The sequence below is a fragment of the Oncorhynchus tshawytscha genome, linkage group LG02, assembly GCF_018296145.1.
Source record: "Oncorhynchus tshawytscha isolate Ot180627B linkage group LG02, Otsh_v2.0, whole genome shotgun sequence".
Classification (NCBI taxonomy): domain Eukaryota; kingdom Metazoa; phylum Chordata; class Actinopteri; order Salmoniformes; family Salmonidae; genus Oncorhynchus; species Oncorhynchus tshawytscha.
The window spans coordinates 14,732,528-14,867,601 of NC_056430.1; the positions used below are offsets into that span (position 1 = coordinate 14,732,528).

At 44.5% G+C, this 135,074-nt stretch overlaps 4 protein-coding genes across 4 annotated transcripts; 1 reads left to right on the plus strand and 3 right to left on the minus strand.

Moving 5' to 3' along the window:
- Window positions 1–12,532: 12,532 nt before the first annotated feature.
- LOC112221159 (F-actin-capping protein subunit alpha-1) lies at window positions 12,533–18,678 on the minus strand. The gene is made up of 10 exons (XM_024383302.2): window positions 18,553–18,678; window positions 16,707–16,770; window positions 16,532–16,583; window positions 16,376–16,439; window positions 14,839–15,045; window positions 14,671–14,750; window positions 14,385–14,463; window positions 14,076–14,147; window positions 13,706–13,768; window positions 12,533–13,588 (listed from the first exon to the last, which is right to left on the minus strand). The coding sequence occupies exons 1-10, from the start codon at window positions 18,589–18,591 to the stop codon at window positions 13,448–13,450; spliced, it is 861 nt and encodes a 286-aa protein (XP_024239070.1). The 5' UTR covers window positions 18,592–18,678; the 3' UTR covers window positions 12,533–13,447.
- Window positions 18,679–18,710: 32 nt separating this feature from the next.
- Window positions 18,711–50,864, plus strand: LOC112221151 (suppressor of tumorigenicity 7 protein-like). The gene is made up of 15 exons (XM_024383290.2): window positions 18,711–18,879; window positions 19,664–19,746; window positions 19,953–20,112; window positions 20,249–20,303; window positions 21,207–21,322; window positions 21,535–21,613; window positions 21,758–21,846; window positions 21,971–22,071; window positions 22,534–22,648; window positions 23,137–23,209; window positions 23,452–23,554; window positions 27,850–28,000; window positions 28,129–28,221; window positions 28,344–28,483; window positions 48,870–50,864. The coding sequence occupies exons 1-15, from the start codon at window positions 18,711–18,713 to the stop codon at window positions 48,963–48,965; spliced, it is 1,623 nt and encodes a 540-aa protein (XP_024239058.1). The 3' UTR covers window positions 48,966–50,864.
- A 9,295-nt stretch (window positions 50,865–60,159) lies between these two features.
- On the minus strand, window positions 60,160–71,236 carry LOC112221142 (protein Wnt-2b-A). The gene is made up of 5 exons (XM_024383278.2): window positions 70,270–71,236; window positions 66,411–66,631; window positions 62,670–62,947; window positions 62,082–62,346; window positions 60,160–61,234 (listed from the first exon to the last, which is right to left on the minus strand). Exons 1-5 carry the CDS (start codon window positions 70,437–70,439, stop codon window positions 60,999–61,001), a joined length of 1,170 nt encoding a protein of 389 aa, XP_024239046.1. The 5' UTR covers window positions 70,440–71,236; the 3' UTR covers window positions 60,160–60,998.
- Window positions 71,237–83,543: 12,307 nt separating this feature from the next.
- On the minus strand, window positions 83,544–118,710 carry LOC112221133 (CTTNBP2 N-terminal-like protein). The gene is made up of 5 exons (XM_024383266.2): window positions 118,598–118,710; window positions 110,583–110,690; window positions 85,613–85,846; window positions 85,173–85,280; window positions 83,544–85,077 (listed from the first exon to the last, which is right to left on the minus strand). The coding sequence occupies exons 2-5, from the start codon at window positions 110,679–110,681 to the stop codon at window positions 83,797–83,799; spliced, it is 1,722 nt and encodes a 573-aa protein (XP_024239034.1). The 5' UTR covers window positions 110,682–110,690; window positions 118,598–118,710; the 3' UTR covers window positions 83,544–83,796.
- Window positions 118,711–135,074: the final 16,364 nt, after the last annotated feature.

Here is a 135,074-nt window from a genome sequence, read left to right on the forward strand (position 1 = left end):
GAAGAGCGCAGTGCCCCTTCCTGAAGAGCGCAGTGCCCCTTCCTGAAGAGCGCAGTGCCCCTTCCTGAAGAGCGCAGTGCCCCTTCCTGAAGAGCGCAGTGCCCCTTCCTGAAGAGTGCCGCAGTGCCCCTTCCTGAAGAGCGCAGTGCCCCTTCCTGAAGAGCGCAGTGCCCCTTCCTGAAGAGCGCAGTGCCCCTTCCTGAAGAGCGCAGTGCCCCTTCCTGAAGAGCGCTGTAATGGAAAGCTTGCAGAGCCGATCTGTCAGCCATCCGGCCCTGTTAGGGCTGCTTTGCCTGAGTTGTTGAGTAAAAGTGACATTGAGTCATGAAGTGTCTGGTCTCCGATACACAAGCTCTAAAGAAAACACCATACCTCGCCATAACTTCAGCAACAGAGGTATGGCATGTCTGTACGTTTTAATTATGGTGTGTGATGCAGTCTGTAGATTATGGAGTTGCCGTTTATTTTGCCGTTTGCAGGGAGCGTTTATTTTTGCCGTTTATTTTTGACATATGTTAGCTGTCAGTCAAACGGAAACTAACCTCGATAGTTAAGTTTAAGTATTAATTCCGAATGGTTAAAGTAACAGAAACAAAAATAACAAAACAAGTGCCTATCACTGGGATTGAACCTGCGATCCTCAGTCTTAGCTTGCAATTTAACCCCAACCACAATACCCTAGCTCGTCACAAGCCTACTAGATAGTAATTGGTGCTTGCATTGCCCATAGTGGAAGGTAAGAAATTGCCATGTAAATAAAATGACAACAACATTTTAAATATTCCATTATCCACTTGAGTTTAGTCTGGGTCTCCCATGATGAGATATCAGCCTTCTACATCTCCACATGAGGGATTGCCAATGGCACACCTTTCAGGGTCACCATGTCAGACAACACACTTTTATCTTGTCTGTTCCACTATCCCTGAGCCTAATGCTCAACATTAGCATTTCACTGTCCCTGAGCCTAATGCTAAACATTAGCATTCCACTATCCCTGAGCCTAATGCTAAACATTAGCATTCCACTATCCCTGAGCCTAATGCTAAACATTAGCATTCCACTATCCCTGAGCCTAATGCTAAACATTAGCATTCCACTATCCCTGAGCCTAATGCTAAACATTAGCATTCCACTATCCCTGAGCCTAATGCTAAACATTAGCATTCCACTATCCCTGAGCCTAATGCTCAACATTAGCATTCCACTATCCCTGAGCCTAATGCTAAACATTAGCATTCCACTATCCCTGAGCCTAATGCTAAACATTTACAATGGTAAAGCAGAGTGTACGTCATCTGTTGTAGCCTACTATTTCATCAATTGGATTTCTGTTTTTCTCACCAATTTCGTGAGATCCAAATAGGTAATTACAGTCTTGTCCCATCGCTGTAACGCCTGTACGGAGTCGAGAGAGGCAAGCGTCCCCTGAAACATGACCCTGCCAAGCGCCACTGCTTCTTGACACAGTGGCCGCTTAATCCGGAAGTCAGCCGCACTAATGTGTAGGAGGAAACACCGTGCATGCGCCCATCCCGCCACAAGGAGTCGCTAGAGCGGGATGGGACAAGGACATCCTGACCGGCAAAACCCTCCTCTAAACCAGACGACGCTGGGCCAATTGTGCACCGTCTCCCGATCGCGGCAGGCTGCAACACATCCTTCTGTAGTGACACCTCAAGCACTGCGATGCAGTGCCTTAGACCACTGTGCCACTCAAGAGGCCTATTTGGATTTCTAATGGCCACACACACTGACAAATCCACTGTTTGTTTTCTCTTTTTGGACATGGCACAGAGTGCATTCCTCTTAAAAGTATCAAATATGTCCTTCATTGCTCTAATAAAACATTGATTATTGAAAGGGAAGTACATTATAAGGACAGGAAGGTTTCTGTTCCAAATCTTTGGATTTCTAGAAGTGGGTGATTGGATTCTTACATCCAAGGTTCCAGTAAGGGAAATTATATTATAAAACTCATGCAAATTCTAATTGTGACAAAGTAAAAGTGTGAACGAAATAACCACGATATCTGAAATTATACCGTCAAACTCAGGGTTTATTGAAAAACACACGGTACTGGGCTGAGCTGGACCCAAGGAAAGAAACAATAAATATACAAAAACACCCCTAAGCTAGACTAGCCTACTTTAACAGCTAACTAACCAAAAATACAGTGGGTGGTCCGCCCAGTTCTAACTAGTGTTTTTAACAAAGTCTACCTACGGGTAGTGTATGCCCATGGGCAACTTGTCTTGGTTTCCCCTTTTCCCACCAGCAATCAAACACAAACACCATAACCAAAAACAATACTCACAGGAGATGAAAGTGATTTGGAGGTGCTCAAACAAAAGAGAGGTTAAGACACAAAGAGAGAGTGAAACACAGAGATCTACATACATGGCATTTACAGAGAGATTGAGCTCTAGAACAAACAACTGATGGGGTTTTTAAACCAAGGGAAAGGAACTGTGATAGGGTAGGAAACAGGAGGAGGTGTGTCTTCTGATTGATGATTGATTGTTGACTGATTGGGGAGTGATGATTTTCACCTGTGAGGGGAGAAGGAGAGAAAAGAAACACACACAGGATACTTGTATCCGTAACATACGGTAAGTGCTGTTATTGTGAAGTTGAAACGTCTAGGTGCAACAACAGCTCAGCCGTGAAGTGGTAGATCACACAAGCTCACAGAACAGGATGGCCGAGTGGTTGCAACACTCACTACTGAGTTCCAAACTGCCTTTGGAAGCAGCATCAGCACAATAACTGTTCGTCAGGAGCTTCTTGAAATGGGTTTCTATGGCTGGGCAATTTTACACAGGCCTAAGATCACCATGCGCAATGTCAAGCATCTGTCGGAGTGATGTAAAGCTCTCTGCCATTGGAGTCTGGAGCAGTGGAAATGCGTGTTCTGGAGTGATGAATCACACTTCACCATCTGGCAGTCTGACGGACGAATTTGGGTTTGGCGGATGCCAGGAGAACGCTACCTGCCCGAATGCATAGTGCCAACTGACTGAAGTTTGGTGGAGGAGGAATAATGGTCTGGGACTGTTTTTCATGGTTCGGGCTAGGCCCCTTAGTTCCAGTGAAGGGAAATCTTAATTCTACAGCATACAATGAAATTCTAGACGATTCAGTACTTCCAACTTTGTGGCAAAAGTTTGGAGAAGGCCCTTTCGTGTTTTAGCATGACAATGCCCCCGTGCACAAAGCAGGTCCATACAGAAATGGTTTGTTGAGATCGGTGTGGAATAGCTTAACTGGCCTGCACAGAGCCCTGACCAAAACCCCATTGAACACTTTTGGGATGAATTGGAACAACGACTGCGAGCCAGGCCTAATCTCCCAACATCAGTGCCCAAACTCAATGTTTTTGTGGCACAATGGTAGCAAGTCCCCGCAGCAATGTTCCAACATCTAGTGGAAAGCCTTCCCAGAAGAGTGGAGGCTGTTGTAGCAACAAAGGGGGGTCCAACTCTATATTAATGACCACAAATTTGGAATGAGATGTTCAACAAGCAGTGTTTACATACTTTTGGCCATGTAATATATATTAGTGGAGGTATACAAATCCCTCCATATCTAGCTGGATATGTCTCAATGCTATGCTAGGTCAATTAAAACATGCCTGCCGTCCCACTGGATAAATATATTTACAAATATTTTTGTATTGTTGTTTTTAAGGTTACACACATACTTATCCCTTGGAGCCACCTGTATTATTGTGCTCTAATGTGAATAGAAACAACTCGGCTATGTTTTCCAGTACAGTCTTAAGTTCTGTTGAGGACTCTATTCTTATTAGATTGCTTTTTAAGGTTGTTAATCAAATGTCAGTCTCTTCATCAATGTAGTGGATATTGGCTAGTGATGTGTATTTAACCAACTGATGGCTCCAGAGGATATGGTTTCGAGAGGGAAGTTGAAGCATGGGTGTAGGCATCGCTCTCTCTGTCTCGCTCGCTCTCTCTCTGTGTGTGTGTTCTGAAACTGCCTGGTGGTTCCACACAACCAGCATTTTAACAACAGGAGTATAAGGGAGGTTTGCATTGTGTATGTTCTGCCAGTCACATTCTGTTAAAGGTCCTGAAAGCACACACATCCCTGGGTCACTCTTCTTTTCAGTTTGCTGCAGCTAGTGACTGGAACGAGCTGCAACAAACACTCAAACTGCACAGTTTTATCTCAATCTCTTCATTCAAAGACTCAATCATGGACACTCTTACTGACAGTTGTGGCTGCTTTGTATGATGTATTGTTGTCTCTACCTTCTTGCTCTCTGTGCTGTTGTCTGTGCCCAATAATGTTTGAACCATGTTTTGTGCTGCTACCATGTTGTATTGCTACCATGCTGTGTTTTCATGTGTTGCTCCCTTGCTGTTGAATTATGTTTCTCTTTATGTTGTGTTGTCTCTCTTGTCGGGATGTGTGTTTTGTCCCATATGTATTTATTTATATATATACATTGGAGAGAACAGGTATTTCATGTACTGCCGATTTATGCAGGTTTTCCTACTTGCAAAGCATGTAGAGGTCTGTAATTTTATCATAGGTACACTTCAACTGTGAGACGGAATCTAAAACAAAACTCCAGAAAATCACATTGTATGATTTTTAAGTAATTAATTTGCATTTTACAGAAACTGGTTTATAAATTCTGTTTGTTCTGTCTCTGTTCAGTCTGAATAGAAATTGGTAGCCTAAATATATATATTTTTTGAAGATGTGAGACATTTGTCGGCTACCAAGAAATTCTCCCACAGAATTTAGTCAAAATTAAGTGCTCTGCACCTTAAGTTAACTGTAACGTGTGTATGGGAGTGGGAAATGTTGTTACATTCAGACACGATTGCTTGTCTTCTGTCATTTTATATTTCACTGCTGAGAACAATAACATACATCGGGGGGCATTGAGGTCACTGGTCAACCTGGGCTGTGGTTTTGGGAAGTGTTTGTCATTTGACTTGATTTTCATAATGTAACACCACTGGAGCTTTAACATGCCAGAGACATTCTGGGGCTGGAATATACTGTATCCTCATGTGTTTGTCTTTAGCTCCTAAACCACTTCTTTCTATGAAACCTTTGACTTGTGTCCTCCCTGGCTCCAACATAACACAACAACTCCAATGTGCATGATCTCTGTTTTCTGTACTGCTTGGTCTGGATTAGACGTTTCACTTGCATGGACATGACCATTGAAGTTGACTCTTTTGTATCTTATGATGTTGACCCTTCGTCTAACAGTAGCCTGATAAGCTTTCCTCTGTACTGATTCTTCACAGCATCTCTATTTCTCCTGACGGGCATCTGTCTGTCGTCCAACCTGTCCATCACGGCCAGTCCAACCAAGTGGGGCTCAACTTTCTAAATGTCTCATATTAGAAATGTCACATCACGTGTTTTAAGTGTTTCGTGCGACCTGCTGTGTGATGCTAGCGATAACCAGTGTTCCACAATGCCAACGGAAGCATATCGGATGGTTTGATTGGCATTTTGAGTCGTTTTGATCTAATTGGCTGTCATGTAACAGGGCTGAACAGAGCCCTCTGCTGGCCACGCATCCATGTTAACAGAGATTCTACTGTGCTAGGAAAATGACTTCATGTTCAAGCAGACAGAATCTGGGCTGTGTTACTAGCGCACTCCCAGTATCGCCCAGTACCGTGAAGCTCCGAGGAAATATGAGTTTGCTCCTTCAGGAGTATGTCTACACAACATAGAACATATTAATAAAATGTGTGATTTAGTTACACCCATACAAAAATGTAGTATGGTATGTGTAAACAGTGTTGCCATGCCATGATAAGGACACCAAGGATAGAAACGTTTAAGATGTCAGACCTTTACACCAACCTAGATGTCCCAGAATTCCTTGGAATTTATCTCAATGCTTCCCAACTCCAGTCCTTCAATACCCCCAACAGAACAAATGTTTTGTCGTCCCAGACAAACTCGCATGATTCAACTCATTAAGGGCTTGATGATTAGTTGACATGTTGAATCAGGTATGCTTGTCTGGGGTTACAGCAACAAATGTATGCTGTTGGGGGTACTGGAGGACTGGAGTTGGGAAACACTGAGCTAGATGAAGGCATTCGTGAGACTGTAAAAGTCCAACATAATACTAACAGCACAACATAATGTTAAAACCAACCCACAAAGCAGAAGGAAAACCACATATCACCAAGAGAAGCATGTATTCTGCTGTCTTGTGTAAGCTAAAGATAACACTGCTACTAAACTAAGAATGGCTTTATCATGTCAGTATCTCCATGGTCTCTATAGGACACTATGGCTCGACTATGGAAACAGCTTCTATCTGCTCAGTGTCTAACTCTCCTCTTTCTGGAAGTAGTTCAATTGATTATCCAGGTTTATATGAAAGAACATTGTAATAATGCTTGTAAAAGGAAAGTGTTGTAGTGAATGTTTGATTTAAAGTGAACACAATGTTAATAAATTATTTTTGAGACAATTATACACAACCTTCCACAGCCTCAGTTTCTCCATTTTACACAGACTATTTTACACATGTATTGCTTGTTTTCCAGTTTAGCAGCCACTGCTTCAGTTCGGGACACAGAAGTGCGACTTGAACACACATGGTTACAGATTCCTGAGAGATGGATAGCATCTATTGTGGATAAATGACTGAAACATGATGTAATGACGTTAGACCAGGTGATACTGATCCAGTAGTCATCATACTACTGCATCTAAAATGTAGTGATTCAATTGTCAGCATACTAAAAATACAGTGAAGGCTTAAAAAGACATCGACAAAAACAGAAAATATCAAATGTATTGTGAATATAAGAGTTGATAACTCTCTTCCATCATATGCTCTGAGGAGTCTTTTTAATTATATGCTTGTTTTTATTGGTCACTTGTCAGTGGTAATCTGAAATGTCCCAAACGGTGAACTGGCCAGGCTGAAGACTTCATCCACTTTCTACTGAGCAAGGGTTTTAGTCACCCATCAAGGCAACTTTCAACCCATCCCAAAATGTTCAAAAGTGCAGTTCTTGCCTATTTATTTAATTGCAATACTTTTTGGTATAAAGTTCAGAAAGGCAGCAAAATCTGTATTTTGAATGTCAGTTTGAGAAGTACCTCCAGTATAATCTTAGTAGTACCTGTACAGCGTTCCTGGTGTCCAGAGGGTTACAGCCCAGTCCTCCACTCTGGATGGACCTGCTGCTGGAGGTCCCTCTTCTCTGTTGGACCTGAGCCAGACTCCACCAGGATTTTAAGAGAAGCCAGTGTACCCCAGTGTACACCTATTGGGGTTAGTGTTCTGAGACTGTTCACTATCCTCCACACACAGTGTGAACAGTCTCAGAACACTCACCAGTAGGTGTACAGTGTGTGGAGGATAGTGAACAGTCTCAGAACACTAACCAGTAGGTGTACAGTGTGTTCTTGTTAGTGAGGAAGCTGAGGTTAAAGTCTTCTACTATCTTGAAGTAGACACCAGCGGCTGCTGAGGGGAGAACAGCTCATAATAATGTCTGGAATGGGGCCAGTGGAATGGCATCAAACACCTGGAAACCATGTGTGTGTTGTATTTGATACCATTCCAACTATTCCACTCCAGTCATTAAGGTGCCACCAAGCTCCTGTGGTGGACACCATGATCTTCCTATCCCGTCCCTACAAGTCCTCCACTGAACCCACCTGGAACAACAACATGGTTAAGAAACAACAATCATCAGCACTCAAGGCCTCGCCTGAACAAGGGCCCCGAACACACTCAGATTTTAAGACGGGACTCACCTTGAGCTCCTTGCTGTCCTTCCATTGACTCAACTGTTTGACAGACTTTAGAGCATTCTGGATTTTCTCAACCTGTTCAAAACAGCAGATGAACGTAGGTAAAACTCTTGTTCCTTCACATAAGATATTTAGTGATGGGTGCTTTAACTCTCCTGTACGGACCGATGATGTTGATGTCTTTAAGGGAGAGTCTGCCCTTGGTCTCCATCAGCTTGGTGAGGTAGACCACCAGGACCTTCTTCAACGTGTTGGAGGTGGGGGACGGACTGTTGGCCTCTCTCATTCTTCGCCATCACTTCATAGATTATCCCTGTACAGAAGCACCACCGAAATGCATCCCATACTGGAGACTTTTCCAACCCCCCACACAATCACAACTTAACCCATGATTACCATCCTGCAACAGGGGCACTCATATTTGATATAGCATTTTATTTTGAAATATTCATGAAAAAGGTGTCGAAACAGACCTGTAGCTGCATGTTTTAGACAGAGGAAGATGTCTTGTTAAATATGCTGCTGCTAATGAGGATTCAGGAATAGCTCTGTGGACGGACAGACAGACAGACAGACAGTGAGCTGCCTGGGGAGAAGAGTCCCACAGACAGACAGACAGTGAGCTGCCTGGGGAGAAGAGTCCCACAGACAGACAGACAGACAGTGAGCTGCCTGGGGAGAAGAGTCCCACAGACAGACAGACAGTGAGCTGCCTGGGGAGAAGAGTCCCACAGACAGACAGACAGTGAGCTGCCTGGGGAGAAGAGTCAGACATACATACATACATACAGACAGACAGACAGACAGACAGACAGACAGACAGACAGACAGACAGACAGACAGGCACGCACATACACACACACACACAGATATTGTGAGCTCCAAAAATATTGGAACAGTGACAGATTTTTGGTTGTTTTGTCTCTCTACTCCAGCACGTTGGATTTGATACAATACATGACTATGAGGTTAAAGTGCAGACTGTCAGCCTTCATTTGAGGGCATTTTCATCCATATCGGGTCAACCGTTTAGAATCTACAGCACTTTTTCTGCATAGTCCCCCACATTTTAGGGGACCAAAGGTTTTGGGACAGATTCACTTATACAGTATGTGTATTAAAGTAGTAAATGTTAAGTACAGTATTTTTTGGTCCCATATTCATAGCACTTAATGACTACATCAAGCTTGTGACTCTTCATATTTGTTGGATGCGTTTACAGTTTGTTTAGTTTGTGTTTCAGATTATTTTGTGCCCAATATAAATTAATGGTAAATAATGTATTGTGTCATTTTGTAAATAAGAATATGATATGTTTCTAAACACTTGTACATTAACGTGACAAAGTTACAGACTGTTACAGCTTTTGGTTTTTCCTTTGAGGTTTTGAGGTTGGACTTCAGCACATATAGCTTGTTAGCATGTAGGGCTCACCGATTGGCGTCACCTCGTTAGTCAGTATGTGTTACACCTGTGCTGGGTGCCATTTCATTAGTGGGAAGGTATTAAGAAGCCTTTTAAACCTAGACTTGTGTCATGACGTGGCTCTTTCTGGGTATAGATCATGGCATCCCCCGCTCTCTCTTGTACACCCAGGTTCTGTTATCTCAGGTCATAAATTCCTGGAGGAGACTCTCTTCCCCTGGCCATGGAGAAAGAGAGACACATCGAGAGAACAAATGAAACCTCAGTTTAAAATAAGTGGTTTAAGGCACTGCGTCTCAGTGCTTGAGGAGTCACTACAGACACCCTGATTCGAATACAGGCTGTATCACAACTGGCCGTGATTGGGAGTCCCATAGGGTGGCGCACAATTGGCCCAGCGTCATTCGGGTTTGGCCGGTGTAGGCCGTTATTGTAAATAAGAATTTGTTCTTAACTGGCTTGCCTAGCTAAATAAAGGTTTGAAAAAAGTCCCGTTACTTGAAAGCTGCAGCTCTACCCTTAAGCTCAGTGTAGATGTTGCCTGTAATCCATGGCTTCTGGTTGGGGTATGTACGTACAGTCACTGTGGGGACGACATCATCAATGCACTTATTGATGAAGAAAGTGATGTGGTGAAGAATCCCACAACATATTCCAGTCTATGATAGCAAAACAGTCCTGCAGCTTAGCATCTGCTTCATCTGACCAGTTTTTTTATTGACTGAGTCACTGGTGCTTCTTGCTTTAGTTTTTGCTTGTAAGCAGGAATCAGGATAGAATTATGATCAGATTTGCCAAATGGAGGGCGAGGGAGAGCTTTGTACACATCTCTGTGTTTGGAGTAAAGGTGGTCTAGAGTTTTTTTCCCCCTCTGGTTGCACATTTAAGATGATGGTAGAAATGAGGTAAAAGGATTTAAGTTTCCCTGGATGAGTGTTTTCCTGTTTGCTTATGGCTGTATACAGCTCAATGAGTGAGGTCTTAGTTCCAGCATCAGTTTGTGGTGGTAAATAGACAGCTACAAAGAATATAGATTAAAACGTTCTTGGTAAATAGTGTGGTCTACAGCTTATCATGACATACTCTACCTCAGGAGAACAAAACCTTGAGACTTCCTTAGATATCGTGCACTAGCTGTTGTTTACAATTATACATAGACCGTCACCCCTTGTCTTACCAGAGGCTGCTGTTCTATCCTGCCGATAGGGTATAACCCGCCAGCTGTATGTTATTCATGTCGTCATTCAGCCACGACTCGGTGAAACATAAGATATTGCAGATAATGTCCCGTAGGCAGGATATACGTGCTTGTAGTTCGTCCTATTTTATAATCTAATGATTGTACGTTGGCTAATAGGACCGATGGTAAAGGCTGATTACCCACTCGCCGCTGGATCTTTACAAGGCACCACGACCTCTGTCCTCGATATCTCCGTCTCTTTCTCCTGTGAATGACGTGGATGAGGACCTTGTTGGGTGTCTGGAGTAAATCCCTCTCATCCGACTCATTAAAGAAGATATCTATGTCCAGAAGCTCTTTTTGGTCATAAGAGACGGTAGCAGCAACATTATGTACAAAAGTTACAAACAATGTGAAGAAAAAAAAATTGCACAGTTGTTTAGGAGCCCATAAAACGGCAGCCATCCCCTCCGGCGCCATTATAGTGAGTGACATTTTTTGTTTTCTTGCTGGGGAGCGTAACACAGACTCAATTACAACCAATTGATTACAGCAACACCCCCAAAAAATGGAGGCAGCGGGAGTAGGTCAGGAATTGGTCTTTCTGCCCAATACAAAGAATCAAAACTGGCAGAGGAAAATGGCAGAAATAGGACAGTATACCAGTTCCATTTGAGGGCCAGGATGTGGACCGCTGTGCTATACAGATTGCAAAATAGCTGAGAAGAAAATAAATACTGATTCCATGGCACAGAATGTATGAGTTGATATTTAAACCGTTGCAAGATTCAACACTTCGTACAGCTCCTGCTCAACCCAGTCAAAGCTCTCCCTTCCGTGATCTAATACTTGCACTTAACTCTTTCCACCTACTAGCTTGGAGGAAAAATGTAGTTAATATGACTGAGATGTGTGGTTGTCCCACCTAGAGATCTCAAGTTGAACGCACTAATTGTAAATCGCTCTAGATAAGTGCATCTGCTGAATGACAAACATTTATGTAAAATAAATATGCTCATCAGTCTTTATGTTCACATTAATTTAATGATGATCCCATCAACTACAGCAGTGGAACTGTGTGTAGAAAATGCTCATAATATCAAGGCACAAGGCGAGGCCCAAATGCAGAAACAGGAGGCAGATGGTTGGTCTTACAATGTTTATTCATCCAGAGGTAGGGAAGAGAATTGTTGTGGATGGGCAAAAAGGTAAACCAGATCAAAGTCCAGGGGGTACAGAGTGGCAGACAGGCTCGTGGTCAAGGCAGGCAGAATGGTCAGGCAGGCAGGTACAAAGTCCAGAAACAGGCAAGGGTCAAAACCAGGAGGACTAGAAAAAGGAGAAGGTAAAAGCAGGAGAACGTGAAAACCGCTGGTTGACTTGGAACCATACAAGACGAACTGGCACAGCGAGACAGGAAACACAGGGATAAATACACTGGTACAGAGAGACCGGAAACACAGGGATAAATACACTGGGGAAAACAAGCGACACCTGGAGGGGGTGGAGACAATAACGAGGACAGGTGAAACTGATCAGGGTGTGACACATAATGCAAATCACTTTTGTCTGATCTAAAACATGGAGTTTTAAGTTCTGTGCTTAGTTTTCTAAGATAACTGATTGTGTTGCCCGTCACCTCTTGTCCTGTGAATTGTTATTTAGTCATATTTCATGTTGAAAACCTCAAATGAAAAATGTTTCAATCTAAAAAGGTCCGTAAATGTTTTCACTAAAGCAGCACAACAGCATGTGAAGATAAGATTTATCATGCCGGTATAATGAAGGTAAGGTCATATCGAAGCATTCAGTGAAAGGGACTGAAAGCAGAGAATAATTGTGTTTTTGTCCATCAACACGGTTTTACACATTCGACACAAAATGTACAGACAATGCAGATGAAATATACCGACACAAAACATCAAGAGGCGCATTTTAAGGTGCGCTCCATTAAAGTGATATTCAATAATCTGTTTCTTTATTCAAATGTCCCTTTTACTTTTTGCTGTGCTAGCCAGCATTTACACACAAATACACATTTGGCACCAAATCAGATTATTTCCCAATCAGCATATTTCTACATACTGGTAAGTAAAACGCTATTTATGGTTAACGGTTAATGATGACAATAGTTACAGCATAGTATTTGGTGCAACTTCTTTATTCCTTTGAATTATACATGTTCTTACATTTTGTATAAAAAAATATAGCAAAAAGCTAAAGGAAGGCATGTGGGCGGTAAGGAGGAATATAGGTATATTATATATTAAGTTGGCCGAATCACTGATAGTGGATACTGATGGTGCTCTGCTTGTTTAGGCCTGATTAAACCTTTGTAAAAGTACATCTCTTTCCAACAGGAAAGCTTGCAGGGGACAGAGCTGATACTGAGAACTTTTTTAAGGGGGTGTACTAAATGTAGTCACTTAGGAGTATACACCTCACTTGGAGGAGACCTTGGGTTACAGATATATAGGTCTTGGCCAATCTAAAATATAGGTCATGATTCAATCCAATGACCTGCGCACAGCGATAGGCTTTTAAAGGCAATTTCCCAGACATCACGCAGCGGATGGTAGCTGAGTCAGAAATCACCTTTAAAGATGAACCACAATGCACCGGGTCGTTTATCTGCATTTGTTTGAATCCCGGCCATAGTGGGTTACGAAATGGGCTTAAACGGATGACTACCTGTGGCCCCCAGACACAAAGTCAACCAAATGAGGGGTATGAGGATATGACTCCGATTTTTGAAGCATCGGTGTGGGAGAGCGAGGTTGACCCATGTAATCCAAACTTTCAGTGTCACTAAAGGCATTTTGTTCAAATGAAAAATGAGCGAGAGCTAAACAATCCAAAATGTCCTCTTAAAATGAAGCCATCCCTCCTAATGCGCCTGAAGAAAGCATACCAACTCCATACACCAAATCAAACCGTGGCATTCCTTAACAAAGACAGAATAGAGTATCATTTTTTCCCCCTTTGATGCCTCTTTTCCTGATTTCCCCTACCCTCTCTGTCTTTGCAGTAACACAGTAACAATGACCGACACACTGTCCTCTAAGCATTCTGCATCTCCTTGCCAATCTTGTAGCTGAGGATCTTGTTCCAGTCAATCTTGGTGCGGGTGACAGGAAGCTGCCGGCGCAAGGCTTTGAATGTGGTGTCAGACATGGTCTGGTAGTTCTCACTGATGGCCGTCTGGAAACAAGGAAAACAAATGTTTAGACTCTTGCCCCCCTCATTGAGGGAAAAAAATACATTCAACTGATTTATTCCAATTATGCTAATATTACTGTGAGGAAACATGTTGCATACCTGGTATTCATTTTCTGCATCCTCAATGATTTTCACAAACTCCTTTGCAGTCTGAGTCTCACTCTGCCAAAACAAGACAATGAATGCTTTTGACAATTGAATTGCCTGTAAACTTGACAGATTGAAGACCATCTCTCTTTATCATAAAGGACATTTCACTTGTTATTTTACTTCATCCTACTTCTCTTGCACTAATGAACAGCACTAGGGTTGCAAAATTCCTGGAACATTCAATACATTTGAGGAAATAAGCAGGACATCCGGAATTCTACAACCAGGATTTCTGTAGAACCAGGAAAAGGTTTTACACCCTTCTCCCTTTGAATGCTTATGTTCAGGTACAAACAATCCTACTGAAAGGGGAACTCACATTTACAGTGAGGGATTCCTGTACTTCCTTGTGGCTGACCAGCTGCACATTTCCATCCTCGTAGTAATGCACCTGCAACCACAAGATGGCGGGTGAGGGAGACTATATACCATATGACAAAACAATATCCATTTTCAGTTCATCAATTTAACTTGCATGGGCCTGTGCCCTAGCCTCGTACGAACGATCCTGATCTCACAAGCTAACATTCTGCAGGCTACCTGTGCCCAACCAGTTGTCTTTGAACAGGCTTTTAGACAGCCTGACAAAATGGTGGACAACCCTTGGCGATGGACACTACTAGCCTACCTGTATTTTGAGGACCCCAACAACTTGAGCTGTAGATTGGGAGATGCTGAACTTCCATTCAGACCGACAACGACCATTCCTGAGAACAGAAATCAATTATCAGTCCTTTCCCAAATTTATAGTTGATTTGCGTTGTCTAAGGCACTATTATAGACAGAATTACACGTTTAATACAAACAATGGACATGTAGTATAATGCTTCAAAATGCACATTTTAGTATACTCCTTCCCTGATAAATGAAAGGTTAGATAGAAAAATGATTGGTAACCATGAGACTACACTTACCAGAAGTTCTTTGGTTGAAATTGATGACCTTCAATGCAAGCAATTATGGTTTGCTGGCCGTCAATAGTTTTCCCATAAACCTGTGATAAATAAAACAAGGTCCTGTCATTAACATGCTCATGTTAAAGATAACGTTATTGTGTCCTGCAGGTGAAAGACAGGACGTACAGTGCAGACGCCGCTGGGGTAGTGCTCCTTGACGTAGGCCCTCAGAGCGCTGTCACATGCATCTCTCCAGGGTCTGAGAGCTGCCTCTCCCTCGTGGGGCTGGGGGTCACTGGCCTCCTTCCTCAGGTGGTCAAATTTGAATGACCGCTTGTTGCGGGGGTCAAAGAAACGGCCATTGCCCAGGTCTCCATGCTCTGTGATCAGCACCTGGAGGGGAAATGGATCACAGATAGAGGTCCTCAGTTGCTGCATTGATCTTACAGGGATTTTTCTGCCATAAAAACCTCTTGGGCAGGCCTCCTAAGCGTTTTTGCAGGACAGCTAAGTCCAAACTGTCTGTAAAAAAAAAGTTTATAATGTATATATATTAATTAGAAAAAAGTTTTTATATATACACTTTCGGGATGGAAAAACGCTTTCAGCATAAACGCTTTCAGTGTGAATTTAAATGACTAAAACCAGATATAAAAGATAATGGACCTATATTTTTTATTCTAATATAATATTTGAGAACTAAAACTACCAAGATAAAAGCTAGACAGTCAGTGGAATTGAAATCTAAAAACAATGACTTTAACAGTATTGATTTTGCTATTATGTCTAAGCAAAGGAACACAGCATTAGCCATGGCAAAATGCACAGGAAAATAACTTTAAATTGCAAAATTCTCTCTCAGTTCCATTGCAGAATATGTAGAATCCCTGGAAATGTGCTTTAAACTGCAAAGATTTATCTTGGCTCCTTGGAGAAATTCAAAGAATTCCAGGCTTAAAAATGCTTTATCACCAAGATGGGGGGCATTAAAATTCTAACATTTTGCAACGGCAACCATTGCCATGCACCCTGCCACGCCCACCACCTAAGCCACCTTTTTATCCAGAAGAAAAACTGTATTTTAATGATGCGTTCAATCTATACTGACTGCAAAAAAAACATTAAGGACCCCTACTCTTTTCATGAAAAAGACTGACCAGGTGAATCCAGGTGAAAGCTACGATCCCTTACTGATGTCACTTGTTAAATCCACTACAATCAGTGTAGATGAAGGGGAGGAGACAGGTTAAAGGAGGATTTTTAAGCCTTGAGACAATAGACATGGATTGTGTGTGTACCATTCAGCTGGGGAATGGGCAAGACAAAATATTTATGTGCCGTTGTACAGGGTAGGTATGGTAGTAGGTGCCAGGCACACCGGTGTGTGTCAAGAACTGCAACGCTGCTGGGTTTTTCACCCGCAACAGTTTCCCATGTGTATAAAGAATAGTCCACCACCCAAAGGATATCCAGACAACTTGACACAACTGTGGGAAGCACTGAAGTCAACATGGGCCAGCATCCTTGTGGGATGCTTGACACCTTGTAGGGTCCATGCCCCGGCGAATTGAGGCTGTTCTGAGGGCAAAAGGGGGTGGTGCAACGCAATATTAGGAAGGTGTCCTTAATGTTTTGTACACTCATTGTATATATCACAGTATGAAACCAACGAGACTCAAAACAGTTGGGAAGAAGTCACAGCTCAAATGACTGAGCATCTTACCTGATCATCATACCCTTCAAGTTTGGCAAGGGTGAACTGATCCATGTTGTACTGGGCAAAGGCACTGTTTTCCAATGGAGAAAAAAACAAAATGCAGCATTTAACACACAAATTTGCACAACAATACAGTAAATAAATCAATAAAATACTACTCACTGTGCTGCACCCTCCCTGAGAAGATTGTCATTGTTGAGCAGTAGCCGCACATCTGAAACCAAGAGACTGCCTTATCAAGAGATTGCCAACGCCTTAACAGACAAATATATAACAAATCAAGTGTATTGGTAAATAAAGAAGTAGTACAAAGAATAAGATTTCTAAGCACACTCACCGTTGAAGACTTCATTGAATTCTCCAGGTGGAGCATGGACGACAAAATTAGCCGCAATGCGCACCTGAGGGAAAGAAAATACGAGGTAAATAGGCTACTATCCATTTTTTGGCTAGACAGCTTTTACACCTGAGTGCCAACGGAATATTTTTGGTACTATATGATAAAATGTTTACTCTATTCTACCGAGTCATTTGTTTTATGTTCATATTCTTATTTATGTTGCATTGTCGAGAAGAGACCTGCAAGTAAGCATTTCATTGGATGATGCATACCATGTGTATCCTGTACAAACGACTAATAAAACTTGAAAAGATATTGCATATGCAGTATATGAATATTTCTACCACTGATATGAGACCCAGAGACAGTGTAATTATGCAGCCAAGTCATTATTACACTGGCCACTAGGGTGAAGCAGAGAGCAGTGACTAACTTGGCTTCCTGACTAGCCTACCTCTGCACTGCCCACGCCACTCCTTAGACGGCAAGAGCTTTTCTTAGCAGCTGTAATGCATGTGTAAGCATGTGGTGTCAGATCAGAACCAAAAACAGTGAGGAGGGGGGGGGGACTAGGCAATCTTCATTAGGGCTCCCCTGAACCTGAAAGTCTAGAGTTGCACTGAAATCAGTATGCAGAACGTCAGTATTTTAGGCCCTAATGTATGTCTTCATGTCCAGAAACAGACCCAAAGGTTGCATGGGTTACACGCAACAGTTCACAGTACATTGCAACACTACCAACAGGTTCTGGAACTTCTGGTGTGTGTGTGCTGTTGCCATATAGTTAGATGCTCCCAAACACTGTTCCTTCCCATGCTAAGTATTGTATTTACAAAATTCCTATGCCCATTCTACTGGTCTGTACATGTATCTGACCGCATCCCTGCTGTGGGCCTGCCACTGAAGCGGCAGGAATGCGAGACACCAGTAGGCAGCCTCAAACATGTATCTATCTGCATGCTGCTGACAGCAACAATGGTCAAACCCAAGCTCTCATATTAAGGTTGTTTAGTTTTTGGTGATTCAATCTCAATTGGTTGAAAATGCCCACAATCACTTTTATCGTGTATGACCTTCAGAAGTCTTGTAAATAGGGTTGTATGTATTTGTGGACTTTTTCATGAAATCATGACTTCAATGATTCATACACCAAATAATTGGTCAATCGAAAGTTTGTGTTGTAATGCGTTACAGTCAATAGGCCAGGGGCCATCCCAAGACAGAAAATGGGATTATAAAGTATGCCTACTATATTCACAATTGTTTCTAGCAGGGTGTGGAGGCTGTTGCAATCAATACAGGAAGTAGTGGCCTTTTCTAGCATATTAGTTCATATGTTTTTAGACTAAAGCCATTTGCAAATAACCCATGAACAATTGTATGATCATGCATTGCTAGATAGTAACTACCTGACCCAGGGGGACAATTGCCATTGTAATGTTAGCTAGGCACCGTGCAAAAGCCCAAATGTGGCAAAGCCCAGTTAAAGTCAGACTTGACAATGCTAAGGCACATACTGTACTAGCTAATATTTGGCTAAGGAACATGGCTAACATTTACAAACATTTTAGCTAGCTAAGCAGTAAGCAAACTGCTTCTTGTGTATGGTATGTTTTAGCATGGTGTATGGAGTTGTATCTAGCTACTGTATTTAACTAGGTGATACAATGTATTCCCGTGTCAGTTTGTTCGCTAACTGTAGCTAGAGTGTAGTGTTAGTTTAGCGAGCTAGTTGTAGCTTAGCAAACATTTTTTTTTGCGGCCAAAATATTTGAGAAAGGACACAAACAACCGAATTTACTAAACTTCGTAAAACAATGAGCAAAGCTTCTCAAGACTATACCTTCTCTTCCTCAGTGAGCTGTTCTTCGAAATCGGCCATCTTGGCTCATGAGACAAACCTCTTCTGATCCGCGACTGACTGCAGCGGACGGTGAGGAAGCGGATCTTGACAGTGTTACTGGCACATGATTCCTCTGTTTACAGCCATCCGTTAAAAACATGGAGGACGCGACCAGCAGTAATCCTCAATCTCTTGGATTTACAGATAAATTAAAATCATGGTTGTCCTGGTCATGGACATACATATGTGCCGTTTGGTTTGCTATGGTTTTAACTATGATCTATGTTCTGCGAAGCCCCTTGAAACTGCAGGACACTCTTACCTCGGGTGAGTTAGCTAACGCTAGCTTTCTAAGAGTGGGCTAGCTAGCGAATGTAATGTAGCTAGCTAGCCAGCCTTCTAACGTTAGCGAGCTAGCAAATAGAAATTGAGAGACAGTGGAGGAACTGAACGTTTGACAGGAGGCTGGCTAACAGTATGACAACACATTGCACAAAAACATATCCCAGGTTGGTTTATTTATTGAATGGTAGCGAGACATATTAGCTAGCTAATGTGGCTACTAGCTATCTACGTTAGCTAATTTAGCTAGCTGTTAATGTTACGCTTGTGCATAGCTAGCCAGCTAGCTAACGTTAGCTAACATCATTCAAACAATGCATAATACTAGCTAGAATTGCATTTAAAAAAAACTATATTTAACTAAGCAAGTCGGTTAAAAACAAATTCTTATTTCCAATGACGGCCTATGGACAGTCGGTTAACTGCCTTGTTCAGAGGCAAAACGACAAATGTTTACCTTGTCAGTTCTGGGATTCGATCTGGCAACCTTTCGGTTACTAATCCAACGCGCTAACCACTAGTCTACCTGCCGTCAGCGGAAGTTTATTTGTCAGTGTGTCTATTAGCTTGTTACATCACATTAGCTATAACATTAACATCATGGTACTTCAACATCACACACCGACTCAGTCAGCATCTGTCAGTGTGGTGGGCTCTGCATGATCAGCAAGCTACTAGCTACCTTCAGAGATGACAGTCTGAATCTCTGTTAGGCAAGTGTCATTCATTTTTTATGTTTGAGCTAACACAGCGTTCATTGTTGTTTCAGCATCTGTGTTCTTGAATACACTGACCCCTAAATTCTATGTGGCACTCACTGGAACATCCTCTCTCATCTCTGGCCTAATCTTGGTGAGTTGTAATGATCACAGTTATTTGTAGTTTGATTGTAGACACTACATTTGGAAATGTGGATTTCAAATACCAACACCAAAGGTAGCATATATTCATTGTACAGTTAGTGCACAATAATGATATGATAATAAAATTAATTGTTTAGAAGATTTGTGTACCGGTACATTGCTCTCTGTATGACTGTCCCAATCCCCTGCCCCCAGATATTTGAGTGGTGGTACTTCCGTAAGTATGGAACCTCATTCATCGAGCAGGTGTCTGTTAGCCATCTGCGACCCCTCCTAGGTGGGGTGGAGAGCAGCTCAACCACTGGCCTGTTCTCCTCAGTCAACGGAGAGGCTGAGCCCAGACCCAGTGTCTCAGGTAAACATTTCACCAACTAAAATGTTTCCCCATTTTGCAACAGAAAACTAAAATGGCCGTGGGTTAAATATGTGATTCAGGTTTGCAAGGCCATCAATGTAACAAAGTAATGATACAATGACACTGTCTTTTGCAGAGTGTAAAGTTTGGAGGAATCCATTAAATCTATTCAGAGGAGCAGAATACAGCAGGTAGGGTGAGACCACACAGAATGTCACTGTCTTCATGTTGTACTTCAGCCTAATACTGTCTTCATGTTGTACTTCAGCCTAATACTGTCTTCATGTTGTACTTCAGCCTAACACTGTCCTTGTCCATGTTGTACTTCAGCCTAACACTGTCTTCATGTTGTACTTCAGCCTAATACTGTCTTCATGTTGTGCTTCAGCCTAACACTGTCCATGTCCATGTTGTACTTCAGCCTAACACTGTCTTCATCTTGTACTTCAGCCTAATACTGTCTTCATGTTGTACTTTAGCCTAATACTGTCTTCATGTTGTACTTTAGCCTAACACTGTCTTCATGTTGTACTTTAGCCTAACACTGTCTTCATGTTGTACTTTAGCCTAACACTGTCTTCATGTTGTACTTTAGCCTAACACTGTCTTCGTGTTGTACTTTAGCCTAACACTGTCTTCGTGTTGTACTTTAGCCTAACACTGTCTTCATGTTGTACTTTAGCCTAACACTGTCTTCATGTTGTACTTTAGCCTAACACTGTCTTCATGTTGTACTTTAGCCTAACACTGTCTTCATGTTGTACTTTAGCCTAACACTGTCTTCATGTTGTACTTTAGCCTAACACTGTCTTCGTGTTGTACTTTAGCCTAACACTGTCTTCGTGTTGTACTTTAGCCTAACACTGTCTTCGAGTTGTACTTTAGCCTAACACTGTCTTCGAGTTGTACTTTAGCCTAACTGTCTTTGTGTTGTACTTTAGCCTAACACTGTCTTCGTGTTGTACTTTAGCCTAACACTGTCTTCGTGTTGTACTTCAGCCTAACACTGTCCATGTTCATGTTGTACTTCAGCCTAATACTGTGTTGTACTTCAGCCTAACACTGTCTTCCTGTTGTACTATACCCATCTAAAGGTACACCTGGGTGACTGGAAAGGAGCCTTTGACGTACTACGATATGAACCTTTCTGCTCAAGACCACCAGACGTTCTTCACTGGTGACACTCAGCAAATCAAGGCCGAAGATACTGGTTAGAATCCAAACTTTTTAATCAGCATATCATTGAAAAGTGTTAGCCAAAGTGTAAATGTCTGCGAAGGAATAGAACACTTTAATTCCTTTTGAAAGACTGCTTTGGTCCTCATCGGCCTCATTCCTACTCCTGTGTTGATATTTTTCTGGATCCGTCTCTTTGTAATGCATTCAGTTCAGTATTTGTTGTCTGGTTCTGGCCTGTTACAGTGATGCAGAAGGCCTGGAGGGAGAGGAATCCCCAAGCCAGGATAAGAGCAGCTTACCAGGCCATAGAGATGAACCACGAGTGAGTTCCACTGTAACAGTTTCTGTTTAAAAGACTGCATGCTCATTCAGGAAAATCCCAAATTAAGTTTCTCATTCAGTAAAACAAGTATGTATATTCTTATGAACTAGATTGCATAGCAAATGTCTTCCCTGTGGTTTTTAGGTGTGCTGCTGCCTATGTGCTACTGGCAGAGGAGGAAGCCACCACCATCACAGAGGCTGAGAGGCTGTTTAAACAAGCCCTGCGGAGTGGTAAGAGAGAACAGAGAGTACAGGACCCCATCACAAGCCTCAGGCCTCTGACCCTTAGTTTAAAAGCATTAGTCAGGGTTGCGATTGTTATAATTAAATGTATTCATTTTCCTCTCTTCCATAGCTGGCAAAGACATCAACTTGCTGGTGTACATCAAACGCAGACTGGCCATGTGTGCACGCAAGCTGGGACGCATCAAAGAGGCAGTGAAAATGATGAGAGATGTGAGTGTTGCCATTTCCTTAATCAGGGGTGTTCAAATCAGGGCCTTGAATTCTGCATTATGGCTGCTTTTCTTTGCTCCCTAGTAGCTGATGTCATTGATTGGCTAGAGGGAGTGTTCACACACACATGTTGTCCCAGGTCTGAACCAGTCGCTGTTTAGAGAATAGAAGAACAACCATTATTGTTGAACTGGAGGCCCTGGGGCGCACTCAGCAGGACGCAACGTTTTGGATATAAATATGCTATGTAGAACAAACATGCCTCACATGTAGAATGACAAGGAATCATGATGGCTCTATTAGAAGAATTTCCATCTGCAACGTTCATGAACGTTTGACTACTGAACGTAGCCCTGATATGTGTAGTCCTGTCTTTAGTCCTCTTCTATGCTCCTTTAATACTGGTTAGTCCTGCCATTTTTATGATTCCTTCGTTCACTCACTGTTCCTTACTTCTCCCAGTTAATGAAAGAATTCCCACTGTTGGGAATGTTGAATATACATGAAAACCTCCTGGAGGCACTACTGGAGCTGCAGGCCTACGCTGATGTACAAGCAGTCCTCGCCAAATACGACGGTAAGAAATGTGCCATGTAGCAGATGCTTTTATCCAAGGCGACTGTAGTGAGTCTGTGGCCGGCAGTGGGAATCAAAACCATGATCGTGGTGTTGAAAGCATCATGCTACCAACTGAGCCACGCAGGACCACATCAGCAAAACAGGATTCAAGCCAACTAACTACTACAACTTTGAACCAGTCCTTTGTCACTTTACCCCTACCTACATGTACTAATCACCTCCGCTAACCTCTATCCCCGCACATTGACTCGGTACCGGTACCCCCTGAATATAGTCTTGTTATTGTTTTTGTTTTTTTACTGTAATTTATATAGTAAATATTTTCTTAACTGCATTGTTGTTTAAGGGCTTGTAAGTAAGTATTTCATGTTAAGGTCAACACCTGCTGTATTCGGCTCATGTGACAAATTTGATTTTGATACTCATGATTTCCAGACTCCTCGTTTGAGTTTAAAGTGAAATAACCGTCATGTGTTCTCGTTGTAGATATCAGCTTGCCAAAGTCAGCCACTATATGCTACACATCTGCACTGCTGAAAGCACGGGCTGTATCAGAGAAGTATGTCCCTGTGGAAAGACAGAACTGTGATTTAATGTAACATTTTTAAGATATAAACAAACAGTATGATATATATTTGACATGGATGCATCTGTTTTTATAGGTCAGACTAATCTTTAAGACTTGTTTGTGGGACATCAAACCCCCTATTTGTGACTGAAGTGCATGACATCTCCTACTTAAAGCTGTCCTGACTCCTGTGTCTTACCATGGGTGTGTCTTCTCTTTCTCTTATCTCCCAGGTTTTCTCCTGAGGCAGCATCCCGGCGGGGCCTGAGCACTGCAGAGATGAACGCTGTGGAGGCTATACACAGAGCCGTGGAGTTCAACCCACATGTGCCAAAGGTCAGTCCAGACCCTCAGTCACAGATCTAGTATCGGTTTACCCAATCCTAACCTTAACCATTAGTGGGGAGAAATGTACAGATCTAGGATCATCTTAGCGTATCCTATCTAACTCCTGACCTGAACCAATGGTGGGGTTAACACGACTGATATACGACATTGTCTGGATATACAGTTAGCTTTATTTGAGCAAAGTCTCATATTTTACACAGGTGATAGCTATTTAGTTGTCTCTGTACGCCATACTCCTCTTGAGTGATGACTGCAGAGCTGACTTTGCTCTACTGTATTACCTGTAATGACCTATGTTAGCCAGAGGGTGTCAATATTGCACTGCATAGTAAACGTAGCTGCTGTTGTCAGGACTGGACCTGTGAGCCACTTCTACTCTCTCTCTCTGCTGCACAGAAGAACATGGTACCAAACACTTTGTGGATTTTACTAAAAGAGACACTATTAGTCTAATTATTATTCCTTTGTCATGGCTACCTATCAGTGGACTATAAAGAGTTCATAGTGAAGTCTGGGTCGTGTTCAGTACGGCACATTGTAGCAAAATCTTTTGCAATGGAAAATACAAATCTGTGTTATTATTGCACAAGGTCAGATAGTACATCCCCAGTTTCAAAACGTTTTCTACCTACTGAACAGGAAGTGCACCCTCCCTGATCATACGTCTGTCTGGGCTCTGGGCGACAACAAGGGGCCCCTGCCTCTCTGATGTATCTCCCTGCAGTAGACGGACAGAAACAATTCCTGCACATCTCTTCCCACAGGGATTAGGCTTGGATGCCCCATACTAAAACACACTCTCTCTCTCTCACACTCACTCATATGCACACACACACAGGTCGCAGTACCCCCTACAGCAAAATGTAGTCTGTGTGTGTTGCATCCTGTGTGCTCCTTGTGTGTGTGTGTGAGCTGCAATGTGTGGTAGTCACAGGCAGAGAGGGGGAAACTCAGCTCTTTGATCCAGGCTTTGATGACAGGTCCCTCATCCTGAGTGTCACCCGCCCCCAGGGGCACTGCTGACCCCCCCCCCCGCTACGGCGTTGACATACACACAGGGAGGGTCAGACTATAAAGTAGTGATCCCAGAGATAGTTCACATCTACAGTACCTCTGCTTTCAACTGGTGATACCCTAGACCGTTGAGGTAGGAGAGTCTAATCTCTTCTATCTGTCAATCTCTGTCCCATTGAAGCACAGCCTCTCCCTCAGTCTTTCACATGGGCTTCACGTCTCATAATAGACAGGCAGACAGACAGACCGGCTGAGCTCTGAGTCTGAGACAACCCGAGGAGGAGGAACTCCGCTGTGCTGTCAAAATGGCCGCTGACATGCAGCGCTGTTGATGTGACGACCTATAAAGGGTTGTCGGTCAGAGTGTTCTCGGGAGTGAAGCATGTTCTGTGGCCTCACCGTGTCAACTCACCTCATTGACTCTACTAATGTTCTTATAGTGAAAGCTTTTGGCTGTTGTTGACTGAAATTTAGCAGTTAGTGGGAATATTTCCATTTATTTGTGTCAGACCTGTCTTTCTTTATTTATCAAGTTGAGTCCCATTGAGATCTTCTGTATCTCTTTCGCAGGGGAGCGCTGTCTATGTCTGTCTAAATGGTCAGTGAGTGCACCTGTAGCCGTAGAGCCTGAGGCATGCCTGGCGTGGGCTGTTTTCTGCCCAGAAGCCAGTGTTCACACACAGATACCAGTGGTTCACTGGACTGGAGCGAGCTGATCTGGCTCTGTTGTGGGTGGGCTTCCATTCCCAGCAGCTTCCCCACATTCTCTGCTTCAATCAACGAGTAAGACCCCCCCCCCCATCCACCCCGATTCCTTTCTTGGCCTTGGCAACTTGACCCCTCAGCAGCCAGCTAACCCCCACACCAGCAAGCTAGCCAGCCAGCTAGCCAGCCAGTCCCCCAGCCAGCCAGCCCCCCAGCTAGCTAGCCAGCCAGCCCCCAGCTAGCTAGCGAGCCAGCCCCCAGCTAGCCAGCCAGCCAGTCCCCCAGCTAGCCAGCCAGCCAGTCCCCCAGCTAGCCAGCCAGCCAGTCCCCCAGCTAGCCAGTCAGCCAGTCCCCCGGCTAGCCAGCCAGCCAGCCCCCGGCTAGCCAGCCAGCCAGCCCCCGGCTAGCCAGCCAGCCAGCCAGCCTCCAGCTAGCCAGCCAGCTCACCAGGCAGCCTGGGAAGGGCAGTGTAATGAAGGCAAGATTTCTGTGTATTCTGGTTCAGGCGTGGGGAGTGTTAGGGCCAGCATCGCAGCAGGCCTGAAGGGATAATATATGGACATCACGCTACATCACATGAACAGACGGCACTAAATGCTCCACACACCCAGCTGTTTCAGTGCTCAACCGCCACGCTTGCTCCACCTCTACCCTTTAGCCTGTCTGTCCCAATCAATCTCTCTCCCCCTTTCTTTTTCCCTTTCTGTCATGCACTCTCTACCCCCTACTCCAAGGTATGGTAGAAAGGTTGAGCAACCAGACTGAGGGCAGCCTGCTGGTCATGTGTTAAGGACACCTGAATGTGTTTTAAATTTATCACACTCCTGTGGTAACAATTCCTTACGCCTTTGGAGTGGGCTTCTTTGTGCCTGGTAGCCTGTGTTGTGGCGATGGCCTCCTCAGTCTTGTTCAGGATTCAGGGGGATGGAGGCTTCACATAGGTAGTAGCAGGTGTGATGCAACACCTGAGACCGAGAGTAGTAGTTATAGACTGACTCTAGTAGGAAGAAGCCTTAGCACAGATCTAGGGTCAGCTTCCCTTCACCAGACCCTAATCATCGGATGGAACCATTCAAAACTGACCTAAGATCAGTGTCTATGGTCAATATCATTCTCCTACTCGGGATCTGTCCAGTACCGTCCACAGATGCCTGAGGGTGACCTAACATGGTAGATGGCCTCAGAGGTCATCTGTATCCTCACCAGCACTGTGAGCCAATGAGACGATGGCTAGATTATGTCATTATTGTCGAAGTGTTCCATTGTGCTAAATGCCGAAGATTAAAATCTGAGGGAGGCTTATGAGTTAAACTCCAGTTCATCAGTGTTCCAAGATAAAAGGGGAGTGTCAATGAAACGCAATCTCTTCATCAAAGAGGCGATTGGGGATGGGCTGGGGGGGTGTTACCCACCCTTATGCCAGGACATGCCAGGTAGGACCGCTGCCAGTCAAATGCTTTGATAAACATCACCTCTACCCTCTTATTAAACTCTGGGATACCTGGGTAAAGGTGCTGCTTGCAACAGTATAGAGAATGACCAGCACCTTTTTGCAGTAAGTGCTGACCCACGTTAAAGTCTCAACTTTGGAGAGGACATGAAAGTCGCACGACTTGGCAGTCAAATAAAACACAGCAGTGAGGAGTGGTGTGTGCAGAACATGTAGGAACACTTATCCAAGCATACCCATCACCACCACATTCACACTGTAGCCAGCTAGCTACCACCACCTAACTGTCCCTGAGAGAAGAGCAGAGGGTTGGGGCTTGTCTCCCTCTCCTGCCCCTGGGTGCGCCCCAGGGCGGCTCTGCACTGGGCTGATCTGCACTGGGCTGGCTGGTTGGCTGAGTTTGTGACCATGGGGAGGGATTAGACAGGATTAGCTTTATGGTAACCTTCCCAAAGTGTCAGACTGAGACTCATAGTCCTGTGAAGCAGGTGTCCTGGGAATCCAGCAGGCCCAACGCCAATGGCCCCCGTGGCCTCCTCTGCCCAGGGGACCAGTTCAGAGGAGATTAACGCACAGCCACGCCGCCATACACACACACCACACACACACACACCGTGTCTGCTAAATAACTGATGTAAATGCCTCTGACTATAATGTTATCTAATCGTGTTACTTTCCTGTCTCCCTCTGTCTAGTTTTTATTAGAGATGAAGAGTCTGATCCTGTCTCCCTTTCTGACTGTAGTATTTATTAGAGATGAAGAGTGATCCTGTCTCCCTCTGTCTAGTACTTATTAGAGATGAATAGTCTGATCCTGTCTCCCTCTGTCTAGTATTTATTAGAGATGAATAGTCTGATCCTGTCTCCCTCTGTCTAGTATTTATTAGAGATGAAGAGTCTGATCCTGTCTCCCTCTGTCTAGTATTTATTAGAGATGAAGAGTCTGATCCTGTCTCCCTCTGTCTAGTATTTATTAGAGATGAAGAGTCTGATCCTGTCTCCCTTTTTGACTGTAGTATTTATTAGAGATGAAGAGTCTGATCCTGTCTCCCTTTTTGACTGTAGTATTTATTAGAGATGAAGAGTCTGATCCTGTCTCCCCCTTTGACTGTAGTATTTATTAGAGATGAAGAGTCTGATCCTGCCTCCAGAACACATCCTGAAGAGGGGGGACAGCGAGGCGGTGGCCTACGCCTTTTTTCACCTGCAGCATTGGAAGAGGGCCGAGGGTGCCTTAAACCTGCTGCACTGCACCTGGGAAGGCAGTACGTACTAGGTGTAGGACATTGATTGATTGATGAATTAGTGGGTTAAGTGGTTGATTTAGTTAAAGGATTATGCACTCGCAATAAAAGTCATTGATGTGTTTTTTTTCTGCATTTCTCTCCTGCAGCTTTTCGGATAATTCCCTACCCTCTAGAGAAGGGTCACCTGTTTTACCCCTACCCTGGGTGCACAGAAACAGCAGATCGGGAACTGCTGCCGAGTAAGTAGGAAAATGTCACTACTATACCTTATACTCAATGCAATGGTCAATTCTGCTGTCCACTCGTGATATGTGCCTCTCTACCCCCACCCCACCTCTCTCACTCTCCTTCTCTTCTGCAGCCTTCCATGAGGTGTCTGTGTACCCGAAGAAAGAGCTTCCCTTCTTCATCCTCTTCACAGCGGGCCTTTGCTCCTTCACTGCCATGCTGGCCATGCTCACACACCAGTTCCCTGAGCTCATGGGTGTCTTTGTCAAAGCAGTAAGTCCTGCACTTCTCTTCCACTGATCCTGGAATAATTGTTTGATATTGGCCTGGATCTGTTTAAATTAGAAGTTAGAGTTTTAATGGGAACAATTCAATTATTGAGATGTGTATGCATGGTTTCAGTGCCTCTCATTACCAAATACACATAGCATCAGCAATCCAGCAAAACACCGTTGGTTGTATGCATGTTATTATGTACTCTGACCCGGTTGACCTCTGGTGTAGTCGCTGCCTCTCGTCTCTGTCAACAACGAGGCTCATGGGATGCCTGGGTCTGGTGGTCGAGGCGCCGGTTTGTTTCACTGCACATTCACTCCCTACACCTCAACTGCTGCTCTCCAACAACTTGTTGTGCACCGCAGTTAAGCAATCCAGCCAAAATCGTGTATGATTTAATATCTTATTTCATGGGTCTGTTTTGTCTCCAAGGTTTGAGAATGAAATGAGGCCTAACCATATCCTTTTGTAGATTTCAAAAGTACTGTATGACTTGGCGCAGAATAGGGATGGCACAATTACCGTATAATTGTGTATCCGACAATTATGGATGAAGACCATAATGAAAATAAAATAACCGTCATAACCGGTATGAAAAAAATTAACTGGAACGAGCATCTGACTGACGACGGGATGGCCGGAAATTTGTGCGGTTGAGTCCATTTCCTCGGTAACATGGACACTTTACAACGTGATGAAAATGTGTTGCTCCTTGCTGAAGCAAGCAAGGTGTTGTCAAGTCTTTGGTTTCCTAGGTAACGTCCCCTCCCTGCAGTCAAGAGCGGAGGTGGGGGGAAGAATGTGCGTATTAAATAACAAACTAACAATTATAACGGTGACCTGCGGTCATTTGACTGACAAATAACTGTCCTCCAAAATTCCATGAATGTCACGGCACAGAAGCAGCATCTCCATCTAAGCTCTGTCCCAGCCAGGTAGTTCGTAGTTCAGTTCACTGTATTGGATAGCAGGACTTGAAGACCATCCAAGAACAAACAGCTAGGAGGGCCACTCGTGGGTACTAGTTCGGTTCTAGGATAGTAACAGTCTTAACTGGCTAGTCTTGCATTGCTAGTTCCAAGTCTCGTGGGAAAGACGGAAACAGAACAGGCAAACGACACCTCTTTTCAACAGCACTATACTTGGATAGTATATCAGACCTGAGGATGTAGCTTGCTTTGATGATGCCAGTATTCCACAGAGCCGCACCCTGTCAGGAGGGTCAGCTTCAGGATGATAGAGTGCCTGTCACTACGACAACAGGCTAACAGTATTCAGTCATTTTCAAAGGGCTGTTCCCAGGCCAGCCCAGGCTCAATTTCTTAGGGCACAATGCCAGTTAAACATCAAAAGCAAAGAAAACTGCAGTCCAATTGCCCCCATAGACGAATTCACCAAGCCCCTTTTCCTTGAAGTTATGGCCATATATGGTGGCCGAAAGAGTGTGTAAGCAGCTGATAACACAATGCAACTTATACTCTATACCCTTGACAGACAGACTTAACGGTATGTTGCCAAAATAATAAAAATCTGGCAATGTTTTTTAGAGACAAATTCATACAGTCCCATTTTGACCACATTCTTTCCGGGACAAGCCTTTTATATGTACCTTGTTTGTGCCGGCAAGTTTAGGAGTGTGCCGATGTGGGTGGACATATATTTGAATAAATCCATTGAATATACACCATTACAAAGAAATCCATTTATTAATGTGTTTTAGGCAAACACAGATTTTATAATGGGTTAAGAATATAAGGAAATATAACAGAATCAAATACAAGTCATATTTTTCCCACACAACTTTTGTGTCACGGCAACATTTGGAACCGCTGTCATATAAAAAAAGTGATATTTTGAAACAAGCCCATGCTGTTTATCCACGTTTCATCTGTTTCCTACCCTCGCATTCACTTGGGGAGCAGGCGTAGGGTCTTACATTGAGAATGTCATGATACCGATAGAAAATAATAGCAATCTATATTTTCAAAATCATTTGAGTCGTGTTTGTATTCCACAACCTCTGCGGGCTTTTGGAGTTGCCTTTATGAGATGGAGCATAATAATAGGCCTCCACTTGATTAAGACTACATTATTGCTAAATGGTTCTGATCAGCGATAGATGAGTAAACAAATAGATGAACTACCACCTCCAATTGTTTGCCAGCCAGAAAATTAACCAAATATACAGATGGAGAATCAATGAGAATAAAAATCCCATTGATTAAGACAAATACAGGCTTTTGGTCGCCTGTAGGCCTAGGCTACTAAGCGGCTGTGAGTGAAGTGAAAAACAATCCACTTGTTAAACTACATAACATGCTGACAAAATGTTCTGATCAGTGCTAATGAATGAGCCAACTCGACATATCCACAGCCTAATTGTAGCCTAACCTATATCCAAACAGAGATTCAGTAAAAATACAAATCTGATATCGATTGATTTATCAAGATGACTCTCCACGCTTGTCTAAAAGCAGCAGGAAATGGTGCTGAAATAGTGAACACACTGGCAGACTATTGTTTCAAATGTATTATAACATGTGGATGACTTTGGGAGATTCAATACGCAACAATTTGCCTTCCACTTGCCTTCTTCATTCCTTCCACTTGCATTCGCCTACTTTATTCCAATATTTACGTCAACCAGTGATATTTATTCCCCCAGTAATTCTTTATGGATCCATCCAGTTGTGGTTAAGAAAACAGTGCCTCTGGTGGACTATGCGAAGAGACGGGTGACGTGACATGCCTCGCAAAGTTTAGAACTGGCAGGAGGATAGTAGTAACGGGCGCTGCCTAGCAACCATCAAGAGCTTAATTAAGAGCGTAGTTAGTGCGTGCCAATGCCGCCTCAGCATTACGACTACATTTCATACTAGGCTGTAGGCAGAACTTTACAAAATTCATGACTAGGTTGGTTGCTGGAAATACACTGAACAAAAATATAAATGCAACATGCAACAATTTCAATGATTTTACTGAGTTACAGTTCATATAAAGAAATCAGTCAATTTAAATAAATTCATTAGGCCTTAGTCTATGGATTTCGCATGACTGGGCAGGGGCGCAGCCATGGGTGGGCCCGGGACGGCAAAGTCCACCCACTGGGGAGCCAGGCCATGCCAATCAGAAAGAGTTTTAGCCCCACAAAAGGGCTTTATTACAGGCAGAAATTCTCCTCATCAGCTGTCCGGATAACTGGTCTCAGATGATCCCGCAGGTGAAGAAGTCTGAGTGGAGGTCCTGGGCTGGCGTGGTTACACGTGGTCTGCGGTTGTGAGGCCGGTTGGACGTACTGCCAAATTCTCTAAAACGATGTTGGAGGGCGGCGTATGGTAGAGAAATGAAGAACATTAAATTATCTGGCAACATCTCTGGTGGACATTCCATTCCAGTCAACATGCCAATTGCGTTCCCTCAGCGTGAGACATCTGTGGTATTATGTTGTGGGGCAAAACTGCACATTTTAGTGGCCTTTTATTGTCCCCAGCACAAGGTGCACTTGATATACCACACCTGTCAGGTGGATGGATTGTCTTGGCAAAAGAGAAATGCTCACTAACAGGTATGTAAACAAATTTGTGCACAAAATTGGAGAGAAATATGTTTTTTGTGGGTATGGAACATTTCTGGGATATTTTTCTTCAGCTCATGAAACATGAGACCAACATGTTTTAATGTATGTGATTTAGTCCCATTTCTTATGTTTTCATAAGACACGTGTGGCAGACTCTGCATTTCTGTTTTTAGCTTGTTTGGCTAGGCCCTCTCTCACACTAGGCTAATCCTCTGTTTACAGTGGCCCTGTTTATTAGCTCTCACCTTACACAGCAGGGCTATTAGCCTGGGTAAAAGCAAGCCCTCAGAGACCGTCTCATGCTCAGACTTTTGTTATGGGAAAGGCTACCTCTAGATAGTGGAGAGCCTGGTTTTTACATCACAGCGGAGAGCCTGGTTTTTACAGCCCGGTGGAGAGCCTGGTTTGTGTAAGGGCCAGATAGAGAGAGGCACTACATGAAAGCCTCAGAGGCTGGAGGGAAGAACGGCCAGGCCCCCACCATTCTCTGAGGTTAACCGCCCCCTGGCTTCCTCTTATTCACTCCTATTCCCACTACATGACAGCTGTAATCTACTCCTAGTCACACTACATGTTAGCCATAGCTGTCCTCATCTAGGACTGGGCGGTATACCGTATTTGGCTATATACCGGTATTGATGCATGGACCGGTTTGGGTTTTTACTTTACCTTCTATAACTATTTGAATGTTTGGTTTGTTAAATGTGATATTCCGTGTGTAACGTCCATTTTTATTGTTTACACTGCTACAACTTAGACCGCTGCGCCACTTGGGAGCCCTAAGGCACTGCATCTCAGTGCTAGAGGCATCACTACAGACCCTGGTTCGATTCCAGGCTGAATCACAACCGGCTGTGATAAGGAGTCCCATAGGGCAGCGCACGCCCCGCCCCCATCGCTCAAGGAGCGCATTTGTTGTTGCTTGACCACCAGACACTTGCGTTCAGCCTGCATCGTCAATGAAGCACATGCAACAATTTTGATGACATTTGCTTAATATAAATCCACAAGCGTTCTATAATTTCTTACATCTGCAAACATCTAGTTTCTCTTTTCTTAGCTAAGCTAAATCGTGTTAGCCTCGAATTCTAATTGTTAGTTAGCTGGCTAGCTAGCTAATAAATGTACTGAGTCAGAGCAAACGCAGCTAGCTAATACAGGCAAAGATTATAGTGTCCCAGATGAAACACTGACCATCACGTTGGTTCTTACCCTGTCACAATAACTCCTGCCTGGCATTTTCATTCATTGTCATGTCAAACAACACTGTATACAAAGTGCCCACTATTATATTCTAACTATAGAATTAGAGTATTCTATTTCCATGATTCCTACAGTTCACCCAAGTGTTTTGACCTAAATCGCAAGTCAAATTGCAATTGTTGGTTAAAAATAAGGCCTCGTTTTTCCCCCCATATCGTGCAGCCCTACATGGCAGTGTGAAAATTACCTCAAATAAGGGCAGGAAATGCAAAAATGTATGGAAATGCAGGAAATTGAATTGAACAGTATTAAACAATCAGAATGGAGAAAGACCCATTTGAAATCACTTAGAATGTATGTGTTACCACCCTAGGGTCACGCACTACTCATAAAGCAAGTTTAGAACTTTTATTATTAAAAAAACATAAAATACCATCATACTGTCAAAAAATAGGCTACCTATCATTGGTGGCAGTTGGTCAGTAGAGACTCGCCTAATTCAATGTGTGCTTTGTAACTCTCTCCATCTTATGGAGGATGGATGATGTTTTCAGTTTTCAGACGTACAGTGTTCACCCCCCTTGGCATTTTCCCTATTTTGTTGCCTTACAACCTGGAATTAAAAATAGATTTTTGGGGGATTTGTATCATTTGATTTACACAATATGCCTACCACTTTGAAGATGCAATTTTTTAAAATTGTGAAACGAACAAGAAATAAGACGAAAACGGAGAACTTGAGCATGCGTAACTATCCCCCCCCAAGTTAATACTTTGTAGAGCCATCTTTTGCAGCAATTACAGCTGCAAGTCTCTTGGGGTATGTCTCTCTAAGCTTGGCACATCTAGCCACTGGGATTTTTGCCCATTCTTCAAGGCAAAACTGCTCCAGCTCCTTCAAGTTGGATGGGGTCCCCTGGTGTACAGCAATCTTTAAGTCATACCACAGATTCTTAATTGGATTGGGGTCTGGGCTTTGACTAGGCCATTCCAAGACATTTAAATGTTTCCCCTTAAACCACTCCAGTGTTGCTTTAGCAGTATGCTTGGAGTCATTGTCCTGCTGGAAGGTGAACCTTCGTCTCAGTCTCAAATCTCTGGAAGACCGAAAAAGGTTCCCCTCAAGAATTTCCCTGTATTTAGCACCATCCATCATTCTTTCAATTCTGACCAGTTTCCCAATCCCTGTCGATGAAAATCATCCCCACAGCATGATGCTGCCACCACCATGCTTCACTGTGTGAATGGTGTTCTCAGGGTGATGAGAGGTGTTGGGTTTGCACCAGACATAGCGTTTTCCTTGATGGCCAAAAGCTACATTTTAGTCTCATCTGACCAGAGTGTACCTTCTTCCATGTGTTTGGGGAATCTCCCACATGCCTTTTGGTGAACACCAAATGTGTTTGCTTATTTTTTTTCTTTAAGCAATGGATTTTTTCTGGCCACTCTTCCGTAAAGCCCAGCTCTGTGGAGTGTACGGCTTAAAGTGGTTCTATGGACAGATACTCCAATCTCCACTGTGGAGCTTTGCAGCTCCTTCAGGGTTATCTTTGTTGCCTCACTGATTAATGCCCTCCTTGCCTGGTCTGTGAGTATTGGTGGGCGGCCCAATCTTGGCAGGTTTGTTGTGGTGCCATATTCTTTCAATTTTTTAAAGAATGGATTTAATGGTGCTCTGTGGGATGTTCAAAGTTTGGTATTTTTTTATAACCCAACCCTGATCTGTACTTCTCCACAACTTTGTCCCTGACCTGTTTGGAGAGCTCCTTTGTCTTCATGGTGCTGATTGCTTGGTGGTGCCCCTCACTTAGTGGTGTTGCAGATGCTGATACTGAGATCATGTGACAGATCATGTGACACTTATATCGCACACAGGTGGACTTTATTTAACTAATTATGTGACTTCTGAAGGTAATTGGTTGCACCATATCTTATTTAGGGGCTTCATAGCAAAGGGGGTGAATACATATGCATGCACCACTTTTCTGTTTTTTATTTCATAGAATGTTTTTGAAACAAGTAATTTTTTTACATTTCACTTCACCAAATTCAGCTATTTTGTGTATGTCCATTACATGAAATAAAAATCCATTTAAATTACAGGTTGTAATGCAACAAAATAGGAAAAACGTCAAGGGGGATGAATACTTTTGCAGGGCACTGTAGGTGATTGAGTGTTATGACGAAAGAGAAAGTTGTTTCCTTGTAAATCTTATCTGATGGAGTGTCTTTAATTAAACACTTTGAAACATCTGACTGCTCGTCACTGCACACTGTTCTGTTTGGGTCTGGGTGGACGTGTCTGTAGATTTCTGATTATTGAAATGTTTACCAAGAGACGTGTTTTTATAAACACAAGCAAATAGTTGGCCAAAATACACTTCAACAAGGAATGTATGAAGACCACACTCCAGATGAAAACGTAGTCACAACTTTGCAGTCTTGTATAATGTCGCTTACCTGAATGTGAAAAACAATGATCAATTGTGCTGATATCTTAAAACCATTGGGTTGATATGTTAAAGCCTTGATCAATTGTGCTGATATCTTAAAACCATGATCAATTGAGCTGATATGTTAAAACCATGATCAATTACGCTGATATGTTAAAACCATGATCAATTACGCTGATATCTTAAAACCATGATCAATTGGGTTGATATGTTAAAACCATGATCAATTACGCTGATATCTTAAAACCATGATCAATTGGGTTGATATGTTAAAACCATGATCAATTACGCTGATATCTTAAAACCATGATCAATTACGCTGATATGTTAAAACCATGATCAATTACGCTGATATGTTAAAACCATGATCAATTGGGTTGATATGTTAAAACCATGATCAATTGGGTTGATATGTTAAAACCATGATCAATTGGGTTGATATGTTAATACCATGATCAATTGGGTTGATATGTTAAAACCATGATCAATTGGGTTGATATGTTAATACCATGATCAATTGGGTTGATATGTTAAAACCATGATCAATTACGCTGATATGTTAAAACCATGATCAATTACGCTGATATCTTAAAACCATGATCAATTGGGTTGATATGTTAAAACCATGATCAATTACGCTGATATCTTAAAACCATGATCAATTACGCTGATATGTTAAAACCATGATCAATTACGCTGATATGTTAAAACCATGATCAATTGGGTTGATATGTTAAAACCATGATCAATTGGGTTGATATGTTAAAACCATGATCAATTATGTTGATATGTTAAAACCATGATCAATTAAGTTGATATGTTACGTGAAGTATAGACATTATACATTCCAGTTGTTGTACTAGGCATGAAGATTAGCCTATGTTATAATATTGTGTGGTGTCTTCGCTGTATTTTGCACAATTTCCTCATTACAGTCCTCTACTTCATTAAGGATTGAGTGTGTAGGCTTGGGCGGTATACCGTTTATGTACTGCATACCAGGGTATTTTGAAATACCGACAGACAGTATGTTTTCAATACCGTTTGGGGCACCCTAAAGCTTGAGGGGTGCGTGCTATGCCCTTGCTTTAACTATCTTAGGTGTGCAAAATACATTTTCTCCAACTCAGGGCTCCAGCTATGCATTTGGTCATGACACCCTGTTCTGTTTGAGTCTGGGTTGACGTGTCTGTAGACCTGTGACTATTGAAATGTTTACCAAAAGGCTTGTTTTTATAAACGCAAGCAAATAGTTTGCCAAAATACACTTCAGCAAGGAATGTGTGAAGACCACACTCAAGATGAACATTTGCAGTCAGTACTTTGCAGTCTATAATGTTGTCTACCTGAATGTGAAAAACCATGTTAACATGGAAGTATAGACATTATACATTCCAATTGTTGTACTAGGCATAAAGACTAGCCTATGTTATCATATTGTGTGGTGTTGTCGCTGTAGGTTGAGACTGTGTTTTGCACAATTTCCTCTACTTCATTAAGGAGTGTGTATATGTTAGGCTTGGGCAGTATTCCATATACATTTTGAAATACCAACGGGATGATTTTCAATTCCGTTTGGGGCACCTTAATGCTGGGGGGTGCTACACCCTACCTTAAATTATTTGGCAAATCTAAGATAGTTATCTCCAGCTCAGGGCTCCAGCTATGCATTTGCTTTGCTAACTTGCTAGCTAAGTGACTCTCTTGCAAAATCCAGATTCTTGGTCACAGTAGAGACAATCAATTCCCTCCTGGATGAAGATCTTTACTGCTTAAATTTGCTTTGCGAGTAAAACAAATCTGTAAAAATGTTTGGAAATAAACAGCGGCCCTTGTATGCGCTGCCGGTAATACCGTATACCAATGGGACTTCCCCTATAACATTTTAATAATGATAATGAAACCTACAATTCTACACGGTTGCCTAAGAGAACATACCTCTTTTTTTGGGGGGAGGGGGGGTTGCCACAATAAATAATATTGAAAAATTTAATGACTAGATTACTAATCTACTCCCCTGAACCCCCCCCCCAATAATTCATTGATGGGTGTGAAATCCTACCAACTCTGTGACTCTCAAAAATATCCGGCTCCTCCCCTGACAATCCCATCCACAGTGATCGATTGATAGGCCAAACTGTTAAGAATGTGGCCAGGATAAAACATTGCAATGAGGAAATAACTCATGGTGTGATTGTGGTAACGTACAGGAACACAAATCCTTTTGTTCTCCCGATCTGGAATATTTCACCATCAAATGCCGAGCACATTACCTCCCGGGATAATTTTATTCTGTTATCTCTGTTATCGTCAAGGTCGTGCATATCCCCCCCAAGGAACTAGACTGGACTTTGTGGAAACTGCATATCCTGAGGCCACATTTATAGTAGCTGGGGACTTTAATAAAGGAAATAAGAGAAAAAGGTTAACTAAGTTTTATCAACACATCTCCTGTGCTACTCGCTCATCGAGCACTCTTGACCATTGCTACTCCCCCTTCCTGTATGGCTATAAGGCATTGCCCCTCCCTTCCTTCGGCAAATCAGATCACACCTCCATTTTGCTCCTCCCCTCTGTCGTGTCTTTACTATCATTAACTGAAGACTGATAGTTTTTTATCAAAGATTCTCTGTAATTAGTTATTACGCAATCAACTGATTAATCACGTAACTAATTAACTAGGAAGTCGGGGCACCAAGGAAAAATATTCAGATTACAAAGTTATTTCCTAAAATCACTTTTCAGATATTTTATCTGATCAATGAGTCTTCGAATTAATTAATTAATTATTTACTTTACCTCACGTTAGTCTCATTCCAAACGTCGTAAATTGTTGGTTATCGGCACGAACCCAGTCTTCACTATGAGTCATCCATACATCAATTGCCTTAAATCATTTATTTATTACTAACTAAGTAATTCACAGAAATGCATAAACAAACAAACAAACACGGTAAATGTGGTTACATGAAATGATAGGAGAATGTGCCCTAGTGGGCTAAACCAGCATGGCGGCTTGTTAGACAAAAGGGGGAGTGGGGGTCGACTAAGAAGTCACTACAGTTAATGATTACTATAACAATTGAAATGCTAATCCTTTACACATGAACACTCACTCATTCGGGAACAATTGCAATCAATATATATATATTTACGCTCAGTGTGTCATCTTGATCGCTGGTGAAAAGTTTGTCTTTCATAGAATTGTCCGATTGTCCTCTCTCTCTCTGTCTTGGTTAGAGGGGATAGTTCAAAGTGACATTCGTTATAGGATGGATGTTTTGGAGGTTGTCGTTCTTCGCGTTCAATGATAACGAATTCCTAGCTGCAGACAAGTAATTAATATCAAAGACTTGTTCTCATTCTGTCGGGATCGATAGTCTAAGAGTTTAACCACGTGGTATGGTTAAAAGATTCAGCAATGGTCTACAACCTTTACTCCCATGATTGAGAGAAACATGGTCTGGTGATAATTTCTCAAAGTTGGGTTTTATTCGGAATGGCAGAAAAGGGCTGTCCCAGGATGTCTGACCCTAACTGGGCTCAGGGGCGGTCCTCTGATTTAGTTCAAATCCAATTCCCTTTTTGAGTTTTCCTTCATTAAACAGTCCAAATTCACATTGTAAAATTGTGTAAACAGTATCATACTCACTCATTCATCTTATACAGCAATTAGATTAAACCTTATATCTGGGGCTGTTATATAAACAGCGTTATGGTAATGTGGCCACACCGTCTCCCATGAGCTTCCCAAGTTGTGACAAACGGACCAGTTCGTAGCTGGATTCTTCACCGATCTTTTATACTTTCTCCGGAACATGAAATTTGTTCGTACCTCAAGTTCTGTGAGGTGGAAGGATTTCCTTTGTTCTCCATGAAAAACTACTCTCTATAACTGTTTGTCCATGAGGTCTTCTCAGGAATTTACGACCTCTGACCACAGCAGCCTAGTTGAAGGAGGCAGGGAGAGGGGGATGGGCTTGCTATACCCAAAGAGGCCAATGTCATGACACCTCCTATAGCCAGAAACTTAAACAGGAAGTACTAGTGGTAAGGACTGTTCAACGTTGGTCTGAGCAATCGTAATCTATGCTTCAAGATTGTTTTGATCACGCGAACTGGGAAATCTTCCAGGCTGCCTTTGAGAATTGTATTGATGTACACATTGACTCGGTAAGTTCATCAAGAAGTGCATAGAGGATGTTGTTCCACTGTCACGATTAGAACCCAAAAACGTGGATAGATGGCAATATTTGCACTAAATTGGAAACGCGAACCACCCACTGCAAGGTGACTCGGAACATGGAAGTGTACAAACAGACCAGCTATTCCCTCCATAAGGCAATCCGAGGCGCAACAACCGGGACAAAGTGGAGTCGCAATTCAAAGGCTTGGACACGAGGCATATGAGGCGGGGACTTCAGACAATCACAGATTATAAAGGGACAAGCTAAACACCACCTTCGCCCGCTTCAAGGAAAACTCAACGTGGCGGTGGCCAACGTGGGCCACCGCCACTCACAAGGACTGTGTTCTTGTTCTCCGTGGCCGACATGAGTATGACATTTATGCATGTTAACCCTCGTAAGGCTGCCTTCTCAAGCCGTGTCCTCGGAGCATGTGCAGACCAACTGGCTGGAGTGTTTACGGACCTATTCAATCTTTCACGATCCCAGTCTGTAGTCCCCACTTGCTTCAAGATGTCTAACATTGTTCCTGTACCCAAGATAAGCGACAGTCATTTAGTTCAGTTACCATCGCCTTATAGCACTTACTCCTGTCATCATGAAGTGCTTTGAGAGGCTAGTTAAGGTTTGATCCCAGGCTGTGTCACAACCGGCCGTGACCAGGAGTCCCATAGGGTTGCGTCCGGGTTTGGCCGGGGGCTTTACTTGGCTCATCGCGCTCTAGCGACTCCTTGTGGCGGGCCGGGTGCTTGCTGGCTGACTTCAGTCGTCAGTTGAGCGGTGTTTTCTCCGACACATTGTTGCGGCTGGCTTCCAGGTTAAGCGGGCGAGTGTTAAGAAGCACTCGACCTTCGCTTCTGCCGATCCTGTTGGGGAGATGTAGTGATGAGACAAGATCATAATTGGATATCATGAAATAGGGGAGAAAAAGGGGGGTAAAATACACAAAAAAAAAATAAGAATGCTCAGCCTTCAACACCATAGTGCCCTTCAAGCTCATCACTCAGCTCAGGGCCCTGGGTCAGAACCCCCCACCCTGTGCAACTGGATCCTGGACTTCCTTATGGGCCAACCCCAGTTGGTGAAGGTAGGCAACAACACCTCTGCCACATTGATCCTCAACACAAGAGGCCCTACACGAGTGCATGCTCAGCCCCCTCCTGTACTCCCTTTTCACCCATGATTGCGTGTCCACGCACATCTCCAACTCAATCATCAAGTTTGCTGACGACACAACAGTGGTAGGCCTGATTACCAACAATGATGAGACAGCCTACAGGGAGGAGGTGAGGGCCCTGGTGGAGTGGTGCCAGGAAAATAAAGTCAACAAAACAAAATACCTGATCTTGGACTTCAGGAGACAGCAGAGAGAGCACACCCCCATCCACAATAATGGGGCCGCAGTGGAAAGGGTGAAAATCTTTAAGTTCCTCTGCGTGCCCACCACTGACAACCTAAAATGGTCCATCCACACAGACAGTGGTGAAGAAGTCTTAACAGCGCCTCTTCAACCTTGGCCCCTAAGACCCTCATACACTTCTACAGATGCACCTTTGAGAGGATCCTGTTGGGCGGTATCACCGCCTGGTACGTTAATTTCACCATCCGGAACCACAGGGTTCTCCTGGAGGGAGTGTTGTGCGGTCAGCCCAACGCATCACCGGGGGCGCATTGCCTTCCTTCCAGGTCATATACAGCTCCTTGTGTCACAGGAAGGCCAAGAAGATCATCAAGGACCTCTGCCACTTTGGCCACGTCCTGTTCACCCCACTACCATCTAGAAGGAGGAGACCGTACAGGTGCATCAAAGTTATGAGCTTATGCCGCAACCGTTAGTGGTAAATGGTGGCATTCTGCCACACTATCACAAGGGGGAGTTAGAACGCTGATCTATTGGTAGTTTAAACTGTGGCAATTAATGGAGGTGTTTTCGGTCTGAGAGTCTCCTGGCACTAGAGTCCTGCATCAGTCAACAACAACAAAACTGTCGGTGGTCCTGGAGTTAAGACAGAACTTGGGTAAATACAATGGGGTTATTTCACTTGACATGTGGACTGACGATTTTCGAAAAATAGCAACGGTGGGCTTTTGGTTTCTCTCCCTCTAAAAACAGAAATAAATAACAAACTGGCTTTATTGACAAATTCATAAGAATGTCTCACCCCATGTTCAAGAATGTCCTTTTTACCTTTATTCAGATTACAGTTGCTCACTTGAAACAAAATCATCTCCAAATGATTGTTATTTTTTAAACAAGCCATAGAAAGTTGGTTGCAAAAAAAAGTAAGGAACTTGTCTGTCGGCCCTGCATTAAAGACTAAAATTGGTTAAAGAAAATTGTGATAAATAAAAAATATGTACCAGTTTCATTTAAGGACCAAAAAATTGACAGCAGTGCCATATAGTTATTTTCAATGTATCGATTACATGGCATATGGTTTATGAATTGACATGCAGTTTTCCGCTCCTCCTGAAAGCCCTAATATTAAAAACAGTCAAATGCCTGCTCTCCGTCGCCCACACGCACTTTAAACATTTGGATAATAAAGCATTTAAAGGCTGACATTAGTTGATTTTAGTACTTCTGACAGCCAAAATTCTTACTCCACCCATATCTTCTGGACTTTTAAACATTCCCAGAAGGCATGGATTATTATAACCTACTACAGGCCTAAAACTTATGGGTGCAAACAAGGTTTCCATGATGGGCTCTTAGCAGGACAGTAGACTCTTCAACCTTTACAAAAGGATAGCTCGGGCTAGGTGTGGAAATAAAATCCCCATAACTTGCAATGTAGCAAGTACTCTAAAGTTTTACATTTCTAACTCCAAACATCATGCAATTGCAAAATGTCGGGTAAAGCATATACTGTACACTATTTCTTCATCAACATCTTAATGCTTTCGTTAATGAAATAATGATAAAAAAGCATTTCAAAATGCAGATGTTTATTTCAACTATCAGCAGGATAATAGACTCTTGCCGAGTTTAGGGACTTTAAATATATGAATGGATCCATAATGAATTACTATGGGAATAAATATCACTGAATGACATTGCATGGGGTCTGGTCTTGATAAATCAATCATGGGCCTATTTATATGATGAATATGAATTCAGAGGGCAGAAATGATTAAATATTAAAGCATTAGACCTCTCACTAAAGGCGTCAGTCATACAAAAGTTATACTTAAATCCGAACAGGTTTTGCAGTTTGTCACGAATCATTGGGTCGAAACTACAGAACAGTACAAAACAAGAGAACACACATGGTTAATGTTCTGGAAATAAATAGAAAATATATATATTTTTTTAAATATATATTTTTTAATGTATATGTACAGTGGGGCAAAAAAGTATTTAGTCTGCCACCAATTGTGCAAGTTCTCCCACTTAAAAAGATGAGAGGCCTGTAATTTTCATCATAGGTACACTTCAACTATGACAGACAAAATGAGAAGAAAAAATCCAGAAAATCACATTTGTAGGATTTTTAATGAATTTATTTGCAAATTATGGTGGAAAATAAGTATGTATCGCTGTATTTGGGGAGTTTCTCCCATTTTTCTATGCAGATTACCTCAAGGTCTGTCAGGTTGGATGAGGAGCGTTGCCGCACAGCTATTTTCAGGTCTCTCCAGAGATGTTTGATCATGTTCAAGTCCTGGCTCTGGCGGAGCCACTCGTGCGTTGTCTTGGCTGTGTGCTTCGTGTCATTGTCCTGTTGGAAGGTGAACCTTTTGCCCCAGGTCCTGAGAGCTCTGGAGCAGGTTTTCATTAAGGATCTCTCTGTACTTTGTTCTGTTCATCTTTCCCTCTATCCTGACTAGTCCCCCTGCCGCTGAAAAACATCCCCACAGCATGATGCTGCCACTAACATGCTTCACCGTAGGGATGGTGCCAGGTTTCCTCCAGACGTAACGCTTGGCATTCCGGTCAAATAGTTAAATCTTGGTTTCATCAGACCAGAGAATCTTGTTTCCAAGTGGGCTGTCATGTGCCTTTTAATGAGGAGTGGCTTCCATCTGGCCACTGTACCATAAAGGCCTGATTGGTGGAGTGCTACAGAGATGGTTGTCCTTCTTGACAGTTCTCCCATCTCCACAGAGGAACTCTGGAGCTCTGTCAGAGTGACCATCGGGTTGGTCTCCTCCCTGACCAAGGCCCTTCTCCCCCGATTGCTCAGTTTGGCCGCTCTAGGAAGAGTCTTGGTGGTTCCAAAATTCTTCAGTTTAATAGTGATGGAGGACACTGTGTTCTTGGGGACCTTCAATGCTGCAGAAATGTTTTGGTACCCTTCCCCACATCTGTGCTTCAACACAATCCTGTCTTGGAGCTCTACGTACAATTCCTTCGACCTCATGGCTTGTTTTGTTTTTTATATAGACAGGTGCGTGCCTTTCCAAATCATGTCCAATCAATTGAATTTACGACAGCTGGACTTCAATCAAGTTGTAGAAACATCTCAAGGATGATCAATGGAAACAGGATGCACCTGAGCTCAATATCAAATCTCTTAGCAAAGGGTCTGAATACGTTTATGTAAATAAGGTATTTCTTATTTTGAAGTTTTATACATTTGCTACATTTTTTACAATTCTCACATTTAGTTGTTTTACAGCCTGAGTTTAAAATGAATTATATTGAGATATTTTCTGACAATACACCTTAATGCAAAGTGGAATTATTTTTTGTTTGTTTGTTTTTTGTTTGACAAATGTATAAATTAAATGCTGAAATGTCTTTTAGTCAATAAGTATTCAACCCTTTTCTTATGGCAACTACAAAACAAATTCAGGAGTATGGGCTGAACAAGTCACAAGTTGCATGGACTCACTGTGTGCAATAATAGTGTTTAACATGCTTTTTGAATGACTACTTCAGTCGATCAGTGAATTTCAAACACAGATTCAACCACAAAGACAAGGGAGGTTTTCCAATGACTCACAAAGAAGGGCACCAATTGGTAGATTAAAAAAAGAGCAGACCTTGAATAGCCCTTTGAGCATTAAGTTATCAATTACACTTTGGATGGTGTATCAATACACCCAGTCACAACAAGGATACAGGCTTCCTTCCTAACTCAGTTGCTGGAGAGGAAGGAAACTGCTCAGGGATTTCGCGATGATGGTGACTTTAAAACAGTTACAGAGTTTAATGGCTGTTATATGAGAACTGAGGATGGATCAACATTGTAGCTACTCCACAAATTAACATAATTGACATAATTGAGTGAAAAGAAGGAATGCAAATATTCCAGAACATACATCCTGTTTGCAGCAAGGCACTAAAGTAATACAGCAAAAGAAATTGGCAAAGCAATTTACTTTTTGTCTTGAATTAAAGTGTTATGTTTGGGGCAAATCCAATACAAAACATTACTGAGTCCCACTCCATATTTTCAAGCATAGTGATGGCTGCATCACGTTATGGGTATGCTTGTAATCGTTAAGAACTGGGGAGTTTTTCATGATAAAAAAGAAACGGAATGGAGCTAAGCACAAAATACTAGAGGAAAACCTGGGTCAGTATGCTTTCCACCAGACTCTGGGAGATGAATTCACCTTTCAGTAGGACAATAACCTAAAACACAAAGCCAAATCTACGCTGGAGTTGCTTACCAAGAAGACAGTGAATGTTCCTGAGTGGCCGAGTTACAGTTTTGACTTAAATCAGCTTGAAAATCTATGGCAAGACCTGCAAATGGTTGTCTAACAATGATCAACAACCAATTTGGACTGGGAAGTTTATTATAAATAAATAAATTTAGTCACCGAATACAATAGAAAGAATCAAATGTAGCTCCTGTAATATTTTTTATTTGGGTCATATTTGAGCAGTTTGAGATAGAGGCCATTAAAATACAAAAATATTTTTTCACAAGCTACTCATTTACAGCCTGCATATTTTGTTATTGTGTAGGCCTAATTTGATGAATAGAAACAAAGTAATGTAATTGCGTTTTGGTTTTTAGAACCATGCATTTTTGATTCATTACTGATTTCATTCATCATTGCTACAGTTATGATGTATATTTTCATTGTTTTATTTTTACTTAGTGTCCGAGCTCCAACATGTAGGACTAAGATGTTTACTGTACCCTGCAATCACACCTGCAATCCTGTACATGTGACTATTAAACACTGAATCTGAATTATGAGAACAAAAATATTTCCACTGTAGCCTACCTTGAGAATCTTGCCTTTTTTAAGATGAGTGAAAATTAAACGGTTTTACGTTTGAACAAATCTGTAGCCTGCAACTACTATCAATGACTTTTTAAAATTGTAATTCTGTTTAATAGTGGTCTTTTTGAACAACAACCACTGTGAGGAGAATATAAACAGAATAACCATGAAAAGTATGAGGAAAAACAAAAGTGTAGTCTCAGCAAGCACACTAGTGTTCCGCTTCAACTCCGACATGGACTTTGCTTGGTGCCATCGTTTGAAGCTCCATCTCCATGAACATGTTTAAATTGAACAGCACCGTACATATTTGATGAGAAGAGGTTTGAAATTGCTTATTTGGTCGAAATTAGTTACCAAACCAAGCAGAGCTGTTTTATCGTGATACAAATATCCTGTGCTTTTTCATTTGGGCGTAGGTGCATACAGACTAAGCTTGGCTACATTGTAACTCTGAAGCGGCCACAGTGCGCTGGCATATGGGGCTCACCCAGGAAATTATACAATGATGGTGTAACAACACCATTGGATCAAACACTGACATGAAACAACAATACAAATGAAACGACAGCGCAACAAAATAGATGTAAATAAATATTTAGCTGGTCATATTGAACACCAGCGGTGCAACTAGTGCTTTGTAACTTTACGGAACATCACAGAGCACGCAGGAGTGAAGACTTTCTATTGGTCAATACCGTTCATCTTGAGGCAACGGGGAATGGGTTCAAATTGTATTATTATAATTTTTTAAAATTATTTAACCATTATTTAACTAGGCAAGTCAGTCAAGAATAAATTCTTATTTACAATGACTGCCTACCCTGGCCAAACCTGGACAACACTGGGCCAAGTGGACCGCTGCGCTACTTGGGAGCCCAAAATGCAATCTGTTAAATATTATACAGTGTCATATATAAAATGGACGTATCTATTTTAATACAGACTACTTTAAAATATTACTAATCATTGGAAATGACATTACCCAACACATCATGATCATTTTCTGGTAAAAAAGTGAGGGTGCAAAAACATACGTTTGCAACCCTATTTTGAAAGTGTGGATCCAGCTGCTCCACTGCTCAGGCACCTATACCCCAGTATGGTACAAGAATGATATGAACATCTGGATACCACCCAGCCCTAGTTTGTGTATCTATTAAGTGAGGGTTAGAACTGGGGAAGAGAGACCCATTACATGGCATGCTTGGCCATAGTTCCACATACTAGAACAATGCTGCTTCCCACATCCTGTCAAAACCATCTGTTCACCTCGCAAATGTATTGCTTCATAAACACAAAGTGTTGTTTATGGTGGATTGAACTATTGGGGTTGAACATATTTCAGATGTGTGATCGTGGATGATTTCTATTGGTTATGCTGGAGAGGGAGAGGCCTCAGTAAGGGTTATGGTTCTCCTATCTCTACTTGCTTACTTGTTTTGGGAGAGCATTTTATAGAATTACACCTGGGTTCCCTAGTAGTAGTAGTGATGCAAGCTCTGGTATTCAGCCTTAGATGAAGGGTACATTCTAACGTGCCCCCTGTCCTCAATACAAGTCACCATGCTTCTGCTGGTATTCAGCCTTAGATGAAGGGTACATTCTAACGTGCCCCCTGTCCTCAATACAAGTCACAATGCTTCTGCTGGTATTCAGCCTTAGATGAAGGGGACATTCTAACGTGTCCCCTGTCCTCAATACAAGTCGCCATGCTTCTGCTGGTATTCAGCCTTAGATGAAGGGTACATTCTAACGTGTCCCCTGTCCTCAATACAAGTCGCCATGCTTCTGCTGGTATTCAGCCTTAGATGAAGGGGACATTCTAACGTGCCCCCTGTCCTCAATACAAGTCGCCATGCTTCTGCTGGTATTCAGCCTTAGATGAAGGGGACATTCTAACGTGCCCCCTGTCCTCAATACAAGTCGCCATGCTTCTGCTGGTATTCAGCCTTAGATGAAGGGGACATTCTAACGTGCCCCCTGCCCTCAATACAAGTCACCATGCTTCTGCTGGTATTCAGCCTTAGATGAAGGGTACATTCTAACGTGCCCCCTGTCCTCAATACAAGTCGCCATGCTTCTGCTGGTATTCAGCCTTAGATGAAGGGTACATTCTAACGTGCCCCCTGCCCTCAATACAAGTCGCCATGCTTCCCACTTTAATTTATCCTCCCTATGTGTAACCTTTAATTAACTAGGCAAGTCAGTTAAGAACAAATTGTTATTTATAATGACGGCCTACCCCTCACAATGACGGCCTACCCCTCGCAATGATGGCCTACCCCTCGCAATGACGGCCTACCCCTCACAATGACGGCCTACCCCTCACAATGACGGCCTACCCCTCGCAATGATGGCCTACCCCTCGCAATGACGGCCTACCCCTCACAATGACGGCCTACCCCGGCCAAATCCGGACGACGCTGGGCCAATTGTGCGCCGCCCTATGGGACTCCCAATCACGGCTGGATGTGATGCAGCCTGGATTCAAACCAGGGACTGTAGTGATGCCTCTTGCACTGAGATGCAGACTGCTGCGCCATTCGGGAGCCCAACTATATAGTGCTCTAAATACCCCCAATTCATGTTGTTAAATTCAAAAGAATACAACATAAAAATTGCTGACACCATTTAAACCAATGAGGGTTCGGAATCAGCCAATTATCTCAGAATCATATTTTTTGCGTATAGAACCGTATATATCCCCATCTCTGGATGGGTTGTAGGCTATTGAATGTGGTGTATTGAAATTACTTTGTTTTGTTCCTCAGTTCTTCAGCACCCTCTTCACACCCCTGGGTTTCTTCGCAGACAAGATGGAGAGCTTCATGCCATCCAGTTTCTGGCATCAGCTGACTCGAATCTGACCCCATCTCACACACGTACACATACACACCCCTCAGACACCAACACTCCAAAACTACAGACAGAAATGTTTGCTCTCCTGTCTTCAGCGTGCACACACACTTGTTGTTTTGGTACAGATTATGTTGGCCAAGTCTTGTATCAACATCCAGACGCAACTCAGAGATGCAACTGCTAAGAAGCCAGGTTTTTAAAGTAAACATTTACCAGATATTCACGCAGTTATTCGTTTATTATTATTATAGGAACTTGAAGTTATGTTGAGTTACACAGAACGGTAAATAGAAAGTATTTCAACCTACATTTTACTTCCAAGTCCCACCTCTAAATTACGTCAATCTCTCATACACTTCTGAATTAAGTGCTGAAACAATAAATGTATTATTAGGTCATGTTTCATTATTGTGAAGGCTAACACTACAGTTCATGGAAGTAGTATCCCTCTGTTCTAGTTAGGGTTGCAAAATTCCAGGAACTTTTGATAAATTCCCTGATTTTCCTGAGATCCTGGTTGTAGAATTCCAGATTTCCTCCTGATTCCTCTACTGATTCCCCTCCTTATTCCCCTCCTGATTCCCCTACTGATTCTGGGAATCCTCCAACTGGGATTTTGGGAAAAACATGGAATTTATTGAAAGTTCCTGAAATTTTGCCTCCCTGGTTCTAGTGTTGCTATTCATAATATCTTGCCAAATGTATTGTCTGTTAGCTGGTGCAGCAGGAGACAGATGGATATCTATAGAAAAGCATACTAGAAGGCCTGTTTTCCACGATCGCATGTCTGAACAGACACATTAATGTTCACTAGAATAAGGTAGAGCCATGTATTTAGAGAGTTGGGACATTGTGGTTTCTGCTTTATGATGCATTTACATGAGACAACAATACATGGCAGCCATGTTAGCGGCCATTTACATTACATGGGAAATATGTCTATAATGCTATGTAACAATGTCTAGAATTAGAACAATATCATTAAAAAAAAATCTAAATACATGGCTCTGGAATAAGGTATGTGTGTCATGCCAGTTCAGATGGGTTGAAACAAAGCATAGCCTTTATGGTACATAGTCATCCTATGGGGCAGAGTTTAAGTTTGTGAGACCTTCTAAAAACAGATCCTTGATTTACTGCTTCACTCTGTCTGTAGTGTATACAACGCCTGCAGTGTTTTGCCAGTTGTTGCCACAGCATGCCACCTCCGCGCTATATCACTGGCAACCTGCGCCCCCTCAAACGTAGCATAAACATGTAAGTGGGATTATGACCGGTTACGGCATGGGTAGTCATGGCATCACTCACAGCCAATCACATAACTGAACGCTGTGTTTTCAGGTCCTCTATGAGTTGTAGTCAACTCGTATTTGCTCAGGTGTAATCAGCCAATCACAACAGGCCGCTTTGTTTGAATCACTGTGTGGTTTCACCGTAGCCTCAACAGCAAATACTCTGAACCGTGATCTAAGACTAGTCAATAGCCTACAGTATATATTGTGGCAGGACTCGATATTTGATCATGAATAGCACAAAGGGCCTTTTGTACCTCACTGGCTCAACAGACAGATTGGATTTAAGCGGCTTGATGAAATTAAAAGCTATTTCTCACAATACTCCCAGATATGTATTGTATTGATGAACCAATGTTTCGGCACACAGTGGTTTCAGAACCTGCCCATTCATTTGCTAATTCCTTCAACTATTTTATGTATTTTATCATACATAAACCCAATTATGAGTAAAGATGGCAGCAAGAGCTGACTGTTTATTGGTTGCTGGTAGTGCATTGCATCCAGGGCCAGACTTATGCATTTTGGGCCTCAGGGCCCCAAAAAATATACAGTGCCTTGCGAAAGTATTCGGCCCCCTTGAACTTTGCGACCTTTTGCCACATTTCAGGCTTCAAACATAAAGATATAAAACTGTATTTTTTTGTGAAGAATCAACAACAAGTGGGACACAATCATGAAGTGGAACGACATTTATTGGATATTTCTAACTTTTTTAACAAATCAAAAACTGAACAATTGGGCATGCAAAATTATTCAGCCCCCTTAAGTTAATACTTTGTAGCGCCACCTTTTGCTGCGATTACAGCTGTAAGTCGCTTGGGGTATGTCTCTATCAGTTTTGCACATCGAGAGACTGAAAATTTTTCCCATTCCTCCTTGCAAAACAGCTCGAGCTCAGTGAGGTTGGATGGAGAGCATTTGTGAACAGCAGTTTTCAGTTCTTTCCACAGATTCTCGATTGGATTCAGGTCTGGACTTTGACTTGGCCTTTCTAACACCTGGATATGTTTATTTTTGAACCATTCCATTGTAGATTTTGCTTTATGTTTTGGATCATTGTCTTGTTGGAAGACAAATCTCCGTCCCAGTCTCAGGTCTTTTGCAGACTCCATCAGGTTTTCTTCCAGAATGGTCCTGCATTTGGCTCCATCCATCTTCCCATCAATTTTAACCATCTTCCCTGTCCCTGCTGAAGAAAAGCAGGCCCAAACCACGATGCTGCCACCACCATGTTTGACAGTGGGGATGGTGTGTTCAGGGTGAAGAGCTGTGTTGCTTTTATGCCAAACATAACGTTTTGCATTGTTGCCAAAAAGTTCAATTTTGGTTTCATCTGACCAGAGCACCTTCTTCCACATGTTTGGTGTGTCTCCCAGGTGGCTTGTGGCAAACTTTAAACAACACTTTTTATGGATATCTTTAAGAAATGGCTTTCTTCTTGCCACTCTTCCATAAAGGCCAGATTTGTGCAATATACGACTGATTGTTGTCCTATGGACAGAGTCTCCCACCTCAGCTGTAGATCTCTGCAGTTCATCCAGAGTGATCATGGGCCTCTTGGCTGCATCTCTGATCAGTCTTCTCCTTGTATGAGCTGAAAGTTTAGAGGGACGGCCAGGTCTTGGTAGATTTGCAGTGGTCTGATACTCCTTCCATTTCAATATTATCGCTTGCACAGTGCTCCTTGGGATGTTTAAGGCTTGGGAAATCTTTTTGTATCCAAATCCGGCTTTAAACTTCTTCACAACAGTATCTCGGACCTGCCTGGTGTGTTCCTTGTTCTTCATGATGCTCTCTGCGCTTTTAACGGACCTCTGAGACTATCACAGTGCAGGTGCATTTATACGGAGACTTGATTACACACAGGTGGATTGTATTTATCATCATTAGTCATTTAGGTCAACATTGGATCATTCAGAGATACTCACTGAACTTCTGGAGAGAGTTTGCTGCACTGAAAGTAAAGGGGCTGAATAATTTTGCACGCCCAATTTTTCAGTTTTTGATTTGTTAAAAAAGTTAGAAATATCCAATAAATGTCGTTCCACTTCATGATTGTGTCCCACTTGTTGTTGATTCTTCACAAAAAAATACAGTTTTATATCTTTATGTTTGAAGCCTGAAATGTGGCAAAAGGTCGCAAAGTTCAAGGGGGCCGAATACTTTCGCAAGGCACTGTATATTTTGGGAGGAGAATACAGCTAACTTTCTGCATTTCAACATGTGCAGTTTTATAATGCAATTCTACACATTTTGTCACGTGCCCGTTCGGTAATCCCGCCCTGTTTGCATAATGTGATATTTGTGCACTGTGCTTGAACAGCACTTATAATTGGTTTGCTACTTTTATTCAATTTATGTGTCAGAGCCATCAACACTCCTACCTGGCTATACTGTGCACTGTCTGGGTGTAATTACTGTACACTATTTTAATTCCATACTGTTGGATTATATTTGGGATAGTCCAGAATAACAAGATGAAATGCTGAAGACAGAAGTCCTATTTGAACTTACTACCATATGAGTTAGATAGCTCACAATAAATTGGTTCTTGAATGTAAATCTAATGCGTTTGTGTTTGAATTTTTGTTGTACTTTGTGAACAAATAAATCTAAAAAACAGATTCAAGACTGATTTGTATGTTTTGGGGATGTGGCCTAGGCCCTATGGTTTACCCTAGACCAGGGATGCCCAACCCTCTTCCTGGAGTTCTACTGTCCTGTAGGTTTTCAGTCCAACCCTAATTTAGCATATCTGATTCAGCTAGTTAAGGTCTTGTTGAGCAGCTAATAAGTAGAATCAGGAGTGTTAAATTAGGGTTGGACTGAAAACCCACAGGATGGTATTTATTTATTTATTTATTTTACCTTTATTTAGATCGATCTCCAGGAAGAGGGTTGGGCAGCCCTGCCCTAGGCAGTGAACATACATGTAAGAGAAGCTGAGAGTACCTACATTATACGTCCTTACCATTTCGCTATATTTGGTGTTTGGATGAAAAGCAGCATTGACGTTATGACCCACATCAATGTTCCCTTTCCCCCACACGGCGAGAGAGAGCCCATCTCCTAACACTAGACTAGGGGTTGTTCAACTGTTATATTTACACTTATACTTGCAGTTTGGCGCTTAGAGGAAGTTGGCCACTTATTGAAGTTGTATCAGGTCCAGGGGTTTGTGACAGTTACTAATGATGATGTTTGTGTTTGAACCAACAAATTGCTGGTGAATGTTCCTCAGACTCTGGGGCCGTGACAACAACAGCAGGGACAAAACACTCTCATCGGTCCCCTATAAAGATACACAAACAGCCACTTTGTCTTTGTCAGTAGAGATACACAGAGACTTATAGAGAGTGGTTACCATGACTCATTGGCTTGGAGCATGGTGCTTGGGTTAGGGTTAGTGCTTGCAACACCAAAGTGGGGGGTTTGAAACAAACCTTATCGCCTCTAGGTATTTGTGTATATCTGAAAGGATTGGGTAAGCATTACTACAAAATCCCACTTCACACTCCATATCCCCAGATGGCAGTAGCTATACTGTTAAAGCTACTGTTCTATATACTCTCAAAGCTACTATTCTCTATACTCTCAAAACTCCAAACTAGTTTGGGACTTGCAGAGGCTATGTGGTGGGATAGAGATGGACGTTTGGTTTACTCCTGCACATGGAGACTGGATGGACTGATGTGGGACCCAAGTCTCTTTGATGAATCTCATAATTTATTGTATATACCTGTATCGCCTCATCTACAAACCAAACAATACAGGAGCTGGCCGGCCCGGATAGTCAACTCTGTTAATCAGAGGTCAGAAGCTGGAGAGGAGAGGGTAAGCTGACTACCTCAGGGTAGACAGACTGAGGCATGTAAGATAAACCACTAGCCTGGTCCCAGATCTGTATGTGCTTTAGCAAATTCTTGTCTGTTGCATATGTAGGCTACACAACAATAGTGAGAGGTGTTGGTTTAATACAGATCTGGGGCCAGGCTAATAATCCACCAAATGGCAGGGAGAATAAAACCCTTGTCACACTACTGAGTCAAACAAAGGTGGCCTCGTTTCACATTCGCTAGAGTTGCTGGAACCGTACTGGAAGAGACAGAAGAAATCTGAGCCAGCACAGTGCGGTTCAAGTTAATCTCTCGTAGACAGACTACGTAAACATAAATGGTAACACAGATCTGTCATGATACAACAGCATGCAGCAGCATTAGTCGTGAAATAACCAGCAGCATTAGTCATGAGATAACCAGCAGCATTAGTCGTGAGATAACCAGCAGCATTGGTCGTGAGATAACCAGCAGCATTGGTCGTGAGATAACAAGCAGCATTAGTCGTGAGATAACCAGCGGCATTAGTCATGAGATAACCAGCGGCATTAGTCGTGAGATAACCAGCGGCATTAGTCGTGAGATAACCAGCAGCATTAGTCGGGAGATAACCAGCAGCATTAGTCGTGAGATAACCAACAGCATTAGTCGTGAGATAACCAGCAGCATTGGTCGTGAGATAACCAGCAGCATTAGTCGTGAGATAACCAGCGGCATTAGTCGGGAGATAACCAGCAGCATTAGTCATGAGATAACCAGCGGCATTAGTCATGAGATAACCAGCAGCATTAGTCATGAGATAACCAGCGGCATTAGTCATGAGATAACCAGCAGCATTAGTCATGAGATAACCAACAGCATTAGTCATGAGATAACCAGCAGCATTAGTCGTGAAATAACCAGCAGCATTAGTCAGGAGATAACCAGCGGTATTAGTCTTGAGATAACCAACAGCATTAGTCGTGAGATAACCAGCAGCATTAGTCGTGAGATAACCAGCAGCATTAGTCGGGAGATAACGAGCGGCATTAGTCGTGAGATAACCAGCAGCATTAGTCGTGAGATAACCAGCAGCATTAGTCGTGAGATAACCAGCAGCATTAGTCGGGAGATAACGAGCGGCATTAGTCGTGAGATAACCAGCAGCATTAGTCGTGAGATAACCAGCAACATTAGTTCCGGTTCTTTGGACCATACACTATTTCACAGGTGTTAATATCTTTAGAATTTCAGAAGGGGAGGGGCAATTTGGCCTATAGACTTGCCCGTAACTTGCAAAGAGAGAGGGTGGAGCTCCCCGTTCCGATCTCTTCTCGGCCCAGAACATAATCGAGCATCTAACTAATTACACAAGACTTTAGTTCTAGGTCAAGCAAGATTTGGCCTGGGTCAGCACATTCGTGGAAAAAGGGTTGGCCTATAACTGAGCAGACGCTATCTTCGTATCCATCTTCTGTTCATCCTCTCTACAGAAACAGACAGTTACACAAAAACTTGGCGAGAGACGCATTCTTGACAGTTGACTCACTAGATAAGGGTTTTCATGTGTTAATCCTCTGCCGCCAGCCCGGTAATCTCACCCGGACAGCGAACGTGTTAATAGACCATGAACCTCGCCTGGGAACTTTGCCATACATGTCCCTGAAGGTCACGTATATATATTACAATTAACTCCCCTATAAATCTGCCCCAGGGACCTATCCCTGGCACTGACCCTAAGCCTTCTGCTATGCTGCGCTGTTGTGGACTGCGGTCGGCTCGGACAGACAGGTAAGTAGCAAGCACATGGCTCAACCAAACACTGACCCACCACCCAACTCTAAAGCAGCCCCCTAGATCGCAACGCAGTGGGACCAGGTGTGGGATGTGTATTGACTATGGGTTTACCACAATATGCTATATCAATATGCTATATCTTGATGAATTTATGACAGATTTGGCAAGGAGTGCATAGTGAACCGCAGAGGCCCCCAGTAACTTTTTGTAGTAAATAAATAGAAATGACAATAATTGATACTGATAAAGATGCTTTTGCATGTAAACTAACTGTTGTATGATTTAAGAAGTTAATACATTACGATACTTGTTTATTTTTATTGTGTCACTGAGTGCATTGAGGTCTTCCACCCTCAGCTTTCTTTCCCCTGGGACAATTTTAGAATGATCGTCCTGTCACTAAATAGATGCCCATTAGATATCACTATGATGGGAGGAGAATGCAGGCAGTGACAAGCTGGTTATTTTAAAAGACTGATGTGAGAAAGGCAGGTGTTTCCTGTTCCATGTTCACTACATGAGATTTGGCAGGACATTTCCACAAGGACACAGCTGCACTGCCCTTTAAAAAGATTTACAGACCAATAAAAGCTTTTTTCGAAAGTGATTAATATGACTAATCATTTTACAATAATGCTCTGTGTAAAGAGAACAGTCTGCATAATATCCCCTGGTTTATACAGTCTATGAAATAGAGAAATAATTCCAACTTCTGGCATTGGTGAGGAGTACTCTGTTGTAATTGGAGGGCTTTCACCACGGATTTGGCGAGTGCTGAGTCTGGCGCTGACATTAGGAGGACTTTTTTTAATCTATCTTAATTTAATGAATTACTCAAGAACAGTGTGGAGTAGCCTACATTCAGTGAATATCAGCTCCTGTATCTCAGTGACATGGGCAACAGTATGAGGATGGAAGAAATCTGATGTGAATGACAGAAGGATCAACAAGGTTTAATATAGAACAAGTGTGGTATTTTGGGGTCTTACCCAAGGTGACAATAACCCTTCAACTAACATTACAATACAACTTTGCCCACCACTCCCAACCGTTCGAGAGCATTGCATTAAAATCATATCAGTTACCATTTACATTTGAAAATGTTGATCTTTTTAACATAAACTGACACCTCATTCAGCTTAAAAAGTAGTTATGATCATCACATGGATTTTACTGCTTTTGTTCAATTACAGCCTTATTCTAAAATTGATACAATTCCACACACAATACCCCATAATGACAAAGTAAAAACAGGTTGTTAGAGTTTTTTGCAAATGTATTACAAATAAAAACCTGAAATATCACATTTACATAACTATTTAGACACCTTTACTCAGTACTTTGTTGAAGCACCTTTGGCAGCAATTACAGCCTTGAGTGTTCTTGAGTACGACCTTAAAACTTGGCACATCTGTATTTGGGGAGTTTCTCCCATTCTTCTCTGCAGATCCTCTCAAGCTTTGACAGGTTGCACAGCTATTTTCAGATGTCTCCAGAGATGTTTGATCGGGTTCAAGTCTGTGCTCTGGCTGGGCCACTCAAGGACATTCAGAAACTTGTCTTGGCTGTGTGCTTAGGGTTGTTGTCCTGTTGGAAGGTGAACCTTCACCCCAGTCTGAGGTCCTGAGCACCCTGCAGTAGGTTTTCATCAAGGATATCTCTGTACTTTGCTCCATTCATCTTTCCCTTGATCCTGATTAGTCTCCCAGTCCCTGCAGCTGAAAAACATCATCAAAGCATGATGCTGCCACCACCATGCATCACCGTAGGGATGGTGTCAGGTTTTATACAGATGTGAAACTTGGCATTCAGGCCAAAGAGTTCAATCTTGGTTTCATCAGTCCAGAGATTCTTGTTTCTCATTGTCTGAGAGTCCTTTAGGTGCCTTTTGGCAAACTTCAAGCGGGCAGTCATGTGTCTTTTTCTGAGGAGTGGCTTCCGTCTGTCCACTCTACCATAAAGGTCTGATTGGTGGAGTGCTGCAGAGATGGTTGTCCTTCTGGAAGGTTCTCCCATCTCCACAGAGGAACTCTGGACCTCTGTCAGAGTGACCATTGGGTTCATGGTCACCTCCCTGACCATGGCCCACTCCCTTGACTGCTCAGTTTGGCCAGGCGGCCAGCCCTAGAAAGAGGCTTTGTGGTTCCAAACTTCTTCCATTTAAGAATGATGGAGGCCACAATGTTCTTGGGGACCTTCAATGCTGCAGACATTTTTTGGTATTCCCCAGATCTGTGCCGCGACAAAATCCTGTCTCGGAGTTCTACGGACAATTCGTTCAACCCCAGAGCTTGGTTTTTTCTCTGACATGCACTGTCAACTGTGCATGTCAGATATATAGACAGGTGCGAGCCTTTCCCAATCATGTCCAATCAATTTCATTTACCACAGGTGGATTCCAATCAAGTTGTAGAAACATCTCAAGAATGATCAATGGAAACAAGATGCATCTGAGCTCAATTTCAAGTCTCATAGCAAAGGGTCTGAATACTTATGTAAAAAAGGTATTTCTGTTTTTTATTTGTAATACATTTTCAAACATTTGTAAAAACCTGTTTTCACTTTGTCATTATGGGGTATTGTGTAGATTGATGAGAAAAATGTTAAGAATAAGGCTGTAATGTAACAAAATGTGAACAAAGTCAAGGGGTCTGAATAGTTTCTGAATATACAGTAGAAGCTAGCAGCTTCAGTAATTGGAAACCAGTGATAAATAATAAGAGATGACAGCTCCCATCCATCACACCATATACATTTAGGAACACGTACAATAATAGATTGATAGCACATACTGTAAGAGTACCTGTCACACTGAAGAGAGAGGAGACATACTATCCATCTCAGTCGACAACGTTTGTTTCACTTAACTCTTATAACAGAAACATTTATTTAAATGAATTTCTTTGCTTCGTATTTAGCTACAGTAACAGTCAGAATTGTGGACACCTACTCATACCAGGGTTTTTCTTTATTTTTGCTATTTTCTACATTGTAGAATAATAGTGAAGACATCACCACTATGAAATAACAGATATATCATTATGTAGTAAACAAAAAAGTGTTAAACAAATCAAAATATATTTTAGATTCTTTAAAGTAACCACCCTTTGCCTTTATGACAGTTTTGTACACTCTTGGCATTCTCTCAACTAGCTTAATGAGGTAGTCACCTGGAATGTATTTCAATTAACAGGTGTGCATTGCGTTTGAGCCAATCAGTTGTGTTGTGACAAGGTAGAGGTGGTATACAGAAGATAGCCCAATTTGGTAAAAGACCAAGTCCATATTATGGCAAGAACAGTTCAAATAAGCAAAGAGTCCATGAGTTTAAGACATGAAGGTCAGTCAATCCGTGCAGTCGCAAAGACCATCAAGCGCTATGATGAAACTGGCTCTCATGAGGACCACCACAGGAAAGGAAGACCCAGAGTTACCTCTGCTGCAGATGATAAGTTCATTAGAGTTACCAGCTTCAGAAATTGCAGCCCAAATAAATGCTTCACAGAGTTCAAGTAACAGACACATGTGAACGTCAACTGTTCTCAGAGGAGACTGTGTGAATCAGGCCTTCATAGTCGAATTGCTGAAAAGAAACCACTACTAAAGGACACCAATGATAAGATGAGACTTGCTTGGGCCAAGAAACACGAGCAATGGACATTAGACCGGTGGAAATCTGTCCTTTGGTCTGATGAGTCCAAATTTGAGATTTTTGGTTCCATTCGCCGTGTCTTTGTGAGACGCAGAGTAGGTGAACGGATTATCGCTGCATGTGTGGTTCCCACCATGAAGCATGGAGGAGGAGGTTTGATGGTCTGGGGGTGCTTTACTGGTGACGCTGTCTGTGATTTATTTCAAATTCAAGGCACACTTAACCAGCATGGCTACCACATCATTCTGCAGTGATACGTCATCCCATCTGATTTGCGTTTAGCGGGACTATCATTTGTTTTTCAACAGGACAGTGACCCAACACACCTCCAGGCTGTGTAAGGGATATTTGACCATTAGGTGGAGAGTGATGGAGCTGCTGCATCAGATGACTTGGCCTCCACAATCACCAGACCTCAACCCAATTGAGATGGTTTGGGATGAGTTGAACCGCAGAGTGAAGGAAAAGCAGACAACAAGTGCTCAGCATATGTGGGAACTCCTTCAAGACTGTTGGAAAAGCATTCCAGGTGAAGGTGGTTGAGAGAATGGCAAGAGTGTGCAAAGCTGTCATCAAGGCAAAGGGTGGCACCTCAAATATAAAATATATTTAGATTTGTTTAAAACCTTTTTGGTTACTACATGAGTCCATATGTGTTATTTCATAGTTAAGATGTCTTCACTATCATTCTACAATGTAGAAAATAGTAAAAATACAGAAAAACCATTGAATGAGGAGGTGTGTCTAAATGTTTTGACTGGCACTTTACATTAGTGTCTATAGAGCAGCTCTCTGGCCCGCGGTAAACGTTGATCGTTAGACTTTCTGCTATACATCCATCCCAATGCACTTTACCAGTAGGGTAAGGCATGAGGGTAAGTCCTCCTTTTTTAAATATAATTTTTTACTCCTAACAACTGAATACATGTCAGTCTTTCCATTATATCAAGCTGAGTACAATTTCAGTTCTTCATCTCTTTCTATTGTAAGGCCAATGAAACACTGAACAAAGTGATCACAGATTTAGAGAGAACATAGTCTTAAACAAAGCAAAAAAACAACAACACATACACCAGCCAACAATCCTAACTCAATCTCTGGTGTGCTCACAGTACAATGTCCTGTTCTGCATTTCCACAACAGATACTGTGTGAATGAATGTCTGTAGAAAAATAGTGTCCTCAGCACCTTGGAAGCAGCACACAATCAACACAAACAAACAAAAACATAAATAGGAACTATCCCCTCTCCCAGCCCAACCATTCTCTTAGAAAGCCTTCCCACCGAACAGTCCCATACAGTACTGCACCATCCAAACCAAGTTGGGATACTGCGCCTTGGGAAAGGTTCTTTAGGATGTCACCTTAGAAGGGGTTGTCAGATGTAATGGAGGTCAGAAAGGAGTCCGTAAGGAGTCAGGAGTAGGAAATACATATCCCACAATGCAGTTGACCACTACTACGTCCTTTTAAAGAATGTGCCTCAGCGTCTGGTTTGGTCCAGCCAATCGGGTCGCCTGTGGGGCTTACAGGTGTGAACGTCCACAGTGTTCTCACAGTCCTTACACTCCACGGCGCAACACCACTTGAACTTGCACTCGCACTTGGTGACTCGTTTGGCGCGCATTGTGTCGTAGCCCCGTCCGCAACACATGACCTCGCAGCTGTCTGTGCCTCTAGAAGACTTGTTGCAGACTCTCCCTGCCGTTCCCAGGGAGCCTTTGGAGAGGGCACAAGACAGACGCCATGGTTAAAGACAAGCCGGCCCGTGAGTGAAGGGGTGTGAGTGGAGGTATTCCCCTTGAGCATTTGGGAGTGGAGCTTAATAGGGACCACAGAAGGATTTGAAAAATTACCCTGTATCCTTAGGGTGTGAATTCCTATACAATAGAGATTAGCGGATACGAGAGCTATAAGCCCTTTAAAATCAGCCCTGCTGCACCTTGAAGTAGTCTAGGGGCGTAGTGTAGCTTCTCTTCTTAATTAACATTAGTTCACTAGGTGTCAACCTATAACCATAGGTCTAACAGAGATTAGGATGATACCAGTAACACACAATACATCCAAGGTATCATAACCAGAGCCTGTTAGCTGTTCTAGAGCTCTTTGAACTCTCTGCTGAAGTGATAGGACATGAGGGGCATGAGAAACAGAGATTACCAAGGCAGAGAAAACACAGTTGGAATTAGAGAGAAGTTAAAAGGTCAAATAATTGAACTCTAAGCTATGCAGGTATGCAGGCCTTCGGCAGATGAGTCTGGTATTCTCATAGACGTATTTGAGGAGTAGGCCGCTGTATTATCTCCCTTCTGGGTAACAGTCTTGACTCAGAGCAACTAGGTTTCTGATGGCAAAATATATGTTTGGTGATAAGTATTTGAATAACATCCATCAAACTATGTATGACTAAGTGTGATATTATTCTGAATCATATACTCAATTATTTTGCATAAAGAGATTTCCTCTTAGCCATAGCTAAAACATCTTTGTTTTTCTCTGTCAGGTCATGTGTTGAAGAAAAACTCCTGGCCCTACCTAACACCTTGAACTGGTTGAGTTGACCCACCTGCTGCTCTGTCCATGAGGCAGTAGTCAGGGGACTTTTCTACATACACCAGCTCATTCTTGGTGGTTCCCTTGAAGTCCTTGTCAGCCACCATGAACCCGGTGCCATCCTGGTTCATGGTCACCTCGATGGCCGTGTTGTACTTCTTCCGGAGGTAGTCCCCGGTCCTCCGGAAGTCCGACATGGCCAGCCAGCAGGTTCTAAGGGCACAGGAGCCGCTGACGCCATGACACTTGCACTCCAGTTTCATAAAGCGCTTCACTGCCTGAAATCGAAATGGTTGGATAATGTCCATTATGTGATCATGGATAATTGGTGGTTAAGACACAGGCTCACTTGTGACCAACCCAGTACACTCACTATTCACGTCTAGAGCATTTACAGAATGTCTGTTCAACAGTGGCTTGAATTTTACCAGCAATGTCTGTTCCATTGTAGTAACCATGTTGTTACACAGTAGTTATAGCATGCTCTGTTAGTTGAAAGGGACTGCCTGTCAGCCAGTTAGCTGTGTGTATCAAGTCCAGATGCATCACAGTGCACATTTCAAAAAGTATAATGCCCCTTAACCCCTACGCCATTGCTCACCATTCGTCCACAGCGGTTGTTGTGTAGATTCATCAGTGCCCGAGCGTCCTTCACCATCTTTTCTCTGGCATCAACAAAGGTCTTGGTGAACTTGATGCCATAGTTGATGTTGTCGCTGCAGCCGCCCCAGTCAAATTCGCCCCTGTCATCACTAGCCTGGCCCCGCTTTTGGGCGTCGCAGCTGCAGATCTTGAGGTCCCCCTGGCTGCAGGCCCTGGTAATTGCATAGACCACGCCTGCCGAGGAGATGGCGTACACAAATGCTGCCTCCCGGCTACCTGGGGTGATATGATGGAGGAGATTTTGTGTTAGAGATGTCATTGTTAGATAGCCTCTGTTAAGGTCAGGGAAGGGAGGGGCAGATGTGTTCCCATAGCTGTGGGAAGTAGGGGTGCTGCAGCACCCCAATTTCTTTTAACAAATAATAACTTTATTAAAAAAGTTTAAAAGAATTGAAAAATATATTTTTTCACAAAAGTAGTGCACTGGGCCTTTACTAGTCCTGTATTAGTGGACCAATAAAGACCTCTGTTGCGTGGGCAAAAAAAATGTTTTCAGCATCTCAGCTTTGGCAAAAAAAGGTAGTTGTATAATTAAGAACAGTATCTTGCAGGATTCAGTAGTTGGAATTGTCTACACTCCCTGATTCATGAATGTAATTTATTATGGAATTGATTGAATGGATTGAGAGTACACACACCTCATTTCTCAGTTCTATAATCAGTCACCAAGTTGAAGAGTAGGAAAACCGTAGACAGTCCACATGGAACAGAGCTGGCCGACCCTGGTTATGGCCAATTCACAATAGAAATAGATGTTCTGAATTGGTGAAAGTGAGGCTGGAGGCTGTTTTTATCTTTGGTTTTTTTGGTCAAAACAAAGTCAGTCTTAAACAGGCAAAACAAAGTCAATCTCAAACAGGCAAAACAAAGTCAGTCTCAAACAGGCAAAACAAAGTCAGTCTTAAACAGGCAAAACAAAGTCTGTCTTAAACAGGCAAAACAAAGTCAGTCTTAAACAGGCAAAACAAAGTCAGTCTCAAACAGGCAAAACAAAGTCAGTCTCAAACAGGCAAAACAAAGTCAGTCTTAAACAGGCAAAACAAAGTCTGTCTCAAACAGGCAAAACAAAGTCTGTCTTAAACAGGCAAAACAAAGTCAGTCTTAAACAGGCAAAACAAAGTCTGTCTCAAACAGGCAAAACAAAGTCTGTCTCAAACAGGCAAAACAAAGTCTGTCTTAAACAGGCGGTTACACTATACTAGCAGAGTTTGTTTTGTTGTAGTAATCATGTCGTTACACTGTAGTTACATCAGTCTAGAGCCAACTTCATGCTTTGAACACTAACATATGCCCAACTGAAAGCTTTCGACTTGCATAGTGCAGATGACATTGCACAGAAACAAACATGCCTATATTTGATTAAAATCTGTTTGTGTGCACTATATCCCATGCAATCTAAATTTAAACAGTGTCTACGTTCCTTGGAACTTGGGCATGTTTGTCTCTGTACAATGTTCCTGTACAATCCGTCCATGTACAGCAGGCCTATGGTGGATAGCTAGAACAAAGAAACATGGCTACCAACAGCCCATTTAAGGTGCCTCTCGTTTTCACCCTTTAATTTGCACAGATGGCAGCTTTCTCAGTCATTAGGTATCTTGTCATCTGAGAGGAGAGCAGATACAGATTTATTTGGTCTGCTTTTCCCACCCACCTCTAGTTTTCATTCCTCCTCACGCAATGAACCAGAACACAGGCGATATGTCAGGGAGCACGGCTTTGTCTGCCTGCCAGAAACATCTACCCAAATATTTACATCTCCTATTACTGTTTAGACATCACCATGTGGATCTCTCTATCTGCTACCTGTCTTCAGAGAATACCCACTTTCTGCAACTCTCCTCATTCCTGGAGAAGGTGAAACTATTACTGAAAAAATATATAAACACAACATAATCCCATTTTTCATGAGCTGAAATAAAAGATTCCAGAAATGTTCAATACACACAAAAAGCGTATTTCTCTAAAATGTTGTGCATAAATTTGTTTACATCCCTGTTAGTGAGCATTACTCCTTTGCCAAGATAATCCATCCACCTGACAGGTGTGGCATATCGAGAAGCTGATTAAACAGCATGATCATTACACAGTGTATAGGGGACAATAAAAGGCCACTCTAAAATGTGCAGTTTTGTCACACAACATAATGCCACAGATGTCTCAAGATTTGAGGGAGTGTGCAATTGGCATGCTGACTGCAGGAATGTCCAACAGAGCTGATGCCAGAGAATTGAATGTTCATTTCTCTACCATAAGCCGCCTCCATCTTTTTAGAGAATTTGGCAATATATCCAACCGGCCTCACAACCACAGATCAAGTGTAACCACACCTGCCCAGGACCTCCACATCTGACTTCTTCACCTGCGGGATCGTCTAAGACCAGCCACCTGGACAGCTGATGTATTAAATACTCCTTAGTTTCATCAGGTGTTCAGTCAGTTAATTGAAATAAATAAATTAGGCCCTAATCTATGGATTTCACATGACTGGACAGAGGGGCAGCCATGGGTGGGCCTGGGGGACATAGGCCCACTCACTTGGGAGCCAGGTCCACCCACTGGGGAGACAGGTCCACCCTCTGGGGAGACAGGTCCACCCTCTGGGGAGCCAGGCCCAGCCAATCATAATGAGTTGTCGCCACAAAAGGGCTTTATTGCCGACAGAACCCTTGCACGATTATCTATTTATTCTAAAATAAGTTGAAATTGAAAAAACTTTTCATACTCACATGGTCACATTTTTTGTATTTGTTTAATTTACACAGAACCAAGAAAAAATGACCTAAACTGAATTTGAGATTTTTCACTTCATAGTAAAAAATTGTGAAATTATAAAAAAATCTAAAATTCAAATTCATTGGGTTGGAGGCAAGTTTTCTCATTTACTATGTAATTTATCTCACCTGTGGTAAGTTGCAGGTGCTTACAGGGTAAAAACAGCCATTCCATTGAAAAGAGAAAACAGAACATTCTGCTACATTGCACACAATTGCAAGGGGTGCCAATATATTTGACCGCATTTGTACATAGAGATGATAAACTGTTGTATGAAGTGTTGAACTGAGATATGTATATAACATGCAGATACCCTTAAAGGAAAATTTCACACCATCAGCATATGTGAAAATATCATGTTTTTATGTTTTGTAAAAAAAAAAGATAGAGGAAGATCTGTGTTTGCAATGACATCAACCAATTAGTAGACAATAACAGGACAATTAGTAGACAAATTAGTAGGCACTTAGTAGGCAACGACTCCTCATAATTGGTAAGAATTACACGATGCACACCGATGATGTTTTGGAAAAACACATATTCCTCTGTCTTTTTTACTACAAAACATAGAAACGTGCCATTTTCACGTATGCTGATGTTAGAGAGGTGCTGGAGATGATGAACATGAAGTTGAACATTGTTGGACATTTCCCATTAAGGCTGGGATGTCTGTAAGTCTAAAAGGAAACTGAGCGGTCCCGTTATAGTTCTGTAATAGTCTACAACAATCCATCACTTTTATGTACTGTATCAAATTCATGTAGTGAATGTTACATCCAAGATTCAAGTGGTTGAATACTAAACCTCTTAACACACACACACACACACACACACATACACACACACACGCACACACATGGAAACACACACACGCAGACGCAAACACGGACAAACACAGACTTACTGCGCAGCATGACCCTGCCAAAGACGGTGTGGTCTCGGTCCAGCGTGCTGCAGTTCCAGCGATGGTGGCGGAACTGGTGCTGGCACTCGCGGATCCACTCCTTGGCACCCTCCCCAATAGACTGCATGAGGTCCGGGTGGCGCTGGCACAGCTGGCGCTGCTTGTTCACCAGGCCTGGAATGTTGTCACAGATCACCCGTGCACCCAGGGCTCCAATGTACCTGCAGATCAGATAGACAGGTGCACTGTCAGTGGGAGGCCAGGGAAACTTCCAGGGACGATTATATTATGCAAAAACAAATGTGTTTTTATCTAGTTTTCTTTCTGAAGAACAATATACTGTATATTGTGAAGTCACGTCCAGTCAGATGCGTGACAAGCTATATTTTTCAAGAATCAATGGGTATTCATCATCAGTTTAATTGACTATTGAACAGCAGGAATTCTTACAAAGTGTGCATTTAACCATTCTGTCCCGCTTCATTGTAATCCCACGCTGTGAAACATGCCATAAAAGTGTTATGAAGTGTGAGATCTTCAGAAGCACTTTCACAGACAGGGAAGAGTCCACACAGTTAACTAAGAGTGACCCCTGACCACTGAGACTGGAATAGGAACACAGAGTGCAGTGAAGCAGCCATACAGTGTGACATGGTCTCGTATAAGTCACCAGTCTCCTATAAGACACCAGTCTCCTATAAGACTCCAGTCTACTATAAGACTCCAGTCTCCTATAAGTCCCCAGTCTCCTATAAGTCCCCAGTCTCCTATAAGTCCCCAGTATCCTATAAGTCCCCAGTCTCCTATAAGTCACCAGTCTCCTATAAGTCACCAGTCTCCTATAAGTCCCCAGTCTCCTATAAGACCCCAGTCTCCTATAAGACCCCAGTCTCCTATAAGACTCCAGTCTCCTATAAGTCTCCAGTCTCCTATAAGTCTCCAGTATCCTATAAGACTCCAGTCTCCTAAAAGACTCCAGTCTCCTAAAAGTCTCATATAAGACTCCAGTCTCCTATAAGACTCCAGTCTCCTATAAGACCTATAAGTCTCCTATAAGTATCCAGTCTCCTATAAGACTCCAGTCTCCTATAAGTCTCCAGTCTCCTATACGTCGCCAGTCTCCTATAAGTCTCATATAAGACTCCAGTCTCCTATAAGACTCCAGTCTCCTATAAGACTCCAGTCTCCTAAAAGTCTCCTATAATACTCCAGTATCCTATAAGTCTCATATAAGACTCCAGTCTCCTATAAGACTCCAGTCTCCTATAAGTCTCCTATAAGTCTCCAGTCTCCTATAAGACTCCAGTCTCCTATAAGTCTCCAGTCTCCTATACGTCGCCAGTCTGGTATAAGTCGCCAGTCTGTTTTAAGTCACCGGTCTCCTATAAGTCACCAGTCTCCTATAAGTCTCCAGTCTCCTAAAAGTCTCCTATAATACTCCAGTCTGCTATAAGTCTCCTATAAGACTGCAGTCTCTTATAAGACTCCAGTCTCCTATAAGTCTCCAGTCTCCTATACGTCGCCAGTCTGGTATAAGTCGCCAGTCTGTTTTAAGTCACCGGTCTCCTATAAGTCTCCAGTCTCCTAAAAGTCTCCTCTAATACTCCAGTCTTCTATAAGTCTCCTATTAGACACCAGTCTCATGTAAGTATCCTATAAGTCTCCAGTCTCATATAAGTATCCTATAAGTCTCCAGTCTCATATAAGTATCTTATAAGTATCCTATAAGTTTCTAGTCTCCAACAAGTCGCCAGTCTGGTACAAGTCACCAGTCCCCTATAAGTCTCCTATAAGTCTCCAGTCTCCTATAAGTCACCAGTCTCCTATAAGTCTCCATTCTCCTATAAGACTCCAGTCTCCTATAAGTCCCCAGTCTCCTATAAGTCACCAGTCTCCTATAAGTCCCCAGTCCCCTCCTATAAGTCCCCAGTCTCCTATAAGTCCCCAGTCTCCTATAAGTCACCAGTCTCCTATAAGTCCCCAGTCTCCTATAAGTCACCAGTCTCCTATAAGTCCCCAGTCTCCTATAAGTCACCAGTCTCCTATAAGTCCCCAGTCTCCTATAAGTCACCAGTCTCCTATAAGTCACCAGTCACATATAAGTCACCAGTCTCCTATAAGTCACCAGTCACATATAAGACTCCAGTCTCCTAAAAACCCCAGTCTCCTATAAGTCCCCAGTCTCCTGTAAGACTCCAGTCTCCTATAAACCCCAGTCTCCTATAAGTCCCCAGTCTCCTGTTAGCTGGCATGCTCCTCTAATTTTCCCGCTCCCTACGATGACCGAACATCATTACTGCCAGGCTTAATCACAGCTACATTGTGTTTCGTGCCACTGAGACAGCAACAGAAAAGGGTTTCCATTCCAGTTATGGCTGTCCCTGTCCCTTCCCCCCAACAATCTGCCTTCATTCCCTGCTGCCAGAGCCTGAGCAGGAAAGCAGAGCAGAGACACTGTGTTTATTCTCTCCATAGAGAGAGTAGAGAGCTGAGCCAAAAGACCCTGACTGTTTCTACGCCTCATACGTAGTTTGGAGGGAGGACAATCAGTCCAGAACACCAGAGAACACGTTGCTGCTTATCTGAATGATCAAGATCATGATGAGTAAAAAAACTGGACTATATAAATCATATTTAGACCCTTAGTCTGGAGAGAGCTACCATGTCTCCCCGCTCTGCCTCACTTCACTGTTTTAATTAGACACACTGCCTTATTTTTATTCAGTCATACAAATCCTCAGTGTTGTTTACATAAAATTATGTTTTGAGTTGAGCCCACTTGAATTATTTAATCTACTTTAACTAGTTCAACTATAAAAACAGAATAGAAAATTAAGATTTTGCCCCTAGCTGAAAGCTGATTTATCATGTTTTGCGCAGTAAGAATGGAGTGTTGGAGGTAGGCACTTCCTTTATACACCCTGGGTTCGTACCCTCAAGAGAAATCATCAAAGAACACTTTTTCATGCACCACTGCCTGCATCTGTCATTTCCAATATGCAAGATTGATAGTGGAAAGTCCCTCAGTCCATGTATCTTCATGAACACAGTGTGCAGTTGTTTGTTTTGATGTTTTAAAACTCCAATCCACACACATCCCCCCCTGTGGCTGTTTGAATTGGAGTTGGCTGCGATCTCTTTACAGGTTCCAGCAGGGTATAAGTCTAATTATAAGGTGTGATGGAGGTATAGACTTCAACGGGTGTATTGAGTTAAACTATTTGAAGATTGAATGTGTTTCAATTGCCACATAATAGTGATATAGCCTATCATTTAGTGTTTGTTATTGTTCCCATCTCCTGCATCCCGAGGATAATTCAAATTTCTCAAGACATAATTGGCAATCTCAGGCTTGGGATAAACATAGACATGAACTCAGGTTTCAGTGAAAAGCTAATGTAGCCTCCTCAGAATATACTCTTACAAAATTAATTATTATTATAGAAATTTTGATTGTATGCCTAAACCATTTCCCTAAAACCTTCATTGAAATCCAAACATGCTTTACATTTGATCTTGACTTTGTTCAAGACGTTTCGCATGAGTTTATAATGATGTCTTTATTTCTTACATTCATATTTATCCATCATATATGCATTAGGCAATATGACTTCTTCCCACTTATATTTTCGACTCCCAAATAGCCAACATAAATAGGGCTAGCTTTTGCAAGGTCTTGGAATATTCTAGAATTAGCTCATTAAGAAGACAACTGGTCATCCAAAACCACTGGAAACTCAGATCTAATCTTGGATATCAATGACAGAGCTCTCCTAGACATAAATTAAAGATGTAATCTTGGATAGAAACGATGTGATTATTTCAGCAGGATCAAGCGCACATGAAAGAAAGCACTCACCACCAGGAAGAATCCACTCTAGGCGTGAAGATGAGAAGCAGCAGAATAAAGGTAAAGTATAGCCTTGAGGTTGAGTTGGAGGAGTGCCGGGATATTGTCCCATTTCGAGACCCAGTTCTGGTCCTGGAATATCCTCGGGGTTTGAAGAAACAAAACATTTCTATTTTCATAAACAGAAGGCATACAATATAAAATGAAGAATACAAGTCCTGGGCGATGGTTTGCTGTTCATAATTGGGGGAAAACCTGCCTATCTATAGAAGTTGAACAATTCTATCCATCTTGTTTCAAAAGGCTAATTTGATATAGTGTCAGTTCATCAATGCCATTGTTCGTCTCTGATTTATTCGAGACGAGGCAGTGCTCATCAAAAGTCAGTCTGGTAAAAGTAAATCGAATTAAGACCAATCTTCTGAGAAACTGTCAAATGTCCAGCCAGATGTTCGGGTTGCCAACGATAACACTTTCCCTCGTTGTTGCGTATTGTTTTTGTAGCCCAGGCTATTTGTTTGACATTCGACGTGAATAACAGGTGAAGCTGAAGAAGTTGCAAACCCAAACACAGGTATCACAGACTGTGAAAAAAGATGGCACTGAAACCACTGCTTGTCCCTGGCAGGTAAAGTCAGTCACTCATCTGTCCGAGGATGAGACAGATAGCTACGCCGCGGTCTTCTTCTCAGTCGGGACTGAAGATGCGCCGCAGGACAAAATACTGCACCAGCATGTCAGCTGTCCATGCCCCCCTTTTGTTAGACAATTACAAACACCGGTATGTGCACGGTGAGGTCAGGGACGTTATATTTAGATGTCGACAAGTAAAAGTTATCTACCTTACATAGCCGTCTAAATATTGGTGATCCCCATATTGGAAATAATTTGACAAATCAAATCGACTTTTATTGGTCACATACACATGGTTAGCAGATGTTAATGCGAGTGTAGCGAAATGCTTGTGCTTCTAGTTCCAACAGTGCAGTAATATCTAACAAGTAATCTAAACAATTCCCAACAACTACCTAGTACACACAAATCTATAACAGTAATCTAACAATTCCCCAACAACTACCTAGTACACACAAATCTAAAGGGGTGACCCCTCATTGGCTGATGACAAAGCCTTTCGATGTGCCCTATGAAGAAGATTATCCAAGTACTTTTTCATCTCAATGACTTTTCATTAAGTTAACTAAGTCATATGGAAATAATTGAATTAAGGGATTGAACTATGTGTTTATGTGGCCAGACCATGCATAAAAGAAGAGCTCCCTTTTCTTTGCCAGTTTTATAACCAATAATGAAATGCCTATGTTTTGGCTCCAACCATATTAAAACTATATAAATTAGTTCAGTAATTTATGGATGGATGAAAGGGGTGACATTCTAGTTTCATGTTGTTTGGTGTTGGTGTCCTTTTCATCCCATTGCCTTTCATTTCCTTTGCCACTATTTTCCACATGAAACACAGCCAAATAGATCAAATACATTTCTATATGTGTTATACAAATACATATCAATCTAAGAAACAACCCAAAACTGTAATATATTTCACTGCTTACATATGCATTATGGTGTTGTGTTAAGCCCATAAAATCATTACTATGAGGACCACATGGTGCGATGGCTGGGACCACACAATCTGTAGTTTATTTTAGGAGATGACATTGCACACTGCTTAGGCCTATGAAATGTATCTGAAATTACCAATTAAACAGAAATGACTGAATAAACAGACCGCTATTGACAGTGTATTGTAAGGCAGTTAGTGCACGGAGCTTAAACAAGGGTGAGCTTTCCAATGAGGTGAAAATTAACCATAAATCTCATCAGTAACTACTCTCATCTCTTGATTTTCTTGAGATGACATCAACTTATCTCATCTAGATGTTTTACATTTGGCACATAGCATTGTAAGCTATGATGTGGGAGTAAAACAGGTATGTGTCTGGAGTTTCATTGTGTCAGCACAGCAAGCGCTGGACAAAGTTTTGCTTGGGGCACCTTCAACTATGAGAGGTCAAACTTTCATGCTTTGACACATCATTAACTAGGAACTTTGTTTCTCCATAGAGATAGACTGAAAGGCCTCATAATCTGTCCGGGGGGGGCTGTTTCAGCACATGCTTAGCCTGGCCTGGCCTGGTTGGCTGTTTCAGTACATGGCCTGGCCTGCCATTGGATCCCAGCTGGATGCCTTTGAGAGTGAATGGTTGTCACCATGGGGTGGCAGGTAACCTAGTGGTTAAGAGCACTGGGCCAGTAACCAGCGCTCTTGAATCCTTGAGCCAGCAAGGTGGAAAAATCTGCCGTTCTTTCTGCCCTTGAACAAGACAGTTAACCGCCAACACCAACTGCTCCCCAGGCGTCTATGACGTCGATTAAGGCAGCCCACCGAACATTCATACATACATACATGTATGTCCTGGGTCAGCATATAGAATAATACATGTATGTACTGGGTCAGCATATAGAATAATACATGTATGTCCTGGGTCAGCATATAGAATAATACATGTATGTCCTGGGTCAGCATATAGAATAATACATGTATGTACTGGGTCAGCATATAGAATAATACATGTATGTCCTGGGTCAGCATATAGAATAATACATGTATGTCCTGGGTCAGCATATAGAATAATACATGTATGTCCTGGGTCAGCATATAGAATAATACATGTATGTCCTGGGTCAGCATATAGAATAATACATGTATGTCCTGGGTCAGCATATAGAATAATACATGTATGTACTGGGTCTGCATATAGAATAATACATGTATGTCCTGGGTCAGCATATAGAATAATACATGTATGTACTGGGTCTGCATATATCAAATCAAATCAAATCAAATCAAATCAAATGTATTTATATAGCCCTTCGTACATCAGCTGATATCTCAAAGTGCTGTACAGAAACCCAGCCTAAAACCCCAAACAGCAAGCAATGCAGGTGTAGAAGCACGGTGGCTAGGAAAAACTCCCTAGAAAGGCCAAAACCTCCTGGGTCAGTCCTCTTCTGGCTGTAGATTATAACAGAACATAATAAATGTTCATGACCAGCGTGGTTGAATGAACAGTTGAAACTGGGCAGCACAGTCAGGTGGAAGTTGAAACTGGAGCAGCAGCATGGCCAGGTGGACTGGGGACATCAATACATGTCCTGGGGCATGTCCTGGGCTCAGGTCATAAACTGGAACAGATGGCCAGGTGGAACAGCAAGGAGTCATCATGTATGTCCTGGGGCATGGTCCTAGGGCTCAGGTCCTCCGAGAGAGAGAAAGAAAGAGAGAAGGAGAGAATTAGAGAACGCACACTTAGATTCACACAGGACACCGAATATACTCCAGATATAATACATGTCATGTCCTGGGTCAGCATATAGAATAATACATGTATGTCCTGGGTCAGCATATGTAATACATGTATGTCTGGGTCAGCATATAGAATAATACATGTATGTCCTGGGTCTGCATATAATAATACATGTATGTCCTGGGTCAGCATATAGAATAATACATGTATGTCCTGGGTCAGCATATAGAATAATACATGTATGTACTGGGTCAGCATATAGAATAATACATGTATGTCCTGGGTCAGCATATAGAATAATACATGTATGTCCTGGGTCAGCATATAGAATAATACATGTATGTACTGGGTCTGCATATATCAAATCAAATCAAATCAAATCAAATGTATTTATATAGCCCTTCGTACATCAGCTGATATCTCAAAGTGCTGTACAGAAACCCAGCCTAAAACCCCAAACAGCAAGCAATGCAGGTGTAGAAGCACGGTGGCTAGGAAAAACTCCCTAGAAAGGCCAAAACCTAGGAAGAAACCTAGAGAGGAACCAGGCTATGTGGGGTGGCCAGTCCTCTTCTGGCTGTGCCGGGTGGAGATTATAACAGAACATGGCCAAGATGTTCAAATGTTCATAAATGACCAGCATGGTTGAATAATAATAATGCAGAACAGTTGAAACTGGAGCAGCAGCACAGTCAGGTGGAAGTTGAAACTGGAGCAGCAGCATGGCCAGGTGGACTGGGGACAGCAAGGAGTCATCATGTCAGGTAGTCCTGGGGCATGGTCCTAGGGCTCAGGTCAGTTGAAACTGGAACAGCAGCATGGCCAGGTGGACTGGGGACAGCAAGGAGTCATCATGTCAGGTAGTCCTGGGGCATGGTCCTAGGGCTCAGGTCCTCCGAGAGAGAGAAAGAAAGAGAGAAGGAGAGAATTAGAGAACGCACACTTAGATTCACACAGGACACCGAATAGGACAGGAGAAGTACTCCAGATATAACAAACTGACCCCAGCCAGTCATGTATAATAATACATGTATGTCCTGGGTCAGCATATAGAATAATACATGTATGTCCTGGGTCAGCATATAGAATAATACATGTATGTACTGGGTCTGCATATAGAATAATACATGTATGTACTGGGTCTGCATATAGAATAATACATGTATGTACTGGGTCTGCATATAGAATAATACATGTATGTCCTGGGTCAGCATATAGAATAATACATGTATGTACTGGGTCTGCATATAGAATATGAAATGTATGTGCTGGGTCTGCATATAGAAAAATAAATGTATGTACTGGATCTGCATATAGAATAAGAAATGTATGTACTGGGTCTGCATATAGAATAAGACATGTATGTACTGGGTCTGCATATAGAATAAGAAATGTATGTACTGGGTCTGCATATAGAATAAGACATGTATGTACTGGGTCTGCATATAGAATAAGAAATGTATGTACTGGGTCTGCATATAGAATAAGAAATGTATGTACTGGGTCTGCATATAGAAGAAGATCAGAAGCTCTGTCGCTGCCGGCCCGCTGTACTCAGTTAGGTCTGGTCATGAAAACTCAACCTGACCTTCAGGTCAGATCCATGGACTTCTCCTGACTTACAGCCACTTACCTGTCAAACAAACACCCAGTGACTGACTCAATACTCAACATCACAGTTTAGGTTCACAGCATATTTTTAGTCAATGGAAGTGCATGGTATCTTACTGTCACTACAGACATGACTCTGGCCTGATAGTATTCATCAGCTCGTCTGGCTAATGTGGAAACAAAGAGCTATGTTCAAGGACACTCCTGGCCTTGTACTTATCACAGTTCATTTGTAGTTGCTAGGTGCTATGTGTGAGCAGCTAGGGAAGAGGCCCTGGACAATGGGAGCATGTGTGAATGTGTTGGGTCATAATAATCAGCACAAATCCAGGAGCATTAGTCAGACACCCAAGTAAAGGTTAAACAACAATACAGCAGCTGCCTAAAATGACCAACACATGAACAGTGGAGGTGGTGATGGGAGTGCTGGGTGTGGCCTAAAATGACCAACACATGGACAGTGGAGCTGGTGCTGGGAGTGCTGGGAGTGGCCTAAAATGACCAACACATGGACAGTGGATGTGGTGCTGGAAGTGGCCTAAAATGACCAACACATGGACAGTGGAGTAGTGCTGGGAGTGGCCTAAAATTACCAACACATGAACTGGTTTACATATTATCTGTCGGAAAGATATCAGTTTGTCTCTGTGAATGGTTTGTCCTCTGACAAATCAACTGTACATTTCGGTGTTCCTCAAGGTTCTGTTTTAGGATCACTATTGTTTTCACTATATTTTTTACCTCTTGGGGATGTCATTCGAAAACATAATGTTAACTTTCACTGCTATGCGGATGACACACAGCTGTACATTTCAATGAAACATGGTGAAGCCCCAAAATTTCCCTCGCTTAGAAGTCTGTGTTTTAGACATAAGGAAGTTGATGGCTGCAAACTTTCTACGTTTAAACTCAGACAAAACAGAGATGCTTGTTCTCGGTCCCAAGAAACAAAGATATCTTCTGTTGAATCTGACAATTAATCTTGACAATCTGACAATTAATAAAACTGTGAAGGACCTCTGCGTTACTCTGGACCCTGATCTCTCTTTTGACGAACATATCAAGACTGTTTCAAGGACAGCTTCTTCCATCTACGTAACATTGCAAAAATCAGAAACTTTCTGTCCAAAAATTATGCAGAAAAATTCATCCATGCTTTTGTTACTTCTAGGTTAGACTACTGCAATGCTCTACTTTCCGGCAACCCGGATAAAGCACTAAATAAACTTCAGTTAGTGCCAAAAGCAGGCTGCTAGAATCCTGACTAGAACCAAAAAATTGGATCATATTACTCCAGTGCTAGCCTCCCTACACTGGCTTCCTGTAAAGGCAAGGTAAGTTTTACTGCTAAACTACAAAGCATTACATGGGCTTGCTCCTACCTATCTTTCCGATTTGGTCCTACTGTACATACCTACACGTACACGACGCAGGCCTCCTAATTGTCCCTAGAATTTCTAAGCAAACAGCTGGAGGCAGGTTTTTCTCCTATAGAGCTCGATTTTTATGGAACGGTCTGCTTATCCATGTGAGATACGCAGACTCGGTCTCAACCTTTAAGTCTTTACTGAAGACTCATCTCTTCAGTGGGTCATATGATTGAGTGTAGTCTGGCTCAGGGGTATGAAGGTGAACGGAAAGGCTCTGGAGCAACGAACCACCCTTGCTGTCTCTGCCTGGTCGGTTCCCCTCTCTCCACTGGGATTCTCCCCTATTACAGGGGCTGAGTCACTGGCTTACTGGTGCTCTTCCATGCCGTCCCTAGGAGGGGTGCGACACTTGAGTGGGTTGAGTCACTGACGTGATCTTCCTGTCTGGGTTGGCGCCCCCCCTTGGGTTGTGCCATGGCGGAGATCTTTGTGGGCTATACTCGGCCTTGTCTCAGGATGGTAAGTTGATGGTTGAAGATATCCCTCTGGTGGTGTGGGGGCTGTGCTTTGGCAAAGTGGGTGGGGTTATGTCCTGCCTGTTTGGCCCTGTCCGGGGGTATCATCTGATGGGGCCACAGTGTCTCCTGACCCCTCTTGTCTCAGCCTCCAGTATTTATGCTGCAGTAGTTTATGTGTCGGGGGGCTAGGGTCAGTCTGTTATATCTGGAGTACTTCTCCTGTCTTATCCGGTGTCCTGTGTGAATTTATGCTCTCTCTAATTCTCTCTTTCTCTCTTTCTTTCTCTCTCTCGGAGGACCTGAGCCCTAAGACCATGCCTCAGGACTACCTGGCATGATGACTCCTTGCTGTCCCCAGTCCACCTGGCCTTGCAGCTGCTCCAGTTTCAACTGTTCTGCCTGCGGCTATGGAACCCTGACCTGTTCACCGGATGTGCTACCTGTCCCAGACCTGCTGTTTTCAACTCTCTAGAGACAGCAGGAGTGGTAGAGATACTCTTAATGATCGGCTATGAACAGCAAACTGACATTTACTCCTGCATTACTTGTTGTTTGGGATTTTAGGCTGGGTTTCTGTACAGCACTTTGAGATATCAGCTGATGTAAGAAGGGCTGTATAAATACATTTGATTTGAGTGGAGGTGATGCTGGGAGTGGTCTAAAATGACCAACACATAGACAGCGGAGGCGCAGTATGTGTCTCTCTTGGGAGCGAGGGGATTAGGGGGATTCAGAAGCCTAATTAAATTATTGTCTGCTTAATTATATGACATGACACATCCCGGTTGTTTTTGGCCTCACATATCTTTTTATTCTAAAACACGGAGCATACATGCTTCACTGTACATAAAAAAATATGTTTCTACCCACAGCTACTGGCTAAGCTTGAAGTGTTTGTCCTTCCTTTGGATACATCCCAGCCAGACCGAGGCTGCGGTGTCCTCATTACGTGTGACCCTGTCTTTCTTTACCTCACGGACGGGCTGTAGATTTTACAGTGACAACTCTATAACAAATTGCTTTACAGGAAGCAGGTGATGGGCCAGTGGGCCCACTGTCTAGAACGCTCCAGCTGTGGACTCTGAGCGCTCAGCACCATGCCACAATGTGACCATTCCTACTATTCTGGGCCAGGCTCATGGTCCAGGCTAATTATGGACAGGAGGACAGTGGCAGGGGAGAGACTCTGCCTGTCCCATCAGATGTCTGTCCTGGCCTGGATGACGACATGGCAACATAGCCAGTCACTACCCGCGTGTCACTTCTATTCGGCCTGTTAATAGATCTCCTCTTACAGGGTCGGGACAGTGCGAACAGTCACTCAGGCTATTTTGTGGTTGGAGGTCTGTGAAGGGGTTGTAAATTCTCTCTGTAAATCACAATGGCTAATGTGTTCACCTTGACCTCTCTGGCATGAATTATGTTCACACCTTGTCCGACACACCTACCGGTAGTAGGATGTGATATGATATCATCCTCAACTAACTACACCATGACTTATTACTGTACCTTGCTACAGTACGTCCCTTGGCTCTCTCATGCTGTACCACAACGATTTACAGCATAGTCTGTTGTAGAACCTCCTGGTTGTGGTGGTAACAGACATAGTGCTATTCTAGTACCATTTCTACTTAAAGATCCACTTTCTAGTCTTAGAGGACAGTAAAATGTCTCTAGGTCAAGTGATGGTCTGGCATCAGACATGGGAGCTTAGTCTGCCTCCGCTCTGGCCTTCAGCTGCCCTCAGCCCGGGCCGGCAGATAGGACCTGCCTGAGCCCTAGCCTGTCACAGCAGCTCAGATGTGGCCACTCACAGCTCATCATCCAGGGACTGTGTTTACTGAGAGAGCTTTGCTGGAGGCCAGACATGTCTGTGTTGGCCTCGCAATGCGGCCCTGCTGTCCCACACAGGAATGTTAATGAGGTGACCTGCTTCACACTCCATAAGGTCACTCACTCTGAAATTACTTAACTTTGGCTTCAGATACCGGGCCATAGTAAGGAACATGTTGGACCATATAGGAGACATGTTGAATATGAATAACGGAGTGCTGGGTTACTAATGGACTGACTTTGGATGAGACAGAAATTGTATACATCTACTTCACTGTAACATTTCGAACCACAGATTGTATGAAACAAGTTGAAAAAAATGACACTATTTCAATTGAAAAATTTGTGGTCATCCTCAAATCCTTAAAAAACGTAGGTGCTGGACTAATAAAGAATACATGTGAAGAACAGAAAAGATTCACTGCTTGAATTGGGAGCATAAACAGTGTAGAGGCCTTCCTGTTCTTTATTTTATTTGCAATTTCACAACAGCTGGTGGCTGCCTTTGTGCTACTCTTGATTGAATCAACACACAAAAGACGAACACATACCAGAAGAATACAACATGCATGTTTTGGGTTGAAGTATCAGTGCCTTATTCATGGGAAAGTTGTAAGTGGTGTGGTAATTACAACTTTACATATTTTATTTTCATTTAACCTTTATTTAACTTTAACCAGAGCAGTTAAGTCCAATCCTTTTCTGTTGGCTGTGATTAGAGCGAGCGCCATTCATTGTGTATGTAGTAGTGTGTGTACACAGTGATTTTCCAGTGTTATCTGCTGGCTGGGGGCTTTATACCAGAGACAGCGAGAGTGAGTACCTTTGTCTGCTACGTAATGAAACAGTGACACCTGGTGGATAGGGCCACAATTAGTGCGAATCAAAAAAGGATCCATTTCAATTGCATGCATTTCCATGATTCCTCACATACTCTCTCCTCACATACTCTCTCCTCACCTCCTTCTCAAAATGAATTGGATCAGAAGGTTAGAGTTCCCGCCCCTATGACTTTCTCATCCAATGGGTTTTGTGAATGACACGAGGAGAGAGGACGCAAGGAATAAAGGAAATGCAATTGAGATTCTCTCATAGACCAGAAGCAAGCGACGGACAACCAGTAAAAACAGGAAAGCATGGTCAGATCTTTTAATGTGCGTTGGAAACTACCAGACCAGGGTTATTGATCAATAGATATATAAATAGATACAGTGAGGGCGGGAAGTGAGCGGACTCATTTTATATCCATCATGGATAATACTGTAACAAATCATATGATTAGCATGGTATAAAAAAACATTAACATTCAATCATATGCATGGAAGTTTAAAAGGTTATGCAATGCAGTACAAGACATAATAATCTGAGTACTGTAAAATAGAATTGTGCTGTGAATTGCGCTGTGTATACATACACTACATGGCCAAAAAGTACCTGCTTGTCGAACATCTCATTCCAAAATCATGGGCATTAATATGGAGTTGGTTCCCCCTTTGCTGCTATAACAGCCTCCTCCACTCTTCTGGGAAGTCTTTCCACTAAATGAGGGGACTTGCTTCGATTCAGTCACAAGAGCATTAGTGAGGTCGGGCACTGATGTTGGGTGATTAGGCCTGGCTCGCAGTCGGCTTTCCAATTCATCCCAAAGGTGTTCGATGGGGTTGAGGTCAGGGCTCTGTGCAGACCAGTCAAGTTCTTACACACCGATCTCGACAAACAATTTCTGTATGGACCTCGCTTTGTGCACAGGGACACTGTCATGCTGAAACAGGAAAGGGCCTTCTCCAAACTGTTGCCAAAAAGTTGGAAGCACAGAATTATTTAGAATGTTATTGTATGCTGTAGCGTTCAGATTTTCCTTCACTGGAACTAAGGGGCCAAGCTCGAACCATGAAAAACAGCCCCAGACCATTATTCTTCTTCCACCAACCTTTACAGTTGGGGCAGATATTGTCCTCCTGGCATTCGCCAAACCCAGATTCATCTGTCTGACTGCCAGATGGTGAAGCGTGATCCATCACTCCAGAGAATGCATTTCCACTGCTCCAGAGTCCAATGGCGGTGAGCTTTACACTACTTCAGCCGAAGCTTTGCATTGCGCATGGTGATCTTAGGCTTGTTTGCGGCTGCTCAGCTATGGAAACCTATTTCAAGCTCCCGACAAACAGTTATTGTGCTGACGTTGCTTCCAGAGGCAGTTTGGAACTCGGTAGTGAGTGTTGCAACCGAGGACAGACCATCTTTACTCCTATCAGCAACGGGTGTGGCTGAAATAGCCAAATCCACTCATTTGAAGGGGTGTCCACATACTTTTGTATTTACAGTGTATATTTCCACACTGAGGTTGGAATAATACTGTGCAATTGTGAAAATGATGATAATGCCCTTTTAGTGTAAGAGCTGTTTTAAAAGACTGCCTGAAATTTCAGCTTGTTTTGCATGGGTGTGGTTTTGGACTGCCTGACGACATCACCAGGCGGTATAATTAATAGACCAACAACAAAGAGAGTTTGCCCTCTCTGCCAATAGCTAGTTTTCAGGTTACATGTCCCTCCCACTAGGCTAGTCCAATTAGGCCGCTCACTCAGACCACTCCCAGACAGTCCTAGTAAAATTATTGCTTGACAAAATGCTTTTTGCGAAAGAAGCAATTTTTTGTTCCTCTTTGAACATTTTAATTGAAAACTATCACAGTAAGGTACTTAAATATTACCCAGTAATTCATTGATGTTGAGCTAAAAATGTCTGCATTGGACCTTTAAGATCATATTCAATTAAATGAACAGAAAATGCAAGCAGAAATCATTAAGTGACGATACTACAATATGACATTTTTATGATGTATAATACCTTGATATTTCACCCCACAACTACCCCCTCATCATTGCCAGAATAGCTATGGGGTAAATAACACAAGTTATAGTACAGTAAATTCTATGTAATACTATAACTATAATATAATACTTGATTGTCTTACTAAACCATGCAGCAGTGCTGATTACCAGTCCTGGCAGCCAAGTGATACACTAAGGTAACATTTAATGCTGATGTACCATATAAAAAATGAATTAACCATTGGTATGAGAGAAAATATACATTTGTTATAGTAATTACTATACATATAATACATTATATTTATAATAATACTGTATACATTATACATATTGTCAACTGATCAAGACTTGAAGATACAGAATGTTAAAATCATGTGCCACGTTAGAAAATATGTGTTACGCCACCCAGTTTCATTATTAAACTCTGAAGTTCAGGATAAACTCTCTTATTTTATTCAGTGTTTCCAGAACATCAAAGCAGGCTAAATCCAAATCCTGATTTAGAGATATGCATATTTCCTAACTCAATTTCAGAAACTGTATTATAAGCAGTGTTGGACTCAATTCAGAATGTAATTGAGAATGTCTCGTAAATTCCAATACATTTACTGAATTTGAATTGAATTAGAACTGAAGTAGTAAACAGGATACAGAATTTCAATTTGAATTTGAATGAAATAGAATGCAATTCAAATGCCTATTCTATATTGGGTGTAGTCTATACAAATATAATGTACATCTTGTACATCAAAAATGTCATTATATACATGAATGTAAAATATTATTGAAACAATTGATTTTCAGGACAAACTGTACTTCATTTATCACTTAAATGTAGTTAAATATTGAGAAAATACTACGTTTCCCAGAATGCATTAGTTTATCCATCAAGTTGACCCCGAGGCCTTCAAAAAGAAGCCAAACAAATGAAATGCTTGGTGGAAATATAATTGGCTATTCTAAGCATAGAGGTGAAGAAAGTATATGAACACTGTTTCCAGAGAAAAAAAACAATATTATTTGGTATCTGGAAATGTGACCTGTCAGATTCAATGAAACTCTCATGTTCTATGACTGAGTGGAATTTCTTTGAATTGTACTGAATTAAATTCCACTTCCTGTCACTCCCTCAAATTCTACATCTTGTGGGGTGTGGCCAATTAAATTTCAATTTCAACTCGTGAGTTGAATGGGAGTCAGTTCCATCATTCTGAATTGAGCCCAACCCTGATGATAAGTAGTGCAGAGAGAGATTTGATTGGCCCATGACTGTACGCCGTAACTGACATGCATTTTTGCCTGTTTTTCATCATTTTACTGAATAAACTTATGCTATTATTATTATTATTATTATTTCTTATTATTGTTATTTTATTTATTACGATTCAGAAAGCAAAAAATGGATGCGTACAAATATATCTACAGTGAGTGTACAAAACATTAGGAACACCTGCTCATTCCATGACAGACTGACCAGGTGAATCCATGTTAAAGCTATGATCCCTTATTGATGTCACTTGTTAAATTCACTTACATTAGTGTACATGAAGGGGAGGAGACAGGTTAAAGCAGGATGTTTTAGCCTTGAGACAATTGAGACATGAACAGGGTGAATGGGCAAGAAAAAAGGTTTAAGTGCCTTTGAACGGGGTACAAGAACTGCAACGCTGCTGGGTTTTTCACGCTCAAATGTTTCCCGTGTGTATCAACAATGGTCCAAAGGACATCCAGTCAACTTGACACAACTGTGGGAAGCATTGGAGCCAACATGGCCAGCATCCCTGTGGAACGCTTTCTGCACCTTGTAGAGTCCATGTCCCAACAAATTGAGACTGTTCTGAGGGCTAAAAGAGGGTGCAACTCAATATTAGGTAGGTGTTCCTAATGTTTTTCCAACTAGGTGTATAGTGCTATAGAAGAATGAAACAGACCAAAAAATTCCAATAAATACAGTTAACTTGACAGTGCTTTGGAGCATCTCTCTGCATACAAACATGTGAGCAGTATAAGAGAACACAGCGCTAGTAGCACCCAGTAGCAGGCTAGACTAGCTGGTGGAGGACACCACCATATCCAGCTCTTTAACATTCTCCTGGCACCTGGTGAGACCACAGCTTCCAGACAGCTCAGGGAAGTGGTTGGCTCTGGTACCAGGGATGGGTGACGCTGGAGACTGGGCCAGGGCAGGCTTCTTAGGGGGGATGGGGGGCGGGTTGCCCCTCTCTGCTCGGGGAATGGTAGGTGAGCGGACCCCCAGAGGCAGAGTAGCACCAGAGGCCCTGGGGATTACTGGGGAGGAGGGGGCCAGGTTACGGTAGTCAGTGCCAAAGGGAGAACTGTTGGGTGGCGGAGGTTTGGCCCCCTGCTGGACTGTGAAGCGGGACAGGACCTGGGTGACGGTGCTGCGGGCCAGCTGCTTGGCCGGGCTGTGGACAGGGACAGAGACGGGCTCAGGGGATGGGCTAGAAGTTGGGGACAGGTCTCTGGGGGAGTGAGGCAGGCTACCACCCCCTCCTCCACCCTGCTGCTGCTGTTGCTGCTCTGGGTCAGTGTGGCCCTGAAACTTGTGGCGAGCAGCATGGAAGCGATGGTTGATGCCTACCTGGTAGGAGGACTGGTAGCTGGGGCTGGTGGCCAGCTGAGGAGAGGAGCATGGGGAGGAGGTGACAGAGGAGGTCCCCGTGCTGCAGAGGGATATAATTTTGGTCAGGAGGGCAGGGGACCCAAGAACAGAGCTGCTGTTCTCACGCCAGTTGTCCTGGCCCAATCTGTCTGGAAGGGCTGGCACCTGCTCCTCCGTGGGGCAGTCATGGTGCCCGTTGACTTTAGGTTCCTCAGTCTCGCCCCCTTCTGCCTGGCTGGGGTGTGGGGGGGGTGGTGGTGACCCTCCACTGGTGTCCACAGGATATTCTCTCCTCTCCTCCTCAGCTCCCCTCTCTCCCTGCAGCTCTCTCTTCAGGGCCTCCACCTGCTCCTGCAGCTGGCAGTACTGGGCATCCTCTTTCTTGAGCCGGGAGCGGAGCTGCTCCCTCTCCGTATCGAACTCAGCCAGCTGCTCCTCCACCCTGGCCTCCATCTGCAGGGCCCTCCTCCTCTCCTCCTGCAGCTCAGCCCTCAGGGCAAGGACTTCCCCCTGCTCCTTCTCCAGCCTACGGCCTGCCTCAGCCAGGCGGGGGCCCTCCTCCAGGGCCCGCTGGCTGGCCCACTTGCACTCCTTGGCCAGGGCAGAGGAGAGCTGCTTGTGCTGCACCCGCTCCTCCTCCAGCTGCTCCAGGACCTTCTTCTGTTCCTTCTCCAGACGACACAACTGGCCTCGCTCAAACTCCAGCTAAAGGCACAGAATAGAGTAGAATAGGTTACAACGGATAAAAACTAAATAGCCCATAGCAGTTATCATCACTCAGATATTGATGTTAACTCTACCTGTTGCAAGAGGCGTTCCCTCTCCTTTTCCAGGATGCAAGTGACATCATCGCCCTCGGCTGTGTCCTCTGCATGCCTTCTCCTCTCTTCCTCCAGATCGGCAATGGCCTGACACAACCCCAGGGGGGAGACAGAGACACAGAAATGATCCCTTCTCAGGTTAGGATATTCTGCTCACTAAATACTTCCCTGAGACAAGGTGGAAAATAACACCCCCTGATTAGTTATGCTTTGGTAGCCAGCTAGTTTATCTTTAATCTAATCAAGAGTGGAGGGGTTGGCATCTAAACCTCAGTCTCATCCCCAGTCCCAACCCCAGTCCCAGCTGCAGCCCCAGCTCCAGTCCCAGCTCCAGTCCCAACCCCAGTCCCAGCTGCAGCCCCAGCTCCAGATCCCAACCCCATCTCCAGCCACTGCCCAAGCGCCAGCCCCAGACCTACCTTCCTCTGCCTGCTCTCAGCTGCAGCTAGTTGGGCCAGCATCTTCTCCTGCATCTTCCTGCAGTGGGTGACCACCAGCTTGAGTACAGCGAGGGGGCTGAAGCATGCTGCAGCCTGGTGGAACCCAGAGCTCTGCCCTCCCAAGGCATTGCTGTCCCTCTGCAGAGCCAGGAACGGGTCGCTCAGGTTGTACTTCCCATAGCGCTCTTCCACGTAGGTGTCTCTGTGCTGGGCCTGAGGAAGCAGAGGAGGGTTGAGAGACACTGGTGTAGACTGTATGTTTGTCAACATGGGCTACAGTGGGGCAAAAAAGTATTTAGTCAGCCACCAATTGTGCACGTTCTCCCACTTAAAAAGATGAGAGAGGCCTGTAATTGTCATCATAGGTACACTTCAACTATGACAGACAAAATGAGAAAGAAAAATCCAGAAAATCACATTGTATGATTTTTAATGGATTTATTTGCAAATTATGGTGGATAATAAGTATTTGTTCAATAACAAAAGTTTATCTCAATACTTTGTTATATACCCTTTGTTGGCAATGACAGAGGTCAAACGTTTTCTGTAAGTCTTCACAGGGTTTTCACGCTATATGATGTAGACTGTGTGTTTCTCAACATGGGCTATATGGTGTAGGATGATGGTTGTTATTGTTCAGTCAGCTCTTACTGTAACGCTCATTTAAGATTCTACCGAAATAAACACACTCTTTACCGGAGATATTTTACAGTTTTGTAACTATGTAAGAAAATCAACCAATCTCATCATCAGACACTCGCTAACTAGCACTATAAACATGTATTATACACAAGTTTAACCTGGCTTCCCAGTAACTTTAAAATACATAATCTGTTTCTTTTTCAGTTTCTACATTCTGCTATTTTTCTCCCTTCAGGCCTGCTGCAGGAATCTTCCTTCCACTCCACTGCCCGCTAAACAGGAAGTCAGCCAGAGCTGCAAACATTACATGCCAAGAGAAACATCAACCATATTTTCTATGGGGGTGGGGATTCCCTTCCCTACCAGGAAGATGGGGAGAGGGGAGGGAGAGAGAGCAGGAGAGAGAGGGGGGAGTAGGAGGAGAGAGAGAGGGGAGGGAGTAGGGAGTAGGAGGAGATAGAGAGGAGGAGAGAGGGAGTAGGAGGAGAGAGGGGGAAGGGAGTAGGAGGAGAGAGAGATGAGGAGAGAGGGAGTAGGAGGAGAGAGAGAGAGAGAGAGAGAGAGAGAGAGAGAGAGAGAGGAGGAGAGAGAGAGAGAGAGAGAGCAGGCAATAGAGCATAGGGCAGTAGAATGAGGGGGAGGAAGTAGGAGGAGAGTGAGAGAGGGGGAGGGAGGGGGAGAGAGGGAGCAGGCAAAAGAGGAAAGGGCAGTAGAGAGAGAGGAAGAAGCAACAGATGGTGTCTGTCTTCAGTCAGAGCGTTTACAAGGTTTGGGACAGCTGTGGCTGCTGCTGGGGCCAGGACTGACTAGACCTCTGTTTTGCTCTGCCAGTGCATGGGGAACAATGGGAGTCTAGCTGACTTCAGCGACTGCTTCTGAGCTGCAGTGAACCTAGGAACAGTCAATATAGTGGTTGTAGGGAAACAAGGCACTGGTCTAGTAACAAAGGATCAATGGCTGACACCAGGGATGGCCATTCTTATCTGCTGAGGGTCAGATTTGTTTCTGCTGGGCAGGCTTTAAATTTTTTATTTTTTTATTTTTACACAACTTAACTAGTCAAACTCTTCAAGATTATTAGCTAGTAGAGTCATGCGTGTATCTGCTAGGCTGGAACCAAACAAAAGCCAATGTCATTTCTAATATCTCTGTGATCAGAGGAGGATGGCAGGAGGAGCAATAGCTCATTGTAATATCTGGAATGGTATAATTGGTACGGTATCAAACATATGGAAACCACATGTTTGATTCTGTTCCATTTATTCCATTCCAGCCATTACAATGAGCCAGTCCTCCTTTGCCCCTTTCCCTCAGCCTCCACTGATTGGTATACAGAGGCTGTGAAGTTTTATTCATGCTGTTATTCCATCTGGTCCATTGGGATATGAGAGGGCAGATCAAAAAGGATAGAACATCTGGAGAGGCAGGAAAGCACAGGAGTCCTGTGAGACAGAAGACATGACTCTGAAACACACAGTGGGCACAGTCTAGTGCCTGACAGCAAGTTATGATGACCAATGACCCAATACCCTGGTCCTGAATCTGACCAATGACCCAATACCCTGGTCCTGTATCTGACCAATGACCCAATACCCTGGTCCTGTATCTGACCAATGACTCAATACCCTGGTCCTGTATCTGACCAATGACTCAATACCCTGGTCCTGTATCTGACCCATGACTCAATACCCTGGTCCTGTATCTGACCAATGACCCAATACCCTGGTCCTGTATCTGACCAATGACCCAATACCCTGATCTGACCAATGACCCAATACCCTGGTCCTGTATCTGACCAATGACTCAATACCCTGGTCCTGTATCTGACCAATGACCCAATACCCTGGTCCTGTATCTGACCAATGACCCAATACCCTGGTCCTGTATCTGACCAATGACTCAATACCCTGGTCCTGACCAATGACTCAATGGTCCTGTACCCAATGACTCAATACCCTGGTCCTGTATCTGACCAATGACCCAATACCCTGGTCCTGTATCTGACCAATGACCCAATACCCTGGTCCTGTATCTGATCAATGATCCAATACCCTGGTCCTGTATCTGACATGTGTGACCCAGGAGAGAGGTTGAACAATCCTCAATCTCCCACATTACAATACAACAATCCAGTGAAGCTCCCAACGCCAAGTGCCAAGCCTGGTCCAAACACCAAGCACCAAGCTAAGCCTGGTCGACACACCAAGCACCAAGCCTGGTCCAAACACCAAGCACCAAGCCAAGCCTGGTCGACACACCAAGCACCAAGCCTGGTCCCCACACCAAGCACCAAGCCAAGCCTGGTCCCCACATCAAGCGCCAAGCCTGGTTCCCGCACAAATCGCCAAGCCAAGCCTGGTCCACACACCAAGCCCCAAGCCAAGCCTGGTCCCCACACCAAGCACCAAGCCTGGTCAGCACACCAAGACAAGCCTGGTCCACACACCAAGCACCAAGCCAAGCCTTGTCCCCGCACCAAGCGCCAAGCCTGGTTCCCACTAAGCACCAAGCCTGGTTCCCCACATCAAGCGCCAAGCCTGGTTCCCGCACTAATCGCCAAGCCAAACCTGGTCCACACACCAAGCGCCAAGCCTGGTCCCTGCACCAAGCGCCAAGCCTGGTCACCGCACCAAGCACCAAGCCTGGTCCCCGCACCAAGCACCAAGCCTGGTCCCCGCACCAAGCCTGGTCCCCGCACCAAGCACCAAGCCAAGCCTGGTGCCCACACCAAGCACCAAGCAAAGCCTGGTCCACACACCAAGCGCCAAGCCTGGTCCCCACACCAAGCCTGTGTCCCGTACCAAGCGCCAAGCCTGGTCCACACACCAAACGCCAAGCCTGGTTCCCCGCACCAAGCCTGGTTCCCGCACCAAGCGCCAAGCCTGGTCCACACACCAAGCGCCAAGCCTGGTTCCCCGCACTAAGCACCAAGCCTGGTTCCCCACATCAAGCACCAAACCTGTCCCCACACCAAGCACCAAGCCAAGCCTGGTCCACACACCAAGCACCAAGCGCCAAGCCTGGTCCCCGCACCAAACGCCAAGCCTGGTTCCCCGCACTAAACACCAAGCCTGGTTCCCCACATCAAGCGCCAAGCCTGGTTCCCGCACTAAGCACCAAGCCTGGTTCCCCACATCAAGCGCCAAGCCTGGTTCCTGCACTAATCGCCAAGCCAAACCTGGTCCACACACCAAGCGCCAAGCCTGGTCCCTGCACCAAGCGCCAAACCTGGTCACCGCACCAAGCACCAAGCCTGGTCCCCGCACCAAGCCAAGCCTGGTCCCCGCACCAAGCCAAGCCTGGTCCACACACCAAGCGCCAAGCCTGGTTCCCCGCACCAAGCCTGGTTCCCCACATCAAGCGCCAAGCCTGGTTCCCGCACTAAGCCTGGTTCCCACATCAAGCACCAAGCCTGGTCCCCGCACCAAGCTCCAAGCCTGGTCTCCCGCACCAAGCGCCAAGCCTGGTCCACACACCAAGCGCCAAGCCTGGTCCACACACCAAGCCCCAAGCCTGGTCCACACCCCAAGCGCCAAGCCTGGTCCACACACCAAGTGCCAAGCCTAGTCCACACACCAAGCCCCAAGCCTGGTCCACACACCAAGTGCCAAGCCTGGTCCACACACCAAGTGCCAAGCCTAGTCCACACACCAAGCCCCAAGCCTGGTCCACACCCCAAACGCCAAGCCTGGTCCCCACACCAGCGCCAAGCCTGGTCCACACACCAAGCGCCAAGCCTGGTCCACACACCAAGCGCCAAGCCTGGTCCACACACCAAGCGCCAAGCCTGGTCCACACACCAAGAGCCATGCCTGGTCCACACGCCAAGAGCCATGCCTGGTCCACACGCCAAGAGCCAAGCCTGGTCCCCGCACCAAGTGCCAAGTCTGGTTCCAGAGATGTATGTGCTGTAGCTAACTAAGGGCAGGATTCAATCCATATCGCCAAAGTATCACTTAAGATCATGTATCTGACCAATGACCCAATACCTTGGTCCTGTATCTGACAATTGACTCAATACCCTGGTCCTGTATCTGACCAATGACCCAATACCCTGGTCCTGTATCTGACAATTGACTCAATACCCTGGTCCTGTATCTGAGCAATGACCCAATACCCTGGTCCTGTATCTGACCAATGACTCAAAACCCTGGTCCTGTATCTGACCAATGAATCAAAACCCTGGTCCTGTATCTGACCAATGACTCAATACTCTGGTCCTGTATCTGACCAATGACTCAATACCTTGGTCCTGTATCTGACCAATGGCTCAATACCCTGGTCCTGTATCTGACCAATGGCTCAATACCCTGGTCCTGTATCTGACCAATGGCTCAATACCCTGGTCCTGTATCTGACCAATGACCCAATACCCTGGTCCTGTATCTGACCAATGGCCCAATACCCTGGTCCTGTATCTGACCAATGGCCCAATACCCTGGTCCTGTATCTGACCAATGACCCAATACCCTGGTCCTGTATCTGACCAATGACTCAAAACCCTGGTCCTGTATCTGACCAATGACTCAATACCCTGGTCCTGTATCTGACCAATGACCCAATACCCTGGTCCTGTATCTAACCAATGACCCAATACCCTGGTCCTGTATCTGATCAATGATCCAATACCCTGGTCCTGTATCTGACATGTGTGACCCAGGAGAGAAGGTGATCAATCCTCACTCTCCCACATTACAATACAACAATCCAGTGAAGCTCCCAACGCCAAGTGCCAAGCCTGGTCCAAACACCAAGCACCAAGCTAAGCCTGGTCGACACACCAAGCACCAAGCCTGGTCCAAACACCAAGCACCAAGCCAAGCCTGGTCGACACACCAAGCACCAAGCCTGGTCCCCACACCAAGCACCAAGCCAAGCCTGGTCCCCACAACAAGCCAAGCCTGGTCCACACACCAAGCACCAAGCCAAGCCTGGTCCCCGCACCAAGTGCCAAGCCTGGTCCCCGCACCAAGTGCCAAGCCTGGTCCCCACACCAAGCTAAGCCTGGTCCACACACCAAGCACCAAGCCAAGCCTGGTCCACACACCAAGCCCCAAGCCAAGCCTGGTCCCCACACCAAGCACCAACCCTGGTCTGCACACCAAGCCAAGCCTGGTCCGCACACCAAGCCAAGCCTGGTCCACACACCAAGCACCAAGCCAAGCCTGGTCCCCACACCAAGCACCAAGCCAAGCCTGGTCACCGCACCAAGCACCAAGCCTGGTCCCCGCACCAAGCCAAGCCTGGTTCCCCACATCAAGCGCCAAGCCTGGTTCCCGCACAAATCGCCAAGCCAAGCCTGGTCCACACACCAAGCCCCAAGCCAAGCCTGGTCCCCACACCAAGCACCAAGCCTGGTCAGCACACCAAGACAAGCCTGGTCCACACACCAAGCACCAAGCCAAGCCTTGTCCCCGCACCAAGCGCCAAGCCTGGTTCCCCGCACTAAGCACCAAGCCTGGTTCCCCACATCAAGCGCCAAGCCTGGTTCCCGCACTAATCGCCAAGCCAAACCTGGTCCACACACCAAGCGCCAAGCCTGGTCCCTGCACCAAGCGCCAAGCCTGGTCACCGCACCAAGCACCAAGCCTGGTCCCCGCACCAAGCACCAAGCCTGGTCCCCGCACCAAGCCTGGTCCCCGCACCAAGCACCAAGCCAAGCCTGGTGCCCACACCAAGCACCAAGCAAAGCCTGGTCCACACACCAAGCGCCAAGCCTGGTCCCCACACCAAGCCTGTGTCCCGTACCAAGCGCCAAGCCTGGTCCACACACCAAACGCCAAGCCTGGTTCCCGCACCAAGCCTGGTTCCCGCACCAAGCGCCAAGCCTGGTCCACACACCAAGCGCCAAGCCTGGTTCCCCGCACTAAGCACCAAGCCTGGTTCCCCACATCAAGCACCAAGCCTGTCCCCACACCAAGCACCAAGCCAAGCCTGGTCCACACACCAAGCGCCAAGCCAAGCCTGGTCCCCGCACCAAACCTGGTTCCCGCACCAAGCGCCAAGCCTGGTCCACACACCAAGCGCCAAGCCTGGTTCCCCGCACTAAACACCAAGCCTGGTTCCCCACATCAAGCGCCAAGCCTGGTTCCCGCACTAAGCACCAAGCCTGGTTCCCCACATCAAGCGCCAAGCCTGGTTCCTGCACTAATCGCCAAGCCAAACCTGGTCCACACACCAAGCGCCAAGCCTGGTCCCTGCACCAAGCGCCAAACCTGGTCACCGCACCAAGCACCAAGCCTGGTCCCCGCACCAAGCCAAGCCTGGTCCCCGCACCAAGCCAAGCCTGGTCCACACACCAAGCGCCAAGCCTGGTCCCCGCACCAAGCCTGGTTCCCGTACCAAGCGCCAAGCCTGGTCCACACACCAAGCACCAAGCCTGGTTCCCCGCACCAAGCCTGGTTCCCCACATCAAGCGCCAAGCCTGGTTCCCGCACTAAGCCTGGTTCCCACATCAAGCACCAAGCCTGGTCCCCGCACCAAGCTCCAAGCCTGGTCTCCCGCACCAAGCGCCAAGCCTGGTCCACACACCAAGCGCCAAGCCTGGTCCACACACCAAGCCCCAAGCCTGGTCCACACCCCAAGCGCCAAGCCTGGTCCACACACCAAGTGCCAAGCCTAGTCCACACACCAAGCCCCAAGCCTGGTCCACACCCCAAACGCCAAGCCTGGTCCCCACACCAAGCGCCAAGCCTGGTCCACACACCAAGCGCCAAGCCTGGTCCACACACCAAGCGCCAAGCCTGGTCCACACACCAAGCGCCAAGCCTGGTCCACACACCAAGCGCCAAGCCTGGTCCACACACCAAGAGCCATGCCTGGTCCACACGCCAAGAGCCATGCCTGGTCCACACGCCAAGAGCCAAGCCTGGTCCACACACCAAGCGCCAAGCCTGGTCCACACACCAAGCGCCAAGCCTGGTCCCCACACCAAGTGCCAAGCCTGGTCCCTGCACCAAGTGCAGAGCATGGTCCCCGCACCAAGCGCCAAGCCTGGTCCCCACACCAAGTGCCAAGCCTGGTCCCCGCACCAAGTGCCAAGTCTGGTTCCAGAGATGTATGTGCTGTAGCTAACTAAGGGCAGGATTCAATCCATATCGCCAAAGTATCACTTAAGATCATGTATCTGACCAATGACCCAATACCCTGGTCCTGTATCTGACCAATGACTCAATACTCTGGTCCTGTATCTGACCAATGACTCAATACCTTGGTCCTGTATCTGACAATTGACTCAATACCCTGGTCCTGTATCTGACCAATGACCCAATACCCTGGTCCTGTATCTGACAATTGACTCAATACCCTGGTCCTGTATCTGAGCAATGACCCAATACCCTGGTCCTGTATCTGACCAATGACTCAAAACCCTGGTCCTGTATCTGACCAATGAATCAAAACCCTGGTCCTGTATCTGACCAATGACTCAATACTCTGGTCCTGTATCTGACCAATGACTCAATACCTTGGTCCTGTATCTGACCAATGGCTCAATACCCTGGTCCTGTATCTGACCAATGGCTCAATACCCTGGTCCTGTATCTGACCAATGGCTCAATACCCTGGTCCTGTATCTGACCAATGACCCAATACCCTGGTCCTGTATCTGACCAATGGCCCAATACCCTGGTCCTGTATCTGACCAATGGCCCAATACTCTGGTCCTGTATCTGACCAATGACTCAATACCCTGGTCCTGTATCTGACCAATGACCCAATACCCTGGTCCTGTATCTGATCAATGACCCAATACCCTGGTCCTGTATCTGACCAATGACCCAATACCCTGGTCCTGTATCTGATCAATGATCCAATACCCTGGTCCTGTGTCTGACATGTGTGACCCAGGAGAGAAGGTGAACAATCCTCACTATCCCACATTACAATACAACAATCCAGTGAAGCTCCCAACGCCAAGTGCCAAGCCTGGTCCAAACACCAAGCACCAAGCCAAGCCTGGTCAACACACCAAGCACCAAGCCTGGTTCCCACACCAAGCACCAAGCCAAGCCTGGTCCACCCACCAAGTGCCAAGCCTGGTTCCCACACCAAGCACCAAGCCAAGCCTGGCCCATACACCAAGCACCAAGCACCAAGCCAAGCCTGGTCCCCACATCAAGCGCCAAGCCTGGTCCGCGCACCAAGCGCCAAGCATGGTCCCCACACCAAGCCAAGCCTGGTTCACACACAAGCACCAAGCCAAGCCTGGTCCCCACACCAAGCCTGGTCCCCACACCAAGCCAAGCCTGGTCCACACACCAAGCACCAAGCCAAGCCAAGCCTGGTCCACACACCAAGCACCAATCCTGGTCCCGCACCAAGCCAAGCCTGGTCCCCGCACCAAGCCAAGCCTTGTCCCCGCCCCAAGCGCCAAGCCTGGTCCACACACCAAGCGCCAAGCCTGGTCCCCGCACCAAGCCAAGCCTGGTCCCCACACCAAGCCAAGCCTGGTCCCCACACCAAGCCAAGCCTGGTCCACACAGCAAGCACCAAGCCAAGCCTGGTCCAAACACCAAGCACCAAGCCTGGTCCCTGCACCAAGCACCAAGCCTGGTCCCCGCACCAAGCACCAAGCCAAGCCTGGTCCCCGCACCAAGCCAAGCCTGGTCCACACACCAAGCCTGGTTCCCGCACCAAGCACCAAGCCTGGTTCCCGCACCAATCGCCAAGCCTGGTCCACAAACCAAGCGCCAAACCTGGTTCCCGTACCAAGCGCCAAGCCTGGTCCACACACCAAACACCAAGCCTGGTTCCCGCACCAAGCCTGGTTCCCGCACCAAGAACCAAGCCAAGCCTGGTCCACACACCAAGCGCCAAGCCTGGTCCCCGCACCAAGCCTGGTTCCCGCACCAAGCGCCAAGCCTGGTCCACACACCAAGCGCCAAGCCTGGTTCCCCGCACTAAGCACCAAGCCTGGGTCCCCACATCAAGCGCCAAGCCTGGTTCCCGCACTAAGCACCGAGCCTGGTTCCCCACATCAAGCGCCAAGCCTGGTTCCTGCACTAATCGCCAAGCCAAACCTGGTCCACACACCAAGCGCCAAGCCTGGTCCCTGCACCAAGCGCCAAGCCTGGTCACCGCACCAAGCACCAAGCCTGTTCCCCGCACCAAGCCAAGCCTGGTCCCCGCACCAAGCACCAAGCCAAGCCTGGTCCACATGCCAAGCGCCAAGCCTGGTCCCCGCACCAAGTCTGGTTCCCGTACCAAGCGCCAAGCCTGGTCCACACACCAAGCACCAAGCCTGGTTCCCCGCACCAAGCCTGGTTCCCCACATCAAGCGCCAAGCCTGGTTCCCGCACTAAGCCTGGTTCCCACATCAAGCGCCAAGCCTGGTCCCCGCACCAAGTGCCAAGCCTGGTTCCAGAGATGTATGTGCTGTAGCTAACTAAGGGCAGGATTCAATCCATATCGCCAAAGTATCACTTAAGATCATGTATCTGACCAATGACCCAATACCCTGGTCCTGTATCTGACCAATGACTCAATACTCTGGTCCTGTATCTGACCAATGACTCAATACCTTGGTCCTGTATCTGACAATTGACTCAATACCCTGGTCCTGTATCTGACCAATGACCCAATACCCTGGTCCTGTATCTGACAATTGACTCAATACCCTGGTCCTGTATCTGACCAATGACCCAATACCCTGGTCCTGTATCTGACCAATGACTCAAAACCCTGGTCCTGTATCTGACCAATGAATCAAAACCCTGGTCCTGTATCTGACCAATGACTCAATACTCTGGTCCTGTATCTGACCAATGACTCAATACCTTGGTCCTGTATCTGACCAATGGCCCAATACTCTGGTCCTGTATCTGACCAATGACTCAATACCCTGGTCCTGTATCTGACCAATGACCCAATACCCTGGTCCTGTATCTGATCAATGACCCAATACCCTGGTCCTGTATCTGACCAATGACCCAATACCCTGGTCCTGTATCTGATCAATGATCCAATACCCTGGTCCTGTGTCTGACATGTGTGACCCAGGAGAGAAGGTGAACAATCCTCACTCTCCCACATTGCAATACAACAATCCAGTGAAGCTCCCAACACCAAGTGCCAAGCCTGGTCCAAACACCAAGCACCAAGCCAAGCCTGGTCAACACACCAAGCACCAAGCCTGGTTCCCCACATCAAGCGCCAAGCCTGGTTCCCGCACTAAGCCTGGTTCCCACATCAAGCACCAAGCCTGGTCCCCGCACCAAGCTCCAAGCCTGGTCTCCCGCACCAAGCGCCAAGCCTGGTTCCCCGCACCAAGTGCCAAGCCTGGTCCACACGCCAAGAGCCAAGTCTAGTCCACACACCAAGCGCCAAGCCTGGTCCACACACCAAGCCCCAAGCCTGGTCCACACCCCAAGCGCCAAGCCTGGTCCACACCCCAAGCGCCAAGCCTGGTCCACACACCAAGTGCCAAGCATGGTTCCCGCACCAAACGCCAAGCCTGGTCCCCACACCAAGCGCCAAGCCTGGTCCACACACCAAGCGCCAAGCCTGGTCCACACGCCAAGAGCCATGCCTGGTCCACACGCCAAGAGCCATGCCTGGTCCACACGCCAAGAGCCATGCCTGGTCCACACACCAAGCGCCAAGCCTGGTCCCGCACCAAGTGCCAAGCCTGGTCCCTGCACCAAGTGCCAAGCATGGTCCCCGCACAAGTGACAAGCCTGGTCCCGCACCAAGTGCCAAGCCTGGTTCCAGAGCTGTATGTGCTGTAGCTAACTAAGGGCAGGATTCAATCCATATTGCCAAAGTATCACTTAAGATCATGTATCTGACCAATGACCCAATACCCTGGTCCTGTATCTGACCAATGACTCAATACTCTGGTCCTGTATCTGACCAATGACTCAATACCTTGGTCCTGTATCTGACAATTGACTCAATACCCTGGTCCTGTATCTGACCAATGACCCAATACCCTGGTCCTGTATCTGACAATTGACTCAATACCCTGGTCCTGTATCTGACCAATGACCCAATACCCTGGTCCTGTATCTGACCAATGATTCAAAACCCTGGTCCTGTATCTGACCAATGAATCAAAACCCTGGTCCTGTATCTGACCAATGACTCAATACTCTGGTCCTGTATCTGACCAATGACTCAATACCTTGGTCCTGTATCTGACCAATGACTCAATACCCTGGTCCTGTGTCTGACCAATGGCTCAATACCCTGGTCCTGTATCTGACCAATGACTCAATACCCTGGTCCTGTATTTGACCAATGGCCCAATACCCTGGTCCTGTATCTGACCAATGGCCCAATACCCTGGTCCTGTATCTGACCAATGACCCAATACCCTGGTCCTGTATCTGACCAATGACTCAAAACCCTGGTCCTGTATCTGACCAATGACTCAATACCCTGGTCCTGTACGCTGACCAATGACCCAATACCCTGGTCCTGTATCTGATCAATGACCCAATACCCTGGTCCTGTATCTGACCAATGACCCAATACCCTGGTCCTGTATCTGATCAATGATCCAATACCCTGGTCCTGTGTCTGACATGTGTGACCCAGGAGAGAAGGTGAACAATCCTCACTATCCCACATTACAATACAACAATCCAGTGAAGCTCCCAACGCCAAGTGCCAAGCCTGGTCCAAACACCAAGCACCAAGCCAAGCCTGGTCAACACACCAAGCACCAAGCCTGGTTCCCACACCAAGCACCAAGCCAAGCCTGGTCCACACACCAAGTGCCAAGCCTGGTTCCCACACCAAGCACCAAGCCAAGCCTGGCCCATACACCAAGCACCAAGTCAAGCCTGGTCCACACACCAAGCACCAACCCAAGCCTGGTCCCCACATCAAGCGCCAAGCCTGGTCCGCGCACCAAGCGCCAAGCATGGTCCCCACACCAAGCCAAGCCTGGTTCACAGACCAAGCACCAAGCCAAGCCTGGTCCCCACACCAAGCCTGGTCCCCACACCAAGCCTGGTCCCCACACCAAGCCAAGCCTGGTCCACACACCAAGCACCAAGCCAAGCCAAGCCTGGTCCACACACCAAGCGCCAAGCCTGGTCCCCGCACCAAGCCAAGCCTGGTCCCCACACCAAGCCAAGCCTGGTCCCCGCACCAAGCCAAGCCTGGTCCCCACACAAAGCCAAGCCTGGTCCCCACACCAAGCCAAGCCTGGTCCACACACCAAGCACCAAGCCAAGCCAAGCCTGGTCCCGCACCAAGCCAAGCCTTGTCCCCGCCCCAAGCGCCAAGCCTGGTCCACACACCAAGCACCAAGCCTGGTCCCCACCAAGCCAAGCCTGGTCCCCACACCAAGCCAAGCCTGGTCCCAGCACCAAGCCAAGCCTGGTCCACACACCAAGCACCAAGCCAAGTCAAGCCTGGTCCCCGCACCAAGCCAAGCCTTGTCCCCGCCCCAAGCGCCAAGCCTGGTCCACACACCAAGCGCCAAGCCTGGTCCCCGCACCAAGCCAAGCCTGGTCCCCACACCAAGCCAAGCCTGGTCCCCACACCAAGCCAAGCCTGGTCCCCACAGCAAGCACCAAGCCAAGCCTGGTCCAAACACCAAGCACCAAGCCTGGTCCCTGCACCAAGCACCAAGCCTGGTCCCGCACCAAGCACCAAGCCAAGCCTGGTCCCCGCACCAAGCCAAGCCTGGTCCACACACCAAGCCTGGTTCCCGCACCAAGCACCAAGCCTGGTTCCCGCACCAATCGCCAAGCCTGGTCCACAAACCAAGCGCCAAACCTGGTTCCCGTACCAAGCGCCAAGCCTGGTCCACACACCAAACACCAAGCATGGTTCCCCGCACCAAGCCTGGTTCCCGCACCAAGAACCAAGCCAAGCCTGGTCCACACACCAAGCGCCAAGCCTGGTCCCCGCACCAAGCCTGGTTCCCGCACCAAGCGCCAAGCCTGGTCCACACACCAAGCGCCAAGCCTGGTTCCCGCACTAAGCACCAAGCCTGGTTCCCCACATCAAGCGCCAAGCCTGGTTCCCGCACTAAGCACCGAGCCTGGTTCCCCACATCAAGCGCCAAGCCTGGTTCCTGCACTAATCGCCAAGCCTGGTCCACACACCAAGCGCCAAGCCAAACCTGGTCCACACACCAAGCGCCAAGCCTGGTCCCTGCACCAAGCGCCAAGCCTGGTCACCACACCAAGCACCAAGCCTGTTCCCCGCACCAAGCCAAGCCTGGTCCCCGCACCAAGCACCAAGCCAAGCCTGGTCCACATACCAAGCGCCAAGCCTGGTCCCCGCACCAAGCCTGGTTCCCGTACCAAGCGCCAAGCCTGGTCCACACACCAAGCGCCAAGCCTGGTTCCCCGCACCAAGCCTGGTTCCCCACATCAAGCGCGAAGCCTGGTTCCCGCACTAAGCCTGGTTCCCACATCAAGCACCAAGCCTGGTCCCCGCACCAAGCTCCAAGCCTGGTCTCCCGCACCAAGCGCCAAGCCTGGTTCCCCGCACCAAGTGCCAAGCCTGGTCCACACACCAAGCGCCAAGCCTGGTCCACACGCCAAGAGCCAAGCCTGGTCCACACGCCAAGAGCCAAGCCTAGTCCACACACCAAGCGCCAAGCCTGGTCCACACACCAAGCCCCAAGCCTGGTCCACACCCCAAGCGCCAAGCCTGGTCCACACACCAAGTGCCAAGCATGGTTCCCGCACCAAACGCCAAGCCTGGTCCCCACACCAAGCGCCAAGCCTGGTCCACACACCAAGCGCCAAGCCTGGTCCCCGCACCAAGCCAAGCCTGGTCCCCACACCAAGCCAAGCCTGGTCCCAGCACCAAGCCAAGCCTGGTCCACACACCAAGCACCAAGCCAAGTCAAGCCTGGTCCCCGCACCAAGCCAAGCCTTGTCCCCGCCCCAAGCGCCAAGCCTGGTCCACACACCAAGCGCCAAGCCTGGTCCCCGCACCAAGCCAAGCCTGGTCCCCACACCAAGCCAAGCCTGGTCCCCACACCAAGCCAAGCCTGGTCCCCACAGCAAGCACCAAGCCAAGCCTGGTCCAAACACCAAGCACCAAGCCTGGTCCCTGCACCAAGCACCAAGCCTGGTCCCCGCACCAAGCACCAAGCCAAGCCTGGTCCCCGCACCAAGCCAAGCCTGGTCCACACACCAAGCCTGGTTCCCGCACCAAGCACCAAGCCTGGTTCCCGCACCAATCGCCAAGCCTGGTCCACAAACCAAGCGCCAAACCTGGTTCCCTACCAAGCGCCAAGCCTGGTCCACACACCAAACACCAAGCCTGGTTCCCCGCACCAAGCCTGGTTCCCGCACCAAGAACCAAGCCAAGCCTGGTCCACACACCAAGCGCCAAGCCTGGTCCCCGCACCAAGCCTGGTTCCCGCACCAAGCGCCAAGCCTGGTCCACACACCAAGCGCCAAGCCTGGTTCCCCGCACTAAGCACCAAGCCTGGTTCCCCCACATCAAGCGCCAAGCCTGGTTCCCGCACTAAGCACCGAGCCTGGTTCCCCACATCAAGCGCCAAGCCTGGTTCCTGCACTAATCGCCAAGCCTGGTCCACACACCAAGCGCCAAGCCAAACCTGGTCCACACACCAAGCGCCAAGCCTGGTCCCTGCACCAAGCGCCAAGCCTGGTCACCACACCAAGCACCAAGCCTGTTCCCCGCACCAAGCCAAGCCTGGTCCCCGCACCAAGCACCAAGCCAAGCCTGGTCCACATACCAAGCGCCAAGCCTGGTCCCCGCACCAAGCCTGGTTCCGTACCAAGCGCCAAGCCTGGTCCACACACCAAGCGCCAAGCCTGGTTCCCGCACCAAGCCTGGTTCCCCACATCAAGCGCGAAGCCTGGTTCCCGCACTAAGCCTGGTTCCCACATCAAGCACCAAGCCTGGTCCCCGCACCAAGCTCCAAGCCTGGTCTCCCGCACCAAGCGCCAAGCCTGGTTCCCGCACCAAGTGCCAAGCCTGGTCCACACACCAAGCGCCAAGCCTGGTCCACACGCCAAGAGCCAAGCCTGGTCCACACGCCAAGAGCCAAGCCTAGTCCACACACCAAGCGCCAAGCCTGGTCCACACACCAAGCCCCAAGCCTGGTCCACACCCCCAAGCGCCAAGCCTGGTCCACACACCAAGTGCCAAGCATGGTTCCCGCACCAAACGCCAAGCCTGGTCCCCACACCAAGCGCCAAGCCTGGTCCACACACCAAGCGCCAAGCCTGGTCCACACGCCAAGAGCCATGCCTGGTCCACACGCCAAGAGCCATGCCTGGTCCACACGCCAAGAGCCAAGCCTGGTCCACACACCAAGCGCCAAGCCTGGTCCACACACCAAGCGCCAAGCCTGGTCCCGCACCAAGTGCCAAGCCTGGTCCCTGCACCAAGTGCCAAGCATGGTCCCTGCACCAAGTGCCAAGCCTGGTCCCCGCACCAAGTGCCAAGCCTGGTTCCAGAGCTGTATGTGCTGTAGCTAACTAAGGGCAGGATTCAATCCATATCGCCAAAGTATCACTTAAGATCATGTATCTGACCAATGACCCAATACCCTCGTCCTGTATCTGACCAATGACTCAATACTCTGGTCCTGTATCTGACCAACGACTCAATACCTTGGTCCTGTATCTGACAATTGACTCAATACCCTGGTCCTGTATCTGACCAATGACCCAATACCCTGGTCCTGTATCTGACAATTGACTTAATACCCTGGTCCTGTATCTGACCAATGACTCAAAACCCTGGTCCTGTATCTGATCAATGACTCAATACTCTGGTCCTGTATCTGACCAATGACTCAATACCTTGGTCCTGTATCTGACCAATGACTCAATACCCTGGTCCTGTATCTGACCAATGGCTCAATACCCTGGTCCTGTATCTGACCAATGGCTCAATACCCTGGTCCTGTATCTGACCAATGACCCAATACCCTGGTCCTGTATCTGACCAATGACCCAATACCCTGGTCCTGTATCTGACCAATGGCCCAATACCCTGGTCCTGTATCTGACCAATGGCCCAATACCCTGGTCCTGTATCTGACCAATGACCCAATACCCTGGTCCTGTATCTGACCAATGACTCAAAACCCTGGTCCTGTATCTGACCAATGGCTCAATACCCTGGTCCTGTATCTGACCAATGACCCAATACCCTGGTCCTGTATCTGACCAATGGCCCAATACCCTGGTCCTGTATCTGACCAATGGCCCAATACCCTGGTCCTGTATCTGACCAATGGCCCAATACCCTGGTCCTGTATCTGACCAATGACCCAATACCCTGGTCCTGTATCTGACCAATGACTCAATACCCTGGTCCTGATCAATGATCCAATACCCTGGTCCTGTATCTGACATGTGTGACCCAGGAGAGAAGGTGAACAATCCTCCCACATTACAATACAACAATCCAGTGAAGCTCCCAACGCCAAGTGCCAAGCCTGGTCCAAACACCAAGCACCAAGCCAAGCCTGGTCAACACACCAAGCACCAAGCCTGGTTCCCACACCAAGCACCAAGCCAAGCCTGGTCCACACATCAAGTGCCAAGCCTGGTCCCCACACCAAGACCAAGCCAAGCCTGGCCCATACACCAAGTCAAGCCTGGTCCACACACCAAGCACCAAGCCAAGCCTGGTCCCCACATCAAGCGCCAAGCCTGGTCCCCGCACCAAGCGCCAAGCATGGTCCCCAACCAAGCCAAGCCTGGTTCACACACCAAGCACCAAGCCAAGCCTGGTCCCCACACCAAGCCTGGTCCCCACACCAAGCCAAGCCTGGTCCACACACCCAGCACCAAGCCAAGCCTGGTCCACACCAAGCACCAAGCCAAGCCAAGCCTGGTCCCCGCACCAAGCCAAGCCTGGTCCCCGCACACCAAGCCTGGTCCCCGCACCAAGCCAAGCCTGGTCCCCGCACCAAGCCAAGCCTTGTCCCCGCACCAAGCCAAGCCTTGTCCCGCACCAAGCCAAGCCTTGTCCCCACCCCAAGCGCCAAGCCTTGTCCCCACCCCAAGCGCCAAGCCTGGTCCCCGCCCAAGCGCCAAGCCTGGTCCACACACCAAGCGCCAAGCCTGGTCCCCGCACCAAGCCAATCCTGGTCCCCACACCAAGCCAAGCCTGGTCCACACAGCAAGCACCAAGCCAAGCCTGGTCCAAACACCAAGCACCAAGCCTGGTCCCTGCACAAGCACCAAGCCTGGTCCCCGCACCAAGCCAAGCCTGGTCCACACACCAAGCCTGGTTCCCGCACCAAGCCTGGTTCCCGCACCAAGCACCAAGCCTGGTTCCCGCACCAATCGCCAAGCCTGGTCCACAAACCAAGCGCCAAACCTGGTTCCCCGCACCAAGCACCAAGCCTGGTCCACAAACCAAGCGCCAAACCTGGTTCCCCGCACCAAGCACCAAGCCTGGTTCCCCTTGGGGGCGGCAGGGTAGCCTAGTCGTTAGAGCATTGGACTAGTAACCGAAAGGTTGAAAGTTCAAATCCCCGAGCTGACAAGGTACAAAATCTGTCGTTCTGCCCTTGAACAGGCAGTTAACCCACTGTTCCTAGGCCGTCATTGAAAATAAGAATTTGTTCTTAACTGACTTGCCTAGTAAAATAAAGGTAAAAAAGAAAAAAAGAAAAAAAAGACTGGTTCCCCGCACCAAGCGCCATGCCTGGTTCCCGCACTAAGCCTGGTTCCCACATCAAGCACCAAGCCTGGTCCCCGCACCAAGCCTGGTTCCCGCACCAAGCGCCAAGCCTGGTCCCCGCGCCAAGCTTGGTTGACACACCAGGCACCAAGCCTGGTCCCCACACCAAGCACCAAGCCAAGCCTGGTCCACACACCAAGCGCCAAGCCTGGTCCCCACACCAAGTGCCAAGCCTGGTCCACACGCCAAGCGCCAAGCCAAGCCTGGTCCACACACCACCAGCACCTGCCAAGCCTGGTCCACACACAAGCGCCAAGCCTGGTCCACACACCAAGCGCCAAGCTTGGTCCACACACCAAGCACCAAGCCTGGTCCCCGCACCAAGCACCAAGCCAAGCCTGGTCCACACAGCAAGCACCAAGCCAAGCCTGGTCCACACAGCAAGCACCAAGCCAAGCCTGTTCCAAACACCAAGCACCATGCCTGGTCCAAACACCAAGCACCAAGCCTGGTCCCCGCACCAAGCACCAAGCCTGGTCCCCACACCAAGCACCAAGCCTGGTCCCCCCGCACCAAGCACCAAGCCAAGCCTGGTCCACACACCAAGCCAAGCCTGGTCCCTGCACCAAGCGCCAAGCCTGGTCCCAGCACCAAGCCTGGTTCCCACACCAAGCACCAAGCCTGGTTCCCGCACCAAGCGCCAAGCCTGGTCCACAAACCAAGCGCGCCAAGCCTGGTCCACAAACCAAGCGCCAAGCCTGGTTCCCGCACCAAGCCTGGTCCACAAACCTGGTCCACGTAAAGCGCCAAGCCTGGTCCCCGCACCAAGCACTAAGCCTGGTCCCCGCACCAAGCGCCAAGCCTGGTCCCCGCACCAAGTGCCAAGCCTGGTCCCCGCATCAAGTGCCAAGCCTGGTCCACGTACCAAGCGCCAAGCCTGGTCCCCGCACCAAGTGCCAAGTGCCTGGTTCCAGAGCTGTATGTGCTGTAGCTATCTAAGGGCTGGATTCAATCCGTATCGCCAAAGTATCACTTAAGATCCACGTTAAAATGTAAAGGTAATTTCTGATTGATCCGACATATGCAGCGTTTACCGTGAATGCAGCCTCTGTGACCGCGGGAACATTGAACATTGATTTTAATTGTCAATCGCGCTACAAAGCGGATCTTCAGCACTATGGATTGAATGAGTCTTCCGACCATTCTTGTCATCCATTCAGGCCTTGTCTGTTCCAGCTCTCAACAGGGATTGCTCTGACACCTGTCACCTCTCATAGAGTAAACAAGGAGTACACACATGCGCACAGACACACACATGCGCACACACACATACGAGGTTTGGTGTTCTAGTGGTGCAATTGAGGAGGAGGACTGACATGAAACACATTCCTGAAGTAGCTTATGTTTAACAGCCAGGTCAACCTATGCTTATTCAGTCATTCCTGCACTAATGTGGCGCTGCTAACATGCTAACATGCCCGAAAGTAGGCAGTCATATTTTGTGCTTCTTACAGTAACCAGGGAAAGTATTTTTTTCCCACTGTGTGTCAAATATGGGCATCGCTAGGGTACAACATTATGATGCGTGCCACAGCATAAGGAGAAGCAGGCAAGATGAGTCATGGATGTGTCCTGGTTAACAGTGAGCAAAGCTTTAGCCATCATCAAATATTGTATAAACAGAACACAGAAATATCTGTTATATAATCACATTAACCCAACTTAATTTCCCAGCAAACCATGCTATTATAAGAAATGAGGAACAAGACGGGAACAAAACAAACTTAACAAACCTTCACCCTTAAGACTAAATGGAAATAGGAAAACACCCTGTGGCTGACAGTGACACACCACCGTACAGTAGGTTTCCACATCAATGGCAGCTTGTGGCTGCTCTGGAGAACCACGTACTGAATACTTCTCCTGACTGTAGTATGAGACTGAGTGCCCTGAGCAATGAGACTTGTTCACATGATCTCTTGCTCGAAATGTTGGTGAGAGTTCATATGCTACCTGACACACAATTCTTTGACACAGTTATTTGACACACTTAAATCTGTTGAAAACCAAAAGATGAAAAGCTGCTCAGTGGTCGAGCCCTCTAGTCTAAGCCTTTCTCACTTTGAGTAACTATGGGATCCATTGTAATGTTGTTCATTTTACTTTCAAGTGAGGGCAAGAAGGGATTTCATATTCCAGTGTACAATACTGAGGTTATCTCAGAACTAAATATTGTGTTTGCAGGCCACAAGAGACTACTGCTGAGGCACCCAAGGATTGAGTTACCCCTATCAGTCCTGAGATCTAAGCAAAAATCATCTTTTCATTTATCTGACTTTCATTTATCTGCATGTCCAACCCTTATATTTAGCCTCGCAATTAAGTATTTTACCATGTTATTTTCAGGACAACCTGGGCAACAAGAAGAACACAAAACAATTTTGACAAAAATAGTTGCATTCATGAGTTTTATTGACAAATAAAAAGCAAAAACCTTCCAAAGCAGAAACATTCCAAAGCAGAAACCTTCCAAAGCAAAAACCTTCCAAAGCAGAAACATTCCAAAGCAAAAACCTTCCAAAGCAAAAACCTTCCAAAGCAAAACCTTCCAAAGCAGAAACATTCCAAAGCAGAAACATTCCAAAGCAGAAACATTCCAAAGCAAAAACCTTCCAAAGCAAAATTGTATATGAATGCTGTAAGTCCAGAAATGGTTTGCTTACTGTGAATTTAATATCCAACTAAGTTAGTGCCAACTGTGTGGAGTTTGGAGTTTGTGACAGCAACTTTGTGAGCTTATTACAGTATTATAGACACTATGTCCTGTGATTTCCTACGACCTTCTATGTAGAAGAACCCCTTTCCTTCTAAGGACTCGTGTACATTGTGAGCGTCATAGAGCAAAACGTGAGTGTTTGTGACAGTCTCAGCTTTTAATAGTTTGTAGCTCAAACCGTTCAGACTCGGCCGTGGGCCCCTTTGGGACTCTCCTTTGTCTCACAAACACCGCTATAGCTCAGCCCGCGTCAATCACACAAACGAATGGTTGGTATCTACGGATACAGAAGAAATTGACGATTCCAACAACCCAGAAGTCTGTAGCTCATTATTTTAAAAGGGTTAGCAGTCAAAAATACGCCGGCGTTACGGTGGGACTCATTGGGTTAACAGACCACGGTGATTTAGTGTTAGTGAAGCCACACATTCTCACCACTCCAGTTAAGGCCTTTCTTTATTTGTTCACTCCAATACTCCCTGCTCACATAGTCATCTTTAATCCATCCATCACACTTCAGTAGTCATCTTCCACCCAACCATCACACTGCAGTAGTCATCTTCCACCCACCCATCACACTGCATTAGTCATCTTCCACTCACCCATCACAATGCAGTAGTCATCTTCCACCCAACCATCACACTGCAGTAATCTTCCACCCACCCATCACACTGCAGTAGTCATCTTTCATCCACCCATCACACTGCAGTAGTCATCTTCCACCCACCCATCACACTGCAGTAGTCATCTTCCACTCACCCATCACAATGCAGTAGTCATCTTCCACCCACCCATCACACTGCAGTAGTCATCTTCCACTCACCCATCACAATGCAGTAGTCATCTTCCACCCACCCATCACACTTCAGTAGTCATCTTCCATCCACCCATCACACTGTAGTAGTCATCTTCCACTCACCCATCACAATGCAGTAGTCATCTTCCACTCACCCATCACAATGCAGTAGTCATCTTCCACCCACCCATCACACTGCAGTAGTCATCTTCCATCCATCCATCACACTTCAGTAGTCATCTTCCATCCATCACACTGCAGTAGTCATCTTCCACCCATCCATCACACTGCAGTAGTCATATTCCACCCACACATCACACTGCAGTAGTCATCTTCCATCCACCCATCACACTTCAGTAGTCATCTTCCACCCACCCACCACACTGCAGTAGTCATATTCCACCCACACATCACACTGCAGTAGTCATCTCCCTTCCACCCATCACAATGCAGTAGCCATCTTCCATCCCCCCATCAGGGTGTAATAGTCATCTTCCAACCACCCATCATACTGCAGTAGTCATCCTCCAACCACCTAGCAGGGTGCACTAAATTGCCTTGCCATAGATGGCCAGTGCCCAGGAGATGTGTGGAATGAGGTCTAGACACAACACAAGAATGCTCTACGGGGTCCTTGATTTCTGACATTTCTGTTCACCTGGATATGGTATAGTTTATTGTATTACTCAGGTTACTTTGTAATGTACTCAGTACTCAATACAACATATTAGGATGAGTGTCACGAATACCACCAAAGGTGGCTCCCCTTCCTGCTCAGGTGGCACTCGGCGGTCATCGTCGCCGGTCTATTAGCTGCCACCGATCCCTTTTTCCTTTTCGTTTGTTTTTGTCTAATTGTTTTCACCTGTTCATTGTTGGGGTTTTGGGATGGGTATTATTTAAGTTAGTTTTGCCCGCTGGTGTTTGTGCTGGCTTGTTGGTTGTTACGTTTGGTGATGTATCGTGTTTTGTTTTGGGTTTTCGCTGTCCAGTGTTTGTATTTAGGTTTTGGGTTTGTTTAGCGCCAGTGTTTTGGGCATTCACCCATGTTTTGGACCTGTTATGTTTTGAAGGACATTAAAGCGTTTTCCCGGTCATTTCGCTCTCTGCATTTGACTCCTCACTCATTTCACTCACCCGTCGTTACAGAAGCCGGCACCACCAGATGGAGTCAGCAGGAGCAGTGACCACCCCTCTCCCCACGATGGAGGAGAGAGTCCTTCAACATACGTCCATCCTCCATCGCATCGGATCAGCAATAGATCATATGATGGAGAGGATGGACCGTTGGGAGAGGAGTGGTCTCCCTACTACCCCACCTACCCTCCCACCAGCAACTCTACCATCTCCTCCAGCGGGATCCGGTGACAGCGCTCTGCGCATCACGCCTCCAAGGGAGTACGATGGAGCGGCGGCGGGGTGCCAAGGATTTCTGCTACAACTAGAGCTCTAGCTGGCCACTGTTCGGCCTGCTCCCTCGGACGAGGAGAGCGTGAGTGTCCTCGTCTCCTGCCTGACGGGTAGGGCCCTGGAGTGGGCCAACGCCGTTTGGAACGGGCCCGACTCAGCGAGGGGCCACTACCTGGAGTTCACCCGCTATTTCCGGGCTGTGTTCGATCATCCTCCGGAGGGCCGAGCGGCGGGTGAGTGGTTGTTCCATCTCCGGCAGGGGACGAGGAGCGCGCAGGACTTTGCATTGGATTTCCGGACTTTGGCCGCTGGAGCTGGGTGGAACGACAGGGCCCTGATAGACCATTACAGGTGTAGCCTAAGAGAGGAAGTCCTCAGGGAGCTGGCTTGTCGGGACACTACGCTCAGCTTGGATGAGCTGATCGACATGTCTATCCGGCTAGACCAGCAAGGTTCTTGGGCGACTGCTGGAGCGTGACCTGTATGTGAAGGCAGAGAAATGTGAATTTTACAAACGAGACGTTTCCTTCCTGGGTTATCGCATTTTCGCCTCGGGGGTTGTAATGGAGGGTGATCGCGTCAAGGCCGTGAGTAATTGGCTGACTCCCACCACAGAAAAGGAGGTGCAGTGGTTCTTAGGGTTTGCCAATTACTACCGGAGGTTTATCCGGGGCTTTGGCCAGGTGGCGGCCCCTATTACCTCACTGCTGAAGGGGGTCCGGTGCGTTTGCAGTGGTCAGCAGAGGCGGACGGAGCGTTCTGCCGTTTGAAGGCGCTGTGCACCGAAGAGTCAGTGCTGGCGCATCCGGACCCTTCTTTGGCATTTATAGTTGAGATGGACGCATCCGAGGCTGGGGTTGGAGCTGTGCTCTCCCAGCACTCGGGTACGCCACCGAAGCTCCGCCCCTGTGCTTTTTTTCCGAAGAAGCTCGGGCCAGCGGAGCGGAATTAGGATGTGGGGGATAGGGAGTTGTTGGCCATGGTTAAGGCTCTGAAGGTGTGGAGACACTGGCTTGAGGGGGCTAAGCACCCTTTTCTCATCTGGACTGACCACCGTAACCTGGGTATATCCGATCAGCTAGGAGACTGAATCCTCATCAGGCAAGGTGGGCCATGTATTTCACCCGATTTCGTTTTACGATCTCGCATCGACCAGGTTCCCTCAATACTAAGGCCGACCCGCTGTCCCGCCTATACGACACTGATGACCGGTCCATCGATCCTACTCCCATCATTCCGGCTGCCAAGCTGGTAGCACCGGTAGTATGGGAGGTGGACACGGACATCGAGCGGGCACTAAGGGAGGAACCTGCGCTTCCACAGTGCCCGGAGAAAGAGTTAAGAAAAAGAGTTAAGCTAAAAGGCATTTAGCTTGTCTGGTAGGCTCGCGTTACTGGGCAGCTTGTGGCTGGGTTTCCCTTTGTAGTCTGTAATAGTTTTCAAGCCCTGCCACACCCGACGAGCATCAGAGCCGGTGTAGTAGGATACTTGTTACCTGCCCAACCTGCTATCTCTCAGGTAGGCCTCTTGTCAGTAAACAGAATGTGCAACTCGAACCAATGTTCTCATTTGTTTCATGCGCTTCATGGAAACTCCTCGGACATAAGTATAAATCATAGTTATATCTCTATGCTTGGACCTCACATGATACTCAATGGGTGGCATCATTGAGGGGCATTGGGGCCCTGCTTGGAAATGAAACAAGGGAAAAGACTGGGGAGAAGGATAGCTCTTACCCTGAGGGCCTCAATGACCAGGTCACGGGCTTCCAGCTCTCCTTCCAGGACACTGAACAGCATTAGCAGCTCTGGCTTGCTCAGGCTCTCCATGTTCATCTGGGACTCCTATGGGCATGCCGGGGAGAGGAGCTGGGTCAGTACCATGACATACACTGTCAATAAATTTAAATATTACAACACGGAAGTTATGTGCATGAGATGAAAATGTTTTTTTTTTGCTTTGTGTATGAACAATATATTTGGATAAGATGGCCAATACTGTACTTAAGTTAAAGAACCCTTGAATCCTTTGGGTCATTGTGGATCACTATAGATTTTGAATACACTTTTAACAGTGCAGAAATTAGCACAAATCTGGCAAAGACTTTGATATCAGGCAACATTTCAATCTAAGAGGTCCACTATTTAAACACTGGATGCATTTACCAGGCCCAGTACCTTTGTTAAGCTTTGATAAACTGAGAGAAAAGCACTGCATTTGCCATTCACTCTCATGATTCACTTGTCAATGTGAGGAGCTTGTGAACGTCATACATGTGGAGACAAATGCCTCACACACACTCAAATGTATGTAGTTCTGTCCTTGAGCTGTTCTTGTCTATTGATGTTCTGTATTATGTAATTCTGTATTATGTTTCATGTTTTGTGTGAAGAGTAGCTGCTGCTTTTGCAACAGATAATGGGGATCCTAATAAAATACCAAATACCAATACACCAACATATGGTGAGCAGACGGAGACGGAAACTCTCAGTCCCAATCCGTATATATACAGATTTTTCACATAGTTGTCGAAAAGATATTAAGTAACTGCCCTCATTCATATTCGTTCATATCGAGACTCAACAAGTTGTGCTTTGGGATCCTCTCTCCCTCCAACTTTTGTTTTGACCCCTTTAGAATTAGTGGTTAAAAGTCAGGGGAGAGAATTTTTTAGATGTGTTGTGGTCTCTTTGTAGGCTCCATACATTCTTTACTTGGTGCAGCTGCCCTGGGTCTGTTGACAACACTGTGGTATCCACACCTCAAACATACAACCACACTCTGGCCAGCCAACACATGCAGGCCAGGCTTTGGAATCAGCGTAGTTCATTCAGTATCACACTAAGCAATGGGATCCTTCAAAGAGTTCACAGAAACTCATGGTGAGCTCATTGGGATATTATTAGTAAGTTGGAAAGAGACCGTCAGACTTGACAAAATAACACTAAATAATAAGTGTATTGGTCGCGCACTCAAATTTGCAGATGTTATCGCAGGTGCAGCTAAATGCTTGTGTTTCTAAATGCAGTAATACCTAGCAACACAAAACAATACACACAAAATCCAAAAAGCAAAAAGAAAGAAATTACTCCAGAATATAAATATAAATCATTAGGAACACCTGCTCTTTCCATGCATAGACTGACCAGGTGAATCCAGGTGAAAGCTATGATCCCTTATTGATGTCACTTGTTAAATCCACTTTAATCCGTGTAGATGAAGGGGAGGAGACATGTTTAAAAATGTTTTTTTAAGCCTTGGGGTAATTGAGCCATGGATTGTGTATGTATGTCATTCAGAGGGAAACTGGGCAAGGCAAAAGATTCAGTCCCTTAGAACGGGGTATCGCAGTAGGTGCAGGCGCACCGGTTTGTGCCAAGAACTGCAATGCTGCTGGGTGTTTCACGTTCAAAAATGTGTGTATTAAAAATGGTCCACCACTCAAAGGACATCCGGCCAACTTGACACAACTGTGGGAAGCATTGGAGTCAATATGGGCCAGCACCCCTGTGGAACGCCCTGACAAAGTGTGTGTGTATGTGTGTTTGTGTATATTTTTGCTATTTTCTACATAGAAGAATAATAGTATGGACATCAATGAAATGAAATAACACACATGGAATCATGTAGTAATTAAAAAAGTTATAAACAAATCAAAATATATGTTCTATTTTAGATTCTTCAAAGTAGCCACCCTTTGCCTTGATGACAGCTTTGCACACTCTTGGAATCCTGGTTTCAACTGTACCCGGGCAGATGGCAGACAGCGTGAATTGCTGATGTCAAAGTTCTGAACTATTTGAAATTGTTGCATGTTGCGTTTATATTTTTGTTCAGTGTATATAATGTAGGGCTGACCCCATTTAGTAGACTGGTCCATTTTTTGATTGACAGGCTGTTGGTCGACCAAGATTTTTTTAGTCGAGCAGTGGCAAATGCATATATAAAAAAATGTATGGCACATGAGACACCAGTCTGATTCACACCTGTCCATTACACCAGTATCATCAGTAGTACATTTACCATTAATTACCATATTTCTCATCTACAATGTTTGTTTGGTTATGGTCATTTCTGATAATGCATTCAATATATTTTTATTATTATTATTAGATCTTACTGTTGACATTGTAGGAGTGGACACGTTGTTTGCAGAGCGCAAGTAAACAAAGTTTGTTTTTACATCCATAGAGAATGACAATAGTTCCTCAATGTAGACTATTTAAAAAATCTTTCCAGCTCTCTCCCTTTTGAGAACCACTCAGCATGAAAGGGGAAAAAATGTCCGGCTCTGATCCGGTGGAATCGTCATAAAATAGGCCTACTTGATTACTTTATACAATGTTGCAAGTCGGCTAGCAGAGCTTCTGGCCAGACCAAGTTGATACAATGTTTAAAGTTCCTTGCAGACAAGCCATGTGTAGCCAATGTCATTTAAATGATATTTATTTTTATCAGGATATTTTCCACCTGCGGGCTGCAATGTTTTTTATTTGTTGGCTTTATGTACAGTGGCAAGAAAAAGTATGTGAACCCTTTGGAATTACCTAGATTTCAGCATAAATATGTCATAAAAATTGATATGATCTTCATCTAAGTCACAACAATAGACAAACACAGTGTGCTTAAACTAATAACACACAAATTATTGCATTTACAAAAGTATCTCTAAAAGCCTTAATGTTCATCAGTCCACGGTAAGACAAATTGTCCATAAATGGAGAAAGCACTGTTGCTACTCTCACTATGAGTAGCCGTCCTGCAAAGATGACTGCCAGAGCACAGCGCAGAATGCTCAATGAGGTTAAGAAGAATCCTAGAGTGTCAGCTAAAGACTTACAGAAATCTCTGGAACGTGCTAACATCTCTGTTGACGAGTCTACGATACGTAAAACACTAAACAAGAATGGTGTTCATGGGAGAACACCACAGAAGAAGCCACTGCTGTCCAAGAAAAACATTGCTGCACGTCTGAAGTTCGAAAAAGAGCATGTGGATGTTCCACAGCACTCCTGGCAAAATATTCTATGGACATATTAAACTAAAGTTGACTTGTTTGGAAGGAACACACAACACTATGTGTGGAGAAAAAAAGGCACAGCACAGCACACCAAAATCAAAACCTCACCCAACTTTAAAGTATGGTGGAGGGAGCATTGCTGCTTTGCTGCCTCAGGGCCTGGACAGCTTGCTATCATCGACGGAAAAATTAATTCCCAAGATTATCAAGACATGTTGAAGGAGAATATAAAGCTATCTGTCCACCAATTGAAGCTCAACAGAAGTTGGGTGATGCAACAGGACAACGATCCAAAACACAGAAGTAAATCAACAACAGAATGGCTTCAACAGAAAAAAATATGCCTTCTGGAGTGGCCCAGTCAGAGTTCTGACCTCAACCCGATTGAGATGCTGTGGCATGACCTCAAGAGCGGTTCACACCAGACATCCTAAGAAAATTGCTGAACTGAAACAGTTTTGCAAAGATGAATGGTCCAAAATTCCTCCTGACCGTTGTGCTGGTTTGATCAGCAACTACAGAAAATGTTTGGTTGAGGTTATTGCTGCCAAACCAGTTATTAAATCCAAGGGTTCACATACATTTTCCACCATACACTGTGAATGTTTACACGGTGTGTTCAATAAAGACATGAAAACATAGAATTGTTTGTGTGTCATTAGTTTTAGCAGACTGTGTTTGTCTACTGTTGTGAATATTAATTTTATGATAAATTTATGCAGAAATCCAGGTAATTCCAAAGGGTTCACATACTTTTTCTTGTCACTGTAGACTATTTTTACATATTGGCAATGGTAATAGAAGTTACTTTTAGATTTGTAACATTTTAAATTAGATCGAATGTTGATTAACCACATGATATTGATTTTGAGATATGAAAACTTTATTAAAATGAAATGAAACTGTTCCATGAAAAAGTGCATTTGAAAATTATGACTGGCACGCAGATCAGCAGAAATGGTACGATAAATTGGCACTCCAAATGGAAAAGGTTTCTGACCGCTGGTATAGCCTATTAGTGGAGCAAGAGCCAACTTCAGGAGCGTAAGAGCCCATTTATGCTTGATCCGGAAATGTGATCGAAAGCGTCGTATGGATGGTGTGATGCAATTGCAAAGAGTCCGGAGGCATGCAGAGGCCAAATTGAGCTCCGTATCACATTGCTGAGCGCCTCTAAAAAGTTTAACAATGAGGAGGGCACTTATAGCTCTGGATTGACATTATTGGTTGATGGTAGGTGAGGGCGGGATGTCCTGTATAAACACAAACTCACTTCCTTTGACAACTTCCTTCACAACAGCTCTGCGCTGCTCGGTGAAGTGCAAGAAGTATGAATGTCCTGACTTCTGCAGAGGCCGCATCACCCTAAATGCTGCACGGCCAATGCAGACGGCAGAATGACCATGCAGCGTCTTTAACGGCTGAATCTGCGAAGCCCAGCAGCAGAGGGCAGCGGGAGGAGGAGGGTCGGGAACAGGTTTTTTTCTTCTGGTTAGTCAATATTGATCTCTGGTTCCTTCTTTAGTACTTTGTGTGTCTTAATTTTTAATCGCAGTGCTTAAAGCATCAGACAAGCTCAGCAGCCTATATGATTTTATTCAAACATAGAGTGTGTCTATATATGGAAAATACATGTTTTAAAATTTCGACCAATCAATTGGTCGAAAGTCAAACGACTCACAGTCAACCAAGATTTGTTTTAGAGAAGGGATCTACAGCAGTAGTTATATAGTATGATCCTTGAAAATAATGTATTTTATATGCTGATGAACCGATGTTCATAGGGCCAGTTGTTTGTGACCAGGAAAAACATCTAATCAACTCCTAAACAATAGTGTCACCTCCCCCAATCAGCATTCCCATATCTGATTATCCACGGCAAAAGCAGAAGACCTAATACCCTCCGTATAATCTGCCTGCCTCAGTCTCTCGACTTTATTAGTCCCCCAGCTCCGACCACTAAGCATTCAGCAGGCCTGCTCCTATACGAGTTCTGTGGTCGCTCAGTAGAATTTTCCACATCGTGAAGTCATCAGGAGGGGCCAGCCGGAGCTCAGAGCGTTGCATAATGAGATGGGAGCCCAGGGGGCTTTGATTGTGAGCTGCTACTGTACTACATCATGGGGGCTATGAAGCTCTCCCAGCATCCCAATAACTAGACACTTGAAATATCTGAATGGACATAGTCTGACTCTAGACTTTACGGGGTATGAATCAATTCCCTTTTCTGAGCTCTGGGACAGTAGCAAAGGATGCATCAGCAGAAATAGCATGGCTTGATCTGAATCTAATCACACAAAGTAATTACTCTAATACATTATGGTTCATTCTGGCAGTTTCATCCCAGATCCATGCACACACTGTACTGTAAAATATCTATGATCTGTAGATGGGTATTCTCCAGACACTCATGGCTTGGTTTGTGTTCTGACCACTTGGCTAGCAAGCCAATTGAAATCCCCACCTCCTTCAGTCTTGCTTTTACATCCTCGCTAATTTCACAGCCGCTTGTAACCTGTCTGAAAATGTGTTCTTATTGTTTTTGAAACACGTTAGGCCAGATATAGCCTACATGTGATTTTCACACTTTAGTAAATCATTTTACAATTCTTTTTTCTAATCCCTTGTTCTTGAAAACATATGACTGAAAGTACGCTCACTAGTAATGTGTTATTCAAATATATAGCATGGGCATGTTATTGAACGCATGGGAAACCCAAATATTCCCACACTCGTTCATTTCCGCCTCCTAAAGAAATCCCTTTTTATCCTTGTTTGTTTTAAGCCTAGCCATCCATGTTCCCCATGTAACACACTTCTGACTGAACCTCTGAGGCTCACTGTCTGTCTGTCCATCCATCCGCCCATGTAACACACTCCTGACTGAACCTCGGAGGCTCACTGTCTGTCTGTCCATCCGCCCCCCACCCCCCTCTCTCTTTCTCTCTTTCTCTCTCATACCACACAAGTAGCAGATGCCAGGGGCTAATTAGTGAAATCCCTTTGGCCTGCTGCACACTGTCTGAATGACTCAGTCAGACACTGCGGGTCACAACAGACAACAGACAACTCCTTGTATAAAGAAACGTATCAAGAGACTCGATCAGATTACAAAGAGATAACTAACATTCATTTTTTAAGTCTGCAGCATGCTGTCTGTGTGGGGTGTGCTGTGCAATAATTGGATTTTCAGTATCATGTCAGTGTTATTACAAATAAAAAACACCTTTTACAAAGTCATTATAATTCATTGATTTCCTACTGGTTTATTCCCATAAAGTCGGATCTAATTTCAGACCTTACAATGACAGCTTAATGAAATACTAGCTACCCATCTGTGATACATCAAAACTATTGGATAAGATAGGCATGTAGTCTTGTCTAGGTGTGTGCTCTTGTCTATTTGTTGGCACAATGTTACAACGTAAAATGCTAGTGTGTGATGTTATATATGTTATATAAACATCACCAGACAATAAATAGACAAGACTGTAGAAGAGACTTGTTCAATCACATCATATACAGTAGCCTGGATCCCATCATATAGACTGGTTCCCGTCATATAGCCTGGTTCCCGTCATATAGCCTGTGTAACCAATGTGAAATGGCTAGCTAGTTAGCGGGGGTGCGCGCTAATAGCGTTTCAATCGGTGACGTCACTCGCTTTGAGACCTTGAAGTAGTGGTTCCCCTTGCTTTGTGGAGCGATGAGTAACCATGCTTCGTGGGTGACTGTTGTTGATGTGTGCAGAGGGTCCCTGGTTCGCGCCCGGGTATGGGCGAGGGGACGGTCTAAAGTTATACTGTTACACCTGGTTCACGTCATATAGCCTGGTTCACGTCATATAGCCTGGTTCACGTCATATAGCCTGGTTCACGTCATATAGCCTGGTACACGTCATATAGCCTGGTTCATGTCATATAGCCTGGTACACGTCATATAGCCTGGTTCACGTCATATAGCCTGGTACACGTCATATAGCCTGGTTCACGTCATATAGCCTGGTACATGTCATATAGCCTGGTTCACGTCATATACCCTGGTACATGTCATATAGCCTGGTTCACATCATATACCCTGGTACATGTCTGCCTGGTTCACATCATATAGCCTGGTTCACGTCATATAGCCTGGTTCACGTCATATAGCCTGGTTCACATCATATAGCCTGGTTCACGTCATATAGCCTGGTTCACGTCATATAGCCTGGTTCATGTCATATAGCCTGATTCACGTCATATAGCCTGATTCACGTCATATAGCCTGATTCACGTCATATAGCCTGGTTCACGTCATATAGCCTGGTTCACGTCATATAGCCTGGTTCATATCAGTACATTAAGGACAGACTAGTATGTCTGCCAAATATAAAACAGAGAAACCAGAATAAAGCATGAATCAAATATGATGGGATATTTATATTAGCCAATCTTTGATTATAGGCTATCATTCAGGATATTTTAGAACTTGCCCAAGTCATTCAGACAAATCTGAAAGTGTAAAAACATTGAAGACGCTATAAAACCACTCTACGTTTAGTTTAGGTACTGAGCATCAATGTTCATTCATTCTATGTTTTACTTCTCTCAGTTTAATTGTATAGGCTACTGAGGATAAGCCATAGTCATATAAGGACAAACAATTATAGGAGTTATTACAACGTAGCTGTGCAGATTCGAGTGTCTGGCCAATTATAATAATATAAAAGTTTATCTTCGTCATTCAACATACCTTCTATGTCTCTTCAATGCCTTTGTAAACGCCAACATGAACTTAAACAATTGTCAAAGATTGTCTTGCGTCTTCAGCTGTCGATAGCGGAAGAACTCATATGTGACATATCCGTCAGCCTATAGGCAAGGCCGAATTCAGATTGTTGACCTATAAGATTAGTCTTGTCTACCTCAGACGCAGAGTCAGGGAAAGGAAGCTGTCGCATGGGTTTTGGAATTTGGACCAATTTCTTTGTGTAAACTTTTTTCGGCAAATCTTTGCCTCTTTCAAAAGTCTTGATTTGTTAATTTCCTGTATATTTCCCGTTGCGTTAATTTACCTTGTATTTTACAACCTGTGGTGCTTCACTTGAAAGTACTATTTTGGTATTATTCTCAAGAGTGTTTAGTTGTCACGCATACGTTTTGAGTTCGCATTGTCAGCACACAAAAATATTGAAATATGTAAGGTATGTTGTGATTTTTATCAAATAGCAAGGACTGCGCCGAGACCAGGGAACATTCACGTTTATACAGTATCCTATTATAGGCTACCTCAATTTAGACTCAGTCCAAATAGGCTGTCATAATGTTTCCATGACAACATAACACTTTATTCTTAACTGTCCTAAAATATGCACTTTGAATACTTCAATAATCCTATATAACAAAATTAAATTAGTTTAATCATGAGCTTTATAAAGTGATCTGATAAAGGGTCAATTATTGTTATTTTATTGCTATTGTTATTTTTTATTTAAGGTGGCTCACATTAGTTTATTTCTGACTTTATAAACCAGTTGATCATTAGGGCTATACCCAATGATCATTGGCTATACCCCCACACATTCATTTGTTTCCCATACAAACATAACATTAAAATCCCTGGGATTCTTAGCAGGATTAGTAGGGATTGCAGTTGTCTCCTGATCCTCTCAGATAATCCTACCTGTTGTTACAACACGCCACCTGGTGGGTAGAGACAACACGATTCTGGTGTTTTTAAGATTTAAAGGTGATTGTCATCACTGAACCTAAAATCCCTAGCTGTGGTTCAGACTTCAGATCCTGTTTGGTTTTGTGATTTTTGTCCCAGTACGTCATCATCTCACCTGGCTGAGAGAGAACAAAAAACAGTCAACAGAGCAGTCACTCCAAATGCAGGCGTTGACTTGCCCGTGACGAGAGATTCTTCTCTGTGACTTCAGACAGGATTGTCTCATACATCAAACCATGTGTGATGTCTTACTCATCAGCCTTTGGCTACTACCTATGTCTTCTCTGGGTCTAAGGCACTGTGCTAGAGGGGTAACTACAGACCCTGGTTCGATTCCAGGCTGTATCACAACTGGCCGTGATTGGGAGTCCCAAAGGACGGTGCACAATTGGCCCAATGTTGTTAGGGTTTGGCCATGTAAGGCCGTCATTCTAAATAAGAGTTTGTTCTTAACTGACTTGCCTGGTTAATTAAAGGTTAAATAAACAATGTTATTTCAATATCCTCTCATCAGAAAGTTTGATTAGTGACTGGGAATGCTTCTTAACATTAGTAAAACAATACAGGGATGTACTCTTTAACAATAGGGAACATATTATTGCAGGTCTATGCTATGATGGTTCTTATTCACACAAAAGCATACACCCAGTGAATTGTATGAACTAAACTTTTTTCCAACCTCGTTTATCTCAGGAACCTCTGTTGCCAATTGCAATACACTATATTTGCCAGTAGAAAGCAGTGTTGTGTTATTCAAGCCAAGCCACTCCACAAATTTCTTGTTAACAAACTATAGTTTTGGCATGTCGGTTCGGACATCTACTTTGTGCATGACACAAGTAATTTTTCCAACAATTGTTTACAGACAGATTATTTCATTTATAATTCACTGTATCACAATTCCAGTGGGTCAGAAGTTTACATACACTAAGTTGACTGTGCCTTTAAACAGCTTGGAAAATTCCAGAAAATTATGTCATGGCTTTCGAAGCTTCTGATAGGCTAATTGACATCATTTGAGTCAATTGGAGGTGTACCTGTGGATGTATTTCAAGGCCTACCTTCAAACTCAAGCATCTTTGCTTGACATCATGGGAAAATCAAAAGAAATCAGCCAAGACCTCAGAAAATAAATTGTAGACCTCCACAAGTCTGGTTCATCCTTGGGAATAATTTCCAAATGCCTGAAGGTACCACGTTCATCTGTACAAACAATAGTACGCTAGTATAAACACCATGGGACCAAGCAGCCGTCATACTGCTCAGGAAGGAGACGCGTTCTGTCTCCTCTCTATCCTAGAGATGAACGTACTTTGGTGCGAAAAGTGCAAATCAATCCCAGAACAACAGCTATGGGGGTGCTTTGCTGCAGGAGGGACTGGTGCACTTCACAAAATAGATGGCATCATGAGGAAAATAAGAATTTGTTGTTATCTGACTTGCCTAGTTAAATTAAGGTACACTTAAAAAAAACCTGGCTCTGCCAGATGGAATGGGCCAAAATTCATCCAACTTATTGTGGGAAGTTTGTGGAAGGCTACCCGAAACGTTTGAACCAAGTTAAAATTTAAAGGCAACGCTACCAAATACTAATTGAGTGTACCTTCTGACCCACTGGGAATGTGATGAAATAAATTAATCATTCTCTCTACTATTATTCTGACATTTCACATTCTCAAAATAAAGTGGTGAGCCTAACTGACCTAAGACAGGGAATTTTTACTGGGATGATTAAATGTCAGGAATTATGAAAAACGGAGTTGAAATGTATTTGGCTAAGGTGTATGTAAACTTCCGACTTCAACTGTAAGTCATCATATAAGTAGTGTAAGAGAGCAATGAATGAACTCAGTCATTCCAGTCTTTGTGTGGTTATACACGTCTTTGTGTAGAAGAGGTGGTTCAGTCAACAACACCTGCATGATAATGAATAGCTTTTCCTTGAGTCTTTTCCCAGACAGGTGCCTCAATCATCAGCTTTAGCTCAGAGGGCTATCGTGGGTTCATCTCCCAGTTAGTCATGTTGTACAGCTTTTTAATGGTTGGTTTTTATCTGGAGTGTTTTGTGGGATGATGGAGTCAGAGTGTAATAGACTGCTGAGGGGAGCAGAGTGGGCTAAGGCCTCTCCAGCCCTAATCGGGAGGCTCTATTTTAGGCTCTTCAATTAAGGAGCTCTGCTCTGCATCCTGACTGCCGTGGAGGACAAACTGTGTCCTCACTCTAAACTCAGGACAAATTTCTGCAACTGCACTTTTTATTGTTACAGTTTTTGTAATGACAAGAAATTACAAGGCTCAGAGTAGATTGCGTTCTTTAAGATTCAATTTTGTTTTCACAGACTCACCTTGAATAGGATTTGTTACTTGCATTTTGACAGTAAAGCCCTGGGGAAGAAGTGCTGTGTGATCAAACTGTAATCTGATTGTTTTGATTGTCTCTAGAGTTTTATTAAAATTAACAATTAGGTGAAGCATCCACAGAATGGTTTGTATTACGTGGTAGAAGATCATTGTAAGGACATCATGCTGAATGACAGAACATATTTTTCAACTACAGTGTATAAAATAATATTTTATATACCGTAGTTGAAAAATATGTTCTGTCATTCTGTTTCCTCTGTTATGAAAAAAATAAGGTTACACTTTATTTGGATAGTCTGTATAGCATCTACAGATGGACTATCAGTAACCTTTCAACTATCTATCGACTAACCCTAACCTTAACCCTTATCCTAACCCTAAACTTAACCTTAAACCTTACCCTAGTGTAACCAGTGTGAAATGGCTCGCTAGTAGCAGTGCGCGCTAGTAGCATTTCAATTGGTGACGTCACTCTCTCTGAGACGTTGAAGTAGTTGTTTCCCCTTGCTCTACAAGGGTCGTGGCTTTGTAGAGAGATAGGTAACGATGCTTCAAGGGAGTCTGTTGTTTATGTGTGCAATGGTTCAAGCCCAGATTGGGGAGAGGAGAGGGACAGAAACAATACTGTTTGACAAGTCCTAACCTTAGCAAGCTTTTGCTTATCAACATATAACTGTTAATAGTATGACCATCTGTAGAGCATCTACAGCTGGACTATCCAGACTATCCAAATAAAGTGTGACTCAAATTACACTATAAATACAAAAGCACCCCTTCAAATTAGTGAATTTGGCTATTTCAGTCACACCCGTTGCTGACAGGTGTATAACATCGAGCACACAGCTATGCAATCACCATAGACAAACATTGGCAATAGAATGGCCTTACCGTCATAAGATGCCACCTTTCCAACAAGTCAGTTTGTCAAATTTCTGCCCTGCTAGAGCTGCAATTGTAAGTGTTGTTATTGTGGAAAAGTCTAGGAGTAAAAACGTCTCAGCCACGAAGTGGTAGGCCACACATGCTTACAGAACGGGACCGCCAAGGGGTGAAGCACGTAGCGCGTAAAAATCATCTGTCCTCGGTTGCAACACTCACTACCAAGTTCCAAACTGCCTCTGGAAGCAACATCATAAAAATAACTGTTCGAAGGGAGCTTCATGTAATGGGTTTCTATGGCCGAGCAGCCACTCAGACTAAGATCACCATGTGCAATGCCAAGCGTCAGCTGGAGTAGTGTAAAGCTCTCCACCATTGGACTCTAGAGCAGTGCAAATGTGTTCTCTGGAGTGATGAATCAGGGTTTGCCATCTGGCAGTCCACGGACGAATCCGGGTTTTGCAGATGCCAGGAGAACGCTACCAGCCCCAATGCATATTACCAACTGTAAAGTTTGGTGGAGGACGAATAATAGTCTGAGGTTGTTTTTAATGGTTTGGGATAGGCCCCTTATTTCTAGTGAAGGGAAATCTTAACGCTACAGCATACAATGACATTCTAGATGATTTTGTCCTTCCAACTTTGTGGCAACAGTTTGGGGAAGGCCCTTTCAGCATGACAATGCCCCCGTGTACAAAGCAAGGTTTGTCGAGATCGGTGTGGAAGAACTAAGCAAGTCCCCTCATCTAGTGGAAAGCCTTACCAGAAGAATGGAGGCTGTTATAGCAGCAAAGGCCAACTCCATATTAATGTCCATGATTTTGGAATGAGATGTTCGATGAGCAGGAGTCCACATACTTTTGTTCATGTAGTGTAGATAGCCAATGATAACCTCATTCCAATGAAATCTTCCCCAAAAAGTTTTACATAACCTGCCACAATACTGAATAAACAAAGTGGAATGTAACTTGAAGGTTAGGCACAAGGCAAGATATTCCGACTAAAAAGCTCTGTTAGAATTGTGTGGTGTCAGCATCGCATAGCTGTTCTCTTTTTTCTTCTTCTTTCATTTGAAACTCTGAAACTTTTCTTCCCCTCTACTTATTTACACTGACGTTATTGCTGAGAGAGGTGTTTTCATGCTCGTAAACATCCTCCTCAAGGTGTGCTGGCTGGCCTTCAGTCAAATACAGAAGCTAACTTTACGTAGAACATTGACTGTGGATTCCAGTTGTCAGATTTAGCTGAAAATAAGATTGGGCTCCAATGATATTTGAGGTCACACTTTGTCTTGGACCCACAAGCTTGGATGAACAAATGTAGTTGGTATGCATGGACAAAATGTAATGGATGTACAATCGACTAGACTAAACAAATTAGTTAATGGCAATTCCACGGTAACAGCGTGATGCTGAGACTCACTTTTTCACTTTAAAATGTATCCCAAGCAAAAACCATTTATTGCAAAGTTGAACAAACCATACACCTACAGTTGAAGTCGGACATTTACATACACCTTAGCCAAATCCATTTAAAATCAGTTTTTCACAATTACTGACATTTAATCCTCGTAAAAATCCCCTGTCTTAGGTCAGTTAGATGAACACTTTATATTAAGAATGTGAAATGTCAGAATAATAGTAGAGAGAATGATTTATTTCAGCTTTAATTTCTTTCATCACATTCCCAGTGGGTTTACATACACTCAATTAGTATTTGGTAGCATTGCCTTTGAATTGTTTAACTTGGGTCAAACTTTTCAGGTGGCCTTCCACAAGCTTCCCACAATAAGTTGGGTGAATTTTGGCCCATTCCTCCTGACAGAGCTGGTGTAACTGAGTCAGGTTTGTAGGCCTCCTTGCTTGCACACACTTTTTCAGTTCTGCCCACAAATCTATAGGATTGAGGTCAAGGCTTTTTGAAGGCCACTCCAATACCTTGACTTTGTTGTCCTTAAAGGCACAGTCAACTTAGTGTATGTAAACTTCTGAAACAGTGAATTATAAGTTAAATAATCTGTCTGTAAACAAATGTTGGAAAAATTACTTGTGTCATGACCAAAGTAGATGTCCTAACTGACTTGCCAAACTATAGTTTGTTAACAAGAAATTTGTGGAGTGGTTGAAGAACAAGTTTAATGACTCCAACCGAAGTGTATGTAAACTTCCGACTTCAACTGTATGTGCATGTCTTCTTTTAACAACTGCCTCCTATTTTATTAAAACATATTTACTTAAGGAACAGTGCAGGTGCGAAGTTTGGTAAAAGAATTACAGTACAAATCTCCCCCAGTTTTTTATGTGACCACGTTTTCCAAAAACTCAGCTATGATATGACACCTTGAGTTTGAAAAAATCTCTTTTGGTTATTGAACTACAGTAAGTGAAATGGATCAACACTCGGTAACAGAATGACATCATGGGTCCTAGATCTGTACTATACAGAAATGCATCATTATGGATGTAATTCTGTCATTCTCTTCATGGTGATGTATCCTGAATAGTACACAAAGGTAAGAATATGTAATATCCTCCTTTGCATGTTTGGGTATTATTCTACACACTAGATTTATACTAATTTGCTCCGCCCCCAAACAGCACCAAATGTGTTTGGTCCAGACCAAATCTGTACCAATTATAGACGTCTATGTTTGGACAGTACAGCACAGTAATGCAGGGTACAGTAAAGTAGAGTATTTTATTTAGCTTTTATTTTGACAGGGAGTCATGCTGATACAAAGATCTCTTTTACAGTAGAGTACAGTACAGTACAGAACAGCAGAACACAGTACAGTACAGAACAGTAGAGCACAGTACAGTACAGTACAGTACAGCACAGCACAGCACAGAGCAGTACAATACAGTACAGCACAGAGCAGTACAGAACAGTACAGAGCAGTACAGAACAGTACAGAACAGTACAGTACAGCACAGAGCAGTACAGTACAGTACAGCACAGCACAGAGCAGTACAGAGTAGTACAGAACAGTAGAGTACAGCACAGAGCAGTACAGCACAGAGCAGTATAGTACAGTACAGCACAGAACAGTACAGAACAGTACAGTACAGTACAGCACAGAACAGTACAGAACAGTACAGTACAGTACAGCACAGAGCAGTACAGAACAGTACAGTACAGTACAGTTAAGTACAGCACAGAACAGTACAGTACAGTACAGCACAGAGCAGTACAGAACAGTACAGTACAGTACAGTTAAGTACAGCACAGAACAGTACAGTACAGTACAGCACAGAGCAGTACAGAGTAGTACAGAACAGTACAGTACAGCACAGTACAGTACAGCACAGAGCAGTACGGAACAGTACAATACAGAACAGTAGAGTACAGTACAGTATAGAACTCTACTACACTACTCTACAGTACATTTCTTTAATGTATTCTACTGTGCTCTGCTGCACTGTGCTCTACTGTACTGTGCTGTACTGTGCTCTACAGCACTGTACTCTACTGTACTGTGCTCTACTGAACTGTGCTGTGCTCTTCTGTACTGTACTGTTCTCTACTGTACTCTGCTGCACTCTACTGTATTGTGTTGTGCTCTACTACACTGTACTCTACTGTACTGTGCTGTGCTCTACTACACTGTACTCTACTGTACTGTGCTCTACTGTACTGTACTGTACTGTACCGTGCTCTACTGTTCTGCACTGTGCTCTACTGCACTGCACTCTACTGCATTGTACTGTGCTGTGCTTTACTGCAACAGTGGTTTGTGACTATTTGTTGAAGGAATTCTAAATTCCTCTGTTTTATTTCCCAATCAAAATTAAACACTCTGTCAATGCATTCGAAGGGTTTGTAAGACCCTATATTTTATAAGAATGGACAGAGCCCCGGTCTTAAAAGTCAGGTAACAGCGTTTAATTCAAGAGAGTACTGCTTCATACACATTTTGCCACAGGTTATAAACTGAAAATGACGTCAGCGTTTTCTAAATGTTCTATCTCTTCTTGACACTGGTAGAGAGGCCCTATAGTTCTCGAGCCTTCCCTCCTCGCCTAAAGCCAAGGTCAGTCAGTGTAGATAGCATTCTAGACAGTCTGGAGATAGTCCGTCCCTGCCATCTGGAGATAGTTCATTCATTTGTACCAAGGCATTGTTCTAAACTCCTGACTATACTATATACAATTGGGAATGGGAGCAAGAGAGAAAATTCATACATGTACAGTACATAATAGCATTTGGACTAGTCAGTCCTGATTGAAATGTATACATAATTAGTCATCATTGATAAAAATTCCCTTAACACTATTATAATTACCCATTGTGGCCAATTCAATTGCAATCATTCTGTTACAGATTTGGTACCGATTCAATTAGTAATTCATAAACAAAACTGTTATCAGCAAAAACGCTAGACCTAAACTAATTGTTAGGTCCACCTTTACTTGTTACTGTGAATCTTCATAATGCTCCCTCCTTATGAGGGAGAGAAATGTGAAAATATCTTAAAGATATCTGGGTTTTTGGTAATAGAATGACAAATGTGAAAATATCTTAAAGATATCTGATTGTGTTTTGATGTATTTCTAATTCCTTTAAGACTAAATATAAGAATGACAAATATAAGTGTTGATATTAGTTGGCAGGGGCCTTCAACATGAAAAATTCCTTTAAGACTAAATAATTTCTGATTGTGTTTTGATGTATTTCTAAACTAAATATAAGTGTTGATATTAGTTGGCAGGGGCCTTCAACATGATTGTGTTTTGATGTATTTCTAATTCCTTTAAGACTAAATATAAGTGTTGATATTAGTTGGCAGGGGCCTTCAACATGATTGTGTTTTGATGTATTTCTAATTCCTTTAAGACTAAATATAAGTGTTGATATTAGTTGGCAGGGGCCTTCAACATGATTGTGTTTTGATGTATTTCTAATTCCTTTAAGACTAAATATAAGTGTTGATATTAGTTGGCAGGGGCCTTCAACATGATTGTGTTTTGATGTATTTCTAATTCCTTTAAGACTTTTTCTAGTACATGTTTTTTAAAACCCATTTTCCATCTGTAGGACCAGAAATCAAAGCCTTTATTTATTTCTCATGGTTGAAAAAGATACCTATGCTTTCATTTCCCTAAAATCTAGACTCTTTAAGGGCTCTCCACAGTGATTTCACAGTATAACGGAGCTCTGGTTTATTAAATGTTTTATTTAGCCTTTATTTAACTGGGCAAGTCAGTTAAGAACAAATTCTTATTTACAATGACGGCCTAGGAATAGTGGGTTAACCGCCTTGTTTAGGGGCAGAACGACAGATTTGTACCTTGTCAGCTCGGGGATTCAACCTAGCAACCTTTCGGTTACTGGCCCAACACTCTAACCATTAGTCTAACAGCGCCACATTTAACAAAAAAAGGTGCACCACAAAAGGACATAGAACTATAGTGCTATGCAAATTGAGCTCCATCGGATCCGTTGCAGATCCACTGTGTAGACTGTGTGGAGACCTTAGCTTTCATTTGACACCAACTTTGATATGTTCCTACAAACTTTGCATGTTGGTGCTCATAGGTCCTTTCACATGGAAATGGACTTAATGGAATGGCTGGTCCTTACACTGTCATCAGTATGATACAACCTTGAATCAGAATAAGGCTAAAATACACATAGCCCCTTGATAATTCTATAAATACATTTTAATATCACACTCCAGAAGGTCAAGTGACTCTGGATGAGAAACAGCATTCCACACAGGAATGATCTCCCTCCTCTCTCTTTCACCTCTGCATTCCACACAGGAATGATCTCCCTCCTCTCTCTTTCACCTCTGCATTCCACACAGGAATGATCTCCCTCCTCTCTCTTTCACCTCTGCATTCCACACAGGAATGATCTCCCTCCTCTCTCTTTCACCTCTGCATTCCACGCAGGAATGATCTCCCTCCTCTCTCTTTCACCTCTGCATTCCACACAGGAATGATCTCCCTCCTCTCTCTTTCACCTCTGCATTCCACACAGGAATGATCTCCCTCCTCTCTCTTTCACCTCTGCATTCCACACAGGAATGATCTCCCTCCTCTCTCTTTCATCTCTGCATTCCACACAGGAATGATCTCCCTCCTCTCTCTTTCACCTCTGCATTCCACACAGGAATGATCTCCCTCCTCTCTCTTTCACCTCTGCATTCCACACAGGAATGATCTCCCTCCTCTCTCTTTCACCTCTGCATTCCACACAGGAATGATCTCCCTCCTCTCTGTTCTACCTCTGCGTTACCCTACTCATTAAAATATTGCATTCTTCCTAACGCTTAAATTCATTTTTCATATCCATTTCACACCTGGTGCTCCAGTCAATACCCAACGACCCTCACACACATTCACTCACACACATTCACTCACACACATTCACTCACACACATTCACTCACACACACACAGTGCAGGCAGTGTTGATCAGAGGAGCGGAGGTGAAAGGCTGTAAATATTGCATCAGCGTCTTGGCGGGATCCGTCGCCAATCTAAGACCTAATCTGCGGCTGTTATCGGCATCTGTTGCTTGGCACCCAGATATGTAGGGTATCTTTCACTCTGTCTGTCTGACTCCCCGTAAAGAGGACATAACGGCGTAGGACGATGTAACCCTTCAGCAACCCCTCCTGAGTCACACTTAGACAGCTACACCTCCAACCACGCACCAGCAGGGTCTTTTACCATACCAGACTGCTTGAAGAAAGTGATTCTGGGTTATTGATTTGTTTCAGCTGTACAGTCACGTGATGTGCAAATTGCCTCGCCGCTTGGCCTTTGAGAGTGACAGTGCTTTTTTTGTATACCTCTTGAGGGCTTCTTTATCACAGGTGTCAGTGTGTCACTGCAAACAAGGAGCAAGTACTGCCAATCTATTTTTTTCACCTATCATTTAAATATACTGTAAAATAATAATAATAGTAATAATTGAACCTTTATTTAACTAGGCAAGTCAACAAATTCTTAAAACACTGTAGTAGTTACAGTTGAAGTTGGAAGTTTACATACACTTAGGTTGGAGTCATTCAAACTCGTTTTTCAACCACTCCATACATTTCTTGTTAACAAACTATAGTTTTGGCAAGTCGCTTAGGACATCTACTTTGTGCTTGACACAAGTAATTTTTCCAACAATTGTTTACAGACAGATAATTCACTGTATCACAATTCCAGTGGGTCAGAAGTTTACATACACTAAGTTGACTGTGCCTTTAAACAGCTTGGAAAATTCCAGAAAATTATGTCATGGCTTTCGAAGCTTCTGATAGGCTAATTGACATCATTTGAGTCAATTGGAGGTGTACCTGTGGATGTATTTCAAGGCCTACCTTCAAACTCAAGCATCTTTGCTTGACATCATGGGAAAATCTAAAGAAATCAGCCAAGACCTCAGAAAATAAATTGTAGACCTCCACAAGTCTGGTTCATCCTTGGGAGCAATTTCCAAAGGCCTGAAGGTACAACGTTCATCTGTACAAACAACAGTACGCAAGTATAAACACTATGGGACCACGCAGCCGTCATACAACTCAGGAAGGAGACACATTTAGTCTCCTAGCGATGAATGTACTTTTGTGAGAAAAGTGCAAATCAATCCCAGAACAACAGCAAAGGACCCTGTGAAGATGCTGGAGCAAACAGGTATAAAAGTCTCTATATCCACAGTAAAACGAGTCCTGTATCGACATAACCTGAAAGACCGCTCAACAAGGAAGAAGCCACTGCTCCAAAACCGCCATAAAAAAGCCAGACTACGGTTTGCAACTGCACATGGGGATAAAGATCGTACTTTTTTGGAGAAATGTCCTCTGGTCTGATGAAACAAAAATAGACCTGTTTGGCCATAATGACCATCGTTATGTTTGGAGGGAAAATAGGGAGGCTTGCAAGCCGAAGAACACCATCCCAACCGTGAAGCACGGGGGTGGCAGCATCATGTTGTGGGGGTGCTTTGCTGCAGGAGGGACTGGTGCACTTCACAAAATAGATGGCATCATGAGGGAGGACAACTGTGTGGATGTATTGAAGCAACATCTCAAGACATCAGTCAGGAACTTTAAGCTTTTTCACAAATGGGTCTTCCTAATGGGGACAATGACCCCAAGCATACTTCAAAAGTTGTGGCAAAATGGCTTAAGGACAACAAAGTCAAGGTAATGGAGTGGCCATCACAAAGCCCTGACCTCAAATCTATAGAATATTTGTCGGCAGAACTGAAAAAGCGTGTGCGAGCAAGGAGGCCTACAAACCTGACTCAGTTACACCAGCTCTGTCAGGAGGAATGGGCCAAAATTCACCCAACTTATTGTGGGACGCTTGTGGAAGGCTATTCAAAATGTTTGACCCAAGTTAAACAACTTAAAGGCAATGCTACCAAATACTGATTGAGTGATTGTAAACTTCTGACCCATTGGGAATGTGATGAAAGTAATTAAAGCTGAAATAAATCATTCTCTCTACTATTATTCTGACATTTCACATTCTTAAAATAAAGTGGTGATCCTAACTGACCTAACACAGGGACTTTTTTATGAGGATTAAATGTCAGGAATTGTGAAAAATTGAGTTTAAATGTATTTTGCTAAGGTGTATGTAAACATCCGACTTCAACTGTATTATACTGTATAAGGGTAATGCCAAAATATTTATTTGTATCTATTACAAAATGACGCGAGCAACAAAACACTTACGAAAGTGTCCTCACTACTGTTACAGAGTAGTGTGAACAAGAATGTTGAACAAGTAGTTGGAGCTGAAACTACTGTCCAGTTCTAAATCCACATTAGGCATAGCTGACACTTCCAACAAAAACAAACAAACATTAAATCATGATGTTTGAAGAAACCTATGTCAAATGGAGCCCTTGAGTGCTGTAATTATATTTGTAGACACCTGGGTTGACATTTGGGCTGGCATATGGCTCTGTTCATCCATTTGAAAAAGGTGTTTTTCCTGGCCTACTCAAATAAACCTGCCCTATCAATTGGATGTTGTCTACTGCTAGCTGTAATAATGGCTGGCAAGGAACAAACATGCCGGGGTGAAACCAATGAACAGAGGGAAGGGAGATTTATATTAGTTGGATAATACTTTTTTGTCTCTGCACAGCTGTACCATGGTGGAGTTTGTGATTGTACCTCAAACTCCTCAAAACCTTTCAAGGCACTAAATGAAGTCAGGGATTTTTGGACAGCCTGCAGGAATGGAGTAGACTACAGCAACACAGCTGGTGTGATATGCTCAGAATTTGTGGATCATGGGTCATGTCTAGGTTTAGGGCAAACAGTCAAGTAGAGGATGATGTACAATAGGCAGTGTTGGTAAGATGAAGACCTTTTGGGTGCTATGTTTATCATAGCTGAGTGAATAACTTTAGTCTAGTGACAGTGTGTAACACTGCAGCAACACCATGCAGCTGTAAAATAAAATTACACCATTACAAGCTGGTGATGGAAATACAAATGTACACAGAGAATCCTGAAATTGAGGTGACATTCAACTAAATCCACCATAGCAATGTTTGCGAAATTACTGCCCATGCAAGCACACTTGTTATTTTGAAAACAGGAAGCATTCACCTGTGAGCAGAATCTCGTAGAAGTCGGTTTTATGACTACCCCCAAACAGTCTGCGATTGAATTTGACCATGGGGAAAAGAGCTACTGTGTAAATACTGCAATGCGGTTTACATGACATGGAAACTCTGAGGTTCAGGTCTTCCCCAGCAGTACTCAAAATCAGTGGAGGCTGATAATAACATCTGTAACAGAGCACATGACATCAAATACATTTTTATTTAACTAGGCAAGTCAGTTAAGAACCAATTGTGATTTACAATGATGGCTTACGAACAGTGTGTTGCCTTGTTCAGGGAAAAAAAAGACAGATTTTTACCTTGTCTTTTTTTTTACCTTGCCTTTTTTACCTGACCTTTTTTACCTTACCTTTTTTACCCTACCTTTTTTAACCTTACCTTTTTTACCTTACCTTTTTTACCTTACCTTTTTACCTTACCTTTTTTACCTTACCTTACCTTTTTTATCTTACCTTTTTTACCTTACCTTACCTTTTTTATCTTACCTTTTTTACCTTACCTTACCTTTTTTACCTTACCTTACCTTTTTTACCTTACCTTTTTTACCTTACCTTTTTTACCTTTTACCTGCCACCCCATGTATTTGATGCCATTCCACTCATTCCACTCATTCCACTCCAGTCATTAACATCAGCCCATCCTCCCCAATTAATGTGCAACCAACCTCCTGTGCTCAAAGTACCATCTCAGTAACACTGTCTGGGTAAACAATGAGAGAAACCCAGCTAACAATTCTAGGGAGAGAGAACCTTTTTTGTAATGTTACCCGCAATAGTCCCCTAATGTTTGAGTGTCCAATTTTTCGTTAGTTAGTGGAACAATCCATGTCAGCAAAAAACCTTCTGAGAACCTTTTCAGCATGTTTTGGTGGAATATTCTCCAAACTCACAGAAAACTGGACACATGAATGTTTTTGCCATGTTCCCATGAGACGTGTCTAGAACTTTCCTATCTTATGTTCTGTGAACATCGCAATCATGTTCTGTGTATGTTTGGTGGGACGTTGATGGAATATTCTCCTTACCCACAGAAAACTGGACACATGAATGTTCTTGCAACGTGCTCAAGAAACGTGTCTAGAACATGAATATCTTAAGTTCTGAGAACATGGTAACCACGTTAGGGGTAAGCTCTATTTTGCATTATGAGAACGGTCTTTTGGAAAGATTCTTTGTACATCACAGAAACAATTCTATGAAGACTTTAGTTAATGACCTAACGCGACTCTAAAGGGAACATTCTCAATAGTGGTGAGAACATTTGTTGTTAGCTGGGAAGCCCTGTCCACACAGACCAACACGGCGAGACAGCCAGGCAAATGGCTCTGCTAAGTACCAGATTATGAATGGTAATTTAATCACATAGAGTCCTTTCAAATGGCTCATTTCTGGTGGCTGCTCCACTTTTCCACGTATGTAGTGTCAAATGTAATGATAGATATCAGGGGAGAAAATGTTACATTCCATTTTATTCAGACACCTCAACTTTGCCTGATAAGAAACTGTGCTGGACACCAAAGGGGTTGATATGTACAGTGAGTTAGTGTAATAAAAACAAAGGCTGAAGATTTGACATGCCAGACTCGTTGCATTGAAATACTGTATCTATTAGTTGAAACAATATATAACCATCATACATAGACACTTAGAGAGAGTATATTTACTATTATTGACAAGTTGCAGCCTAACTGTAAATTATAAATCAGATATATAGCAGCACATACAATATAGCAAAATCCTATTACAAAAGACATAAACAACATTTTTTCATGGGTCTGAGGGGACCCATGCTTTCCGCTGAGTAAAAGCACATTTCGATTCTGTGTGTCGGTGAAACAGACTATTTTGTCTGAGAAGCCAATTTTATACCTTTAACTTTTAGTGCTATTCATTCAGTAGAATAGGTTTTACATTTTATTATTGAATCATTTGTGACCCTAGAACTGTTTTTTTTGTCATGATGGTGGTAGTAATCTGAGGACATGTTGAAGCAGCAGTTTAAACTCTCTTCCTAGAGAATGAAATGAGTGGCTGTTTGGGTTAAACGATGATGTTTCTTTCGCTATTCAGACAGAAAATGTTGCTCCTGCAGGTTCCCTGAACATCCAAATTAGTTTGCCATTAAACACTCCCCATGTATGTCATCTACAAGGTTGATGCACAAGGCAGAGGCTGTGGAAACAGTTTGGCTGCCAGGGAGCACGTTCAAAAAGGAGATCTCTTTTCTCTACAAAGGATGTTTGGCTCATTGAAAACCAATGACCTTCCCTTGATTCCTTTTATATAGCCTACAGGATGTAAGCTGCTGCTGCTGCTTTAATGTGTAAGTCAACAAGTATCCGAAATTAATGAGTCCCTTCAAACATGACAGTTTGCTGAACCTAATGATGACTGCATCTCTTTTGTAATTGAGGCTTGCATGGCATTCATATATTACTCCGGCAACAATGGTAGTTAATACAGAAAGGGACTGTCTCACTCGTTCTAATACACACACATGCACACTCACACATGCACGTGCATACAACGTACACACACACTGCCTGGTCACTCTTACCTATGGTAGATTAATAGTATGAGTAGGACAGTATAGATCAATGTATGTCAAAATGTATGTTCCTATTAATCTGTCACTTCATTACAATTCTGTATCGAAAAGTACAAAATAATAGG

Excerpts from the sequence above, each read along its gene's own strand:
- LOC112221151 (XM_024383290.2), top strand. The coding sequence starts at position 18,711 with ATGGAGGACGCGACCAGCAGTAATCCTCAATCTCTTGGATTTACAGAT. Across the intron at positions 21,847-21,970 it reads TAAACAAGCCCTGCGGAGTG|CTGGCAAAGACATCAACTTG; the intron begins GTAAGAGAGAAC and ends TCTCTTCCATAG. Across the intron at positions 23,555-27,849 it reads TCAACCCACATGTGCCAAAG|TATTTATTAGAGATGAAGAG; the intron begins GTCAGTCCAGAC and ends CTTTGACTGTAG.
- LOC112221142 (XM_024383278.2), bottom strand. The coding sequence starts at position 70,439 with ATGAAAATAGAAATGTTTTGTTTCTTCAAACCCCGAGGATATTCCAGG. Across the intron at positions 66,632-70,269 it reads AGAGTGGATTCTTCCTGGTG|GTACATTGGAGCCCTGGGTG; the intron begins GTGAGTGCTTTC and ends TCTGATCTGCAG. Across the intron at positions 62,948-66,410 it reads TGGCAGGGTCATGCTGCGCA|GTAGCCGGGAGGCAGCATTT; the intron begins GTAAGTCTGTGT and ends ATATCACCCCAG.
- LOC112221159 (XM_024383302.2), bottom strand. The coding sequence starts at position 18,591 with ATGGCCGATTTCGAAGAACAGCTCACTGAGGAAGAGAAG. Across the intron at positions 15,046-16,375 it reads TTGAAGGGTATGATGATCAG|GTGCTGATCACAGAGCATGG; the intron begins GTAAGATGCTCA and ends TTTCCCCTCCAG. Across the intron at positions 13,589-13,705 it reads ATGCAGAAAATGAATACCAG|ACGGCCATCAGTGAGAACTA; the intron begins GTATGCAACATG and ends CCTTGTTTCCAG.
- LOC112221133 (XM_024383266.2), bottom strand. The coding sequence starts at position 110,681 with ATGAACATGGAGAGCCTGAGCAAGCCAGAGCTGCTAATGCTGTTCAGT. Across the intron at positions 85,847-110,582 it reads TGGTCATTGAGGCCCTCAGG|GCCCAGCACAGAGACACCTA; the intron begins GTAAGAGCTATC and ends CTGCTTCCTCAG. Across the intron at positions 85,281-85,612 it reads CTGAGAGCAGGCAGAGGAAG|GCCATTGCCGATCTGGAGGA; the intron begins GTAGGTCTGGGG and ends GGGTTGTGTCAG.